This window comes from Sorex araneus, chromosome 1 (assembly GCF_027595985.1).
Source record: "Sorex araneus isolate mSorAra2 chromosome 1, mSorAra2.pri, whole genome shotgun sequence".
In the NCBI taxonomy this organism is placed as follows: Eukaryota; Metazoa; Chordata; class Mammalia; order Eulipotyphla; family Soricidae; genus Sorex; species Sorex araneus.
The window spans coordinates 38,487,371-38,600,558 of record NC_073302.1 but is presented as its reverse complement, the minus strand read 5'-3'; the positions used below and the strand labels follow the sequence as shown (position 1 = coordinate 38,600,558).

The 113,188-nt window shown below is 45.0% G+C and overlaps 1 protein-coding gene and 1 pseudogene across 9 annotated transcripts; both read left to right on the top strand.

Annotated features, from left to right (window-relative positions):
• Nucleotides 1-19,577: 19,577 nt before the first annotated feature.
• RECK (reversion inducing cysteine rich protein with kazal motifs) lies at nucleotides 19,578-98,960 on the top strand. Of its 9 annotated transcripts, XM_004600233.2 has the most exons (21): nucleotides 19,578-19,741; nucleotides 34,025-34,083; nucleotides 41,090-41,164; nucleotides 42,747-42,783; nucleotides 45,315-45,400; nucleotides 47,089-47,136; nucleotides 59,954-59,987; nucleotides 62,686-62,883; nucleotides 66,423-66,690; nucleotides 70,160-70,339; nucleotides 72,824-73,036; nucleotides 75,585-75,721; nucleotides 77,852-77,992; nucleotides 78,762-78,950; nucleotides 80,025-80,147; nucleotides 82,587-82,758; nucleotides 84,976-85,168; nucleotides 86,388-86,598; nucleotides 94,592-94,665; nucleotides 95,718-95,873; nucleotides 97,368-98,960. In XM_004600233.2, exons 1-21 carry the CDS (start codon nucleotides 19,642-19,644, stop codon nucleotides 97,587-97,589), a joined length of 2,916 nt encoding a protein of 971 aa, XP_004600290.2. In that variant the 5' UTR covers nucleotides 19,578-19,641; the 3' UTR covers nucleotides 97,590-98,960. The 9 variants fall into 9 exon arrangements, with proteins under 9 accessions (XP_004600290.2, XP_055001258.1, XP_055001248.1 ...); XM_055145283.1 differs by lacking the exon at nucleotides 72,824-73,036; XM_055145273.1 differs by lacking the exons at nucleotides 42,747-42,783; nucleotides 45,315-45,400.
• Nucleotides 98,961-103,781: 4,821 nt separating this feature from the next.
• LOC101545804 (jupiter microtubule associated homolog 1-like) lies at nucleotides 103,782-104,657 on the top strand (annotated as a pseudogene).
• The last annotated feature ends 8,531 nt before the right edge of the window (nucleotides 104,658-113,188 follow it).

The window sequence follows — 113,188 nt, the reverse complement described above, 5'->3', positions numbered from 1 at the left end:
CCTGCTGAAAGAGTATCTGTCCTAGAAGAAGCATCCCCTGAGGGAAAGAACTTTACCCTATTGACTGTGACCACACCTATGTGTAAGCCCCAACCCCTCATGCTGAGGGATTTAACTAGGCTGTGAGAGTGGGCTGGGGGGTGAGTCCCAGGGCCAGTTTCAGGGCCAGTCCCAGGGCTAGTCCCAGTGCCAGATCTGGAGAAGCTAGATCCACATCCAGATCCAGAGGAGAAGGAGTATGAAGTAGCATGGTGGAAGAAGCAGAGAGCGATGGGAGTGTATAGAGAGGAGATTGGAATAAACTGTGATTGAGACCAACCGGCTCGCCTCCGTTCCTTCCTTCGCCTGCCTCATCATCGCCATCAACCTCCCTGTTATGGTACGCTGCCCCCCTTTCTTTTTCTTTTTTGCGTTTTTACACACCCAGGAGACATGAGCAGGAATGCACAAGGGAGGTCTGGGCCCTTTGTGAGCATCTCTGGAGGTCTGGGCCCTTTGTGAGCATCTCTGCTTCTCTCTCATTCTCTGTGCTGTTTTGCCCAGCATTGGCCTTCACTTTATGGTCTCCAACTCATCTGACTCTCTATGTTAACCATGTGGTGAGAGCAAGTCTTGTGTGAATAATTAATAAGTAATGGGTGGAGTTGATGATATTACAGCCCTTTGTTTCCTCCACCCCTTCCCCAGATTTTTCTTTTAATTTCCTCAGTCTGGGTATACATAGATCAGACTCAGTCTACCCAACTCCATTAAGACCTGGGCTCTAGGTAACTCCCTTCCTCAATCTAAGTGAATCCTCACTTCTGAAAACAAAAATAGGTAGGTACTAATTTTACTTGCAGTTGTATGTGTGAAGCTTTGTTCTTATAAGAGCAAAATGAAAGAGGTCAGGATGAAAGTGTGTTGAGGAGAAAGTAGCTTCTAGGTCCATGTTTGCCAAAGCCTTGGGGCCCATTAAGATTCTCAAGGGGCCTTTAAGAGACCAGTACTAGTCCTGGTTGTTCCCAATTAAGAGGAATGTTTTGTTTCCTTAGGGAGTTAAGTCCAGGAGCCTGAGTACTGTGAAAACCCCATTAACATTCCAAATTGAATTATTGCAACAGAGCCTTCTAGCAAGCCCAAAGAAAACAAAATGGATGTTTCTGGAGCATTTTAGTGGGGGGGTATGGGGGGCAAGGAAGGCCGAGCACTTGGACCAGCACAGACAGGCGGCAGCGGCGGTCCGCCTTGTCCCTTGCAGAGTGCTCAGTGCAGGCCAGGCAGTGAGAACCTGCCACCCCGTTCTAGGCTGCTGCCTAGCCATCTGCTACTGGTTAGCTCTTTGTTCCATTTCTTTCCCTCTCTGAGACTCCTGTTTCTTTGCAAAATGAAGATCTATCTGCCCATGCCTCTCTTTAGACAAATCTGTGAAATCCACATCCCATAACCGCTGGCTAGGGGGTCTCCTCTGGGTTTCCTTTCTCCCTGGCCATTCGTGCTCCCACCAACCTTTCCTGACCCTCAACTGCGTTCAGGCACCTTTGAAGGAGCCTGGGAGGCCGCCTTGAGCTCTGGCTGTTGGTGCCTGCTGCAAAGGTGCCATCTGGTGGAAAGTTCTGGAAGTTGCTGAAATCCTAGCTTCCCCCCAACTTGAAGGTGCTCCCTGGGTAAGAGTCCCTGGGTAAGAGGGCTGTGAAAAATGCAGGTTTGAACTTGATGATGTTGAAGGAGGGCTTGAAATTCACCTCTCTGAAAAGTTCCCAGGTGAGGCCTACAGAGCAGAAGTGGCCCCTGCCATGTGACAAATCCCCCAGCATCAACAAACGCTTCAGGTTCCCGGGTGACCTTCCTGGGACAGATTTAAGATGTGTCACATTTAGCAGGTCCTTCAGCATTTCACATGGTGGCTCAGAGTAGTAGCTTTCCAGATGTTTCCAAACCAGATGAAAAAGAAACAGTCATTACTGGGGGCCAGAGCAATAGCACAGTGGGTAGGGCATTTGCCTTGCATGTGGCTGACTTGGGTTCGATTCCCAGCATCCCATATGGTCCCCTGAGCACCACCAGAAGTAATTCCTGGGTGCATAAGCCAGGAGTAACCCCTGTGTATCACCGGGTGTGACCCAAAAAACGAACAAACAGACGGACGGACGAACAAGAAGAAGAAGAAGAAGAAGTCATTAGATTCCTAAAATTTAATCAGAGGTAAAAAGCTACCAGTAATATCAATTCAGAAAAGTTAGAGCTAGAAATAAATTCTCAAAGATCAATAATATGCCTATGCAGATGGAACAGAGAAGGGATCACTAAGAAAATGATGGCTGGAGGAATCAGTTGGGATGGGAGGAGATGTGTGCTGAAAGTAGATAATGGACCAAACATGATGACCTCTCAGTGTCTGTGTTGCAAGCCATAATGCCCAAAAGTAGAGAGAGAGCATGGGGAATATTGTCTGCCATGGAGGCAGGGGGAGGGTGGGAAAGGGGGGTATATGAGGAATATTGGTGGTAGGGAATGTGCACTAGTGGAGGGATGGATGTTTGATCATTGTGTGATTGTAACCCAAACATAAAAGCTTGTAGCCATCTCACGGTGATTCAATAGAATTTAAAAAATAATAATATGCCTATGCAAATATCAATTAATTTGGAATATAACTCCAGACTTGGCAGTTAGAGAAAAACTTAGTGTTGTCAGAAAAGAAACAATGACAAGCAACTTCGCAGTGTCCTGGGGAAAAAATGCAATTAAAATCCCTAAATGTCCAAGGTGGAATATCTAGAACTGTAACAAATAGAAGAATGTCATTATGATGCATTTCTTGGGTTGTGCTTCCAAAGATTTCAATTTCTCTATGCCTGGATGAAGGCCAGGAGGAAACTTTAGATCAGAAGCAAAGTTATTTAGTGTTTTAAATCACCCACAAATATTCTACTCATCTACACAAAAGCACAGTGAAGGTCAATAGTAAAAGACAAGGATCTTTTAAAGCTAACAATGTCTGATTCTCCCCTGCCAGGTTGAGCTTATTACAAAATAACAATTACTTAACCATACACCATTGGTTTTTATTTAAGTGTTGTGAGATCATTGGCTAATGAGAGTTACCAAAAAATTAACTTCAAGTGTGAAAATTTAATGAGGGGCTGGAATGATAGTATATCGGGTGGGGCACTTGCCTTGTAGCACTTGGCCAACCCAGATTTGATCCCCAGCATCCCAAATGGTTCTCCGAGCCCCACAAGAGTGATCCCTGAGAGGCTGGAGTGATAGCACAGCAGGTAGGGCGTTTGCCTTGCACACTGCCGGCCCAGGTTCAATTCCCAGCATTCCATATGGTCCCCTGAGCACCGCCAGGAGTAATTCCTGAGTGCAAAGCCAGGAGTAACCCCTGTGCATCGCCGGGTGTGACCCAAAAAGCAAAAAAAAAAAAAAAAGAGTGATCCCTGAGCTCCAGAGCCAGGCATAAGCCCTAAGCACAACCGGGTGTGGCCCCCAAAAACAAAAAAAATAATTAACGTTTAGTGAATTTTGTCATCTGAAATTAAGCATGAAGAAATTGCTGTTTAATAAATACTGGTACAGCAACAACATTCAACTGAGTGAAGTTGAATTCAACCCTGTGCCTTTGATCCACGCACCACACCATATGCTGCCACAAAGTTCAGCTGGACCAGAATTAAACAAACACAGCCATGATTACAAAATGGGAGGAAGAAAAAAGAGAGAGGGGGAGAGACCAGGATGACATATTTATTCCAGCTGTGGAAAGAGAGAGTACTTCATTATTTTTGAAGAGAAATAGGACATCAGAATTAAAATAGACATGGCCAAACATAAATTATACAAAACCCTAGAATTAGAACATCTGATCAAAGAATCTCCCACGGGAAATTTGTCAAGTTCAACAAGTGTTTGATTTGAGTTGTAGGTTTTTGTTGTTGCTATTATTTTGTTTTTGGGTTTCAGGCCACATGCCAAGTGCTCAGGGCTTACTTTTGGTGCTGTGCTCAAGGAACACTACTAGAGGTGCTCAGGGAACCATACGTGGTGCCTGGGATAGAATCTGGATTGGTTGCATGCAAGACAAGCACCTTGCCTGCTGTACTTCTTCTTTCTTTCTTTCTTTCTTTCTTTCTTTCTTTCTTTCTTTCTTTCTTTCTTTCTTTCTTTCTTTCTTTCTTTCTTTCTTTCTTTCTTTCTTTCTTTCTTTCTTTCTTTCTTTCCTTCTTTCTTTCTTTCTTTCTTTTCTTTCTTTCTTCCTTCTTTCTTTCTTTTTCTTTCTTTCTTTCCTTCTTCCTTCCTTCCTTCCTTCCTTCCTTCCTTCCTTCCTTCCTTCCTTCCTTCCTTCCTTCCTTCCTTCCTTCCCTCCCTCCCTCCCTCTTTCCCTCTTTCTTTCTTTCTTTCTTTCTTTCTTTCTTTCTTTCTTTCTTTCTTTCTTTCTTTCTTTCTTTCTTTCTTTCTTTCTTTCTTTCTTTCTTTCTTTTCTTCTTTCTTTCTTTCTTTCATTCTTTCTTTCTTTCTTTCTTTCTTTCTTTCTTTCTTTCTTTCTTTCTTTCTTTCTTTCTTTCTTTCTTTCTTTCTTTCTTCTTCTTTCTCTTCTCTCTCTCTCCCCCCATGGCTTCTACTTTGAGATTTTTTAAAAAAGAAACATACATATATGTATATAAATTTTAAAACTAAATATGTATATTTAGTATGTATGTGTAGTACTTAATTATACTAAATATAAATGCTAGATAATTTAATATACAGTAAAACAAACAAAGCACTTACAAACTTGTTACATTTTACTTTGTGGGGGTACTCTCTGGAGTGTTGAGGGGGCTACATTTGGCAGTGATCGAGGACCATGTAGTGTCAGGGATTGAACCCAGGGTTCTGCATGCTAAGCATGTGCTCCAGCCCTCTGAGCCATCATCCGGGTCCACACTTTACTTATGGAGATGGCTACCCCTTTACCATGTATGCTAGTAAATTGATTCCCTTTTGAGTAGACCTGGGAATACCTCTTTATCTATCATCTCTGTGAATGTATTTTATCTTCTTGAAATGTGTCCTTGATTATAAAAAATGTAGTTCTGTGCTGATCTTTTCTTTACTCCCAGCCCAAGTACATCTGCTTGCAGATGCTCATCTGCTCATACCAGGGAGCATACATGTGGACTGTTCTCAATTAAATGTTGAGCAAATCTCAGAATCATCTGTTTTGTGCATGTTCTCAGTGTGGTATCATAGCCAATTGCACAATCACAGTGAATATGTAGTTGGTCACGCAGCGCTGTGATAATGCCACAGAATAAATAGTATTGAGTTGAACCATGAATTTAGGGTATTATTCCTGTGATTTTATACATATGGTAAGGAATGATAAGAGTAAGTTATCTAATCTTATTAGTGAATCGCCATTTTCTCCTGATTTTTGAATGTCTAACTGGCATTTTTTTCATGAGTATATTTTAGGTTATTGATTAGCTTTTTTTGTTGCTCAGACCATATGGAGTGCCAGAGATTGAACCCAGGTCAGCTGCATATAGTATAGTTGAGTAGAAAAATGTAGAGTTCCCCTCTGCCCCTCCTTCCCACACATGGGCTAACTTTCCCATCAATTCTTGCACTTGTGTAGGGTCTTTGTTAGAGTGGCCCTACAACACACCTTATATTGGGGTTCACTCTTGGTGTTGTACATTCTAAGAGTTTGGACAAGCATAGGATGACACAGATCCATCATTCTAATATTGTATAGGATATTTTTAGGACGTAACTGCCTAAAAAGTCTTCCATTCTGCCTCTTCATCCCCCTTTATCCCCCTAGGACCCACCTGGCAAACACTTCTCTTTCTATTAGCTCCATAACCCTATCCACTGTACTATTACTTCGTTCCTCCCCCCACTTTTTTTTGGCCTTTTTTCCCCAGACCGTAGAGTTGAAGTCATACAGTAGTATAGAACCTTCCAGATTCACTTTTCATTTAGTGATCTTCTTTTAAGCCAACTCTATGTTTTGATATGACTTGATAGCTTGTTTTCATGTTCACCCAATTTTCTGAATTCTTACTCATTATCAGTGAACCAACTTATAAATCTTAAAACGTAATTGTAGCAGTAAAACACAGCCTTATTTCTTATTCTATATAGTAGAACATTGTAAGATTTTGCTGGAATAGGGAGTCCATTGCTAAAAAGATTATTTATAATGGTTTAAAGTTTGAAAAATTACTAAACAGCAAAGAAGCATACTAAATGGGGACGATTTCATAACCTCAAACTCTTCTCTTTAGAGGGCTCAGTGAAAGTTGATCATAAAAACACAAATTTGATGGATTGAGGATGGGGTGATTGGACGATTTGGCCTCAACTGACTGCTCATAGATCATTCCTGGTAGTGCTCAGGAGACCATGTGTGGTGCAGAGGGTCAAACCAGGGACAATTGCAGGCAAGGCAAGTGCTTTAACTCTTGTGCTATCTCTATGCCCCCAACACAACACTGGATTTTATAAGCACAGAGGTCATTGGTGCCTTGGGGTGGAACTTCTCTACCTTCTCTGAGCTCTCACTTGATGGTGGGGAGACACTGGGATATACAGGGTCAGCTCCAAGGTATAGGGATCTTTGGGTCTCCAAAGTCAGGCTCCAGTTCTTAAATGAACAAGTCAGGCTCCAGTTCTTAAATGAGCAAGTCGCAAATTCCTCTGATGGGGCAGTTGCTTCTAAGCAACAACTTCTAGAAGGGTGGGATGAGCCTATGACAGCCAGCTAGCTAGCTATCTCTTGCAAGCCCACCTCCTGCAGAACGACAATTTCAGCTGACAGTCCAGCAAGATCTCAGTCTAGCCATGACCTCTCGCCCACCTACTCCTTAGTTTTGAGAGAAATATACAGAGCCAATCCTAGCTGCTGGGACAAAGATAGGACACCTGGTCCTCAGTTGTCATCATTGGACACCTGCATTTTCCTAGGGTATTCAGTAGTACAGAGCATACAAATAACAGTGGCAACCTCCTTGTCCTTTGTTTGTTTGGTTGTTGGATTTGGGTTTGGGGGGTATGTATGGAGGGGTCACAACAGCAGTGATCAAGGGCTACTTCCTGCTCAATTCCAGGGATTCTCTCTGAGAGGTGTCAGCAGACCTGAGGATTGAACTGGGTCTCCTTCATGCAAAGCCTATTTATGCTCAGCATATTGAGTTATTCCCAGGCTCTCTTTGTTATCTCAAGGTCTCTTTGAAATCTCAACTTTCCCTCCAACCTTGCTGTCCCCCTTTAGAGGGCGTAGAGCATTCAGCTTCTCCTCTGTAATATTCCAGCAGGAACAGGACACGCCTGTAGCCATTTCTCTTTTCACACCGCACAGAGTGCAGACAAACTTCGAGTCTGGTCACTTCCTGAGTTCCACAGGAAATGAGACTTGGATCCATCCATATTCTCAAGCCTTTCTAGTTTTCTATGTCCCATCCCACTGCACCCCCTACAAAGGATCCATTATTTTCCCAGAGACTCATCTCCTGCCCCATCAGAATGATTCAAATTGTTTGAGAACTAATGGCAACAGGGAGCAGTGTTCCTTACTGATCATGGTAATCTTCCAAATCTAATGTAGTTAGACACACAGTACATATCATACAATCCAAATATATATTTCTGTCTTCGCATCTAGGTTCTCATACCTCAAAAGCTTTTGCTTTTGGGGGGACCAGAGCAATAGGCACTTGACTTGCACACCACCAATCTGGGTTTGATCCCTGGCATCCCACAAAGTCCCCTCCATTGCCAGAATGATACTGAATATAGAGTCAGGAGCAATCCCTAAGCATCACCAGGTGTGGCTCCAAAACAAACAAAAAGTCTTTTGCTCTTAGAGTCATTGTTTCTACCTGGAATTTGAATGGAAGGATTAATTCAAAATGACAGTCTTAGCTAAGGAACTGCACAGATTCAATGTAGAACCTACAAAATACCCATAACTTTTAAAAGATATAGATCAAATACTATTGAAATATATATGAAGAAATATCCTGCCTCCACCCCCAATAGCCAAAGCCACTAGAAAAAAGAATATGGGAGGCTTCTTTCTTCCCAAATTTAAATTAGACTATACAGCTGTAGTAATCAAGACATGGCTGTACTGGAAAAAAAAAAGACAGAGTCTCAGAACAAGAATAAAACTAAGAACTCAGAGGCAGATCTTCAGACATATGGATAGCTAATCTTTAACAAAAGAGCTAAAAATATGAAGTGGAGCAAAGAAAAACTCTTAAACAAATGGTGTTGACCTTGTCTTCAATGTACCTTATGGTTTGTGGTCTAATGTTGAGGTCTTTAATCCATTTTGATCTGACTTTTGTGCATGGTGTCAGGTCAAGGTCTAAACCCATTTTTTTGCATGTGGTTGTCCAGTTGTGCCAGCACCATTTGTTAAAGAGGCTTTCCTTGCTCCACTTCACATCTCTTGCTCCCTTATCAAAGATTAGATGGTCATACATTTGGGGTTGTGTGTAGGGATATTCCACCCTGTTCCTTTGGTCTACGGCTCTGCCTTTGTTCCAGTACCATGCTGTTTTAATTGTTACTGCTTTGTAGTAAAGTTTGAGGTTGGGGATGGTGATGCCTCCCATCATCTTTTTCCCAAGAATTGTTTTAGCTATCCTTGGACGTTTGTTATTCCATATGAATTTTAGGATTGCTTGATCCATTTCTTTGAAGAATGTCATGGGTATACTTAAAGGGATCGCATTGAATCTGTATAATGCTTTAGGGAGTATTGCCATTTTGACAACATTGATTCTCCCTATCCACGAGCAGGGTATATGTTTCCATTTCCTCATGTCCTCTTTGATTTCATGGAGTAGCGTTATGTAGTTTTCTTTGTAAAGGTCTTTTACTTCCTTGGTTAAGCTAATTCCGAGGTACCTGATTTTCTGGGGCACGATTGTGAATGGGATTGCTTTTTTCATGTCCCTTTCCTCTGCCTCATTGTTTGCATATATGAAGGCCATGGATTTTTGGGTATTGATTTTGTAGCCTGCAACTTTACTGTATAAGTCTATTGTTTCTAAGAGTTTCTTAGTAGAGGTTTTAGGCTTCTCTAGATATAGTATCATGTCGTCTGCAAATAGTGAGAGTTTGATTTCTTCCCTTCCTATCTGGATGCCCTTGATCTCTTTTTCTTGTCTAATAGCTATCGCAAGTACTTCCAGTCGGCGAAACCCTCCACGATATTGAAGATAAAGGTATCTTCAAAGGTGACACGGAACTAAGCAATCTAGTAAAAACAGAGATCAACAAATGGGACTACATTAAACTAAAAAGCTTCTGCACCGCAAGAGATACAGTGACCAGAATACAAAGACTATCCACAGAATGGGAAAGGATATTTACACAATACCCATCAGATAAGGGGTTGATATCAATGGTATATAAAGCACTGGTTGAACTCTACAAGAAGAAAACATCCAACCCCATCAAAAAATGGGGCGAAGAAATGAACAGAAACTTTACCAAGGAAGAAATACGAATGGCCAAAAGGCACATGAAAAAGTGCTCTGCATCACTAATCATCAGAGAGATGCAGATCAAAACAACTTTGAGATACCACCTCACACCACAGAGACTAGCACACATCCAAAAGAACAAAAGCAACCGCTGTTGGAGAGGATGTGGGGAGAAAGGGACCCTTCTTCACTGCTGGTGGGAATGCCGACTGGTTCAGCCCTTCTGGAAAACAATTTGGACGACTCTCAAAAAATTAGATATTGAATTCCCATTTGACCCAGCAATACCACTGCTGGGAATATATCCCAGAGAGGCAAAAAAGTACAATCGAAACAACATCTGCACATGTATGTTCATCGCAGCACTGTTTACAATAGCCAGAATCTGGAAAAAACCCGAATGCCCCAGAACGGATGACTGGTTGAGGAAACTTTGGTACATCTATACAATGGAATACTATGCAGCTGTTAGAAAAAAGGAGGTCAAGAATTTTGTAGTCAAGTGGATGGGCATGAAAAGTTTCATGCTGAGTGAAATGAGTCAGAAAGAGAGAGACAGACATAGAAAGATTGCACTCATCTATGGTATATAGAATAACAGAGTGGGAGACTAACACCCAAGAACTGTAGAAATAAGTACCAGGAGGTTGACTCCATGGCTTCGAGGCTGGCCTCACGTTCCGGGGAAAGGTCAACTCAGAGAAGCGATCACCAACTACATTGTAGTCGAAGGCCATGTGAGGGAAGGGAGTTGCGGGCTGAATGAGGGCTAGAGACTGAGCACAGCGGCCACTCAACACCTTTATTGCAAACCACAACAGCTAATTAGAGAGAGAAAACAGAAGGGAATGCCTTGCCACAGTGGCAGGGTGGGGTGGGGGGGAGATGGGATTGGGGAGGGTGGGAGGGACACTGGGTTTACGGGTGGTGGAGAATGGGCACTGGTGAAGGGATGGGTTCCCAAACTTTGTATGAGGGAAGTATAAGCACAAAAGTGTATAAATCTGTAACTGTACCCTCACGGTGATTCTCTAATTAAAAATAAATAAATTTAAAAAAAATTGGGGGGGGGGTGTTGGGTCACACCCAGAAGTACTCTGATGTTACTCAGAAATCACTCCTGGAGTCCTGGCAGGGATATAGGAGGAAGAGTTGGGGACAGTGGGGAGGGGAGTGTAGGGAATGCCAGGAATAGAACTCGGGTTGGGTTGGCAAAAAAAAAAAATGGTGTTGAAAAATTTGTCAGTCACAAGTTAAAAAGAAAAGAGAGGGGGAAAAATGAACTCAGATCCCTTTCTAAAGCATGCACAAAAGTCGATTCATAATAGACTTTGATATCACACCTGAATCAGAAATTATAATGAGGAAAACAGAGGCAGAGCCTTTTATGACATTGAATCTAGAAGATTTCAATGACTCGATACTATTAGCCAAGCAAATGAAAGAAAAGATAAACAAATGGAGCTACATCAAATAAAGAAACCTTTCAATTACAAAAGAAATGAAGACCAGAATTAAAAGATAACCCAAAGACTGGGAGAAAATATTTGTCAACCACTTGTACGACAAGGGTTTAATGCCTAAGGTCCATTTTTAAGACAAAAAATAAAGCCAAGTAACCCTCTGTCTACTTTTCTATTCAAAGTATCACCCCTGTAGACATGAACATTTGCCTTCATGTTTTAGTTCATTGAAGAAATTACTGTCAGTATAAAGCATATTAATATATTTTAAAATGGTTTACTACATACATATGAAACAAGATGCAATAAAGAAGAGTGAAAAAAATACACCTTCCTTACCAAAACTGATCAGCTCATTGTGATAAAATATATTTAGGGCTGGAGCGATAGTACAGTGGGTAGGGCATTTGCCCTAACTCAGCCGACCCGGGTTCGATTCCCAGCATCCCATATGGTCCCCTGTGCATTGTTGGGTGTGACCCCAAAAGCCTATATATATATGTATATATACATATAAATATACACATACACACACACACACACACATATATAGAGAGAGAGAGGTGGGGGGGGCAGGCTGGAGCAATAGCACAGCAGTAGGGTGTTTGCCTTGCATGCGGCCGACCCGTGTTCGATTCCTCCGTCCCTCTCGGAGAGCCCAGCAAGCTACTGAGAGTATCGCACCTGCACGGCAGAGCCTGGCAAGCTACCCGTGGCGTATTCGATATGCCAAAAACAGTAACAATAAGTCTCACAATGAGAGACGTTGCAAACAAATCGATGAGCAATGGGATGACAGTGACAATTATATATATATATGTATATATATATATGGAGAGAGAGAAAGAGAGAGAGAGAGAGAGAGAGAGACTTGGCCTGATATGGGAGTAGGCTGAGGGGTGGTTGGGAAAAATTGGAGATAATGGTGGAGGGAAGGTGTAATGGTGGTGGGATTAGTGTCAGAATATTGAATGTCTGTAACAAATCATCAAGAATAGCTCTATGAGCCACAGTCTTTATATAAAGTGTAAGAAAAACATTTTTAGGTGTATTTAGGCTTTTTAAAATTAAAAGCCAGAATTTTTTTTCCACGAAAGATTAATGGAAACAATGTCTGGGGTCCTAGTTAATTTTTCAAGTCAACAAAACCTGTCATATTATTAATCAAGAAGTTTCTCTCCTTCAGAGATTCAGATTCTGCTGCAGGGAAAAAAATTAAGGGGAAAAAAGAGTCTTAAACAAAAGTCCCTGCTCAAATGGAGCAGGAAGCCAGATGATAAAGAGCAGCAGAAAGGTCAGTGCAATGGGTGAGAGGGTCGATAATGATATTTTTTAAAAAATGAAATAAGAAAGAGTGTGGAGTGGGGTGGGGTTGTCATTTTAGAAGAAGGAGGAAGGGCAATTGAGAAAGATCTTTAAAAGTTGAGACCTTAAAGAAGACAGTATTGTGCAACTGTCTAGAAGAGGAGTCCAGACAAAAGGACCTATAAATACCAGATGCTGAGGCTGGAGGCATGTTCAACAGTTAAGGGAGGTGCAGAGCAAGGGGCTGGAGCCCATCAATGATGAAGCTAGTAGGAAAGAATTTCAGGGAGACACAAAACACTTTGCAGGGACAGGTCAAAGTGCTGAAAAGATGGCCAGCATGCAGGAGACCCTTGAGCTTGATCCTTACACCACTTCATTCCACCTGGCCTCCAGGATACCCAAACACAGCATGTGGTCCTTGGCTCCACCCTGGTGGTATCCAACATTGCTTCGAATACTTCCTCCATCTTCCCCCACCTCCTGCAAAAATATGAAGATGAAAAAAATTGTAATAAATTTGACCTGTTTTTGAGTGAGTTGGAAGACTTTGGGGAATTCTGAGGGCAGCAATGATATAAATGGAATCACATTTTTTATAGCTCACTGATGGGATATGGCTCATTGTTGAAGCACCTGGCCTGAGACCAAGAATTCAATCCTCGGCATCATCCCACATAAGGAGTGCGAGCCCAGTGGCTCTGCGGTTTGTCATCTGCCGCAGTTCAACAACATGGGTGATCTCCAGCGAGCACCATAACCATGAGATGGCACCCCTTGTTCTCTTTTTTTTTTCTAATTTTAAAAAAAAATTTTAACATCCCTTGTTTTCAACAACAAAGGAAGGGAAGGTGGGAAAACCAAAATAAAACATGAAATATAAATGAATGACAGGATCCCCCTAATTAGCTGTAGGGGGTAGACGGTAAAGAAGAGGAGACCCATTTATAATATTCAAGGCAGGAGATTGTGGTCTGCACTCGTATGTTATCAACAGACTCATGCAACTATCTGGAAAAAGAGGAGTCCAGACAAAAGGTCCTATAAGTACAGGATCCTGAGCCTAGAGGCATTGCAATAGTTCCGTAAGACTGTTATGAGTGGCTGTGGTTATTTCTGATGTAATGTATGCCCCAATAGTTACCATATTTTTCCTATATATAATGTCATTTTCTCCCCTCCAACCGATTTTAGGATTTTATCTTTAATTTCCAGCAGCTTGGCTCTTAGGCTAAAGTTTTCTTTGTATCTACCCTATTTGAGATTCTAAGCTCATCAAATTCAAAAAATAGATGTTTTTTTTTTCATTTAGAGATTTCAATTGTTCTTTCCATTATTTTCTGCCCCATTCTTTTTTCTATCTTTCTGGGAATCTGATGGAACATACTTATTGTCCCACAAATCACTACAGATCAGTTCTTTATTCCCTCCCCCACACTTTTGATTTGACAAATTTTGTTAACCTAGCTTCAAGTTAGTGAAATCCATTTCCAGGGTGTGAAATCTTGAATTCATATAACGCACTCTATTTATGGGTCTATAATTTTCTTTTGGTTCTATTTCCCCTCACAGATTCCATTTTAGCAGTCATTCCTCAGCAGTAGGGAACTTGCCTATATAAAGGAGTATGGTCTGTCGCACTGTAGCACTGTCGTCCCGTTGTTCGTCGATTTGCTCGAGCAGGCACCAGTAACATCTCCATTGTGAGACTTGTTACTGTTTTTGGCATATCAAATACGCCACAGGTAGCTTGCCAGGCTCTGCCGTGCGGGCGGGATACTCTCGTTAGCTTGCCGGGGTTTCCGAGAGGGACAGAGGAATCAAACCTGGGTAGGCTGCGTGCAAGGCAAATGCCCTACCTGCTGTGCTATCGCTCCAGTCCAGAGGAGTATGGTCTATTCCCTGTAAAAAGTGGAACTTCACAAGGCTGGAGAGATAGTACAGAGAGTTAGGTGCTTGTCCTGCACACAGCTCACCGAAGTTCTATCCCTCGCACCCAGTATGATTCTCTGATCCCTGCCGGCGGTGATCCCTGAGTGCAGATCCAGGAGTAAGCCCAAAGCACAAGTAGGTATGGCAAAAAAGAGGAGGGGGGAACTTCACTAGAGGTGGAAAAAAGGCAGGAATGTAACCAGTTATAAGGGTTAAAGTCGGTCTATAGGAACATCCCCCAAATAAGCCAGATGTTGGAATTAGAAGGCAGGAAGTTTAAAGGCCACACAGCTTGTTAATGGTATTGCACAGATTGGACTCAAGTGCCTTCTTTGTGTGTGTGTGTGTGTGTGTGTGTGTGTTGTTTTAGATCACACTCAGCAGTGCTCAGGGCTGACTCCTGGCTCTGCAATGAGAATAACTCCTGGCAGGCTCAGGGGATCATATGGGATGCCAGGGATTGAACCTGGGTCGGCCGTGTGCAAGGCAAGTGCCCTACTCAATGTAATATCTCTTTAGCCCCTCAAATGCCTCTTAGGTCCCTGCTCTTTCTACACATTGCATTGCTCCTCTCTGTTGGGGGGACACTGTTTCTGAAGGTCTGGCAGAGGAACCTGGAAGTAAGCTATTGACTTCATGAAACGGATGTGTTCTTTGTTCAAGCTGACAGACTATGTCTGAGGCCACTTGCCTCAATGGACAGCATTCCATTAAAATTTCCAGATCCTGTTTATTTTGTACACACCCCTCACGGGAAGGCTAAATGGCCAAACAATGGATCAGGGAATGTTTGGTCAAGAAGGACTTCAATCTCCATGTTTCCCAGTTCACCAAGGGATACACAATTCTAATCATCAAATGTCTGTCATTCTTCTAATAGAGCTGTCCCAGTTAATCATCTGGGTGATAAATTTTATCTACTACCCTAGACACTCAGCCTTACCAATATAACAACATTGATCCACTGATCTATAACAACTTGCCTGGAAATAAAATTATTTCTGACTTTATTGCTGAGAGATATCCGAGCACTCAAGCATTTACCTCCTACATAAAACTGTAGATCATCTCTGTGAGTCAGAGTTGAACTCAACTCTCTGGTTATTGGGAAACTTTATCACCAGTCCTTTATCCTTTTCTTTTTCACATTCTCCATCAGGGTCAATGATTCTGGAGGATGAGGAAGGTGGACAGTCTTTCCTTTAGGAACTATTAAAGGTTGAATTGTGTCTCCAGTTAAATATTATTTAACTTTAAGAAAAGGTAAAATGCTGTGTACAATAGCCAGAATCTGTAAAAACTCCAAATGCCTGAAAACAGATGACTGGTTAAAGAAACTTTGGTACATCTATACAATGGAATACTATGCAGCTGTTAGAAAAGATGAAGTCATGAACTTTGCATATAAGTGAATCAACATGGAAAGTATCATGCTAAGTGAAATGAGCCAGAAAGAGAGAAAGACATAGAAAGGTTGCACTCATCTGTGAAATATAAAATAACATAGTAGGAGACTAACACCCAAGAATAGTAGTATATCATACCAGGAGGTTGGCTCCATAGCTTGGAAGCTGGCCTGACATGCTGGGGGAAAGGCAGCCCGGATAGAGAAGGGAACACCAAGAAAAATGTGATTGGAGATTCTGTGCGGGAAGGAAGATGCGTGCTGAAAATAGACTAGAGACTGAACATGATAGCCACTCAATACCCCTATTGCAAACCACAACACTCAAAAGGAGAGAGAGAACAAAAGGGAATGTCCTGCCACAGAGGCGGGGGTGGGGGGGATGATGGGATTGGGAGGTGGGAGGGATACTGGGTTCATTGGTGGTGGAGAACGGACACTGGTGGAGGGATGGGCTCTCGAACATTGTATGAGGGAAACATAAGCACGAAAATGTGTAAATCTGTAACTGTACCCTCACCGTGACTCACTAATTAAAAAATAAATAAATTTAAAAAAAAAAGAAAAGGTGAAATGTTGCCTTTTACTCCAGCATGATTAGAACTGAGGGTATTATATGAAGTGAAATAAACCAGAAGGAGAAAGACAAATACCAGATGATCTCATTCGTCCATGTTATGTAAAGTAGCTAAGCAAGAAAATAGATAATGTTCCAAGAAAAGAAACCGTTAGACTCTGACAACATAACTGAGGTTATTAAGGGGCATGGAGATGAAGAGGAAGACTAGAAGGGGCCTAGAAATAGCAGTTATGGTATTTTTAGCACTTTAGGGGTGAATACAACAGAGTAATATTTATGCCTAAAACATAAGCACATTGCAAATCACATCACCTTAATAATTGTTATACAAAAAAGAAATTGTGACTTTAACTCCCTCAAATACCAATATCCTGTACCTCAGAATTGAGAAATAGAGTTATTGCTGATGAAATTACTTAAAATAGGATAAAACTGAGTGGAGTGAGTTCCTAAATCAGTGACTGGCGTCTTTATAAGAAGACAATTTTAGCCATAAGAGCCTGCACACAGAGAGAGAGAGAGAGAGAGAGAGAGAGAGAGAGAGAGAGAGAGAGAGAGAGAGAGAGAGAGAGAGCTCCATGTAAAGTTGAAAGCAGAAATCAAGGTGATGTATTTACAAGCAAAAGAATATTGATGATCACCAGCCAACCAGCACAAATTAGCAGTAAGGAATGAATCATAGCTTCAGAAGGTACTGGACCTGCCAAATCTTTGATTGAGATTTCTGACTTAAAGAACTATAAGACAAATTTCTGGTGTTTTAGCCACCCTGTCTGTGGCAGATACTAACATAGAGATTCTAATGGTTGAACAATCCATCCCTGAGGCTTACAGAAATCTGCTCATAATTGAGTTTCTCTGGAGATAGCAACTCAATGACCAATTTTTTCACATGAAAGCCCCCTTCCAGGCCTTCTTTCTGGCATTTTATGAGGTAGACAGAGCTAACATCGAGATTCTCATTTTAAAACCAGGATGGTTCCACAGTATACAGAATCCACTTCCTACTCTGATCCCTCCAAGACACAGATAAGCCCAGAGCAACTATCTTAGTGCCCTTGGTTAAGCCAGGTTCCCAGAGGAATTAGGCGGTAGGGGGTGTTTCTGGACACATGTTGTGACAAGAGAGTGGAAGGTAACTGCAAAGTTCTGGAGCAAACTAAGAGGTTCTGAAAATGAAGGTACTGATATGACGCATGAAAGCTACTGAGAGGTACTTTTTTATATACTTTAGCATGAAAGGTACAGTCCAGAACTGGAGTGATAGCACAGCAGGTAGGGCGTTTGCCTTGCATGCGGCTTACCCAGGTTCCATTCCTCTGTCTCTCTAGGAGAGCCCAGCAAGCTACCGAGAGTATCCCACCCGCACAGCTACCCGTGACGTATTCGATATGCCAAAAACAGTAACAAGTCTCAATGGAGATGTTACTTGTGCCCACTCGAGCAAATCGATGAACAACAGGATAACAGTGCTACAATGCTACAGTATGAAAGGTACTTATTGATAAGTACTGATTTTTTAATACTTTATTATGGAAGTGCGGCTGAGTACTTTTCATATCCTTCAGTGTGAAAGGTGCTGATCTGAAGGATATCAGAAGGCCTGCCAGAAGGATGTGGAGATGCTGTCAGAAATAAAAGCAGGTCCAGCTGCTAAGAATCCAGGATCCATATGAAATGTTCATCATTCTAACCTTTGAGAGAAGAGATCTCTTAGAGAGTTTGAAACAAAAGTTCTCCTCAGAATAGATGATCACAACTGATTCAAACTTCCCTTTTGTAAGCTTAGAAGACAGACTAGATATAAGGAGAGTATAGAGGGGCTGGAGCAATAGTACAGTGGTTAGGGCATTTATGTTGTACGAGACTGGTAGGGTTTTGATTCCCAGCATTCCATATGGTCCCCAGAGCCCCTGAGCATCTCTAGATGTGGCTCAAAAAGCAAAAAAATGAGAGAAAGAGACACACACACACAGACAGAGACAGAGATAGAGTCATAGACAGAGACTTTAGAGACAGAGACGGACAGAGACAGTCATAGAGAGACAGAGAGACTTTAGAGACAGATAAACCAACTTCTATTTGGGGAATTCGGTTTGTGAAAAACTAGTGAAAATAAGAATAATGAGCAATAAGGAAAATGTATACAAAATATTTCTTTTAAATCTGCAATTACCACCGGCTCTTAGTACAGCAGGTAGGGTGTTTGCCTTGCACATGACTGACCCGGGGTTCGATCCCCAGCATCCCATATGGTCCCCGAGGACTGCCAGGAGTGTTTCCTTAGCGCAGAGCCTGGAGTAACCCTTGAGCATCTCCGGTTATGGCCCAACACACGCCCCCCCCCAAAAAAAAAGAATTAATTTTTTAAAAATCTCCGATTATGCTCTTTTTTTTTTTCTTTTGCTTTTTGGGTCACAACCCAGCGATGCTCAGGGGTTACTCCTGGCTTCACATTCAGGAATTACTCCTGGCGGTGCTTGGGGGACCATATGGGATGCCGGGGATCGAACCCGGGTCGGCCGCGTGCAAGGCAAATGCCCTACCCTCTGTGCTATCGCTCCGGCCCGCTCTTTTTTTTTTTTTTTTTAACAAGGGAAGAGGAGAGTAGTCATTAGAGAGGGAGACCTTTAACAGGGGATCCTCACAATTTTCCGAAGTAACTGAGGGGCACGGAGTTGCGACGCATCTCCAGCTTTGCTTTAGGCGGTGCTCAGGGCTGTCTCCCGGCTCCGTGTTCAGTGGACCATGCGCGGCCCGGGAACCAAACCTGGTAGGCTGCACTCTCGCTGGCCCTCCGACTGGCCCTCTAGAGTACAAACTCCGTCTGATTTCCAAGGCCCGCATCTAAAGCCTCCATACCTAAAGCTCTCTCCCCAGTGTAGGAACAGGGGCATTCCTCTCCTGCCCCTTTCCGGGGAGGAATTGGAGCTGAGAGCACATCAAAGACACCAGGAGGGTGGGGTGTTCCGAGGGAATTCGGTGGTGAACCTGTGCCTGGACCCCTGCTCAGCAGCTCTGGGCTGACACTGTCTCCAAAGGATCCCCGAAGGGAGCAAATCCCAAGAGCCTTGGCTCGCCCTAGGTTAACAGGCGCGCTTTCCAGCGCGATCAGGGCAGTCCCGGCAGCACAGCGCGGCGGCGGCCGAGACTTGCTAGGTCCCTTTCCAGCGCTGACAACCTCTGACTCTCCTTTTAGGAGAACCGGGCTGCGGAGAAACTGCCAGAGAAGCGGACGTCCCGCTGGGCCATAACAAAGGGCAAAGCTGGGAGGTGGGGTGGGGGGCGGAGGGGGGGGTGTTCCCGGGACGTTCCCGCCCCCTGGGGTTTTTTTGGAAACTCTGTGCTGCCGGGGGCGGGTCTTTGGCGCGTCTCAGCCAATCAGAGGGAGGCCCAGGGCTCCGGGGGCGGGGCCTGCGGGAGCAGCCGCGGCTGCCCGGCTGGGTCCGAGCATCCCGCGCCGCTCCGGACCCGCCCGGCCCGGCCATGGCGACCGTGCGGGCGTCGGCGGGCGGCGTCCTGCTGCTCCTCGTGGCCGTGGCAAGGGTCGCGGCGGTGGCAGGGGCGCTGGCCCCGGGCAGTGCGGGTGAGTAGCTGTGGCGGCAGCGGTTCGGGCCGGTGCGGAGCGGCCGTCTCGGCGCTCCAAGATGGCGCGGGGCAGGGGGGACGGGGGGTGGGTGCACGCGACCCCCCAGACCCAGCCCAGAGCCGGGGACGCCAAGGCCGGAGGGTCCGTGCAGGCGAGCCGAGGTGCCGGGGCGGGACGGCCGAGGGCTCCGTCTCGGACCCTCGCGCCGGCCCGCCTTGGAGGTCGGCTGAGCTGGGAGGGGGGACCCGGGTTCGAGGCCTTTGCTGTCAGCCCCGGCTTGCGCACCTCGGCCCTGACCCGCCTCTCCCCTCGGCCTAGAGAGAAACACACACACCCCAGTTTCGAGCCCCCCGGTCGCCACGCGGGTTCGATGGCATTTCCGAGGTGCAGCCGCCTTCCCGCCGGTTGGGGTGTCCCTTGTTCCTCGACCCTCGGCTCCGGGAGGCCGACCTCGGGCGGCGAGCTGTGCGCCTAAACCGTGGTCCGCACCAGCCGCTGGGGTGGAGGTGGGAGTAGGGTTGCTCTGCGTGCGCTCGAGACCCCGAGGGTTTGGGGGGCGCTGCGGGACGGCGGCGGGCAGAGGCGCGCGCGGGGCTAGCCAAGGGCTGCGGGTGTCCCCGAGGGAGGGAGAGGTGCATCCTGCTCCGGGTGGGAGGAAAACCGAGCTCTGAGTATAGTAAGCATTCCTGGGGTGATGTTCCATGCAAAAACGAGGACGGAGGGGCCTGCTTAGAAAGGGCAAAACCACCCTCCAATCTCAAGAAGGTTTATCCAGTTCCACTACTTGGCAACAGTGTTAAGGAACTGGGTTAGGAACCTGCAGTTAGATAGCTCGTTGTGATTGGGTTCTAGGTGTAGCTGTCAGGGGATCCGGAAAAATAGTACGGGGCTAAAGTCTTTGCACGCGATTGACCCGGTGTTCCATGCCCAGCACCGCATACTGTCCCCCAACCATCCTTCCACTTCCCCGCCCCCCGCCACGAGTGATGCCTGAGTGCAGAGCCCGGAGTAAGCTCTGAGGAGTAAGCTCTGAGCACCGCCAGATGTGGTGCCCAAAACAAAGAGAAACAACAATAATAAATTAGCTTCCATAAGATGGAAATCCAAGGGGAGACAATGCGGTGCTGTGATTTGCTGGCTAAATCAGTTTGCCTTGCTTCATTCAGTTCAAGAGACTGAATTATTATGGGCCACGAATTTTAGTTGTTGATTCTCATTCCACAGCTACTCAGTTCACTGGGAGAGAGTAGTCGCGAGTAGTTAAGAATCCTGAACGTTCCTCATCCCAGCCCTGTGTGTGCGTGCGCCGGCGTGCACAAAGTTGCGTTAGTATCACAGTGATCAGATATGGTATCTTCTAGTAGATGTTATTGTTGAAATTGTGTGGCGTTGAGATAGTATATAGTAAGCACTGAAATGTGCACATTGTGTCTGCCTTTGAGTCTTAAGGATATTTTAAGATTTTTTTAATTGAGGGTCGGAGAGACAGTACCAGGGATAAGGCGCTTGCTTTGCATACAGCTGACCCTGGATCCATCCCAGATTCCATCCCTGCCACGTATGATTGCCCCACTCACTGCTAGGAGTGATCCCTGAGCACAGCGCCAGGAGTAAGCCCTGAATATTGCCTGGTGTGGCCCAAACCCCCAACCCAAAAGATTTTTATTGACCTAATATTGGTCGGTTCTTTACATAGGTTTCAGGCACATGGCTTTATAATCCAGCATCTCTTTATACTACATTATTTGTTACCATGAAGTCATTTACATCTTCCACCAACATTTGATAACCATTTACCCAATTTACACCCTTTTTCTCTCTCTGATAATAATCATTTTGTTCTTAACATTCTAAGTTTGCTTTTCTTGTGCTTTATTTCTGCCTCTTCCTTGTTTTGGTGAAATTATTTATTTGTCTTCCTCCTCCTCTGAGTTCCTTCACTTAGCACTAACTGCCCTAGCCCGCTTCTGAATTCCCCAAATACCTTAGATTCACAGCAAAGGTTCCAGCTATTCCTATGGTGAGGAAACTTTCAGGGTGCAAGGAAATGACAGCTAATGAATATGGGATTTCTCTATAGGGTGATGAAATATTCAGAATTCCAGTAGTGGTGGTAGGTGCACAAATATGTGGATAGAGTTGTTTTTTTTTTAACTGAATTGTACACTTAAAGGTATGAGTTTTGTGGTATGTCAACAGGGATGTTAGAAATTTTATGGGTTTCTTTGTTTTTGTTTTTTTGGTTTTTTTTTTTCTTTTTGGATCACACCTGGCAATGCACAGGGGTCACTCCTGGCTCACGCACTCAGGAATTACTCCTGGCGGTGCTCAGGGGATCATATGGGACGCTGGGAATCGAACCCGGGTCGGCTGTGTGCAAGGCAAATGCCCTACCCTCTGGGCTATTGCTCCAGCCCCAGAAATTTTATGTTTATTTGAATGAACAAAATATACAATATGCAACTTTTGTAGTACTGCACTACATCTTTGAGAGTTGCTAATGGGTATATCTTAAAAGTTCTTATTGGGAGCACTTTATTGAGAATCACCCTCATATGTCTCTTCTTTCCTTTTTTTTTTTTTTTTTTTTTTTTTTTTTTGCTTTTTGGGTCACAACCGAGCGATGCTCAGGGGTTACTCCTGGCTTTACACTCAGGAATTTCTCCTGGCGGTGCTTGGGGGACCATATGGGATGCCGGGGATCGAACCCGGGTCGGCCGCGTGCAAGGCAAATGCCCTACCCGCTGTGCTATCGCTCCGGCCCACTTCTTTCCTTTCTTTTTGTCTTTTATAGGTGGCTCCCTCTCTCCTCTCTCTGTCACTCTCCCTACCCATCACTCTCTCCCTCTCTTCCCTCCTACTCCCCCCTTTGTCTCCCCTTCTCTGTCCTCTCTCTTCATTTTTTTATTTTCTAAGTAAGCTACTTACTTCAGGCACATACACATTCGAAAGTTCTCATCACACACAGAAATTTTTTTAATTCTGTGTCATCATTTCAGTGTGTACAAACATCCAGTGATGCAGTCCAACTGCATCTAATACAGTGTTAAATGACAGGCATATCTAATTTGAAAAGAGGGTGGGAAAGGTAGTACAGGGGATAAAGCCCATGCCTTGCAGGCAGCTCACCCCGATTAGATGCCCACCACCACACATGATCTCTCTTACCACCAGGAATAAGCCCTAGACACCACTGGGGTGGCCAAAAAAAGCAAACAGAGAAATAAGACAAAAAATTACTTGATCAGAAATCAACTTCAATGGGACAGCACCTCGCTGGAAATAGCAGGAGTTATGGAAAGGACTTCATGGAGAATAGGGAGCAAAACAAGGAAAATAACTGGTTACTGGTTATAGCTAACGCTGTTCCCTTGTTTGCGTGGATGACTGTGATTGATCTTTCTTAGGTTTCAGTTTCTTTTATAGGGGTCATTCCTGTCCAAGCAGGACAGGGAGGGGTGCCTGGGCCCTGTTTTCAATTTCTTTTTTTTTTTTTTTGACCTTGCAGGGAATTGAGCCCAGGCCCTCATACATGCCAGTTCTCTCCCGCTGAGCTACATCCCAGGCCCTTTTTCTCTTAACTTTGACACACTATAGACTAGGTTTGGGTTTGCTTAGTTAGGCTTCAACTAAGGTATTAAAGCCATCTCAGTCTAATAGCCACACATTATTCAGTTATTTTAACTGGATCTATTTCTCAGTGAAGTTTGTCAATGAGATTACCTTACGAGTTGGGATCAGTACCAAGCCAGATGACAGTGTATTCCAGCATTCTGCTCTGAGTCCTATATCCATCAATTTAAATGTTTTGTTCTTAATTTATTTTTTCACCATGTGGGTTGATACCTAGGAGGTGGTTTTTATCTAGTATAAATGTGATTTTTAAGAGGGATTTATTCAAAAGCATTGAATGTTTATTGTGTCAGACTTTATTCTAGGGACAAATTTGCTGCTCTCAAAAAATATACACTATAAGAAGAGTAATAGACAATAAGCAGATAAATAAAATGATTTCTGGTAGTATTGAGTGTGCTGTAAAGAAACGCATGATAACAATTTATGATCAGAGGGATAGTGGTTCTTAACATAAAGATGACAGGGAGGCTTCTTTGATTTTGGGGGGGGTTCTGGGGGGTGAGGGGAGGCATTGGGCACACCCAGCTATGCTAGTGGCTTACTCCTAGGTCTGTGCTCCAGGATCATTCATGGCACTGCTTAGGGGACCCTATGGCATGCTCGGGATCAAACATGGGTTGGCCATGTGAAAGGCAAGCATCCTACCCACCGTACTCTTGCTCCAGCCCCTAGAGAGGTTTCTTTGAGATGAAAGGTTTGGGACTTTGATCTGAATGTTATTCTTAGGAAAGATGGAGTAGGAACATGGAATGTGAAGAACCTACCCACTGCAAGAAGCAACAGGTCAGCGTGGTTGCAGCAGACAGAGCAAGAACATGGGCCAGAGCTGGCTGGGGCTTGGCCTTATAAAATGTCATGTGAAGAGTATGGGTTTTAGTCCATGTACAGATAGAAACCAGTAGACTTTTAGGTATGAGATGTGTTCTTTGGTTTATAGCTTACATTATGGTTTTCAACTACCGATCCAAGGACAGGTTTAGAAGGTTGAAAACCACTGGTCTGCCTCTGTGGTTGTTAAGACTGGGTCCTGGGTGAGTGGCATTCTAGGTAGTAATCCAAGTAGGAGATAATGGTGACTCAGGGGTGTGAAGACAGAAGAGAGACCCAAGGTATGGAATTACAATGTGGGAAGTGAGGAAGAAGTAAAGATAATTCATAGATTGTGCTTTAACCAGTGTAGTCTAAAAAAGGGATGTCATTGGGACTGGAACAACAGTACAGTAGGCAGGGCACTTTCTCGCACATGTTCTCCCTGGATACAATTCCTAGGACCCCATGTGATACCCTTAGCAACACCAGGAGTGATCCCTGAGCACAGAGCCAGGAGTAACCCAAGCACTATTGGGTGTGCCCCCCAAACAAAACAAAACAAAAGGGTAAGGTCCTATTTACGGAGGGAAAATGAAGAAGAAAAGTTAGAGGAAGACTGGCAGTGAACCAGGGAGAAATGGGGTTCATTCAGGGGCGGGGGTATACCCGGCCATGCTTAGGGGTTACTCTTGGCTCTGCACTCAGGAATTACTTCTGGAGGGGCTTGGGTTACCATATGGGGTATCAGGGATCCAGCCCTGGTGCAAGGCAAGTGCCCTACTCACTATGCTATCACTTGAGCCCTGAGTTTCATTTTTATGTATGTTTAAGATGGATATTGGGAAAATCTACCCCAGGCCCATTGCTAATGGAACTGAGTCTCATACCTGTCAGTTACCCATTCAGCAGATATTTGTTGGGCTTTAATAGTGCCAGTGCCAGGGGCTGGAGTGATAGCACAGCGGGTAGAGCGTTTGCCTGGATTCGATTCCCAGCATCCCATATGGTTCCCTGAGTGCCGCCAGGAGCAATTCCAGAATGCAGAGCCAGGAGTAACCCCAGAGCATTGCCAGGTGTGTCCCAAAAAGCTAAAAAAAAAAAAATAGTGCCAGTGCCAGCGCCAGAATAGGGCCTTGCTATATAAAGTATTAAGGCAAAAATGGGCCATGTTTTCTGCCTTCTTGGGATTTATGGCCTGTGGGGAATTTGGACATTCACTCTCACTTTCTAAATATATAGTATCTGCATGGCAAAAATAATGGTTATTTTGTCACATATCCATTTATTGTCTAAATAATATTATATTTGGAGAAAAGTCATGTGACTTAGTCAAATTTATTGCAAATAAACTGCTGACTGCTATAAGCTGCACCTCGCACATATGAAGATGATTTCCAGAAAAGTGTGGTGAGAAGAGAAACACTCTGGAGGGCCAGGGAGGTGGCTCAGGGACCAACACTGCATGGCCCTCTGCACAGAGCCAGGAGTAGCACCTCGGCCCCACCAGTGTGGCTCAAAAACTGAGAGAGAAATACTTCGAATACAGGAGGGATTGCGCCATTAGGAGTGACAGTCATATTTTTCCATCCCTTGTTTTATAGATTGGAGGTCTGCAGCCTGGCACGGGGGGAGGAAATCTGAGAACACTGGCTGTTAGCATCGAGGGGGAGGACTTCAGAAGAGCAATTTGTTATACTGTCATTTCACAATGACGACATTAAGGCTCTTTTTGGTTTTTGCCCCAAAGGAATAAAAACTAAGGTAGCTCAGGAACAGGCTATTTCCGTAGCATCTAATTAAGAAGTGTATGGCAATCTCTAGGCGATGCCACCTCTCAGCTGCCATGGGAGTCACTCAGCTGCTGGGATCCAAGACCCTTCTTAGAGCCCCTCTCCACCTCTCTCTGCATATCTCTCTGCATGTCTTACGATACCAACAGTTAGCTTTGTCTTCTCACTTATGCTTTCTGTACCACCCTAAAACTTCAACTTTTCCAGCCCCAACTCTTTCTGACATGATGCTGACGTCAGCTGTGTGTGACCACCCACTGACTGCAAACCTCGGTGCCTGAATATAGGACTGGATCTAGTTTAACTTTTGACTGAAGTCTGAAGCTTGCTAAACTAAGGGTTGTTCACTATATAGTATGTTATTGGACAATAGAGAAATTAAAATGTTGGTACGTTTTCATCATGAAAAGGACATTTTATTTTTTATGCTTTTGGATCATACCCAGCGATACTCTGTGGTTATTTCTTGCTCTGCACTCAGGAATTACTCCTGGCGGTGCTCTGGGGACCATATGGGATGCCGGGAATCGAACCTGGGTTGGCCATGTGCAAGGTAAATGTCCTACCCACTGTGCTATTACTCCAGCCCAGAAGATGACATTTTAAAGAAATTGCTTATTAACTAAAATTTCTTTAGCAGAGCACTGTGCTAAATGGGCATAAGAAGTTTATACTAGTACAGTGGGTAAGGCGCCTGCATGCTTTGCATGTAGCCAATCTGGGTTCAATCCCCATATGCTCCACATATGTTCATCTGATAAGTGCTTGTTATGATCCCTGAGTATTTAATATATATGGAATGATGAGAAAAGAGTTCAGTACTGAAGTTTCTAGCTCAGACTACATTAGCAGAGTACTAGATAACTGAAAGATCAGCATGACTTGGACTTGTCAGGAAAGAAAGCTCTGTGAAGAATTGAGAAGAGATTTGGAAGATGTTTAGAATATCAGGAAGGTTAAGTATTACTGGCAGTCATAGTGGCAGGGTGGGGTGAGGGGATACGGGATTGGGGAGGGGGGGAGGGATGTTGGGTTTACTGGTGGTGGAGAATGGGCACTGGTGAAGGGATGGGTTATCGAACTTTGTATGGGGGAAACATGAGCGCAAAGATGTATGGATCTGTAACTGTAGCCTCACGATGACTCTCTAATTAAAAATAAACTAATAAAAAAAAAGTATTACTGGCAGAAAGCCATATTCAAGGTTAATATAAGTGTTCCTTGTTAAAAGCAATTAAGGAAGTTCAGGGAAGGAGAGGTCAGAAGAGAAGACTTGGAAAATTGGAATTAGAATAGCATGAAGATATTGTAGGCCCTTGAATAGAAGTGTGAAATCACAAAAGGCCTTTTTAAAAATTGGCAGTCATGTTTGAAATTGAATAAAGTGAACATCATTTACCTCTTTCTTTAGCTTGGTATAAAGCTAGCAGTGGAGAAAGTATAGCGAGTAACCTGCTAGTAATTCAGGAAAGATAAGCAGAGCAAGGAGTATGGCAAAAGGTTAGCCAAGTTAAATAGAGAGAAGGCTTTGTGGGTAACCATTTAACTGGTCAGCTCTTCCTTGGCTGGTGATGCCCATATACACACACACACACACACACACACACTTTTTATTATTGTTTGGGAGGGGGTCTTCCAAAAATGCTAGGGATCTCTCTAGAGATACTTGGCTAAGCAGACTAGACAGTTCTGTGTTCAAGCCCAAGTCCTGGGACCACTGAGGCCACCCAGTGATGTTCAGAGGCCTCCACGTCTGCATCCCTTGGTGGTAGGGTGCTGAGGTGGTGGATATAGAATTCCAGGGTTGATGCATACAGGCATGTCTCCAGCCCATTGAGCTATCTCCCCAGCCCACAAACAGACATTTTTAACAGGATAAATGTAACCATTGAAGAACGTGTTTTTGGAGGCTAGAGAAATAGTACAGGGGGTAAGACACTCACCTTGTATGAGACCAACCCTGATTTGTTCCCCAGCACCACAGTGTGATACCCTGAGTACCACCAGGAAAGACCCCTCAACATAGAGTCAGGAGTAAGCTGCAGCACCACTGTGGCCCAAAAAATAAAAAAAGAAAATGCATTTTGTAAATTAATGTTTAAAAAGTGATGTCATATTTTTAGCCTGTTTTGAAAGTAAAAATTTGATTTAAAATAAGACTTCACAAATAATAAAAGTAAAACCAGAACTTTTAAATTAGCATACTTTTTCTTTTTTTCTTTAGAATAACTTTCTTCCAGCATCAGTTCAGATTTAATTTTCCCCCTGAATATATATACATATATATTCACATATATGTATATATAGAGAGAGTGTGTGTGTGTTTGTGTACACTGTTTTAGTACTCCATTAGGAAGACATTAAGGGAACTCTATACTTTCTTTAGGGAAAAAATACTAAGAATGGCTTTTAACTAAATTAAATTACAGCTTTTGGGTGGCTTCTGTGGCAAAAATCTCTCTTAACTTCAAAAAGCCCTGTACTTCCATGACTATTTCTGAGTTTTACATTAGGGTGTGTATGTTTTTTTCAGTTGGTTGGTCTTAGAGGTCACATTTTTCTGGTGTTGCTGGCGCATGTACTTCTTCCTCATTTGTCAATCTTTAGTGCATATGATCCAAACCAGCAGCCATATTTGACATTTTTGATTATTGGACAAGTTATCATGTGTATTTCTCAGTTACATAAGTGCTGCATGAAGTCAAATATCCATGACTATAGAAGTCAGCTTTTTAAAATTAATTTTATAATTTTGGACTTTGGATAAGAATGCAGAATATTGCATTCATGTCTTTAATGGTTCATGTCTTTAAAGCTGTGCTTTTTACTTTTATTCATTCAGTATCATTCTACTTTGAACTATTTTTACCTTTATCAGTTCAGTTCCATTTTTATGAGAATAAACAGAGCTTCAAACTTTTTTAAGACCATGTTAGAATCAAATGACCAAAACCAAACATTTCTTATGGGGAAGTTTACAGGGAACAAAGCCAAAGTAAGGTATATTGGGAACTTTAGTCAGTTTTGCTGTGAACCTGAAGCTTCTTTGAAACAAATAGTCTCTTGATTTTGAAAAACAAAAACAAAAACAACCAATTTTTTCTTTAAATAAAAACAAAACATATCTACAATTCATTGTCTTTTCCTGTAGAAAACATTAGGCTTTGGTCAGTGTTTTTGCACTGTAAGAATTGAATGACCCAATTAATCCATTTTCATAGCTCATAAAAGAGAGAGAAAAAAGACTTTCAATTGCCACATGAATCATATTTTAGTTCCTTCCTCCCATTCCTTTTTTTTTTCCCCCTCAACTAGGCCAGATGATGGTTCAGTGCACGGGCTTGAGGATGTGATGGTCCTCAAACCCATGGGTGGATGTTGGAGGCTGCATCCCTGGGTACCCATCCTCCCTTTCTTGTTTTCTTTGGGGGCAAGCCACACTCAGGGCTTCTGTCTGGCTCTGCGCTCAGGAATCACTCTGGATGGTGCTTGGGAGACAATATGTGGTGCTGGGGATCCAACCTGGTTTGGCTGTGTGCAAGAGCAAGGGCTCTACCAGCTGTATGATCCTTCCCACGCACCCCTTCTTCCCTTTCTTAATAAAAGTATTTCAATTGCTGTTTATTTGCAGACTCCTCTTTCTTTTGTTTTGGGGCCACACTCCACAGTGCTTGGGGTTACTCTGGCCCTGTGCTGGGGGTTGCTCCCAGCAGTGCCCAGGAGACTGTGCTGTACTTGGAATCAAACCTCTTCCCCCTGCTTGCAAAGTTTAGGCTTAGTCCATTGAGCTTTCTCCGACCTTGTCGACATGTATTTCTTGAAAAATATGCAGAGCTAAGAATTCTGTTAAAGTTTGTTTGTTTCAAAGGAAGAAAAAAGAAATACATATTTCAGTATATAATGACAAAGGTTAAGAAGATATGGAAAATGTGATGGCGCTTCAGCCTGCTCGGGAGGGTGGCCGTGGTCTCGGAAGGAGGAAATGTGCTATTACAGAGGAATGCTTGGCTGGGAGGGGGCAGGGAGTTACTCCCAGAGAACTTTCCGCTGTCCTCTCTAATTCTGTTTTGTTAGAACTCTTAGAAGGCCTTGGAAGGGGGGGTTGGGGGAGGAGTAGGGGTTAAGAATGCCAAAATGTCAACACAGTTTCTGGCAGGCCACTGGGGTTGGAGATCACTTTTTTCTTCTATAGTCCAGAGTGTGTGTGTGTGTGTGTGTGTGTGTGTGTAAGAAAAATACTTCTTTATAAAAATTTGTATTGGGGTATTACCCTTGGCCATCACCATTAAATTGAGAAGAATTATGTAGGCTTCTCTTTTTCAACAAAACCTTTACTACTATAGTTTCAGCTGTAGCGTGCTTTTGGTATTAGTTCTAAATAGACCTTTGCTCCAAGAAACTGTTTTTCAAATATTCCTCAGCCCAAGTCAGGCCCTGGTCTGCTTGGTTGTTTGCCTTTTTGCTCAGCCTGTGCTTATTGGGACCACATGTTACCCTCAGTTATCTTTGCACAACATCAGCAGGATTGTCTGCCCTCCCGTGACCTTTGTATCAGAGGGCGGGTGGCAGCAGGGCTAAGGGGGGCTTCAGAAGAGCACATCGAGCCCTTTCTCCCCACTGCCTGCCCTTCCCAGTCCAAACAGTATTTATTTATTTTCCCCATCCTTTCTCTTTTGTTGCTGTTGTGGGAAATCACACACGTGCTAGCCGTGTGCCAGAAAGCAAGCCCTGGGGTGTGGTGCCAGGGATCCCCAAAACCAGTGCTGCCTGGATGGTTCCACACATTGTGGGGTGCCTGGGATCCCACACAAGGCCTCTTATCTGCAAGGCCAGTGCTTTATCACTGAGCTACCCTGCACCAGGGCCCCAGACCACTTTCCCTAGTCTCATAAGCCTGGGGACATAACTGAATCTTCGACGGTGGGGAGAGCCTATGTGGCATGGCGTGACAGAAGGGGCACTTTGAGAAAGCGTCAGAGCTGATGTGGCTGTGCCTCAAATTAGAAGTTGCTAGACAATAACTATACTTAGTGGGAATTTTATATGATCTAGTTTTGCTTTCATTTATATGTTGAAGTTGTATTCGATTTCATTTGAAGAGATGGTTGCAGGTTTACTTATTTGAAACCATTATGTCAAATCTTGCTGCTTAAAATGTAATATTTTCATCTTCTTTTCTCGTTTTACTTTGTAGTCTAGACAGCCCCTGATCAACTAGCCCCCCTGCTGCCCATTTAGAAAACATTTTCCTAGTTTGATTTACTCTAGAATAGTAATATGCCCCTGCTGGTTCTCTCTGTCACCAGTTTATGAGTTTCTCTGGCTTGTAATGCTGCTTGGCAACATCTGTCCCCGTCTTGAATTTGAGGTTTCTCCAACTAGCATTTTAAAATGCAGTAAGTGGCACAAAAAAATGCCCTGTTCTTTGAGAAATTCACTTACTTAGATCCTTTATAGCAAATTAATATTGCATATTAATGTATTAAAGGTGTCACAATTTCTGAAGTAAAAATTTTCTTTGACTATCTCCAAGCCTTTCTTTCTCAACTTATTTGAATTGAAACAATTTCTTTTGAGGGATAATTATGAATAACTCATAAAAGTGAATCATAGGACCCAAAGTTGAGAAACATCTCTCCTGAGGCTTCCTCTTCCTACTCCAGGCCTTGACAAATTCAGCTCAAGTACAAGCCCCATCTCAACTCTTTTTTTTTTTTGTTTTCAAACCTAATCTCTATTTTGCTGTGAAAAATGAAGGTTTTGACTTCCTTTTTTAATTGATCAGTGGCTTTCTGTCCTTTGGTCTTGTTTAGACTTTGTCCCACCATCAAACTATCATCTGGATAATGTCAGAGCATAACAGTTGTGCCCTCACCTCAACACAGTGCCTTTACACTGAACCTCCATCTCTTTTATTCAACCACCTCATTTCTTTGTACTCTGTTTCAACACCTGAGTGTACAAGCAACTCCTTTGTGGTGGTGACTACCCTGAGTTAGACACCAGAGTTAAAGGACATGGTCCTCAATAAGACAGGTCATATTCACATTTCAGTAACATTTGTCGGGGGAGGGCTCCCCAGGCCCACACTTCCTACCAACTTGCTCTAAATCCAGATTTCCCCAGCTCCTCGGAGTCAGTAATCCACTGGACTGACTCACAGAACTCAGGAGAGTTTATTACAAGGATGCAGGCCAAGAGGCCAAGCGCCATAGAGAGTGCGGGCATGAGAAGACCTGCAGGGCTTCCTGTCCCCTGTCCTCGCAGTCTCAGGCACAGAAAAGCCACACTGAGCATCCATGCCCCAAGTGCCCCTGAGGTTTCCTCCCATAGCTGGGTCATTGGCCTTGAGGTTGAACTCAGTCCCCAGTCCCCCATTATGTTGGAGTTGCGTGTCAGGCCCATCTCCTGTGGCGGAAACCCAGTGCATGTGAGCTGTGACACAGATGGTGGAGCATGTAGAGGCTATGGATTTGATCCCTGGCATCACGTGCCCTCCCCCAACACTACTGGGTATGCCTGGTGCTTATTTTCTTGCAGTGTCAGGGAGCACTTGTGTGAGGCTTGTGCTCAAGCCCTGAACCACAGTTCCTGTTTTGGTTTGGGTTTTGTTTGTTTGTTGTTTTTTGTTGTTTTTTAGTTCCATCCCTTTAATCACATGACTTACCCTTCTGGCATGGCCAATCCCCGGACTGAGTTATCTGGGTAAGAAGGTGCAGGATAGCAGAGACACTTCTGATACTTAGAGCCCTTCAAGCCAGGGACAGACCAGTCAAAAATGACTGATGGGGTGGGAAGGAGGGCAAAGATCAGAATAGTAGAGACATAGGGACAATGGTGGAGGGTCATGGGCACAGTGGAGGTCCTGGGGTGTAGTCATTTTGTATATTGATACCATAAACTTGAACACTATTATAACTACCTACACTGCAATAATTGTTTTTGATGAGTAAAAGTAAACTTCCCTTGACCCTGCATCCTCCTTTTTAAAAATCTCTCTTAGTACCACTTATTCTCTCCCTGTTGCTGCCACAACATGAGCCTATGTAAATATACAGCCTAGATTTACTGTGTTTGCTATAATTTTATTCACTTCTGCCAGCTCCATACAAAGTACCCATTAGTCTGGGGGATAGGTCTGATAGGGCACGTGGATTGGATGTGGCCCAAACATCCCCCCCCCAAAACACACACACCCCACACAAATAAGTACCTTGTATACGTCACTGAGTGGCTTCCAGTTAGTAAATCCATTTTCTTTTCCAATCTTCAGTCTAACCTGACTGTGCTGCATGCCACTCCTGTGATTAACCTTCTTCTCTGACTGTTCAAGCTTAACATTCTTGTTTAAAACTTTCCCCCATCTCAATCACGCATTTCTTCTCGTGTCCCAGATGGTGTTCCTTAGAAAAATTGGTGCTCCGTTTACTGTCACTAGAAACTCTCCCTAAGCCATTCGTTTCGACATAGCTTTTCACATGAATGATGCCACAGCTGGATTCACGATGGATTTTACCTGGAATGCAGGATCTCAGTTCTGACTTCACTAGAATTGGCACCTGGGCATACTATAAGCATCATGTCTGAAGTAAAACTCACTGCCTTTCTGTCTCATTTAACTTTGTATTTAGGAATGATAATAGAATTCAGTCCATAGGGTAAAATTGAAAGGATTAAATGAGATCATGCATGACGCTCTGGCACCGGACCTTGGATGTGGTTCAAGACACCTCTAGTTGCATCCCTGAAACCACATGGCCAATTAGATACTGGCAGCTGATAACTAGGCACTGCCAGGCATGCTCCCCTGCAGCAGTAAAATAACAATATTTTGGCATATAGAAAGTAGCTATTATCACATGAGTCCTTTCTGTTGCAGCTTTTTGGAGGCAGGAGTCATGTCCCCAAAGGAATCAGTGTCCTTGGCTTATCATCAGGGTCAGTAAAGGTTGATCATTACCAGTAATGATATTTTACAGGTTTGGCCTAATGAAGCATCTTGTTTAACAATCGGCAACATCAGGTGTTTATTTTTTCTCCCTAGGTGCACTGTGTTGTAGTCATTCAAAAGACAACCAGATGTGCCGTGATGTATGTGAACAGGTAAGCTCACATAATACTTCTAGAAACTTTGATTCCTGTATGTGTTTGTTTTGGAAAATCTTAACCAAGTGACTAGAATTCACAGCAGCAGTAAGGGAGCAACGAAGCACACGGTTGCTGCCATGACATGAGGACAGGGAAAACGTCATGTAGGATTTTTGCCCAAAGTGCAAAATCTAAATCATGAAGAAACAACAGGGTAAGCCTAAATTGAGGAATACTGTTCCTCAAAGCAATAGCCCAAGTCTTACAAAAATGTCACTATTATAAAAACAAAGGCTATGAAACTTCCGGGCTGAGGAAAACTATGGAGATTCTTGGGTAGCCAGAGAGCTCAGTGAACCTCCAAATGTTAAGTGGCCACAAACCTGAGCCCAGCCACCGACTGAGACACACAGGACAGATTTTTCAGGGTTTATTCACACACCAAAACACTCATACAAGGGACTCAGCGCTGAAGGCACTCAAATAAGGGATTCAGCACTGAGGGGTCATAAGCCAAAGAGACTTGGAACTCTGAGCACTAGAGACTCAGTGCTGAGGGTTCACATGCCTAAGAGACTTGAAACCAGGATTGCCCTCTGGAGAGATTGTTTTTTTTTTGCTTTTTGCTTTTTCGGTCACACCCGGCGATGCACAATGGTTACACCTGGCTTTGCACTCAGGAATTACTCCTGGTGGTGCTCAGGGGACCATAAGGGATGCTAGGGATCGAACCCGGGTCCGCCTTGTGAAACACCCTATCCGCTGTACTGTCTCTCCAGCCCCAGCTGGGAGAGATTTTTAAGCCCTCTGCCCTCTTGCCTCCATGCCTGGATGCATGCCTGCATGTCTAGGTGCCCCCTGCCAGGTACATTCTTATGACTTTGAGCAAGCAAGCAGAGAGTACAGAAGCAAAACAGTAGTTAACACATCTTGTTACATTTGCTTGAATCATCCTAGTTATCTGTTGTCAGATGTCTGGGCCTTTAAGTCTGTGCCCTTGGGGTCTGGCATGTTTTCCTTTTTTTTTTTTTTTTTGGGTCGCACCCGGCAATGCACAGGGGTTATTCCTGGCTGAGCACTGCCAGAAATTACTCCTGGCAGTGCTCAGGGGACCATATGGGATGCTGGAAGTTGAACCCAGGTTGGCCGCATGCAAGGCAAACGCCCTCCCTGCTGTGCTATCGCTCCAGCCCCTGGCATGTTTTTCTTATGAGGTTGTAAACTCATGACCCTCAGGCACAAAACGGAGTCTGGCTTTCCAAAATGGAGTTGCAGTGGTTCTTTCAAGACACCACAACTAAATGCAATGTGCAATCCTGACTGAATCATAGAACTTAAGAAAACAATTGCTATGAAAGTGGTATTGGGATGAAGGGGTGCCTCTGCGTGGCTCAGGGGCAAAAGTACCTGCTGTGTGGATATGAGGCCACAGATTTGACCCCTGATGCTTCCCCTAGGCACTGAACTCAGTCCCAATACCTCTGCTGTTGGGACTCCTGGCACTGCAAGAATCTGTGCCATGCTGTGGCCAGGTTTGTGTGAGCGCTACGCTAAAGTGTGCGGCCTCCCAGAGGAACATCACAGATGGAAGCAATGAGCCATGGGCAGGTGTGGCACCCTCAGAGTGCATGAGTGCAAGCACCTTACCTAAAAGTATATGCCCCCACCCCCAGGAACACCATAGCTGGCTGTGTGGGCACTGCAAACACATGTTCATCCTCCAGCACAAACCACAACCGTTAGCTTATACAACCCTGGCCATAGAAACAGTAGATAAAGGGAGGTGGGAAGGGAATTGAGCAGAGAAGAGTGGGCCAGAGAGACAGTGTAGCAGGTAGGGCACTCGCCTTGCACTCAGGTGATCCAGGTTCTATCCCCAGCACCCATAGATTCCCTGAACCCTGCCAGGAGAGATCTCTGAGCAGAGTCACAAGTAAGCCCTGAACACCAGCAGGGGTAGCCCAAAAACAAAACGCTAAAAATGTAAAGAAGAAGCCTATTAATGGGATGGGTTGGTAAAATACAGATGTGGAGTGTGTTTTAACTTAATGCTTCAGTAATGTAATCCTGTGTGGGTATGGGGAGTGGGTCGGAGGGTGTACTTCTTCACAGGGGCCACGAGCTAGGATTTAGAAATGATCCTGTTTGCAACAAATCTAAAACGTTTCCTCGAAATAATGGCAATAGTACTGTGTGTTTATGTAGAGAGAGAGTTCGAACAGAATGTTTTGAAGAGCTGAATCTGGATGCAAACTCTGTGGGTAGTCATTGTACTGCGTGGGAAACTTGCCCGTAGGTCTGAATTCTTCTGACTCAGCCTTTTTAAGCAAGTTCCACAGAGACTGTACTTGTTCATAAGGGCTTTCTTTCATCATCTTGGGGGTGCAGTCTTAGCCTGGGCACTTGAGAATTAATGACTTCAATCACCATTTGGAGGAGTTTTCAAGGATAGCCTTGATTTTGCCCTAAAACTAAGAATGCTGCCTAACTGGGATTAACGCTTCTCCCAGGTAATGCTATGAACCCGTAAAGATTTGCAAGATGCTCTTTAATTATAAAGCAAGGTGGTGACTCAGCTCATTTAAATAACTGCTAGAGCTCTCAGCACTATACCAAATTATTTTTTCTGCAAGTGTACTGCTATAGCAGTAGCATAAGTGAGGTAGTACAGGGCCTAATGACACTGGCCTTGCACACAATCAACCCAGGATCAGTTCCCAGCACTGCAGATAGTCCTTTCAGCACCACCAGAAGAGTGAACCCTTGTAGGATAACATTGAGTTTGTCCTTTTAGCCTTGCTGCAGGGAACTTAGTTTACCTTAAAGCAATGTCCTTTCTGTATGGACACAGGAAGACAGTTAATATTATGCTTTGTAACATGGGAGCTAATTGACTCCAATAATATTTACTCCGGGGCATCTGCTTTCTCAACTCAGTTGCCCTTAGTTCTAGCACCCAAAATCAGGGTCCTGATGAGGGACGGAATGGACCCAGGGCAAGCTGTGAGCTACTCTGGCATTGAAATGGGCCAAGCCAAAGCACCACAATGCCCAACTATAAGTTGAGAGCATGGTCATAGACAAATGCTGTCATTATCCAAAAGTAACAACGAGACTAAGACCCTGCTGGGATTGGGAAGACTAACCTGGCCTGAGGACTGTGGTCCGGAATATATAGTGAATGTCCTCAGGAAGAACCAAAGTTTAAGTTTGATATATCTCTTACTGTGCTCATACAGAATGACATTGCTAGAAATATTTGAAGTAGATTTACTACAGCTAATTAATTGGATTACTAGCTGAGGAAGGAAGAAAGTGACACATCCTTCTTTGGATCCTACCCTTGAGTGGATCTCCTAGTAATCTGGAGTAATCTCCTTAGATGGGATTTTGTTAATCTCCTGGAGAAGTGGTTTTACCCCTCTTTGTTGATTTGTTAATCTTCAACCCACCTTTGTGTTACCGCCCTATGTGATTGCTATATAAACTAAGACTGTAACAGAAGTAGAGAGAAGATACAGAAGCGAGGAGAAGGGGCAGAGATAAGACAGAAGCAAGCAGAAGAGACAGAAGTGGAGAGAAGACAAAGAGGCAAGACAGAAGACACAGGAGAAGACACAAAAGCGCAGAGAGAAGACACAGAAGCAAGAGAGAAGACACAGAAGCAGACACAGAAGCAGAGACAGAGAGGTCGGAAGAGACCAGAGGAGAGACTACAGAGACAGAGACAGAGAGACAGACAGAAGAGAGCACAGCGGTACACACAGAAGCAGAGCACAAGGAGGAGCCATCCCTATCCAGTCCATACACAGCGGCTCAAGAGCACCGAACACGAGCGCACGCGTTTGTAATTTTTTTACAAACCTTGAGCACCACATGAGAATGAGGCTTAGGCATCACAGAGTGTTGATCCAGGTCCCCCTACACACACACACACACACACACACACACACACGCACGCACAGCACACACATTCATACAACATGCACATCACACACACACATATAAGCACACCACACACACACATACAAGCACACCACACACACTCACACACACACACACACACTTCACAATTCACACAAAAATGTTGACCCCTGAAAGGTCAAATAGATACTACAGAGTAGCAGGTTGGCTGCTTGCTTTGCATGCAGCCAACCCAGTGCCATCTCTGAAACCATGTATAGTCCCCAAAGTCCCACCATGAGTGACCCCTGAGCACAGAGTCAGGAGTAAGCCCTGTGCACCATGTGATTCAACCCCAAAACAAAAACAAATCAAAAAATGACCCTTGAATGTCATCATGAGGGAGTTTCAGTGTCACCATGATGGAAGCACTGTTCTCCCCGTCCGTGGCTTTCCTCTCTACTATTCCATGGGGCACCTGCAAGGAGAAAAGGTCTGTCTTAAAATCTGAAAAGTTAGGACTCGTATTAAGTGAATTCTATACTAGTGATACTCTGTTGAATGAACTCTCTTCCCTGACCACAGTCTTAACTAATTGAGAAGTAAGACAAAGGAATAAGATAGATAGCACCCCAAATGTTCCTTGTATTACTAGTTACACAAATAAGGATTAACTTTTATCACCAGAAGCACACTAAACTGCAGAATTAGATCTAACTCCCAGAGTAAGAGAGGCCAAGTGAAGGCATGGGTTTCCTGATGGATTCCACACATCCACTCCTCCTACTGACTCACCACTCAGGTCATCAGTGACAGCAGAGGTGGTCTGAGGCAGGTCAGGCCACTAAAGCCAGTAAAACTCACTGAAAATTAAAGGAAACATCAGGAATGCAAGGTCATCATTTCCTCAGCCTTTAGGAAATGAAAAAAGAGATGGAGTTATGATGACATTTAAGTTTGGTTTTGGAATGAAAGGTAGCATTGCTGCTGGCTACTGGAGGGATATGTGAGTTGCTGAATTATCAGTGAAAAAACAGTGGGAGATTTGCAGTTAAGACCTTTGGAATTTTAATTTAGATAAGAATTCAAGGCTTGGGGGCCAGAGAAAGTACAGGGTTTAAGGTATTTGTCTTGCCTGTGACTACTTCGGTTTGATCCCTGGCATGACATAAGGACTCCAGAGCACAGCCAAGAGTAAGCCCTCTGCACTACTCAGTGTAATTAAATTTTTTTTCTCAAGGCTGATATTTTATAATAGCCCACAAAATAAGGTATCAAATATGTTTACTCAGAATTCTCGTTGCTTAGAATATTGTCCAATACTCAAACTCTTAATAAATATTTCTAGATTAACTAGAGTGGTGCTAAAAATCATCCTGCAAGAATTAGAATTCTATGCCTTTATTATATACTCCCTTCCATATTTGTAACTTTATGTGTAATTCATCTTCTTTGAATATAGAGATTGTGTTGCCATGTTTTCTGTGCCAAGCCCTTGCTCTCAGTAGCTGGTCAGTAAATTATGAGTTGATTAGTGAAAGATTAAAAGCAATAGAAGGAGTAAGTAGGATATTAGCTAGGGAAGTCAGTGGAGTCATTGCACGAGAGTGAGATTTGTTTCAGATGAGAAGCGTTTGGTTTGCTTGAAGACAAAAGCCTTATGACATATGACAGAGAGAGTTCCTTGGTGAAGAATCCTCCAGACAGGAAAAGAAAGTCTCTGGTCTGAGAGATCTTCCGTGAGTGAGGGCACCCCCATTTCGTCAGGGAGCTCTTTGCTCTGAGGTGATTTATATGATCTTTAGTGTCTGCCTGTATGACAGATATTCAAGAGAGTTTGGCCTCTAAGTAGGCTGTTCTCTTTTCTTTTTGCCTGTGATCACCATTTCTTCCACGAAAAAAAACTACCAATTTTTTTGAGAGAAAAGAAAAGTGTACCTTATTTTCTGAACATATAGTCATGTCGCCTCTTTCCTATGTGTGTCCCAGCTTACTTCAGTCTATAAAATCTTTACTTATTTATTGGTTGGGGGGCCACACCCAACAATGTCCAGGGCTTACTCCTGACTCTGCACTCAGGAATGATCTCTGATGGGACCTGGGACCATATGGGATGCTGAGAATTGGACCTAGGTTGGCCGAGTCAAGGCAAGCACCCTACTCGCTCCCGCCCCCTATAGAGTGGTTTCTGACAGAAGTCACCTGAGAGATTGTCTCACTCTACTCTAAGAGCTCATCAGTTGTTAGCTAAACAAAAAAATTGCAACTTGGGGAGAAAGATTTTATTTTTCCCTTGTAGACAAGGCCCTTTACATGTATTATTTCATTTAATTGTCACATGAAGTCCTTGAGGGAAATAATGTTATTACTTGCATTTTATAGAGAGGAGGTTAGCTATAGAAAATTAATTTGTCGAACTCCCCAAGCTAGGTGTTCCCACAGTGTAGGGGAAAATTCTGGATAAGTAACACACACCCTTTATTTCTGCAGCTAAACCTATGCAGTGTTTGAAAATGCTTCTGACATGGTCATTTAACTAAAAACAATTTATAGAATAAGTTGATTTTTTTTCCTTTTCTGTTTTCTTTTTCTCTTCATACTCTAGAGGTTGGGATTCTATTTCGGATCATTAAGAAAAGGGTCCAGGCTTGCCATATTTCTTTGTTTTTGTTCAGGGACCACACCTAACAGTGTTCAGAACTTATTCCGGGCTCTGTGCTTGGGGATCACTTCTGGTGGTGTTGAGGGGTGGGGGCGACCATATACAGAGCCAGTGATCAAACTGGGGTCAGCCACTTGTGACAGAAGAATCTTAACCCCTGTACTACTTCTCCAGTCCCAGACTTGCCATATTTGGACTTAGTTGATTATTTGCCAAACTAACTAGCCTTTTCAGAATGTTACTTCAACTTTATTAAGATCCTTCCTAGGGTTCCTTTCATAAGAGAAAATTGAAAATATTCCAGACAGCTGATAGCACTAGAAGATAATAAAATGCACCTCTTATTTTTTTTGGGAAAGTGCCACAAAATGTATATGTGCATATCATATATATGTGTGTGTGTATGTATATACACATGCAGACATATATATATTTTTGTTGTTGTTGTTCAAACAGATATTCTCTTCAAAAAGTGAATCCCGACTGAAGCATCTACTGCAGCGAGCTCCTGATTATTGCCCCGAGACAATGGTAAGTCTGGTTTAGCTTAAATATAGAAGGTTTTCTAAGTAAAGCCCCATAATGAGTTACATTTAGATTTGACGATTCTTCAAATGTGACTGGAGTACTTAATAAATGTGAAATGTTGACTTTAACTTTGTCCTTTAAAAGATCTTGACATAAATTGATACAGTATTATCTTTGGTTTATGATATTGTTCTAAAAAAAGTTACATATAAATGTGTTCCAGTGTTTAAATTTTATATATTAGTATGCCTGGAGTTATACTGAATATATTTGAATAATTTTATGAAATATTCAGTAATTTAAACAAATTTATTTTTATTTTGAAAAGTTAAATTTGGAATAAAGGTGCTATTATTTGCATCATCCCATTTTATAATACACTATAAGTAAGAGGTTCCCAGATTTTCTTGGCCTACTGCCACCTTTTCTTTTCTCTCTTCTTTTGTTTTTGGGCCACACCCAGCAGTGCCAGGGATTCAACTGGCTCTGCCGTGTGCAATGCAGGTGCCCTACTTGCTGCACTATATGGCTTTCTGCCTCCTTTTCAGAAAAAAAAGAAATCACTTAATGCCCCCCAGAAACCTACCTTTCTTAAGGGAACAAACAGAATGTACCCCCGACCACCACCACCAATTGCACTTGAGACCGCCTCCTGCCCTTCCTACCCCACCTTGGCCATTGAGAAACACTGCAGATGTGTGGCTCATGTGACTTTAAAATGTAACTTAATTGTGTCTAAGAAGAATAAAAAATGTAACTTAATTATCTCCAATTATCTCCAATCACGGCCCAAGTATTAAAAATGTCTCTAATACTTGTGCCATGATTCCTATCGGAGATACTTAGGCGCCAGACAAGGCAAGACTGAGCTTCCCTGAGAGAGCCTCCTTACCTTATTTTTAATTTTAGTTTAATTAGGTTTTGGTGTTTGGAGGCTACTCCAGACTGCTGGGAGAGCGCTAGCACGATAGTACAGCAGGTAGGACATTTGCAGCACACCCGGGTTCAAGCCCCAGCACCCGATGTGGTCCCCTGGGTCCCCCAGGAGTGATCCCTGAGAGCAGAGCCAGGAATAAACCCCAAGCACTGCCAAGTGTGGCCAAAAAAGGGGGGGGGAAGTGCTGGGTATTACGGCAGTGCTGAGGGGACCACCAGGTACCGGAGTTCAAACCTGGGCCTCCCGAGTGCTAAACATACTCGCCAGTCTTTGGTGCCATCTCCAGTGCCTCGGGAGCCTCTTTAGATTCAGCCACTTGCATTTCTGATCAAACATCTCCTTCCTTAGTCACTCGGGAACTTGGGAACAGAGCCTGGCGTCTTTGTGCTCGGAATATGATCCCAGCAAGCGTCCCAAATGACTGGACAGCCTTAGTGCTCTTTGGAAAACGGGGAGAGGATAACACTGTTTCAGCAGGGTCTCAGTTTGTCTTCCCCGAATGGCTGGTTTGTATTCAGATAGTCCTAGAACATTATGCCTGGACATAGCATAGTCATCTGAGCCGAAGATGATTTCATAGAAATTATCATATGTAGGAGCTGTTATCTGAATAAAAACCTTTTGGTGATTATGATTTGATGATTTTAGGTGGAAATTTGGAGTTGTATGAATTCATCTTTGCCAGGTAAGCAACAGAGTATGAAAAGTTGCACTTTATTTTGGAGAATTTATATCCTGTTATTATAAAATCTGTGTCATAATCTTAGGACTTTATGTAAACCCTCGAGTTTCTAGTCTCTTCTTCCTATTAGCACACAAATTTTCAAATGCCTAATTTATTTTCATTCACTTCATCCTTAAGTTTGTGCTCTTGTCTACACTCTTCTCTCTGCTGAAACTGGTCTTTGGAAGATCACTTGCTTCTCTTGTTCGGAGCTTGTATGGCTTTTTCTCAGCACTTAGATGCTTTCATTTGTCTGTGACACTGGATGCTACTGATTATTTCTTCCTTGTGACTCCATCTTGACCTCATGAGCTTGCCTTCTCTTCCCTTTATCCTCTTCCCCCCAAGAACCATGATTACCCTTGTGTGCAGTCCTCTTCCCTTTCCTCTCCACACTCACCCTGTAATCTCAGTTCTTCTCATTAATCAGCTTTGGGAAGATAACTTTCAAATCCAGAGGTTATTCAGACTTTACCTGTATGTTCTAATCCAGTTAGCATCTGAAGTGCTAATCCAAAACCAAACTCAGAGCCAACTACCTCTTTTTAATGACTATAAACTGAAAATTCATAGGTTATCTTCGATTGCTTTTCTTTTTAACTCCATTAATTTGCCCCTTGTAAAATCTTAGCATCTGTCATTTTGATTCAATTCCAAGCCATCATTATTAGCACTCTTGGGATAAAATATTTTATTGACCTGATAAATGGTGTTTTAATACATCATAGCGGTCCTCACAACCCTTCTCAAAAAGAAAATCTCTCAAAGGATATCCACTTCCATAAGGAAAACCCCAAACTCACTAATCTGGCATTCATAGTTTCCTAGGATTGAAGCTCAATTTCCAGTCCTGGGTAAAGCCAGTGTTTTGGAAAAAGGGAACATATCTTAGGTACCTCTGGACTCTAAAGGTTTTCATGTCATCTGAAGTTTGCCTTTCAATCAAACACGATTATTTGCCGTCCTGAAATTGTGTGCATACTTGCCCATTTTCCTTATTCTGTCTATACTCAGTATCCTGGAATTGTTTACACATATATAGGCATAGATTATAAATTCTCTGTACACCTACACAGTATACATTATTCCTACCAAACTGTGATCACCATAATGGGACCAATTATATGTTTCATCTAGTTCATATTCCACATAATAGCTAGTACAGTGCTTTGTACATAAATGGGGTCTTATTAACTGTAAAGACTTACTGAACTATTTAATTTTTTCCTAAAAGGTCAACTCTCATGTGGTAACAGCAGTATGCTGTTTTATGGTATAAAAGTTCACAGATGACTTATTGATTCCATTCAAAATTCTTTTCTGTGTGAAAGTAATTTTGAATAGCAGCAGCAAAAATTTAGAGAAACTTTTCCAGGCACTGCAACTGCCTGGGTATCTCTTGGTGTTTGTACCCCAAGAACATGTAAGAATAGCAGAAGCTTATGAAATGCACCATTTTTAGCCAGGTTTAATTATTTGGTGACTTATATTTTGAGAGTTTTATCTCTGAGTTATTTTGTTTCCTTTTGCTTGTTATGTCTTTTTTTTTTAACAGCATAATACCTCTATTATAGTCTTAGTTTCTTTTAGAGAACTATTTCCTATATTGCCTTAAGTACCTGGCACTTTTTCCAAATGTAAACAATAATTTAATGCAGATATGGATTTGCAGATCCATGTAGTACATGTGAGTCTCAGAAAGCATTTTTTGAAGAACTAAGGAAGAATTTGTAGGATACCTAAAAGCATTAACCTTTAATCTTTTTTGTGATTATCTCATGTGTCTCTTAGAAACAATTCTTTTATTTTGTAAATGATAATATTTACAAAAAGTGATCTAGAAATGCATTAGGACACTTTCTGTAATTTTGTCATCTTTTGGTACTGCAGTGGTTGGTTGGAGAAATAGCTGCAGTCCAGAAATTGAGCCAGAAAATTTCTTTTTCCCTCGTATTTCAGTGATTCCATTTGAGTCCTGGCTTACAGAAGATGAGCCTGTCTGTTTGCTGAGCATCAGTTTTCAAGCATCACATTAAATTTAATGCTATTCTAGAGACTTCACATTTTAATCAAATGATGCTTCTTAAATCACATCGAATAAATGTTTACTAGACGATCACACTTAATAAAATGAAGCTTCTGCCCTTTTTTTTCCCTTTGCATGTTAAGTCAAATCAGAATCTTTACCTCTGATACCTCTGATTCACTCTAAAGGCAAGGACATTCTCACCGTCTCGAGAATGAGAATGTCCTAAAAAGAGCTTAGGGTGGGCAGGGAGAAGCCAGCCCAAAAAAAAGAAAGAAAGAAAAAGCGGAGGAACCTGATCAAGGCTGTGGCCTGGGGAGCACGGTAGGAGGTGACCTCGCAATTCCATCTCAGCGGTCAGGGCCTGTTTTCCTGTCGACCCCTGCCTTGACTTTCAGTGGCCTCTGCCCCTGCCTGTGTGTGACCCCACTGCTGACCCAAAACATGTGAACATTTTGTTTTTAAGGTGTGTTTAAGAAGTCTGATGGCTGGGTTGGCTTGGGCTGCTGTGAACTGGCTATTACCTTGGAGTGCCGACAGGCATGCAAGCAGGTAACGGGGCGAGGAGGCGCTGCAGCCACCGCCGGAGGTGCAGTCTGACTTCTGACCGTTAGAAAGGGTGACCGATAAAAGTTGCCCATTTGGCGTTTCCTGCACAGACCCCCTTTCTTTTGGACGGCATTTTCAGTTATGGATGCCAACATGTAGGCCCCTTCGTCTCACTCCTTCTTAACTCCTCTCTGTTGCATCAAGGAAGACTGTTCTCAGACTCAGGCCCTCGAGGCCCCGCCTGTCACTGCCTAGTCAGTGTTGCCCACCCGCCCAGATGGGCATGTTCGTTCAGGGCAGAGCTGGTGAGAGCAGTTGACACAGTGGCTTGTCTTGCCTTCACCACTCCTGCGCTCTTCAGTGCTGGGGTTTGCCCTGAGCATGTCCTGGCACCGCCGCCCTGCTGCGGTGGGCATGCCTCTGCAGTGAGGTGGGACTGCTCTCGCGTTCCCTCTGTCTCGGGCTCCAGCTCCAGTTAGGCTCCATTTCTTCTCCCTGCGTTTATTTATTTTCATCGTGGTTCCTCAGGGTGCTGTGGGAGGGGGAAACATACCTCCCGGCTCCTCGTACTCGGAGGGAAAGAACAGGCTGCCCGGGGGAAACTCGGACAGGCCGGAAACCCCAGCTGGAGCAGCTCCTCTTGCTTTCCTCCCAGTGACTGGTCTCTCGATAGGCATCTCTGAGGCCCAGTGTCCCCCTCACTCCGTGCCACCGTGTGCGTGTCCAGAGTGCTCCCCTAGGCAGTACACAGCCTGGCTTGCCAGTGGTTGTACGGGAACAGGAATGAAGCTGGGCCGTGGACTATCTAGTGGGACGCAAAATACTTCTCTGTCAGTTCTGCCTCTTCTCTTCCTGTCCCCAGCAGCTGACCTGTTAGCACAGGAAGGAACTGGAACAAAGACCCCCCCACCCCCCCCCCCCGGCCCCGTGGCTCTGGATCCTCTTCTCCAAGTGGGGAGTGGCACAATGTAGAGCACAAACCACGGCCCAGCAGCTTGGCCTGGGCGTGTTTCCTAGAGAAACCCATACTTACATGAGAAAAAAACTTGCTCTTTCTCTGAGTTTCTGTTTTCTCATCTGTGGGGAGGATGATACCATCTTCGAAAACTTGTTTAAGAGAATGACATGTGAGAAATAGCCTGTTAACTGGCCATCAAAAGCATTCTCTGCTTAGTGCCCTCTCTGTGATATATGGATCTCTGGAGGAAATTGGGTCCTATATCAGTGGAGGAACAGAATCTGAAGGGTTAAAGAAACAGTGAAGTAGAATGTCCTGGCAGGGCTTCAGAAGAAAATTTACTGTGGCAGAACTTCCAAGAAAATTTGCTACAGTGGAATTCAGCTAAAAAAAAATTTAAAAAAAAAAGTTTTTTTTTTATTTATTTACATTTCCTTCAAAGTCATCTAGTTTCTGAAATAACAAAAGGACGACTATGTTATTATGTCAGATTGAATCCACAAAGTTATATTGAATTTCTAGCATATCAGGTAGGTTTTGGTCTGATTTTTTTTTTAATTGTATTAAACTTGCTTGTTTTATTTAAGGAACATTCAAATATTTAAGCCTAAGATTTTTTTTTGATAAGATGAAAAATACTATACCATCAATTCATATGTAATAATTTGTTATTGCATGCCCTGTAATAAATAGCATGTATAATAAATTAATGAAAAAAATTGTTATCTTTTAGGCATCTTCAAAAAATGACATTTCTAAAGTTTGCAGAAAAGAATATGAGGTATGCATTTTATCTAACAAATTTGGATAGGCAAGATATTATTAGAATTGATAAGATCATTTAAATTTTGTAAATGAACTCATTCTTACATATATTTAAATTTTTACTTAAAAGAAAATATAGTCTGTACAAAAATATCATTTACCTCGTTTCAAATTTTTATGACTTTAATTCTCTCATAGAAATTTAGCATCGGTTTAAAAAGAAATGCCTAACTCACAAATACAGAAAATAAAACCTATAATGAAACCTATAATGTTTTCGTAATGGTTGTTTATAAGATCCTTTTTTTAGGCTCCTTATTCATTGACCCTTTTCCTACCTTTGACCTTTTTCTAAACTAACTACCTCTCATCAAAGAAGCAATATCATACTGCTAGTGTAAGTAGCTATGTACTTTCCTAGTATCTAATGTCTGGGAGAAAGGCTCTAAATCAGGAAGATCCAGGTAGATAAATCTGTTGGACGTGGGGCCAGAGCAGTAGTAAAGTAGATAGAGTGCCTGTGTTGCACACCACTGACACAGATTTGAACCCAGCACTCCATATGGTCTCCCAAGCCCCACCTCAAAGAGTAATCCCTGAGCACAGATCCATGCTCTATGCTCTACACACTACTGGGTGTGATCCAAAAACAAAATTTGAAGGACTCATTTCTCCCTCTGATGAGGCATCTGCATAATAGGTGGGGAATTATTGGAGCAGAGGAGGTATTTCACATCATGAAATTTGTAAGGTTGTCCCTGATGTGAAAATGCACTGCGATGCTTTGTTCCGTTTCTAAGCCTCTGCTGGTTTTTGTGGTTGGTTTTTTGGGAAGGTTTTTTTGGTTATTTTTGTTGCTGTTGTTTTTGGACCACACCTGGCAGTGCTCAGGGGTTACTCCTGGGTTTGTGCTCAAGGATCAGTCCTGGTATTGCTCAGGGGACCATATGGAATGCAAGGATCGAACCCAGTTAGGCTATGTGAAAGGCGAGTCCATACCCACTGTACTATCTCTCTGGCCCCTGACTAAGCCTCTGCTGGTAAATGTGACTATTTTTGTTTTTCATAGTGTAACACCATAGAATTAGGATATTTAACTGTATGTGTCCTGTTCATCATTTTTACATATGAGTGTTGGAATCCCTCTTACTCTCAGCAGTGTTCTCTTGTAGAAGGAGCAACTCTCTTAGCTAGCTCTGGATTATAGTTCTGAATTTTTCCTTTTCTCAAGACACATAAGTGCATCTATTGATTAATGTTCTTAGATTAGAAAATCTTATGAATCCTTTACCCTTTGTCCTGTTTGCTAAGTTTTATCTGTTCCTCTGAAAACAATTTTTTTTAATTAACTAAGCTCTCCCTGTTAAAGAACCTTGCTACAAAGAACAGGTCTTCCCCCGTGCCCACCAGTCTCTCTCCCTTTGGAATGGCTAGCTTGAGTTTCTCTCAAACGGAGTGTCTTAACTGTGACAATTCCTTCTTTTCTCCCACATGCTGTCTCTCCCTGTCCACCTCCTCTAGCCTGTCCTCCGCTGTCTTAGTGTGCTTCCTTCTCTGCTCTGGATTTCCGCATTGCCCTACCAGTCTGCCTGTGTGTGTTGAAGGTCGGGACAGGAAAGGTAAGAGAGAGAAATGCTGCCCTGTGAAAGCAATACAGAGATGGGCTTGGAGATAGTGCAGTAGCTAAGGTGCTTGCCTGGCATCTGGCAGACCCCAGTTTGATCCCTAGCACCACATATGGTCCCCCAAGTACCACTGGGAGGAACCACTGAGCACTGAGTTTGGGGTCGCCACGAGTACCACTGATCAAAAAGCAAGAAAGAAGAGTAGTTTGTTCAATCTGTTGTCCCTTATTTGGCCTAGAATTCAACAACTGTTTTTTCAAAATTCTACATATCAACAGGAGATATATATATCACTGTATCACTGTCATCCTGTTGTTTGTTGATTTACTCAAGCAGGCACCAATAACATCTCTATTACACTCAGCCCTGAGATTTTACAAGCCTCTCCTTACTCGTTTTTCACAACGATTGGAGGCTCTTTCGAGGTCAGGGGAATGAGACCTATCGTTACTGGTTTTAGCATATCTAATACGCCACGGGTATCTTGCTAGGCTCTGTCATGCGGGCAGGATACTCTCAGTAGTTTTCCGGGCTCTCTGAGATATATATATATATATATCAGATATATATATATATATATATATATATATATATATCTCAGAGATCGAATCCCAGGTTTGAATCCCAGCATCCCATATGGTCCCCTGAGCACCGCCAGGAGTAATTTCTGAGCGCAAAGCCAGGAGTAAACCCTGTGCATCGCCGGGTGTGACCCAAAAAGAAAAAAAAAAGAATCACAAAAGGGTCATGTATGCAAGAATAAGCTGGAGATTTGAAGGCAGAGCCATCAACAGGATATGTTGTGAAGGAATGAATACAGGAGATGATGTTTGAGGAAATAGAAAATGCAATTTGTGAATCAGAAGAAGTAAATGCAGCTACATGGGAAAGCAGAAAAGTGTGATAAGATATTGTGATTTTTTTTGTTTTAAATTGAATCACCATGAGATACACAGTTACAAACTTATTCATGATTGGGTTTCATTAATACAATGTTCCAACACTGACCCCAGTTACCCTCCTTATACACCCCCACCCCTACCTCTGCACTTAATTGGAACACTAGAAAAGGAAAGAGAATGAGGCAGAGACGATTAAAGAAGCCCAGTGAGTCTCTAGCAGGATTTTTGTTTTAAACCATGCATTGGTGCCAGGGAAATAGCATAAAAGGCAGAACATGGAGGCTGGAGCAATAGCACAGCGGGTAGGGCATTTGCCCTGCACGTGGCCGACCCGAGTTCTATTCCCAGCGTCCCATATGGTTCCCCCAAGCACTGCCAGGAGTAATTCCTGAGTGCATGAGCCAGGAGTAACCCCTGTGCACTGCCGGGTGTGACCCAAAAAGCGGGGGGGGGGGGGGGGGGGGAAAAAAAACGCCGAGCATGGTTTTTGCTTCTAGGAGATTGGGTTCAATTCCCAGATCTTCATGGTCCCCCAGGTACTGTCAGGGAGCACAAAGCCCTGAGCACAAAGCCAAGAGTAACCCTCAAGTACAATCAGGTGTGACCCCACCCAAAATCCATACACTGTACATACCCCTCTTTTAAGATCTTACACTTAGTCAGTAAAATGGGTCATGGTTTCAATAGAGACCAACCTCTGATATCTCAGTAGCAGCAGAGAAAGGCAGACGAATGATACCTGAACTTTTCAGAAAGATAAAAGCAATCAACCTAAAATTTCATATCCAGCCAAAAAATATTCTTTAAGAAAGTGGGGGAAAATGATATTTTCAGACTACAAAATCAGAAAGTCATCATTACTGGGCCTTTTGTAGGAGATCTCTAGTAAAAGAAGTTCTAACATGTCTGCATTTGAGATGCAAAAGAAAATAAGAATGATGCAAATGCAAAGTTAGACATACAGATTCTATGAAATAATCTGGTATTGCTATATATATAATAACTAGACTCTTACTGAGTTTAAAAAAGAAAGAAAATGAGCAGCACTGATAGTGTATATATTTGGAAGAGAGTTTAAAGAAGTTGAAGCATACTGAGTGATTTCATTTTAAATGTAATGACCCAGATCTCAGACATTAGTTATAAATACAGGACCAAAAGGGGGCTAGAGAGGTAATTCAAGGGTTAAGGAATTTGCCCGGCTCATAGCTGACCTTGGTTCAGTCCCCAGCACTGAGTCCTCCACCTCTACCCCAGCACTGCCAGGTCAGCCCTGGAGGCCTCCAGCATCGCCACAGGGTCTGAGCAACGCCGTGACCTCAGACCCTCCCATTGAACCTCTAGCCCAGCTGACTGAGAACCACTGGGAGGGGTCCTTGAGCCCCCTGAGTACTGCTTGAGAGGGCCCCCCTCCTCACACAAAACTAAGAAAAGAAAGAGTGAATACCGAAGCAGAAGAGGAATCCCATGCCCAAGTCAACCCCGAAGTAGCCCTTGGACCTTGGGAGTGGAAGAAAGCACTTTGGAAGAAAAGGCACAGGGGAAAAGTGGAGAGCTAGATTTTCAAAATTACTTCTGTAGGACCCGGAAGGGGAGGAGCCAGATACGGGCCTGGCAGTTCAGTAGCAGAACATCCTTTGCATTCAAACCGAAATGAGATGTTCCGGCAAAGGGGAAATTCCTGTATTTGAAATGTTCAGGCAGGAGCTGGCGGGGCTTATCTATCGTGGAGAGAATTTCTGCAATGAACAGGAGAACGGGTCTCTCAGCTTTTTACTCTCACAAAACCGATGCCTGAGAACAAGTAGTTCCCTCAGTACTTAGGAGTACTTCTTTCAGACTCACACCTGTAGACAAGAGAGATCACTCAGAACCCATCAGTGGTTAGATAGCTGTGCATGGTATGTGCACATGCCCTGGGCATGCTTGGTTCTGGCCCCTCCATGCACATTTGTGGGCTGAGGCTTTGGTCTGGCAGATGGACTCGTGGGAGTGTAATGCTAGAACCACAAGTGATGTTACAAATACTCGGCAGCAGTGATGTCACAGGCACTGACAGAGCGGATGCTTGCTGCAGAGCATGTCTCCCCGTACTCCTGCTCGGGCGCTGTTCAGACGGAAGAAAAGGCGCACTCATTTCTCATGACACAACGTGCAGTGTAGTTCTTTTTTGAAGAGTCTTTGTTTGCAAGTTGACTGAAAACTTATTTTTCCTGACAACCGAAATAGTCATTAAAAGACAAAAATAAACAAACAAACAAGAAACCTAGCTGTCTTTTTCTTTCTTAAATGTCAGGATGAATATCAGGGTGATATGAGACTCATGAATTTTCAGACCGGAAATGACTGTTAGCTAATGAGACAGATTTACAGATTTTAGTCTGCGCTCATAATCTACTCCACATTTCCCACCTTTCCCTTAACAAAATGACGATAAATTGACACCTGTTCATTGCCACCGAAGTAAGATACCACACATTTGACTTCAGACTTACACATTTTTACTTGTTTCTTTTTTCTTTTAATAGTACCCTTCTCTGTACTTTTCTGTTTATTCCTACCAGAGTGTTGTGTTTTTTTTTCCTAGTTTTTTTTTTTCAGTCCAGTTATTTGATATTATTTTAGCAAAACACTTAAGAAACTAGGTAGGTGACATTTTAATGAAGACTCGCCATTTTTATAAAGGAAAATAGGCTTAAGGCATGCAAGTTTTAAATTAGTTGAACAAATGTTCTAAACGAAGAACAAATTAATGTTCTATCTTGGGATTCTAGTTCTATGAGAAAGCTGTGGTAAAATTAAGACCTTGAGGGGCTGGAGAGATAGTGCAGTGGGTAGGGCACTTGCCTTGCATGTGGCCCACCCAGGTTGAATCCTCAGTACCACTTATGGTCCTGAGTCCACCGGGAGTGATCCCTGAGCACTGCCAGGTGTGGCAAAGAAAATAAATAAATAAATAAATAAATAAATAATAAATAAAGATCATAGAAAGAGGATTGAGAACCACAGATGGTCAGACTTGTGAATTCAGGTTCAGTCTGCCAGCACTATCTTGTCAACACAGCTAAGATTAGAAGGTAAGATTGCAGATGGGTGTTCAGCTTTGTTTTCTTAACTATTCAAGTCTTCAAAATTCACCATAGTATATAATAAACCCCTTACACACCCTTTCCCAACTTTTGAGCTACTACTTACCAAAATTTGTGAATATTTTATGCATACGAAAGAAAAAGTGCTCCCCTGCTCCTGTGGCCGCTTACCCTGTGCCCTGCAGCACTTCTGTTTCCTCCACAGGCTACACAGAGCCTTCTCAGGAAATGTCACCATGCAATGCTTTCAAGATCCCCATGTATTAGTTCTGGTTTGTTTTTTTTTTTTTTTTTCCCTTTCCTCTCAAATGAGCCTCAATTCTAGGCTTACTACGAGAACATAAACGAAAAGGGATGAGGTCGAGGTGGGGGTGGAGGGACAAAACAGCCACATTTAGAGGTAGAGGACAAGGATGTCAGGGCCTGCAGCCTCCTCTGGATGCCCGGCGGCCTGTACGTGCTGTGTGCCTGGCTCGTCTGCAGGGGCTCTGAGAACAGAGGAGACCCTGCGATGCATCCTGTCCGGGCTGTGGGTGTCAGCTTTGGGGTGTTTTTAAGGCAAATGCTCACGTGCTCCTTTTCCCCAGCCAAAGATCAAAATATAAGGCTTTAAAAAAAATGTAGGTGATACAAGGAAGCTCCAACTATTGCTGGGGTGCAGTGTGCAGTGTGCAGTTGCCAGCCTTGTGCACGGGGCCGTGTTCTACAGGGAGGGTGCGCCCTTCCAGCCGTTACCTGCAGCTGATGAGCTCCAAAAAGAGCGAAACCTACGAGGTCCTGCAGTACGGGCTTAGGGGAACATCGAGCCTTCATTATGTCCCAGTGCGTGCTGTGTTGCTTTGCCATGCGTGTCACAGTTCAGGCATGGAATAACTCCTATTCAGTCCCCCTAGGCTTGTCTATTTACTTTTATCCTCCATTCTTCTCAGAAGTTACCTGAATAAGACCACTCCAGAAGGGAAATCTGATCAAGTTAGGAGGTGACCTGGTCTGAAAGAAATGACCATGTTCTTTTTTTCCACTGGTCAGTCCCATCTCTCATCCACTCCCACGCTTTATGGCCTCTGCGTGATGACAGCGCTAGAATGGTCTTTACTAACCTTGTTTTCTGAGCTCTGGAAAAATGGGTGTTTTTGATGCTCAGCCAGCATTTCAAATTAGCCAGCTGTTAATTTTTAAAGGCCTCCTGACCTTTTTCACATCCCCTTCCCTTCACCTCCCCAACACACACACACACACACACACACACACACAGAGTAGTCTAGTTCTCCTAGACTCATAAACTAAAAGCCTCAGTGGTACTTTTTTGTCTGCCCTTTCCTCTTTTCTTGTCCCACAAATAAAAGGTTGTCAGGCTCTAAAGATTTGCCTCCAGTCCTTTCTGCCTTGCTCAGACCTATTTTATACCACTTTTTCTGACTACTATAATAATTGCCCAACTAGCCCCAATTTCTTTTTTTATCCACGATCTCATCTCTTAAAATGCACTCACTCTCCTCCCGTCACGCTCCTCAGTGGCCACACAATAGGACCATAGTCCTCATCCTGGCGTGCCCACCTTTCTCCAGCTCACCCCAACTCGCTGCTTCAACCATCAGTAGCATCCTGCTTGCTGTTTCCAAAATTAACTATGTGTATTGTTGTCAGCACGTGAACTCCCTTCCTTGAGCTTCCTCCTGAATCAGCCCTAGCACATGCCCTTCCCCGACTCCTGTCCAACCATATGCTAGAGCCAGATCATGCTAACTAGGGGGCATTAATATTGTTAGATATAAATATTATGCAATCTGGCAAGCCACTTTCTAACTGGAAAACACCCATGATGGAGATATTTGCACTAGGGACAAATACTACAAATCAGGGCACACCCCATCCCCCAACCCACCCCAGTCCAACTGCAGCCTTCAGGCTCAGTTTCTGGCTTAATAAATGATTTCGCCTTAAAACCTTTCCTGCCTTGCTCTCTTCCACCCACATATATAATTTTTTTGGGGGGTCACATCTGACGATGCAAGGGGTTACTCCTGGCTCATGCACTCAGGAATTACTCCTGGTGGTGCTCGGGGGACCATATGGGATGCTGGGAATCGAACCCAGGTCAGCCACATGCAAGGCAAATGCCCTACCCGCTGTGCTATCACTCCAGTCCCCCACATATGTAAATTTTATTGCTGCTTCTAAACTCTTTCATGATCTATGATAGCATTTGTCCTCGTACAGTCTAATTCCATACTGGAGTCCATGACTTAGTTGTGGTTGCATTTGTCATTCATTCATTCAAGTCAATGTTGATAGAACTGATGCAGTCAAAATGATATACTGAATGTATCAGGCACTCTTCCTGTGGTTCAGAGATGAAAGGATTCAGTCCTCTCTGCAGGAAGCATAGAGTCTCATCTGCCACTTCTTAAACTGGAAGTCACGAGCCCATCTGGGATTATGTAACTTGGGGGGGGGCATTGGGGAAGGCTTTTTGGGTCATGCCCCTCGATACTCAGGGGTTACTTCTAGCTCTGCACTCAGGAATTACACCTGGCGCTGCGTGGGTGACCATATGGGATGCTGGGAATAGAACTACAGGTCAGTTGTGTGCAAAGCAAATGTCCTACCCGCTGTACTCTCACTCCAGCTCAATCGTGTAACTTTTTACAACCTTTGTTTAGGAGCCAGAGAAATAATTCAAGGAACTGAGCACGTGGAAGGTCCAGGTTCAATCCCTGGAGCCACATGATCCCCCAGGCACAGAGCCAAGAGTAGCCCCAGAGCATGGCCAGGCCTAGACTTCCAAATTAAATAAGTAAAAGTTTATTTTAAAATAGTTTTTATGATGTCCTATCAGTCAGTAATAAGCCTATATTTGTACTATGTATCTGAAGTCACAAGTAAAATCAGTTTAAGAAGGTCTTGAGCTCATACATAGAAAAAGAGATATTCTCATAGCCAGGGGACAAGAACCTGGGGCCTGCAGGGAAAAACCTTGCCTGGGGGAGTGGGGAAGTCTTCCCAGCAGGTAAGATGAGATCTGCTCCCTGCAAATAGGTGCTCAGCTAGGATTTTCATAGGCTTAGCTGTTTTCATGGAAATTTTGTTCAGTCTGAACTACACAAGGTTCTTTGTTTCAGCGTAAATAGCAGTTTTGTGCGAAGACCCTGTATAAATGTGGATGAATTGAGCATTCTTTGAGTAAATAGAAAAAGTACTGAATACTCTGCCTGTATCACAGAAATATGTAGAAAACCATCCTCAAACTCCATAGCCTAAAACAACAATTTATTGTTTCTTATAAATCTAACGGGCCTGCCTGGCGGTTGTAGTATACGGCCAGGCTTAGCTAATCCTGGCTGGGCTCATTCCTGCATTTATAATCAGCTGGTAGACAAGGGGGTGGGGATGAGGGGATCCCCCAGCCCAGCTGCCCTAGGATGCCCTGAGTCAGCCCAGCTCTCCTCCCCGAGTCCTCCCTCTCCTCCAGGTGGCAAGTAGAGGCCTGTTTCCACGGTGGTGGCAACATAGGACAGGGAGCAGAAGCATGTCAGTGTCCAGCCAGCCTCGTCCTTCAAGCCGGCTTTGGTCCAGTTGCCCAAAGCAAGTGGTCAGGTTTCAGTCCAGAGTCAGTGTGAGGGATATGGAGGGAAGTGTGAAATTTGGAGACATCCCTGCACGCGCGACACAGGCTCTATTCCTGACCCTGGGCTTTGCTGCTTGGGAACTCACTGCCCATGGACCGGCTGCTCCGTGTTGCTAATAAGCAAACTGTAAGTGCTCTGGAGGAGGTTTCTCACCTGTTGGGTATTCCACAGCAGCCACAGATGACAATCACAAAAATCGTGAGGCCACAGCTCAAGACTAGGGGGGCCGCCAGCAGGATGGGGGCATAAGAAGGACACAACATTGGAAGGGGGGCTTTAGAAGGGGGAGGGAAGGCTGAGGGAAAGTGCTCTAGAATTTCTGTCTTCAATCTGGGGTGCCAATGTTAGTTCAGCTGTCAAAATGACATTATTCGGTGCTCTCATACCATGAGAGTAAACCTTTTACATGTTCTAGTCACGGAGACTTTTTCACTGTGGTGGTATCCACAACGTGGTGAAATTCTTGTAGAGAATGGTTTACAAGTGTGCCCGTTTTTTTCCGAAGGTCAGTTCTTCATTTCTTTACCTTAGCGCTTGATGCCTCCTTAGGAACGGAAAACTTCATGCTGACCTTGAAATCTCCTAGGACCCTGTCAGCACCACTCCCTCATATGGTCTCCGGGCTCTGAGGTGTGGTAGAGCCCCAGTCATGTGACCTTCATTTTGATCTAGAGTAAAATAACTCTAGGCAAGGGGAGCTGTTCGCTAAGGCCCCTTTGGTTCTAGTACAGAAGGCCCAAGGCTGAGAGTCTAATCTCAGTTATCTCCTGTTCATGCCACTAGATGGCGCTCAAGCATTTAAAAAACTTTTGAAGAACTAAAACTCCAATTGTTAACTGTCAAATAAAATACAAATTAATATTGTAACTTATATGCATATCTGAAACCCTGTCGAAACAATCAGCAGTAGCGTAAGAAGCGAAAAGATGGTCACCTCGGTCTATATTTTGCACTTAAGATCAGTAATCTTTTCTCGAAGAGGGGAGCTTGAATATAAACATGAACATGAAATCAGACCAAGTATAAAATTAGCAGCAGAAAATGGTGAAGTCCCCAAACACAGGTATACAGTATACACCACTACTATCCTCTCTTACCAGTTTTCTTCGGATGATTTTAGTTATCCATGATGAAAAGCAGCCAAAAACCATTGTGTTCAAGAGTCCGGAGGCGTTAGCACAGTGGGTAGGGTACTTGCCTTGCACACGGCCAACCCAGGTTTGATCCCTGGTATCCTCAAGCACCAGCAGATGTAATTCCTGAGTGCAGAGTCAGGAGTAAACCCTGAGCATTACTGAGCGTGACCTCCAAAAATTAAAATGAAAACAACCTGTGTTCGGTAAGATAACTTTATTAGTGTTCTTTACTAAGTGATTTGTATTGACTTATCACTGATTTATGATAGCCTTTCATAGGTGCAGCTTCACACCCCCCACACTGCTGACACATGTGAAAGCATACAGCAACCACCCCCAAAGTTCTAGCATCATCTCCTTATCAAACAGAGCTCTGCGCCCATCTTCCCACCCCATCCGCCCTTCTGGCAACCACCATAGTTTTCACCATGTCTAAGAGTTAGTTTTGTTGAGGGTTTTTTTGGCCAGTTCACCTCTGTTTATAGGAACAAAAGCATTCTTCCTTACCTTGCTCCTTACTTCACTTGGTATAATCACTGCCTGTTCCAACCATTTTGTCCCCAAAGGCATGCTTTCCTCTTCTTTATTTTTGGATGTTTGGGGCTCACCTGGCTGTATTCAGGGCTTCCTCCTGGCTCTGTGCTCGTGGATCACTCCCACCGGTTTTCAAGGGACTGTATGCGGTGCTTGGAATGGAACCCGGGGGGCCACATGCAAAGCAAGCTCCCTACTTACTGTTCTGTCGTTCTTCCCCACCTTTTTTGGCAACAGGGTAGAATCACTTGAGCATATCTAAAGAAACACAGCTTCTTTATTTGGTTTTTCTGTTGATGGGCAAAATTGAGGTTGATTTCATGTTTTGATTTACAATAAGATTAGAAAGAGGGAGAGAGGGGGAGAGAGAGAGAGAGAGAGAGAGAGAGAGAGAGAGAGAGAGAGAGAGAGAGCAAGAGCATGCACCATAGTTTCCTGACACCTGTCTGGATGAGAACTAGGATTCATGAGTATTTTTCCCTTCCAGACCTGTCTTTGGCCCTGTCAAATAAGGAGAGTACATATCTCAGGCATTTTTCACTGCCATGTCCTTTAAGTACATACAAGGATGACTCAGGATGATGTTTCTTTTATTTATAAGGTCAATTTAAAAAAAAAAATTAGCTCAAGCAATTGTGTATATCTTGACAATGGAGTTTCTCAATCATGGTGCCACAGATGTTTGAAGCTGCCTAGCCTGTTGCAGGAAAGCTGTCAGTTACTTTATGGGAGGTTCCAAGGTTTCTCTGGCTCCTCTGTCCACTAAATGCCAATGACGCTTAGACTACCCTCATCTCTCCACCCATCATGGTAACCAGATATGTCTCCAGATGTTATCACGTGTCCCCCAGGAAGTAGAATCAGCCCTGGCTGGGAACACTGCTGTAGATGCTTTAGGAGGAACTGGGAGAATATAATGATGAAAACCAGGCATGCAACCCAGAATAGCCACCAAGATTATAAGTATGTTCTTAGGTTTAAGTGAAGAAAAACACAAAAAAGGAATGGCCAGTTTACTAGAAAGAGGAAGGCAGTAAGACTGCTGTTCACCCCCTCAGAGCAAGCTGGAAAGTTGGTGACAGATTGCTTTCTAATATTGGACCAGAGAGATTGTACAGTGGGTCGGGATCTTGCCTTGCCAGCGGCTGACGCAGCCTCAATCCCTGGCATCCCATATGGTCCCTTGAGCTATGCCAGGACTGTTCCCTGAGCACAGAGCCAGAAATAAGCACTGAACACAGCTGGGTGTGGTCTCCCCAAATTGGGAGGGGAGATGGGAAGAAATGTACCTGTCAAGGAAGCTGGTTGCAGGGTGGGAAGGAACTTGGTGACATTGGTGGCGGGAAGTTGAAACAGGTGCTTCGTCGAATGCCTGAAGCTCAATTATAAGTAACTTTGTAAATCATGATGCTTTAATAAAAAAGAATTAAAGAAATGAAACTTGGACTTCTGTCTTTTGCTCCCAACCTCAGGTTTTGCAGTCTAGGATAAGATTAGGGAATGTGGACAGCTATAGTGCGTGAACATTCTTAAGAATTATTAGAGATGATGTCTGTGGTCCTTTCATAGGAAATGAATATTTTCCTAAATATTTTGCATTGACTTTTTTTCCTGGTAGCTTCTTTTTATATTCCACAAACAAATTGAGATTCATTACAGGCTGACACTCATTGATGTATGTAAACTTGGTTCCATAATCTTGATCTGCTCTAGCAGAGTTAACTTATGGCTCTGGGCTCCCCATTATGTGTTAGGAGACACTTTCCCTTTCCACTGTATGTCATTTCATAGTTTCTTTGATTTTAGATTTAGCTTTCAAGAGGAATGAAATCATTTGATATCCTGATTTCTATGTAATCATGAAGTGGAATAAAAGTCAGCTTGCTGGATGGTTAATTTGTTTTTCTTTAATTTACAGAATGCTCTTTTCAGTTGCATTAGCAGAAATGAAAGTAAGTATGTTATCCATGATTTGACTATACAAGCTGTCCAGAGAGCAAAACACGGTTTCTAGAATGTGATTTAGCTTTTATAAATGCAGCCCCGAACCTAGCCCTGGGAAGCGGCCGGTTGGGAAGCTCCGGAGTCACTGAGGGCATAGGCACCGCCAAGTCTGTGAGGCTCTTTGTGATGTTCAGACCACATGTGGGTCTCAACTGTTCCCACGTCCTGCTGGCATTTGCACAGCAGGTCACACGTGCGGGACATGGAGGGAAAGGGAGCCCTGCTTGAAAGAACACAGTGAGGTGGAAGCAGTCCCTGCTGTGAGCTGCCTCTCCATTCCCTCGGCCTCACTGCCTGCTCACGCGGGGCCAGGCAGGTGCACAGCCGTGAGGTCAGAGTCTAGACGTGGGGCCTCGGGGAGAACGTCCCTGATGAAATGCCCCGAGTGGAAGAAGGGAACCCCACCTGCGGTGTGTCCAGAGCATGTGGGTCCTGAGCTCAGCCTGGAAGGGAAGGGTGAGAGCCCTCAGGAGGAAAAGACACGGAGGGGTGAGAGGTGTTTCCCTCAGCTGTGCAGCCAGGCGTGTGAAGAAAGCACTGGCTACCGGTGCTTTCTCCTCTCCCCTCTCTGTTTGGGGTTCGGCCCCACGTCGCCCAGTTACAGGCACATGCGTTTCCATTCACCCACACTGGGGAGGGCGTGCCACCTAGCATCCTCACCCTGTTCTTCACTGCTTCCGTCCTCCACGTAGTCCCCCCACACACAACATAGGGTTCCGTGGCGGGGGGACTCATAACTGTGGGTGTTAATCAGATTTTGTGACAGAAACAATTCAGCAGTGAGCACAATTGCGTTTGGTGGCAATTACAAATCAAAAGCAGGTGGCCCGATATGTAGCAAAAGGTTTCCTGGCTCGGGACACTGAAGTCTGTCCTGCTTCAGCTCAGCCCTAGTATAATTTCAAGCCGGAGCAACAGTGCAGCAGGTGTGTGTTTGCTTTACACATGGGCTGACCTGGTTTCTGTTTCCAGGACCTCACACAGTTCCCCAAGTCCCGTCAGGAGTGAGTGATCCCTGAGCACAGAGCCAGTTGTTAATCCTGAGCACTGCTGGGTGTGGCCCAATAGCCAAGAATACATTTGAAATAATAATAATTTGTATATGATTCTATCATTTCTGGATGTCACCTAGGTTCCCTGCTCATTCCCTGGTGTGTGGATGGAATTGATCATAGCCTGATTCTGGTTCCTCCATGCCATCTCTCCTAACTGCCAGGGACCACGTCCTGGCCACACCTTCGGGTTCCCATGGGCCTCCTGCAGATCTCAGACCTCCTTGTTCTCTAGTATATAGTGTTTCTTCTTTAGTATAGGTCCCACACCAGCACCACCCCTGTCATTAGTTTGGCCAGATACCTCACATGACAGCCTCCCTTGATTTTTTTTTGTCTTGAATGTGAATTTTTATTGTGGGATCTAGACAGGAAAGTTAGCATAATTCATATTAGGTAACTTGCATAGCAATATTTTGCCTGTTAGAATGTGTTTGTTCATGGTTGCTTGGGCTCAGGTTTCTTACTTGTGGGTTCAGACTGACTTTCCACTTCTCATTTTCCTCCTTTGTAGTACTGGAGCACATTGACTTTTCTTCTTTGAAACTCTTAATTTTCCACTTCTTTACACCATTGATTTGCAGCGGGTCTCTTTGTTCATTCATCAGATAACTCTTACTGAGTGCCTTATGAGGTTTACAGCAATTAATAAAACAGACAGTTCCCCACTTTGATGCCTCCCTTGATTTTTTAAAGAGACATCAATGCCAGAATTGTGTTTCTTTCCAATGTAGTTTTTTTCACTTTGCAGTATTGAAGCATCCCGAGCAGTAGTAAGGTGAAGACTTCACTCAGGCATATTCTTGGAAATGGTCACGTGTAGAACTTTGATGGTGTTGTTTCAGAACAGTCTTAGATTTATCAGATTTATGAGATGATTCTGAAACATAATTATTATTTTTATCATCATCATCACTTTACTGATCCTGTTTCATGAATGAAATCAAATGCAAGGCATTTGGGTTTTATTTGTTTTGTTTTGCTTTGCTTGAAAATTGCTGCATATTTAACAGAGAAATGAGCTGGTCCGAGGGCTCCCCAAAGAGGCACAATGATCATTCTGGGTGAGAGCTCTGGTTGTAGGAGGCTGTCCTGTGTTTTGTGGGGCATTTCACAGCATTTGCCCCCAGCACTCAATCCCAGCCATCTTCCCCAAGTCTTGCTGAGCGGCAGAAACCCTGCTCCATGCCTCCAAATTCATCTGGGGACATGTAACTGCTCCTGCTGAGAATCGCTGGGCTGAGACTTGAAGTGTCACCTAAATGTCCCCATGGCTTTGTCCCCAGTGGTGTTAATTTTTTGTTTTTGCTTTTTTTTTTTGCGGGGGGGTCACACCCGGTAATGCTCAGGGGTTACTCTTGGCTCTGCAGTGCTAGGGGGACCATATAGGATGCCAGTGTTGGCTGCGTGCAAGGCAAACGCCCTACTTACTATACTATCGCTCCGGCCCCTGGTGTCAATTTTAAATGCTCGGCTTCCAAGTGAAGAATATTTGTTTCTCAAATTCAAGAAGACACGTATGGCTGCATCACTATTGTGATGGTCTCACACTCACGTGGGCCATTCCGGTTTCTGTGTCCTCTCCTCTGCGCAGTGGGCTCCGTGTGCTGCAGCTACGCGGGCCATCACACCAACTGTCACGAGTACTGCCAGGCCATCTTCCGGACAGACTCCTCCCCCGGGCCGTCTCAGATCAAAGCCGTGGAGAACTACTGCGCCTCAATTAGCCCACAGCTCATCCACTGTGTGAACAATTACACCCAGTCTTACCCAATGAGGAACCCAACGGATAGTAAGTGGAACGACCCTACTGTTTTTCTCTCTCTCAATGATGGATGAAAAACATAGTAATAGTCAGTAAAAATGTCAGCAGTCCTTGTAGAACTCTTCAGTCTGCGTCATTTAGGACATCACCAGACTTCTCTGGTGTGTAGATGACTCAGCTTGGCTATTGCTGTCACAGCTGTAAGGTGCCCAGAGAGGCAGACTTGTCGAGGGAGCGATGCTCTCTGTTATGAGAGCAGAAGAACTCACGGGTACAGACACTGTCGGGATGTGGGCTGTATAACTATGAGCATGTCAAATAATCATACCTTTTGATTTAGAAATTTCCCTTCCTGGAATTAGTGCTGCAAGAAAATTTACAAAAATGTATTCGTGTATGGAAAGGACATTTACTCCATTTGTGTACTAAAGAAAATAGAAATAACCCAAATCTCTATGAGGAGAGTATTAATTTAAGTGAACCATACCTAGGTAATAGTAACAGTATGTAACCAATTATTCTTTTAAAGAAATTTATATAGGGCTGGAGTGATAGCACAGTGGGTAAGGCATTTGCCTTGCACACGGCCGACCCGGGTTTGAGTCCCAGCATCCCATATGGTCCCCTGAGCACCGCCAGGAATAATTTCTGAATGTATGAGCCAGAAGTAATCCCTGTGCATCGCCGGGTGTGATCCAAAAAGCAAAAGAAAAAAAAAGTAAAAATTTTCTTAAAAAAGAAATTTATGTAGAAATAAGGCCTAGATGTGATAAAATAAAGCAAGTTGTTAGACTAAAACTATAGGGTGATACTTTTAATTACATACCTGTTTGTTCTAACTTATAGGTATTGGTGATGTTGGAAATTTTACCAATGAATATTTTATTACTGTTGTAATAAAAGTGGGAAAAAGGATTGAGAGATAGTACGGGGAGCTAGACATCTATCTTGCACACAGCCATCTTTGATTTGTTCCCTGGTACCACATATGGTTTTCCTAGCACTGCCAGGAGTGATCCCTGAGCACCACCAGGACCAATCCTGAGCGTGGTCCCAGGAGTCACCCCTGAGCACCACTGGGTGTGGCCCAAAAGCAAAAAAAAATGGGTTGGAGGAACCACCTACCATCCCTACACCCTATGAGATCTTCAGAAACTCAGTTTTGTATGTCTAGTCATCTATTTTTTCTATTTAGAGATACTCAGACTTGAAAGAACTGACTAACCAGCTCACAAAATGCTGATGGAATAGCCAGATGCCAGTTTTTAGATTTACACCACAATATGGAAAGTGTTATTTTTGTAAATTTGTAAGAAGTATTGTGTGCCTTATTTGGCCATTCTTTAAAGCAGACACTTAAGACTAGGACATTCTGTGGTGTGGTGATTTGGTGAAACTCAGAGAATAAATGAACTAGTTTTTTTTTTTTTTTTTTGCTTTTTGGGTCGCACCTGGCTCTGCACTCAGGAACCACCCCTGGCGGTGCTCAGGGGACCATATGGGACACTGGGAATCAAACCCAGGTCGGCCGCGTGCAAGGCAAACGCCCTACCCACTGTGCTATCGCTCCAGCCCCATGAAATATTTTCTATCAAAAAAAAAAAAAAACCTTCCATTCCTGTCCCTAGGGGTGCTCAGGGGGTTTCATGGCTGTTTCCCAGCAATACTTGACTAACTGTTCATGCCTGACAGTTTAGAGCGATACAGTGCTGGTGGCCACCAGAACTATACCTGTAGTGTTGAGGGGGTCCAGGGGATGTGGTGCAAGGGTTAAACTTAGGTTCTCTCGAATGCAGGGCATGACCCCTAGCCCTTAGCACTATCTCCCCAACCCCTTCATTCATTTTAGTTCAAGTTTAGTTGGGGGCCACATTCAGCAGTTCTAAGGGGTTTCTCCCGCCATGGTGCCCAGGATGGATCACAAGCCTCCTACGTGGAGAACTCGGGTCTCAGCTCACTGAACTATCTCTCTGCCCCCGCATTTATTTTAAAGGCAAATCCGCCTTGACTAGCATGTAGGCCACACAGAGGCACCACTAGAGCTCATATGTCACAGCCAAGAAGAAAGAGTCACACGCAGAGATGCCTGAAAGCTTCCTGCCAAATCAAAGACAGAGCCAGGGATGTGGCCGCATGGTGTGTGCGGGCCTCAGTGTGGGAATCCCCGGCCTGAATCCCCAGCACCACAGAAAGAAAAGTCAGAGACACCTGGGAGAAGAGTTTCCAATAAACCTTTCTGAGTTTTCATCTGGTTGAAAGTTCTCTTTCACTTTCTATAGAAAATTTAAGGTGGAAGTAAATTAATATCTATCCATTTTTGCTATTGTATCTTTTAAATTTTGACTTAGATTGTCACTGTCACTATCACTGTCATCCCATTGCTCATCTATTTGCTCAGGCGGGCACCAGTAATGTCTCCATTGTGAGATTTGTTATTACTGTTTTTGGCATATCGAATAATGCCACAGGTAGCTTGCCAGGCTCTGCCATGCAGGAAAGATACTCTTGGTAGCTTGCCAGGCTCTCTGAGAGGAACAGAAGAATCAAACCCGGGCCAGCCACATGCAAGGCAAATGCCCTACCCGCGGTTATATCACTCCAGCCCCTGACTTAGATTACTTATACTAAGATATAAAGGCTCTCTATTGCAGATTGTAATGAAATCTGATGTTTGTGATTATTGAAATTGGTCAATTTTAATAGATAGTACAGAGTGATCTTACAGCGGGTTAAGTGCTTACCTTGCGTGCAGCCCACCTGGGTTCAGTCTCTGGCATCCTATGTTCCCCCAAGCCCCCAAGCACTGTCAGGAGTGATTCCTGAGCACAGAGCTAGGAGTAGCCCCTGAGCATTGCAGTGTGTAGCCCCCCAAAAAACAAAAAAAAATTAAAAAATAAAATTGGTCAACCAATGGTAAATAAAATTTTATTATTTTTTTTGCAAGAAGACTAAAATATTTATTGAAAAGCAGTATGATTATGGTTCTTCTGTTTGTCTTTTATTTTTTATTTATTTTATTCTTTAATTAGTGAATCACCATGAGGGTACAGATACAGATTCACACATGTTAGAACTTGTTTTTCCCTCATACAATGTTCACAAACACATCCCTCTACCAGTGCCCATTCTCCATCACCAATAAACCCAGTATCCCTCCCCCCCAATCCCATTAAAATTTTATTCTTAAGAAATGGAAAATCCAGTTAGTCATCTTTCTCACTATGTTAAGAGCACAAATTCCTTTATGCAGTCTTTTTTAGCATGAACTAATGTCTATTGTTCAAAACTTTTTTTATTTGCCTAGGGACAATACCATTTTTGTTTACCTAGATGGTGCCAGACTGGGGACAGTAGTGGTTTCTGATGATGCAGGGCTTGTCCACCTTCAGCTCCTTGCCTCCGAGCTACACTGTTAGTTGCAGAGTAATGGAGAAGTAGCTGGTAGGGCCTGCGAGCATGTTGACAGCTGACTCTGATGCAATAGTTTCCCACACACTCTGTGATGTTCTGAGCAACACATGACCTGTGATGTGCCTGTTAAAGCCCCTTATATTCTGGACATGTAGGTTTATATTGCTGTGACAGAGCCGAAGACCATGCCTGCCAAACTGCCTGCAAGCGAATTCTCATGTCTAAGAAAACCGAGATGGAGATTGTTGACGGCCTCATCGAGGGCTGTAAGAACCAGCCCTTGCCTCAGGATCCTCTTTGGCAGTGTTTCCTTGAAAGTTCACAGTCTGTTCACCCTGGCGTTACCTTACACCCGCCTCCCTCTACTGGCCTGGACGGGGCTAAATTGCATTGTTGTTCTAAAGCAAACACTTCAACTTGTAGGTCAGTATCTCATTTTCCGTTGGTAATGCCAAAAGAAAAATAGTATTGTAGTTAAACTGCAAATCTGGGCAACTGTGTGTTATATTCTTGCACTGTATAGACTTAAGAGTTCAAGAGGTACGAAATATTTCATGTTTTCATCCATTACGTATTTCTTTAGTATGATTTGAGGTTTGGAAGACTTCTATTAGCAGGGCAGTAAATATTTGAAGATACTGAGGCCTGGAGAGATGATAGTACAGCAGTAAGGCACCTGTCGTGCGTGCAGCCAACCTGGGTTTGATTTCAGCACCCCGTATGATCCTTCCGAGCCCCTCCAGGAGTGATCCCTGAGCACAAGGCCCTGACCCAAATACTACCGGGTGTGGCCTAAAAATAAAAATTAAAGATTATGCAAAATGGAGTCTGCCTTCAAGGATATTGTTCAACAAGATGCTTAATCTGACATCTTAAATATAATCTCTTTGTTAAATTGTGAAACTTTGAACTTAACACTAGATTGCACATGTACCCAAGTTGGATGCTGTATTGCCATTATTTGGGTAATAATTTTTTTTTTTATTTTTGGGTCGTCCCAGTGATGCACAGGGATTACTCCTGGCTCATGCACTCAGGAATTACTCTTGGCAATGCTCGAAGGACCATATGGGGTCCTGGGAATCAAACCCAGGTTGACCATGTGCAAGGCAAACACCCTACCCGCTGTGTATCGCTCCAGCCCCAGTAAATTTATTTTTTAGGAATAAAAACTTAACAATACAATGGATATGAGGAAATAATGCAGATATGAGAGTAAATGAAGATGACTAATGTTCAGGTAGAGCACAGGTGAAATTTAAAAGTTTGTTCAATAGAGGACTAGAGTGATAGCACAACGGGTAAGGCATTTGCCTTGCATGCAGTTGACCCAGGTTTGATTCCTTCGTCCCTCTCAGAGAGCCCAGCAAGCTACCAAGAGTATCCCGCCTGCATGGTAGAACCTGGCAAGCTACCTGTGGCGTATTCAATATGCCAAAAACAGTAACAAGTCATCTCACAATGGAGATGTTACTGGTGCCCGCTCGAGCAAATCGATGAACATCAGGACAACAGTGCGACAGTGTGACAGTTCAATAGAGATATTTTGGGTAGAAGGAGCCACATATTAATAGATGATCTGGAAATCAGTATGGTATACTAGTATTAAAATAATACTTCCCATGGTTTCTCAATTAGATATACCTCCCCCCTCAACAAAAGAGTGCCTAGAATAGCTTCTCAGACTTTACCAAAGATAGGAAACATCTGGAAGATATCCAAAGTAATTGAACTGAAGATTGTCAAGAAAAAACACCATTGACTTATATGAAGGAAATTGAATTGCAAAATTCTGTTATTTACGGGTGGGATGCTAAGAACTTCTGTAACTGTCTGCAGAAGAATTGATGTCTTAAAGCCGAAGGAGATTATGATGTCTATGTGACTCCAGAGTAGCCTCAGGAAGAATGCTGTCTTCCCTTCACGTAAGGTTTTATAGTTTGCTGCATACACTCACTTTCTCCTTATTTCAGCCTCATATGAAATGGCTGTGTCATCTTATGATTTGTATTGATTTGTAAAACTTCTATGTATATATAGAAAACTGACTCTGGAATATTTTTGTTTTGTTTTGTTTTTTGGGTCACACCCAGCGATGCTCAGTGGTTACTCCTGGCTCTGCACTCAGGAATTACTCCTGGCAGTGTTCAGGTGACCACATGGGATGCTGGGAATCAAACCCGGTCGGCCACATGAAGGCAAACACCCTATCCACTGTGCTATCCCTCCAGCCGTGGAAAATATTTTTTAAATATGTCAGAGGGCATAGAGAGAGTTAGTAGAGAAAGAATTGCTTTCCTGATGGAAGTACCTACTATAACTTGATCTTCAACCTTGTCCCCCTGAGGTATAATTTCCATTGGAAGCAGGGATTTTTCCCTTTGATTTTTCCACAGCACATCTAGTGTCTTAAAACATTGGTGAAAGAATGAGCAGGCTTATACTCTCTTCATGGGGCTGGAGTGATAGTACAGTGGGTAGGACACTTTCCCTGCAAGCAGCCAACCTGGGTTCAGTCCCCGACACCAAGTATGGTGCCCCAAGCCCTCCAGGAATGATCCCTGAGAACAGAGCCAAGAGTAAGCCCTGAGCACCACTGAGTGTGGCCCAAATCCCAATACCCTTTGTTAGGGTAACAGACTCAAATATATTTGGAGTGAAAAATTTTACTTGGGACTTTGCATATTTAAATGGTATTAAAATTTCATATCATGAATATATATTACATTTATACATAAAAATTCAGATTAATGAGTGCAGTATGTGAAAGCACTTTAGAAGTAGTGCAGCTAGTAGTTTAGCTCTATATACTTCCTTAAGTTGGATTTTGTTTCATTTTGGGTTTTTGTTTGGTTAGTTGGTTTTGGTTTGGGGGCACACCTGATGGTGCCCAGGGATCACTCGTGGTGGGCTCAGTGGACCATAAGGGGTTCCAGGGATTGAGCCCGGGTTGCACACGTGCCCTATCCACTGATATATTGCTCCCACCCCACTTAAGTGCTTTGTAATCATCAAGTACTAAAAATAAGAATGTTGTTTATTAACTGTAATAGAACTTAGAAGCTTTGAAATTCACAAGATTTGACATGCCGTTTGTCTTGATATAGCTCGAGGAATATTTTGGGATAGTTTTTCAGGGAGAGACTAGTGAACTCAAGTCTATAATACTTCTTAAAAGTGGTTTGAGGACAAATGTCAGTTTTACCATTGGTGATTAGAACATGGATATAGTGGTAGATATCTTCATGAGGGCAAAACCATATGCTTAACCTGACGTTAAATAAAAGTAAGAGAGATCAGAAATAGAGGGGGAAGTAATTATGCCAAGAATAATGATCTGAAAATATGTAATTAAACATTGAACATGAATTAACCATTAACCATTAAATATATCATTAAAAACTAAGTTACATACTGACCTTTCAAACGACTGTGGTCCTGAGGAAAGAGAAAAGGGGAGTGACTCTTTCTCATAGTAAAGAACACTTTTCCTTGGCTCTGTATTATAGGAGCCAGATCTTATTTCTTTAGGTTCTGAAGTATAGCTCACAAAGTTCGGGTTTTCTGCAATGTGGATAGTTTTTCATTTGGATCACTGTCACTGTATAACTGTCATCCCGTTGCTCATCGATTTGCTCTAGAGGGCACCAGTAACATCTCCATTGTGAGACTTGTTGTTACTGTTTTTGGCATATCAAATACACCACGGGTAGCTTGCCAGGCTCTGCTGTATGGGTGGGATACTCTTGGTAGCTTACCGGGCTCTCCAAGAGGGATGGAGGGATTGAACCTGGGTTGGCCGTGTGCAAGGCAAATGCCTTACCTGCTGTGCTATCCCTCCAGCCCTTCATTTGGATCATCTCTATTTATATATTTGTTCTTTTTGTTTCAGAGAACTGTGCACTAAACTTTATAGCATGAACTGGGGCAGTACCCAGAGTTGGCAGGAGTTTGATCGCTTCTGTGAATATAATCCCATGGAAGTGTCCATGCTGACCTGTTTAGCAGATGTTCGAGAGCCTTGCCAGTTGGGCTGTAGAAACCTTACTTACTGTACTAATTTTAACAACAGGTAGGAACCCATGGAATTATTATACATGGAATGGAAATGTTTTATCATGTGACTCTGATTTTGTTCCTGGTAAGTTCAAATGACATAGTGCTTCTTTATGACTTGGTCTCTAAGTGCTATCTTCCATCCAATGAATCACCTAATGAGAGGAAAACACAGCAGCCAAGCCCTTCAGAACTAGGGATCCTTTTAGCTTCTAGATCCAAAAACCCTTCCCTGCCTTCAGTCTACCATTTTTCCTCTACTGCACCACCAGAGAGTGCAGAGTCGCCCATCGTTCGTAGCCAGTCATCCCAATACCCTCCTGCGGGCAGTTTACTCTGAAGGGTCTTCAGGATGGCTGGGGGTACTCATCGTGAGTCCCCTGTTGCACACAAGAAATATTTTTCTTGCTGAATCAATCCGAATAGGTGGGAGTTTTTGTTGTTTTGGTCTAGGCTTCGCTGCCATACCCAGTAGTGCTCATGAGCTGCTCCCTTCTGCTCCCGGTGTGGAGCTCAGGGGGTCCTCCTGGCATTGTTCAGGGAGTTGTGCAGTGCCAGGGGTCCAACCCAGGACTCCTGCACACACACACGCAGTCCAGGCCATGAACCATCTCCCCAACCTTAGCTCTGTCATGTTTAATAAGAAAAATGAACCAGGAACTAAGCCCCGGACTGAAGAAACAGTGAAGAAGGCAGTGAAATAGCTTCCAGAGCCATAAAGAACCTCTCACTAAAGCAGCCTGGGAGGGAACATCTAAAGAAGAGGTGGTTTGAGGAGCTGCAGTCTGGGAGTCAAGAGCAAAGGCATAAGGATGCTTCATACCAGCCAGAAGGAAGTTCAAAGGGGGCTGGCCTCCAGCTGGCGTGCGTCCTCTTGAATGTATTCATATTAGTGGGTGGTGGGAAATGTACACTGGTGAAGGGATGGGTGTTGGCAAAAGAAGAAGGAATAAAAGTATTCAGGTTAGGGATAGAAGGAGAGAAAGATCGAGAATTGGGCTGAGGGATTTGTATGTGGACTCAGACTCCCTTCCATACTTCCAGGCCTGGCCCCAATAAACAAAGAGGTTTTACATGGCAAATACGGCCACCCTGCTGATCAGAGAAGATAGGAAAACTGAAGCACTGAGGCTAAATAGGAATGAAGTGCCTGAAAAGTGAAAACTTGCATAGTTGGGTCTGGTACCTCTGAGGGTCTGGTACTAAGAGGAGACACTACTTAAACCCAAGAGACCAGCAGTGACAGTATCCTGCTTATCTTAAGAATATCGCAGTCCAGGGCTGGAGTGATAGCACAGCGGGTAGGTAGGGTGTTTGCCTTGCATGCGGCCAACCCGGGATCGATTCCCAGCATCCTATATGATCCCCTGAGCACCGCCAGGGGTAATTCTTGAGTACAGAGCCAGGAGTGACCCCTGTGCATTGCCGGGTGTGAACCCCCGCCCCCCCCAAAAAAAAGAATGTTGAAATCCCATAAGTGTACTAATTTAAAGAGTTTTCTAGGGACAGGAGAATAGTTTTTCTAGGGATAGTGCAAGTGTAAGGCATTTGCCTTGCATCTGGCTGACCCTGGCTCAGATCCCTGGCACTCCACCTGGTCCCCTGAGCACTGCCAGGGATCACTGCTGAGCATGGAGCCAGGACTAGCCCCTGAGCACTGCTGGGTGTTCTCAAAAAGTTTGAGAACCATTTGGACAAACAAATTGTGACTTACTTATTAATGGAATCCTATTCAACAGCAAAAGAATGGTTTATATGCACAGTAACGTAGGTAAGTCTCAAAATATCATTCAGCTAAAAACTCCAGACCCCAGGGAGTACGTATCGTGTGGCCCCATTGATATTAATTCCTACAACAGACAACATTAACGTCTGGCTAACCACATAGGAATGGTGGTGACGGGGAAGGGGGGTGACCAGCACCAAGAGCATTAACAGGGGAACTGCCTCGGATGATTGAAATTCTCCTTTATCAGTTTGGACTTGCCTAAATAGATAGATGCATTTATCAAGGTTAAAATGGATTTAGCCTTTTGTTTTTATGAGAGGTGATAGTCTTATTCAGAGCTTGTTGAAGTTCTATTTTAAATGCCTCAATAAGGGGCTGGAGTGACAGCACAGCGGGTAGGGCATTTGCTTTGCACGCAGCTGACCCGGGTTCAATTCCCAGCATCCCCTGAGTACCGCTAGGAGTAATTCCTGAGTGCAGAGGCAAGAGTAGCCGCTGTACATCGCCAGGTGTGACCCAAAAAGCACACACAAAAAAAAGCCTCAATAAAATCTGTACTTAGAAGGAAAAAAAAACCCCTACAACATGTGATCAGCATCTTGACTCTCACGAAGGCTTCCAGTGAAGCTTTGTTCTTGGAAGCCTTTGATAAGGTATCTTCTTTGTGAAAATCAGCTTTCCCTGGTGTGGGAATAGGTAAGGATCTTACCCATTGCTTTTCTCTAGAAAAATAATTGCCTCTCGACTCCACCTGGCCTTTTATCTCTCCAGGCCAACAGAGCTTTTCAGGAGTTGTAATGCCCAGTCAGACCAAGGAGCCATGAATGACATGAAGTTGTGGGGCAAAGGAAGCATCAAGATGCCATTTATCAGCATTCCTGTTCTTGACATTAAGAAGTGCCAGCCAGAGATGTGGAAGGCAATCGCCTGTTCCCTGCAGATCAAACCGTGCCATAGTAAATCCCGGGGGAATATTATTTGCAAGTAAGTTTCTTTCATCGTCATGACTCTGCTTCATGGTCCAGACCCTCCGGGGTCTCCACCGCAGGGTACCTTTAGGTTTTTCTCTTCCCACCACTTCCCTTTGCCATCATTCCCACTTGTGCGATGCTTTCCCACTTTTTCTTCCTCCACTTAAAATACTCTTACTGCCTCATCACCATTTGCCTCCGGCCTATTGTTGGCCCCCCAGAGAGAGTCAGGGGATCAATTTGGAGACATGTGTCATTAGACTTCTTGGTCCTGGTGCAGATAAAGTCTAAGGATGTGAACCTAGGCAGGGTAAGCTGCTTCTCACCAAACCTTTCAGTGTAGCCCATGCCATACATAGGAAACCATTGCCTGTTCATCCAACATGTTAAGTGATGTATGCCTAACAGTGCTCACCATTCTCGTGAAATGCTCTTAAATTTCTCCAGTTGCTAGCAATTTCTCCTTACCAGTTTTTTTTTTTTTTGCTTTTTGGGTCACACCTGACAATGCTCAGGGGTTACTCCTGGCTCTGCACTCAGGAATTACTCCTGGCAGTGCTCAGGGGACCATATGGGATGCTGGGAATCGAACCCAAGTTGGGCGCATGCAAGGCAAACGCCCTACCCGCTGTGCTATCGCCAGTCCCTCCTTACCAAGATTTCTTTACTTGCATTTTTTTCCCCTTATTTGCTTTTCTCTTGCAGAACTTTAATCCCAGGGCCACTAAGTACCTTTAGTGCACAATTCTTTTTTGTTTGTTTATTTGAATCAGCTTGAGATACATTTATGAAGTTGTTCATGATTGGGTTTCAGTCATGCAATATTCCAACACCCTTCCCTTCACCGGAGGGTTCCCACCACCAATGCCCCTGGTTTTCCCCCACACTCCAACCCCACCTGCCTCTATAGCAGGCACTTTTCTTCTCTCTCTCTCTCTCTCTCTCTCTCTCTCTCTCTCTCTCTCTCTCTCTCTCTCTCTCTCTCTCTCTCTCTCTCTCTTTCTTTCTCCTCCCCACCTTTTTGGGCATTAATGTTTGCAATACAGGTACTGAAAGATTATCATGTATATCCCTTTACCTACTTTCAACACTCAGTTCTTCTCCAGAGATCGTTTCTAACTATTATTGTCATACTGGCTCCTTCTCTATCCGGACTGCTCTCACACAGTTCTATTCTGTATATTTTAATGTGTGTCTTCTGCTTACATTCTTCTAGACACTGCTCTCCCTGCAGAACCTATTCTTCAGGATGCTTCTTTCTTCTTGTATCTTCTTTCCTCTGTTTCTGCCTCTCAGGGGTTATCATACTCCTGATATGCAATAGATATTTGCTTGATATGTGGAATGAGTATAATCACTGAGGCTTATTCCTAGTAAGTATTTTGTGAATGATTTACCTAGGAGATCTAAACTAAAATTAGTATGAAATTTACTATTAAGCACATAAAAAATCAGTATTAGTTGCTCTTCAAATATCTTCCTTTTTTTTTCAAAAAAGTTTTTTCCTAAGCAAGTTTATATCCAGCCCTTATGCTATTGGTAGAGTCCCAGTACTGCTGGGTATTTGGCTAAAGATCATTTCAACCTCAGTCGGGATCTGGACCTGCTTTCTGAGGTGATTTCAGGACAATCTGAGTAGGGGAGCAATGAAGAATAACAAGCAAAAGCATGAGGCAGTGAGTGGTAAACATACAGACTTAGCACAGAAAAGCTTACAGAACCTTTTCTATAAGCAAATTCTTATGAAGACTAGGGGGAAAATGAAGTAGCAGACTTCCCAACTGTTATAAGCCAAACATATAATTATTGGTCATTAAACAGATTTTTTTTTTGTAAAAGAAAGCAAGGGCGCAAAGAAGGAAAAGAGCAAGCAAGCAAGCTGTTCTATATAAAAAGATTTAAGGTGCTGGAGAGATAACTCAGTGGGCTCTGAGCACACTTTGTATGCAGGAGAATTGGGTTAAGTCCAAGACACCACGTGGTCCTGAAAGCATTGCCAATGTATAAATATAGATATAGATATAGATACATACTTCCTATGTATGTATAGGAACAAAACACTAATCAAGTTTAATTTCCTTTCAAAGATAGAAAAAAGCTATACTAATAGTCATAACAGCATAATAGTAATTACAAAAAAAAAAAGTTGAGCAAGGTTTTTGATGTCAAGAGAATGTTAAGGATATCTTCTATCGAGATGAAGTTTAGCTTCTTACATTGTGGGTTCTGAACATGAGCGTCATGATCATTTTTGTTTTTAAATAAACATATCACTGTCACTATCATCCCATTGCTCATCGATTTGCTCTAGTGGGCACCAGTTAAATAAATGTATGATTAGTTATCTGTAAATGTTGGGTTTGTATAACTATCTCAGATCTGAGGTTGTGTAAGGAAGTTTAAGGATCCCTGTTCTAGAAACTCTTTGCTCTTTGGCCAACTGGGAAACATCATAACTCATGAAGTCTTGCTTTCCAGAAAGCATTAGAAAGCCTTGGTGTTGATTAGATAAGTGAAGGGGTTTCTCAAGACCTACATTTCTGTGTGTTTCCATTTTCAAGATCAGACTGTGTGGAAATTCTCAAGAAATGTGGGGACCAGAACAAATTTCCAGAAGACCACACAGCAGAAAGTATCTGTGAGCTTCTCTCGCCTACAGATGACCTGGAGAGCTGTATACCCTTGGACACATACCTCAGTGAGTGCTGCAGGCCCTTGAATCATGCCATTTCTTTCAGCATCGTTTCTTTATAACCTGATGAGAAAAGGGAAATCAAAGCCAGCATTGACCACTGAGTCTTACTCACAGAGCTGGTTTCATTCCACTTCTCTTCTTTTCTAAGAACCCATCACAGTGTCAGATGAAGGCTTAACTCTACTTTGCTGAAAATTTTTTCATACTAATTGAATTTTTATTGCATTATTCTGGTTTCTAATATGGCTGAAGTTGCTGTTTAGAGTTGCAGGGCTCTGTTAAGATTTTAAAAATTTCTCAGGCCAGAGGAATAGTAGTGGGTAGAGTGCTTGCCTCACACATAGCCTACCCTGGTTTGATCCCTGGCAACCCATAAGGTCTCCTGAGCACTGCCAGAAGTAATTCCTAAGCATAGAGCCAGGAATAAGCCCTGAGCATACCCAGGTGTAACCCCAAAACAAACAAGAACCAAAAAAAAACACAAAAGATTTTAGATATTTCTCTCTTCCATTTCTGCCCTTCACATTTGTTTCAGGTGAGCAACTGTGTTAAGAATATGTGTCTTAGGGGCTGGAGTGATAGTACAGCAGGTAGGGCATTTGTCTTGCACGTGGCTAACCCAGGTTCAATACCTAGCATCCCATATGGTCCTCTGAGCACTGCCAGGAGTAATTCCTGAGTGCAGAGCCAGGAGTAACCCCTGTGCATCGCCGGGTGTGACCCAAAAAGAAAAAAAAATAATATGTGGTTTAGTGATGCTATATAAGTTGAAGACTTTTATCTCACTTGCTTGGCCTTTGGGGCTGGGGAAGAATTACTGGTTTTAATTTATGTAAGTGGAGCTTATTATCTTATCAGTCAGAGAAAGAGGTAAGCCAGCAGGAACTCAGAGCTGTGAGTCAGGGCAAGCAGTCTCAGATAACCAATTCCTCCTCCCTCCTCTTTCCTGGTCATGATTTACACAGGAAGGCGGAATTTCCCAGAGAGTCTCAGCTTTTTGTCAGCGGGACATCAGTGAACTTGAGCCTGGCATTGTCTTGAACTACCTCTCCAAATAGAGAATCAGGACTGGTGGTTTGGGTTAGGCCATCAAAATGGAAATTTTCTCTGTTGGTTTTTTTTTTTTTTGGGGGGGGGGTTGCATTGTGAAGGACACAGGGAGTGTTATTTGTGGGTCCTTGGCCACCAGAAGCAGAACTGGAGTTCTGTTAGCTGGGAGCAAGAGTGGCTGCTGGATCTGTAGCCAGTAACATAAGTCGTGTTTCATCAAGACCCACAAGCCATGTCTTCTAGCCTTGTTGAACTAGAAGAGCTGCTGAGAGAGCCCGGGCCGAGCCTCAGAGCCTTGGAGCCCTTGTGCAGAACCTGCCCTGCGCCCCACCCAGGCCTGTCCAGAAACCAGGCGTGCTCCCGCTTCGAGGCCCCAGTCCAGCCTGACATGCTTGAACCTCACAATGTAGTAGTCTCATGATGTATCGCACGTTTTTCTGTAGTGTTCGTGCCACACCTGATGTGCTCAGGGGTTACACTGGTGCAGTGTTGGGAAGGAGTATCACTCTCCAGGTGTGCTCCCGGGACCACATGGTGTCTGGGATTGAACCCAGGGCCCCGCATGCAAAGCATGTGCACCAGCCCTGTGAGTCATCTGCCCAGTCCTCACATACACTATATTCGCTTGGTCATTGTTCTACAAGTTAACAAATTAATCATGGTCTAGAGTCCACCCAACCTTAATAAATGTTCACATTTATGGGTAAAATATGCTAAATTATCCCTCTTACTTTAAGCACTTGCATAACCTCCTTACCCAAAATGTACCTGTCTACCCTCATACTGACTATCACCACACACACACACACACACACACTACTGGCTATTCCCTGACCATAAAATAAACTCTGTATTTGAGATTTGTCTCTATTCTTGACATCTGTCCTTAGGATCTTGTCCACCAGATTTTTAGCACCCAGCAGATAAACCAAAACATCCTTATGTGTGCTAAATTCACAAATGATCAGAGAATCTTTATTACAAGTTTCCTTGGCCAGTACCTTGCAGCCTGCCCAGCATCTCTTACTACTTCATATTTCACTCTGGGGTTGATTCAATGAATCTGTTGTTGGCTTTTTTCAGGACCAAGCACCTTAGGTAACATTGTGGAAGAGGTGACTCATCCCTGTAACCCAAACCCTTGCCCTGCTAATGAGCTCTGTGAGGTGAACCGGAGAGGGTGCCCGACTGGGGATCCCTGCCTTCCCTACTCCTGCGTTCAAGGTAAGAGGGAGGAACAGGGACACAATTCTTCCTTACAGGCCTTGTAACCAGATTACAAAGGACTCTTTTCTTTCTTTCTGTTTTGTTTTTGTTTTTTGGGTCACACTCTGTGATGCTCAGGGATTCCTCCTTGCTCTGCACTCAAAGAATTACTCCTGGCGGTGCGATGCTCTGCTTGATACTCAATGCTTTGCTCAATACTTGAGACTCTTGCTCAGGGAATCATATGGGATGAGGGGTTAGAGGTGGGGAATTGAACTCTGGTTGCCAGGCACAAGGCAAACGCCCCGCCCAATCCGGCCCCTAAAGGACTTTATATATCGTTCATTGTTCATTAGAAATTTTAGGATATTTCTAACATTTTCCCAGTAGCCAGCAGACAGGAAAAAGACAAAAGGAACTTTCAGTTTTGCATTTGGAATGCAAACTAACCCAAAGTCTGACTTTATTTATTTTTATGTTTTTTCCATTGAATTCCAGAAAGATACACAGTTACCAAGTTGTTCATGACTAGATTTCAGTCATGTAATGTTCCAGCACCCACCCCTTCACCACTGTGCATTTCTCACCGCCCATCCAGCCTGACTCTAATAATGATAGAGAGCAGTGGTTTGCAGCTCCCGGCTGCGGGCCTGTCTCTAAGGGGTAGAAGGTTGATTTACAGGTTCTTAACTAAAACAGGAGGAGAACCTTGGTTTTCTGGGGCCACTGTTGATGCTCAGGGATCCTTCCAAGCTTTTCATCTCTCTGCTAATTTTCTCTTGCCCAGGTTGCAAGTTGGGAGAAGCGTCTGATTTCATCGTCCGTCAAGGGACACTAATCCAGGTGCCCTCATCTGCAGGGGAAGTCGGTTGTTACAAAATTTGCTCATGTGGACAAAGTGGGCTTTTAGAAAACTGTATGGAGATGCACTGCATTGACCTCCAGAAGTCTTGTATTGTTGGGGGGAAGAGAAAAAGTGAGTTTGGAACTGTTTGTTTGTTTCTTGTTTTTTAATCTGAAGTTTCTAAAATTTGCTTATTTGTTTATTTGGTTTTTATTTATTTATTTATTTGTTTTGACCACACCTGGAGGGCACAGGGCCTTTTTGCTAACTCTGTACTCAGGGATCACTTCTGATCATGCTCCAAGATCAAACCAGGTTGGGCCACATGCAGGGTGAGCACTTTTACCCCTGGACTGTCTCTCTGGCCCCTTGAAGAATCTTTAGCTTATCTTCTTAACAGTGGTTTCATGTCAGTATTTGGCCTCAAATCTGTAAAACGTTAATAAATAAAAGCAACTTTTAGATATGCCCCACCACCATCACCCTCTCTACAGATTTTGGCACCACTTTTAATTTCTTGCAGAGCCACAATGCAATGAGGAATTGAGATCATGCTTTTTAAAAGATCGGAGAGAATTTGAACCACAGAAAGGACAGAGCCAGAGAAGCAGTACAGGGCTTAGCGCTTGCCTCGCGTGTGGTCAACACCCTTTAGATCCCCAGTATCACAAATGGTCCCCTGAGCCCTGCCAGGAGTGGACCCTGAGCCCTGCCAGGGGTGGCCCAAAAGCCAAAAGAATAGATTAAATGCTCTTCAAGGATGCAGGGCCATCCGGAGCCTTTGATCCAAAGCTGACTTTAGGGCTGGTCATAGAAAGAAGGAAAGTTCTAGAAGGAGCAGAGAAGTCCTCAGGCCAGAAGAGGCAGCCAGAGATGTTGTCAGAAACTGGGACTATTCTGGTGAGACCAGCATATTGGGGGCATGGAGGGACACGGAGGGAGGTCAATAGATTGTTCAGAGGTCATCTTTCCAGAATGTCCAAATTTGTGGTCTCTGCGCTATTAAATTGTTTGCATGCTCTCACTCTCTCCCCCTCCCTCCCTCTTTCTCTCTCTGTCCCTCCCTCTCTCTCCTTCTCTCCCTCCATCCCTCTCTCTTCTTGTTCTCGCTCGCTCTTTCCCTCTCTCCCGCTCTCTTGCTCACTCTCTCCCTCCCTCTCTTTTTCTCTCTCTCTCTCCCCCTCTCTCTCTCTTTCTCTCTCTCAGGCCATGGAGCATCCTTCAATATCGACTGCAACGTCTGCTCTTGTTTCGCCGGCAATCTGGTGTGCTCCACACGCCTGTGCCTGAGTGAGCACAGCTCAGAGGACGACCGGCGCACCTTCACAGGTACTGCTCCTGGGCGGTCCCGCACACCGCGTCCCTGTGTCCCCCGCCCTGCAGGTCCGCGTCTGCTCTCACCTTATCTGTATGTTTACTCTATAAAATAAATTCATCAGGACCAGAGCAGTAGTACAGCAGGTAGGGTGCGGGGGGCTTGCCTTGCACACGACCGATCAGGGTTCCATCCCCAGCACCCTGTACGGTCTCCTGAGCCCACCAGGAGTGATCTCTGAGCACAGAATCCAGAGTAATCTCTGAGCATAGCATTGCTGGGTGTGGTCCAAAAAACAAAATAAAAAATTAAAAATAGATATACTCAAATTCATTGTCCCAGAGTAAAAGCTACTTTCTCTCTCTGGATTGCACTTTCCTCTGCAGATGGAAAGAGTTAGACCAAACAACTTCTCAGCACTCTTCCAGTACTGATACTCTGGAATTTCATGAGTCAGAAGGCAAAGGGCCTATGTCAAGGATACTTTTAGTTTAGTGGGACTTTGGAACTTTACTCCGTGTTGAAATACCCCACAGAGCCCTATCATCCTGGTCTAAGGTGCCCATGTACTTTCTAAATTTGTTTCTGTTACTATGTTTCTCTCAGTCTCCTTTCTTGGCCTGCCTTAGCTTACTGATTCATGTAGGCCCACGAGCAGTACTATCCAAGAATAGTATTTTCCTGACATCTCTATCTTCCAGGCTGCTGTTCGCAGCTAGATGAGCTGGGATGTTCTACGCAGAAGCCGCAGTTGCCAGTAGCATCAGCACAGTCTTCTGGCACTTGCTGGTGTCTGTTCTGTACAGGGTCTGGAAACAGCCTTGGTTTGGAAGGAAGAGGCACCAGTACTCTGCTCGTCCCATTTCCTACTGCCATGGCAACCTCATCCTTTCCAGAGACAGAGGGTACCACATGTGGAGTGGGTGGGAAAAAACAGGGTAGGGGTTACCAGCTCAGTTTTGCTCAAAGCGTGTGGAGGGGGGTTGGGGGGTGCTGGAACAATCAAATGCAATTTTGGGGTTCTCTCTGTTCACTTAAAGAAGGTTGATTTGGGGACCAGAAAGACAGTAGGTAGGTAGACAGTGGCTGGGGCACTCGCCTTGCACCTACCCTACCTGGACTCCATCCCATGGGCAACTCATATAGGTCAACTCATATAGGTCACAGGTCACCAATCCTGGCCAGGAATGACTCCTAAGTACAGAGCCAGGAGTAAGCCCTGAACACTTGTCAGGTGTGGCCCAAAAACAACCCCCGAAAAAAGTAGATTTCCAGGGGAGCAAGAAGTGATTTTTGTTTCGTTTTGTTTTCTGAAAAGGAAATGGTAGGCCATGTAAGTATGAGAACCTCTGCTCTACCCCATTGGGAATAAACAGATCAAGAAGTGACTGGAAGACTGATGGGGAAGTAGAAACAGGACTAACTCCACCCCATCCTCTCCCCACTGTAATGAGAAGTGGCCTTCACTGTGCCCTTCTCATTGTCATTATTGCTGCCTGCTCATGGATGATTCATTCTGCTTAAAGACACCACAAAATCATACAGGGATAAAGAATAAGCTAGAAGTTTACACAGAAGAGGGGCTAAACAACAGTACAGCTGATAGGGCACTTGCCTTGCATGCAGCTGGTTCAATCCCCAGTGCCACAAATGGTCCCTTGAGCACAGAGCCAGGCATAACCCCCGAGCACCATTAGATGTGACCCAAAAAGTCCCCCAAAAGAAATAAATACATAGTTACATATAAATATTTTTAAATATTTAAGTTTTTTCCCGCTTACATCTTAATGTATTTGGAGGATAAACTCTATAACTAGCCTTTTACAGAAACTTTGTCCTGTACAAATAAAAATTTTCTGTGTTCTAGTATTCTTTTTTCATGTCCTGGGATTAATAAATTCATGACTGTTTAGTGAACAGACTCATAGGTATTTCGCCACTTCTTTAAGATTCAGATAAAGTCCCAGTCTACACATGACTTGGAGATGTTTGTAAAAATTCATGTCTCGATTTTCCTATGTTACTACAATTTCCTGCACTGTCTTCTTGATTCCCTCTGCCTCTCCTCAAGGAAGGAGAACTGAATGAACCTAGGTGAGGTATTTACAACCTTCATTCTTTGTCCTGTTTCTTCGTGTTACCCTTTAAGTTCCAGAAATTCCCCAAAACCAAACTTCAGACATATGTATGAGCCTTTGAGAAACATTCCCACCTGGGACTCAGTTTATTGGAGTTTCTGCTTCTGGGAAGACCCTCAACTAGCTGATCATCAGTGACATAAAGGAAAGTCATCCCATAGATGATAGTTTTTAGAGCCTTGCACCCTGAAAATATGCCAACGCCTCTGTGTGTGTGAGACAGTTCACACCTCCTTGTTAGCCTGAGATTGCTGTGTGATTGTGTGATGGGGCAAGGCCAATGCCCATGGTTTTGCTTGTTTGCTCTCTCTTCAGGCCTGCCCTGTAACTGTGCAGATCAGTTTGTACCTGTGTGCGGGCAGAACGGACGCACCTACCCCAGTGCCTGCATCGCTCGCTGCGTGGGCCTCCAGGACCATCAGTTTGAATTTGGCTCGTGCATCTCAAAGGATCCATGTAATCCTAACCCCTGCCCCAAAAACCAAAGGTAGGCCAGTCCATACCGTGTCTTTTCCAGCCATAGACCAGCCCTTGCCCATCATCTCCTTGAAACCAGACAGTGAAAATACAAAGATGAATTCAGAAGGCCACTGCCTGAAGCTTTTGGGGGCCTGGTGGGATAAAGCTGCTTGGGTGGCCCAGAGCAGCGGCCTCAGACTAGGGGAGGCCTGGGAGAACAAGCCCCTCCACTCTGAAGGAGAGCACAGGAACAGTGGTGCTGAGGAGGCAGAGAGTGAGAGTAGCCAGAGCTCTTGGCTGCTGGCAACGGGGAGATGGTCTATTCTGGGATCAGTGGCACATCTCTAGACTGAAGCTCAGTCTGAGACCAGGAGGGGAAGCAGATGGCATGAGAGAAATGGATGTAATCTTATACTTAGCTCCACAGTTCTGACAGTAGTGGGAAATTGCCTTCGACCTGTCTAGCTCCATTGTAGGGATTAGAATAGGAAATCTCTAGAAATGCTACTAAAGCACTATTCGAAATTTCCGAGCTTATTATGCCTCCTGCCTCCCTTTTTTTGGGGGGGTTGGGGGGGGCAGTGAATCACTCCATAGCCCTCTGAAAATCTTCCTTCATTAAGTGGACAAACTGAAAGCACCCCGCATTTGCACCTAAGCTATTATTCACACCCAGGACCATTTCAGGGCCCCTGATGGGTGGGGGGAGGGGAGACCATGATATGGTCTAACCACACTTTGGGAAAGACTATTCTAGGGGCTTCTTCTATACTTTCCTCACAAGTTTAGTGTCAGGTTGACCAAGACTCAGTGAGACAAGGTAGTGAAGACAGGTCAGCTGTACATGGTGGCTCTTGGACATGTGTCCTGCTGACCCCCTGAGACTTCAGACTCCTGGGACTGGGGTCTTCACAGAGCAGGACACTTCCAGGCTCTTAGCCCTCTCCTCGTGAGAGATTTGATAGTGAACAAGCAGTTGTTTCTCCTTCCTGGAAATCCTGATATGGTACGGAGGGAGGGAAGAGTTTCTTATGCATTTAAAAGTGAAAAGAATTGGTCACCCATCTGGCAAAGCTTATGCCATAAAGGAAAATCCCCAAAAGTTCCAAAGGAAAGAAGACAAGTTTCCGTACATTTGAAAAATAGGGGCCAGGGACAAGAGAGATAGTACAATGGGTAGGGAACTTGCCTTGCATGCTGCCAACCCAGGCTCAATCCCCGGCATCCTATATGAGTCTACCTGGAGTGTTCCCTGAGTGCAGAACCAGGAGTAAGCCCTGAGCTACCACTGGGTGTGACCCAAAAATCCAAAAAATAATTTTTTTTGTTAATTTAAAAAAATAACAAGAGGTAAGGTGTTTGCCTTGCATGCTGCTGATCTCAGTTTGATCCTCAGCACTGCATATGGTCCACCAAGCACTGTCAGGAGTCACTCTGAGCACAGAGCCAGGAGTAGCCTTCGAGCACCATGAATGTGGCCCAGAAACCTATATATTATATTTGAAACCTATGTCATATAGGACTGGAGCGATAGCACAGCAGGTAGGACATTTGCCTTGCACATGGCCAACCCGGGTTTGATTCCTCAGTCCCTCTCGGAGAGCCCGGCAAGCTACCGAGAGTATCCTGCCCACACAGCAGAGCCTGGCAAGCTACCCATGGCATATTCGATATGCAAAAAACAGTAACAACAAGTCTCACAATGGAGATATTACTGGTGCCCACTCAAGCAAATCGATGAACAAGGGGATGACAGTGCTACAGAGCAGTGCTATATCATATATATTTATATAAACACATTGATATAATGATATATATGTAAATATATATCCTAATATAAAAATAAGCGGCCAAGGACATAAATATCCAGGGCCTCATGCATGCAAGGCATGTGTTCTAGCCCTTTGAAATAATATTTTTAGATAGTTTTTAAACACTTAAACTAAAAAAGAGGCTTTTATTAGTTAGGGCAGGTAAATCTTACTATTGTGCACAAATCCCAGATATGAGCACTTTGTCGTCATCAAAGTTCAAATATGGTCCATCTGGGCTAGTGCCTTTCCAGGGGCCTCACACTCAGGCCCCTCCTGCCCTCCAGCCTCACATTCCCTGCATCTTTCACAGCTTCCTGCCAGCAAATGCGAGAAGGGAGATGATGGAGCCCAGGTGGTATCTGTCTCTCTTTCACAGCCACGTTGCGTTGGCAGGAACTCAGTGCTTACATCACAGAAATCATGTTTTTCAGATGCATACCCAAGCCACAGGTCTGTCTGACAACTTTCGAGAAGTTCGGCTGTAGCCAATATGAGTGTTTGCCGAGACAGCTCACCTGCGACCAGGTCCGAGATCCTGTTTGCGACACGAACCATATGGAACACAACAACCTCTGCACTTTGTACCAGAGAGGGAAAAGTCTCCTATACAAAGGGCCCTGCCAGGTACTGTGGTTTGGCTGGCCAGTCCTGGGCCACAGAGCACAGAACCAGGTTATGGTCGTTTATAGAAGAATTTGCATGAGAAATCAGAAGGCTGTTCTGTGAATGCTGTCCTATATGGCCTTCCCATGACCAGCTGGGCCTTCTGCCTCTAGAGGGTTCTCTTGTGGGTACCTGGGCACCAGCATCAGGCTTCTCTCAGCCTGCTCTGGGGGAGCAAGTGTGGAAGCAAACCTACAAAAGTCAGCACCACTTCACTCCCTGTGACCCTGTGCGCCCTCACTAGTCAGCTGGTCGGAAGGGAAGGAGGGAGTCTAGTCAACCAAGAAAAGTGTTCCTTTCCCACTCTCCCACCCAAGTCCTGCCCGCAGAGCAGAAAGTAGGTGAAAATTCCTCTAAGACTCTCATCTGCAATTATCTTTCAACCTTTGAGGGTTATGAAATCTGCATTGGCATCAAAAAATAGCTCCAAGGACAACCCCACTAAGGCTTCCCACACACTCCACTGGTGATGGCCTTCTTCCTGGGGACATCCCAGTATCTGCCACCGCAGTCAGCCAGCTCCGACCATGGTCACCTCTTGTTCCCTGATCTGTGCCATCACTCTCCGTCTCACTCCTGTCTATGCCTTGATTATGTCTCACCTGGTCTGTACCATGTTTATGTCTTACTTCTTGGTCAGGAAAATCTCCCTGGGCTTAGTTCCAGTAACGTCAATTAGTGCCTGCTGTTCTGAACCCCGTCTCCCCTTCCCTCCAACCCCTCGTCCTGGCCTTATTTCTCTCACACACTCCGCACCGACCTGACAGTCCATGTCTGCCCGCTGAGCTCTCCCCGCGCCCCTCTCTACTCAGCCAGAGCCCACTGAAATGCTAAGGCCTTCAGTTTCACTGCTGCATGAAGTTCGGGCTTGTTATCTTCCAACAGACCCTTCTGAAGTGCCTGGTCTGGAGGGGCGGAGGGGGTTTGTGCTTCATGGGACGAGCACCCAAGTCTCAGAGAAGCAGTTGAAAGCAATGTTGCCTGTTCCCCTGGGGTCCGCACGTTGTCTGCTGCAGCCCCGGTGAGCCCTCCTCAGAGTGGCGTAAGGGAGTAGATCCCTGTCTTCTTTTGTCTCCATCTCTTTACCTTCCCGAAGACAGGGACACCTCCTCGGTACTCCTGGTGAAGAAAGGTGTGTCGTGGAGATCTCCGGGCTAAAATGTGACTTGTTTGCCCTCAGCCCTTCTGCAGAGCCACGGAACCCGTCTGCGGGCACAACGGGGAGACCTACTCTAGCGTGTGTGCAGCCTACTCAGACCGGGTGGCCATCGACTACTACGGGCCATGCCAGGCCGTGGGGGTCCTGTCAGAGCACAGCTCCGTGGCTGAGTGCGCCGCCGTGAAGTGCCCAACGCTCTCAGCGGCCGACTGTAAGCCCGTCATCCCACCAGGTAGGCTGCACCTGGGTGGGTGCTGGGCTAGGACGGGGACAGGGAGGATGTGCTGACCTTCAGAGGGTGGCCACTGAGGAGGAGGGACAGGGCTCAGGAGTTGGCATTTTTCAGAAACTCTGGACCCCACTCACTGCATGACTCTGGGTCAACCTTAAAAGGCTGTGGATCGGGCCAGAGAGACAATACAGGGGTGAAGGCGCTCGCCTTGCTAAGCCTGAACAAACAAGCTCTGAATTGCCTTGGACCTCATCGGGGTTCTGTGGTTGTTATTTCTCGATCGAGTGATCAGAGGCACAGAGGCAAGCCACGCGAGAGGAATGCAGAAGCACGGAGGACCCCAGCTCCCCCCACGCTTGTTGGCCAAGGGCAGCTCTTGCAGTCTCTTTTTATTCTCTTTTTATTTGCTTTCCTACCATAAACCTCTCCAGAGAATTCAGCAAAGCAGAAAAAAATCATTAACAGAGGAATATTGGGGCACAGACTAAACATGTCTCACAAGAACACCAAAGCGTACATTGTCCTGCCATGTCCATGAAGCAAATGGCTGCAATCTCCGGGGAGGATTGCAAGGTCGAGCACGTAGGCTCTGCGCCTCCATCAGTCATGACCTCCTCACGCCTGGGGTCTGGGATAAGCAGGAAGGAGGGCTGTTTAGGAGGGCTGTCAGGAGTGAATGTATGACCAAAGCAGATGGAGGAAGACCTATTAACCCTTTCCAGATCAATCAGACTCACAAGCTTCATCTTGCCCACTTAGTTCAAAGTGGGGTCCTGGTTCTGCTTCTGCTTGCAAGGTAGCGTCCAAGGACTCATCCTAATGATCGGGCTAGGAACCCACACCTCCCCCTTTTTGTTTATGATGGATCTTGGCCATCATCACAACCCGGGCTGCCTGTTTCTGTTGACTCTTAGTCTTATATTTCTGGAAGCGGTAATAAAAAATAAGGCACAAGACCACTAGTATCAGCAGCAAAACATCCATTCCCGCAGATCCTCCGACCAGTCCCTTGATGCTAGCAATGGGGTTAAGAGAGCTTAAGCCGTCAGAGATCCCTTGCCATAGTTCTAGAGATCCCAGAGCAGGCAGGTGATCCTTGGATGTGCTATGAATTTTACTTTGTAGTTCTAATATTTTAGATGTCATATTTTTAAACATTAAAGGGTATTTTTTGACCTTCTACCACGGGAATTCTGTCTCATTACATGGTACAGGAGTTATACAAAATGAAGTAGTTTCCAAGCACTTTTAAAGACGTTTATCAGCGGATACTGGCTAACTGGTCTCCAAGTAGTGAAATAGTTTGTGTAACATCAGCTAATTTGGCCTGTATCTCAGAGTTAATTTGTCTTAAGCAGTCCACAGTTTGGGGCATTTTCATGCCATATCTGAGCGAATTCTGCAGTCTGGGTTCCTTGCTTCAGCGCCACTCCTGCTACCGTCGCCGTTGCTGTCACTGCAGTGAGTCCCATGATTACGGTGATGAGCAGGTCCAGGAACCTCTTGGTCCGTTAGGAGAGATGGATGAGCAGCTGGCAAAGCGCCCCCATTGTTGCACTCTCCTCCCAAGCTCATTGAAGAGTCACTGGCATCCAGACACCTATTCGGGCCCTGAGAAAATATAAACTCTCTCCTTCTAGGAGCTTTATAGATGAGTCAACACAAGTATACATGGAGCATTGTTTGCAAGAAGTAATACCTTCTTGTCTCTCCCAGTTAACTTTTCCTTTCAAGACCACGTATGGGAGGGGGCTGGAGCGATAGCACAGCGGGTAGAGCGTTTGCCTTGCACGCGGCCGACCCGGGTTCTAATCCCAGCATCCCATATGGTCTCTGAAGTGTGTGTGCACTGGTGATGGGGTGGGTTTTCGATCATTGTATGGCTGAGTCTTGAACATGAAAGCTTTGTAACCATCTCATGGTCATCCAATAATAAAAAAGAGGAAAAAATTGTTAGGCAATATTAACTGGCTGTGACCCTCACTGGGGATTCCCACTTATACTTTACAAAACTTATTTCAAACTTTGGAGGGTGACCCCTCCCTTAACAGTCCTCGGCAGCTAAGCCACCCCCCTCGGATTTACCCCAGTCTGTTCAGCCATGTGAAGATCTGAGATTAACTGTGGCTTTTGATCTCTGTCAAGATTTATCTATGGGTCTCTGAAATAAGGCCAACAAATGAGCTTGTATAGCTGAGCTAGAGGTGGTTTGTGGTATGATTCTCATATACCTAACTTTTGGCTGTTTAATTTCTTAGTAAACTTGGTCCCAAGTTGTTGGGGTCCTGCCAAAGGCACAGTGGCAATTTTAGGGTGTCAGAAAGCCTGAAAGCACCATCACGCACTGAAGGTACAGGTTGACCTGTTGGCGGCACCATACCCCCTGCCTGACAATTTTTGAAAGTCATTCAAAGTTTTCACATTGTCTCTGTGGAATTGCACTTTCTGGGGTGTGATTTTATTTTCCCAAATAAACAGTAACAACCAATCTCACAATGGAGATGTTACTGGTGCCCGCTCAAGCAAATCAATGAGCAACAGGATGACAGTGACAGTGACAGTGAATCTGACCTAAAAATTCCCAAGGGACCTGAATTTTATCCTCTGCAATTTTTAAGCCCCAGGATTCTGGTTCTTGGATCACATCTTTATAAACTGTTTGCAAATCAATCTGTGGTAAAGCAGTAATTAATATATCATCCATGTAGTGAATTATTTTAACATTAGCATACCTTTGCCTCATTAAATCTAATGGTTGATTAACAAAGTATTAACACATGATTGGGCTATTCATCATTCCTTGGGGTAAGACTGTCCATTGATATCTTTTAGTGGGTAATTCATTATTAAAGGAAAGTACAGTGAAAGCAAATTTTTCTGTCTCTATCCCTTAGGGGCATAGTGTAAAAACAGTCTTTTAAGTCTATGATAATGATATTCCATTGTTTGGGGATTAGTGCTAAATTTGGCAACCCTGGTTGTAAAGGCCCCATAAGCGCCATGCATCCATCAACTTTCCTTGAATCAGTCAGCATTCTCCATTTTCCTGTCTTTTTCTTGATAACAAACACCGGGAAATTCCAAGGGCTGGAGATGGGGACAGTATGTCCTAAATCCAGTTGTTTTCTAACTCATTGCTGTAAGGTTTCAAGTTTTTCTTGTGTCAAGGGCCAGTGCTCAACCTGGACAGATACAACCTTTTCCCACACTACTGGGAGAGCTGTAGGGCTTTTGGTTTCATGAGCAGAGGCCCCAATTAAAAATATGATTCCTGTTCATCCATTTTAACCGTAGTCATTTTCATCCTAAATTTCTTTTGCATATCCCTTCCCCGTAATGTAACAGCAATAGGAGCAATACAAGGTTGGATGGTTACAACCAACCTTATATTGCAGTGTCTCCATCTGGGTCTCCATCTGGGTCTGTACATTTCAGAGCTTTAACACTCTGTTGTAAGTTAGTGATGACATCCAGACCCAAAAAGGTTACATCTACCAAGCATTTTTTCCGTTTTACGGCCCAGTGCTGAGAAGCTGTAATGGTTACATCTGCTCCAGAGTCTAGCATGCCCTCTAATTTTGTCCAGTCCTCAAAAGTTGCAATCATGGTAGGTGTTTTGTCTGAAATCAGTTGTTCCCGAAATTCCTCGGCCTTGGTACTCCCAAGGTCACCTTCTCTCTTTTTGTTAGTGCTCTTTCCCTGAATACCGGGGAGTATATGCAATTAGGCAATCCGTTCCCCTTTAAAAATCTTTGTTTCGGTTTGAATGGTGACTACAAGCATGATCTCATTCACAAAGTCACTGCCAATGACCCCCACCTTAACATTTCCCCCTGGGCATGGCATGCTGCTCCTCCCCAGATCCATTCCCACAGTGCCTTTTGGTAGGGGGCCACAGATATTGGTTGGTATTTTATACATATTATTCGGCATTAAAAACAAATCTTGCACTGCTGGAATATTAGCAGCTGCACTTCCCCCAGTTGCCCGCACGAGGTCAGTAGAGGACAATTATTCACTTGAATTTCCTTGTTTCTCAATTAAGACTACTAGTGTTTAATTTCCCGTATTGTTGGTTTCCCCCATTTCCCAACTTCTCCTCCAGGGGATTACCAAATTTGCCCCCTTTTGAGTGGCACTCATTAGTCCAGTGTCCTCCTTTTCCACACCTTCAGCATGGGCCAGGCGGCTCTTTCTGTTTCTCCCCCTGGATTTCTTACGGTCACGTTTAAAGTGGCCAATTGCCCCACAACCATAACATCTTGTTTGGGCGGCCTGCTTTAAAACAGCTGATATTACCTGAGCCTGGTGTGTAGTGGTTCCCACTTCCCTACGAGCTCTGATAGTCATCCAACGAGTCCTTACTTTCTAACTTAGACGCCTGAATAGCTTTTCGGCAGTCCGCTGTAGCATTTTTTACTACCAATGTTGACATAAGCATTTCCCTAAGGCTTTCTCGAGGGAGTCCTGAAGTTCAGCATTGAAGTCAGTATAAGGCTCATTGGCTTCTTGAAAAACTTTAGTGAAGGACATGGAGCATTTTGCCGAAGTCTCTAGATACCCGCCAGGCTTTCAGACAAGTCTTATTAACAGCCCCCAAGGTTTCATTCTGTTCGTGCTATTGGTTCACATGAGCCCAATTGCCAGTACCTGTAACCCTACTGATAGTAGTACCAATTACCGTTTTCTTTTAGCAAACTTTTCAGCCTCCTCTTCCCACCAGAATTTAAATTGTACATATTGCAGATTTTCCAACATCACTTTAGCAATTGACTGCCAATCAATCAGGAACAAGGTATTGGCCTCAGCAAAATTTTCGAGAAGGGCCAGCGCATAATTGGAAGTGACACCGTAGGTTGCCACAGCTTGCTTAAACATAGAGAGAAATTCAAGGGAGATTGCTTTAGGTTCTCCCCCAGTTGCGGGAGCAGATGGCTCCATTTCAAAAGCGGGAGGACTGGAAGGGAGAAGAATAGGAGGAGGTGGGGGAGGGGGGGGCGACAAAGGACCAGGCTGGTGCTGAGGAGCCTCCTCTGACTCAGAGTCAGGCTCAAACTGATCTCTGCTTCTGGGCTGAACCAGTAACAATACTTGTGGACCCTCTCGAGGAGGCACCTCACGACCTGTTCCTTCAGTGGCAGGCCAGCTGCCCTTGTCAGAGAATTTTTTATTTGCTTTCCTACCATAAACCTCTCCAGAGAATTCAGCAAAGCAGAAAAAAATCATTAACAGAGGAATATTGGGGCACAGACTAAACATATCTCACAAGGACACCAAAGCGTTCATTGTCCTGCCATGTCCATGAAGCAAATGGCTGCAATTTCCAGAGAAGAATGCAAGGTTGAGCGTGTAGGCTCTGCGCCTCCATAGGTCACGACCTCCTCACGCCTGGGGGAGCACTGTTTAGGAGGGCTGTTTTCTTCTGCTGCTAGGAGTTAACAAGGCAAATGTAGGAAGACTTGTTAACCCTTTCCAGAACAATCATACTCAAGCTTCAGTTTGCCCACTTTGTTCAAAGTGGGGTCTTGGTTCTGCTTCCTGCTTGCAGGGCAGTGTCCAAGGACTCATCCTTCTGATCTGGCTAGGCAACAACATGTGGTCCTAAAACCACGTGGCAAAATTTTTTCAGGCAGGGCCTAGAGCAATAGCACAGCAGGTAGGGCGTTTGCCTTGCAAGTGGCTGACCTGGGTTCGATTCCCAGCATCCCATATGGTCCCCCGAGCACCGCCAGGAGTAATTCCTGAGTGCAGAGTCAGGAGTAACCCCTGTGCATCGCCAGGTGTGACCCAAAAAGGAAAAAAAAATTTTTTTTCAGGCAGATTAGTACATCAAACACCAATATATAAAACACCAATTAACCAGTATTTAATCACTAAGAGTATAGTTATTCAAAAGCTTAATGCTTGCTAGTTATAAAGGTAATGGATGAAGAATCAGTGGTGAGTGAATCAATGAAAGCGTTTTGATGAACACAAACATTTGAGATCTTAAGCAACAGAAGAGAATCATAGATCTAACTTAGCATCTCACTTAAAATCTTTCTGTTGCACATCATCAAGTGTAAAAAATACAAAGGCACGCTTGCACACGAGGGTGCGATGTGTGTGTATTGTGTTATTGTTGTCCACGGGCTTTCAGGGCAGTTCTCTCTTGCACACGCCACTCGAGTTGGGTGTTCTTGAGCCGCTGTGTATGAACTGGATCGGGATGGCTCCTCCTTGTGCTCTGCTTCTGTGTGTGCCACTGTGCTCTCTTCTGTCTGTCTATCTCTGTCTCTGTCTCTGCTTCTGTGTCCTCTCTTTTGCCTCTGTCTTCTCTCTGCCTCTACTTGCTGTGTCTTCTGTCTGTGTCCTGCTGCCTCTTCTATCTCTGCTGTCTCTTCGCTTCTGTGTCTTCCCCCTACTTCTGTTACAATTTTAGTTTATATAGCAATCACATAGGGCGGTAACACAAAAATGGGTTGAACATTAACAAATCAACAAAGAAAGGTAAGACCATTTCTCGAGGAGATTAACAAAATCTCATCTAAGGAGATTACTCCAGATTACTCAAGGGTGGGATCCAAACAAGGGTGTGTCCCTTTCTTCCTTCCTCCGCTAGTAATCTACTTAAATAGTCGTAGTAAATTAAATCTACTTCAAATATTTCTAGCAATGTCAGTCCGTATGAGCACAGTAAGAGATATATCAGACTTAAAGTTTGGTTCTTCCTGAGGACATCTCACTATATTTTCTAGACCACAGTCCTCAGGCCAGGTTAGTCTTCCTAACCCCAGCAGGGTCCTAGTCTCACCGTTACTTTTGGATCATGACAGCATTTGTCTATGACTATGTTCTCAACTTATAGTTGAGTATTGTGGCGCTTTGGCCTGGCCCATTTCGATGCCAGGGTAGCTCACAGCTTGCCCTGGGTCTATTCCGTCCCTTGTCGGGACACTTTTGGGGTGCTAGGAACTAAGGGCAACTGAGTTGAGAAAGCAGATGCCCAGGAGTAAATATTATTGGAGTCAATCAACTCCCAAGTTACAAAGCATAATATTAACTGTCTTCCTGTGTCCATACAGAAAGGACATTGCTTTAAGGTAAACTAAGTTCCCTGTGGCAAGGCTAAAAGGACAAACCCCATGTTATCCTACAATCAAGGAAGTTCTGTTCTGCTGACACAGTTACAATGGAACCATTTGGTAAACCACTGACAGGACAATCTCATACCCATCACTTCACAGAAGGAACAAAAGATTCTATCCCAGGTCTGCACAGAACAGCTCAGGAGTTTGAGGATTCTTTTCTTGGCCAGTAAACTCATCCAGTGTTTGTTGGGTGTTGTAGACACCAACTTCCCAACCCTGAGTGAACCATGTTCCCCTAACACCATCTTCTGATATTTTGTTACTGGTTGTTTTTTTTTTTTAAGTTTAAAATAATTCTAAAGAATAAGTTAGATTTGGGACCATAGTAATAGTACGGCAGATAGGGCCATACTATTGTATGCAGCCAACCCGAGTTTGATCCCCAGCATCCTGGATGTCACCCAAGCCCTTCTCAGGGGTGATCCCTGAGTGCAGACCCAGGAGTAACTCCTGAACATCACCATGTGTGGCCCAAAAATCAAAAATAAATAAATAAATTGGATTCAAATTGTTGGGATCCCTAAAATCCCTGCAGCCTTGTTTTACAAATAGGAAAATACCCACAAGAGTTTACAGAGAGGCTCCCCATGTGTATGGGGGTGGAGGGGGCCAGGAGCCAACTGAGACCCCAAGTCACCAAAAGGGGTAAATCCAGGCCTTATGTAACTTGCTCTGTCCTGACCAACAGACACCCCTACTGCCTCCAGGGAAGGGGCAGGGAAGGAAAAGCAGACCGGAAAGGGCTGGGGCTGGGATGGGGCAGGGTCCTCAGGAAGGCGGCCGGCACTTGTCCTCGCATTGCAGCTGTGTCTCATGTTCCTGTTTCCAACTCATGAACCCCAAGAATGGTTTCTGTCACACAGGTGCTTGTTGCCCGTTGTGCGCGGGGATGCTTCGAGTTTTATTTGACAGAGAAAAACTGGACACTATTGCTAAGGTGAGTGCCCTTCATGGGGCAGGTGCTGTTGGAAGAACGCTCGTCCCAGACCCCTTAGTAATCCCACCATAGAGACCCTGTTTATAGAGAAGAAGGAAATTTGCAGGAACACAGCTTGCTCGAGGCGCATCACGTATCCATGTACTGTAATGCATCACCAGTACAACTAGACTTGGACCCAGGTGTTCCTCCTCCTATCCAAGGCTCCATGTCTCCCCCCACACCCCTGCACCCCGGCTGTAGAGTGACCTGCTCAGCCGTTACAGACAGCCTGTCCTTGGCTTTAAAAGCACCTACCGTCGGAACCGGAGATAAGAAAGTAATAACTAAACAATATGTAATGACATTTCCTCAGATCCAGTCAAAGGTCAATAATTTGCTAGACTTCAGTAAGCCAATAAAACTTGCTAAATATCATAAGTCTTCTGTAAAATAGTGATAAGTTCCTCTTCACAGATTCACTGGTCTCATAGATTCAAGGTACACAATACAGTGTCTGACATAGGAACTTAGTTCGATAAACAAGTGAGAGAAGAATCACTGCCATTGAAAGGTGGGATCAACCCTGCCCAGGACCTTGAGGATTTGATATTTTATTCACAGCTTCAGGCTAATACGCTATTTTTCTATGGCCTTAACTCAAAACGATTACTTTTTCAAAAAGCACATCAGGAGAGAGTGTTCACCTTGGCACCAAAGCTCTGAGAGATCAGGGAGTGGGTGCTGGAGATGAGAGGGGCTGGGCGCACACTCGGGGTCTCCCATGTCTCCTTAGCAGGGTAGCAAGGCAACTGGGACGGTCTTAAAGAATTTTGTTTCCGGGGGGATCGGAGTGATAGTATAGCAGGTAGGGCATTTGCCTTGCACTCGGCCAACCTGGGTTTGATCCTCAGCATCCCATATAGTCCCCCAAGCACCACCAGGAGTAATTCCTGAGTGCAGAGCCAGGAGTCACCCCTGAGCATTGCTGAGTGTGATCAAAAAGCAAAAAACAACAACAACAACAACAAAAAGGAATATGTTTCCGGTAGCAGATGTCTTTCTTTTTCTAGGTAACAAGTAAAAATCCAATAACCATCCTGGAAATACTGCAGAAAATCCGCATGCACGTGTCTGTCCCGCAGTGCGATGTGTTCGGCTACTTCAGCATCGAGTCCGAGATCGTCATCCTGATCGTTCCCGTCGATCATCACCCCAAGGCCTTGCAGGTGGGGCTTAGTGCCCATTGCCCAGCCAGCCAGTCACTCTGGGGCAGAGGGGTGGACACCTGGGTCAGGGGGAGGGCGGCCTGATGGGGAATGAGGTGTTGGGAGCCCGACCAGGAGAAGGCTCTGAGTTATTCCAGGTGTTATTCCAGACGGGCACCCCTGGGTGGCTGAGGGAAGGGACACATTTGGCAGCACATCTGAGGGATAGGACAGGAGAGAAGGAAGGGATCGATGCTGACACTCGGCTAGGAAGAGAAGCTCCCGCCCGGAAAGGCAGTGCTAGCACAGGCCACGCGGTAGCAAGCATGTCCACTCTGGGCTCTCGAGGGGAGGTCCACTGAGAAGAGGCCCCTCACACTGGGTTTGTAGCCTGGCTTTTCCCCTCAATCCCGACATGAGCCTCACTCGAGTAGGTCCAGTTTCTGCATCAGTGTTGTGAGGGCTTGAGTAGAGGGGTGAAGACTGGTGTCTGTGACCTGCCACCGTGAGCTTTGGCTCCGGAGCTGAGCACAGGCCTCGCACGTGCCTGTCCCTGGGTACAAAACCCTGCACCCGGGAGAATATATTGTTCATCCAATCAAATTGCTTTCATCCTCATGTTTAAATTTGCATTGAAAACATCGTCTCTAAAATAAAAATATTTAATAAAATATCTTCTCCAGGGCCAGAAATACCCTTCTCCAGGGTGGAAGTGCAGGAGGGAAGGCACTTGCCTCGGAGGAGGCTGACCCCAATTCTTTTTTTGGGCGGGGAGGAGGGGTCACACCCAGCAATGCTCAGGGGTTACTCCTGGCTCTACACTCAGGACTGGCATTGTTCAGAGGGATCATACGGAATGCCCGGGAACAAACCCGGGTCGGCCGCATGCAAGGCAGACACCCTCCCCACTGTACTATGGCTGTGGTCCCTGGCCCCAATTCTATCTCTGCCACCATATATGATCCCCTGAGCATTGCCAGGGATCAGGGATCACTCCTGAGCACAGAGCAGGGAATAGCCCCTGAGCACAATTGTGTGTGACCTAAGAACAGGAAAGGAGGGAGGGAGGAAGGGAAAGAAATGTCTTTTCCATGACTGGGTATAACCATGTAAAGATAATGTCGAAGGGCCAGGGAGATGGTACAGGGGTTAGACCCTTGCACGCACCCTGACGAGGTCTGAGTTAAGCACCATTGGGGTCACTCTGGGGGTCTCAGCACCACAGGTCCCAAACAACACCACATCCTGGCGTTGACCAACCGCCTGTGCTAGTACCACGATCAGTGGCTCCCCCCGCCCCAAAGAAAGGTGGTGGGTAAGTGGGGAGCAAGCTTGTAGGGGAGACGACCCACCAGTTGGCTCCTTTTTCCTGCTTTGACCCCCCCCCCACTGCTTCCTTCACATAAGGAATTACAATGAACATGTGACTGGCTAAGACAAGTGTGGAGTTTGTCTGATTTGACCTTCTCACTGGTCCCGGGGTTTTATATTCAAAGACAAACTTTTCTCTCCCAGATCGAGGCCTGCAATAAAGAAGCTGAGAAGATCGAATCCCTGATCAACTCCGATAGCCCCACTCTGACCTCCCACGTCCCTCTGTCTGCCCTCATCATTTCCCAGGTCCAGGTGTCCAGCAGTGTGCCCTCGGCGGGCGCCAGGACCACCCCTCACAGCCTCTCCCTCTCTTTTCTCCTCAGCCTGGGCCTCAGCTGGCTCTGGCTCTGGACACAGAACTGAGGGCCAGCGAAAAGTGCAACCATGCCTCAGTCTCCCTTTCACCTGTGACTGACCTCCAGCACTGCTGCTTTGCAGTTGAATAGTGACCAAGTACCAGCACTTGTCACCTCTGTTCACCACACAGTATTATTTCACCTGCCAAGATTAGTAGGATCTGATTTGGCTTATGCACATGTTGAAATGCATCCTTCGGAATACGGATGGGAAGAGGGTGTCTCCTTCGGGTGGACCCCTGCCTTAACAATTCATCATCATTTGCTCATGATTATGACCCCACCACTCGCAAACAAACTCACCGTCATGGATGTAGGAGAGGATCACTTTTTTTTTTTTTTTAAGAAAAGTAGCTCACTTTTCTGTGGGCTTCATATCCCAGAAACTTCATCGCAAAGTTCCTTTACAATATGAAGGTGCCCGGGTGTGTTTCTTTTTTATTCATGGGCAATTAATTACCTAGAAACTAGAGTTCAAGGGGAGATGCCCTCCCTAGGGTCGGGAATAAAGAGGAAGCTTCTTCAGAATGGTAAGTCAGTCATCAGTTACTGTCCAGAAAGGTGAGTTAGGGACCCATCTGTTGTGCTAAGCAGCAGCCACTGATCCTCACATCCTCACGGACTGTAACTGATAGTCCCAGCAGTTACTCGAGTGTGTGCAACTTTTTGTGAGAAGTCACAGGGCATCAAAGCTTCTTGCTTTTCACATTCTGAATTTCACCGGGACTAGACTCTTGGGTATTCATCGAGTTAAATGTTGAGTTTTTGAACATCAAACTTTAAACCAATTGCTGCTATTTTAATTGCCAAAAAGTGAAATAATTAGTAGTTCATGTAAATAATACATGATTTTCTATTTTATTATGAAGGTGAATAGCCATATTTGTAAAGTGACAATCATGTTTGTTAACCCAGCCCATTCTGCTCATGACACGTTTGCTTTTTTGTGATATGCACAGTGTAGATAAGTGTTCCGTCTGACATTCCTTTTTTATATAGAATTATAAAGAATTGTGGTTTATATATTTAAAATTGTCAATCTAAGTGTTAAAAGTTTGCATGTTGTCTAAGAAATTGAAAACTTTGAATGTGTTTTACAGTTTGAAATAAGCTATTCAATGTAATACTTCTTGTTGGTATGCACCTAAACTTAGATTTTACATGAAGTATTTTTTTTTCAGTATTATATGTATCCTCCAAAATATATAAGGATATGCTTATTATACCAAAATGTTGTTTAAAAATGGGCACTTAAAGCTTTCAAAATATCTCAGTGCTGATGTAGCATATTTGTTGCAATTGCTTTTTTTCTATATAAATGTCTTTAATGCAATATACAGGAAAACTTTTCTATTTTAATAAAAATAATTTTATATGATTACGTGTACTTTGCAACACTGTGGTCATCCCAAATTAACCCATTCATCACTTTTACATGAACTCTGATCTCTGCTCCGGAAGAAGTGGCTCTGGGAGGGGTCCGAGAGAAAGGACAGCAGGTAAAGCACTTGTCTTACACACGGCCAATCCTGGTTTCATCCCCAGCACCACATATGTACTCCCAGCACCACAAGGAGTGACCACTGAGCACAGGAGTAGGCCTGGAACACCTCTGGGTGCTACCCAAATCTACCTCCCCAGAAAGGAAAGAAGTTGGGCTGGAGCGATAGCACAGCGGTTGGGCTTTCGCCTTTCACATGGCCTACCTGAGTTCGATTCTTCCGCCCTTCTCGGAGAGCCCGGCAAGCTACCAAGAGTATCAAGTCCACACAACAGAGCCTGGCAAGCTACCCATGCGTATTGGATATGCCAAAAACAGTAACAACAAGTCTCTCAATGAGAGATGCTACTGGTGCCCGCTTGAACAAATCGATGAGCAACTGGATGACAGTGATAAAATATAAATTAAAATAAGTATAAGGGCTGGAGTGATAGCACAGCGGGTAGGGCATTTGCCTTGCACGCAGCCGACCCGGGTTCAATTCCCAGCATCCCATATGGTCCCCTGAGCAGCGCCAGAAGTTATTCCTGAGTGCAGAGCCAGGTGTAACCCCTGTGCATTGCTGGGTGTGACCTAAAAAGCAATAAATAAATAAATAAATAAATAAATAAATAAAATAAGTATAAAAAAAGAAAGGGAAGAAGTTATAGGAATGTCATTATTCTAAGCCAGGGTCCTAGAGAAGCAGGACAGCTGGAACAGAGCTGTCACACCAGACTGTGACCAGAAGCCAGGTGACAGAAATTCAATACAGAGTCCTCCAGTTAGAGAGCATGAGACACACTCCCAATCCCGCCAAGAATTAAGGGGCTGACTAGCAGATCTACTCCCCCTTCTTGGGCACGGTGCTCCAGCTCCCAGCGTGAGGCGAAGAGAACCATAGGTTGCTTTGAGGTCTCTGCTCAAGTGTGGCACTGGAACTATACCTTAGCCCTGAGCAAGTCACATGGCTGTTCCTGAGTTCTCAAATCCAATGTGAGTGTGTATGAGAGAATATGAGTGTATGAGAGAGTGTGCGAGTGTGCATGAAAGGGTGTGAGGATATGGCACTTGCCTTGCATATAACCAACCGAGTTTGATCCCTGACAACATATATGATACCAGGAGTAAACCCTGAACACCATCAGGTGTAACCCAAAAAAGCAAAAGAAAGAAAAATCTTGGTCAAAAGTCAGTTTCAATGGAGTAGCACCTAGTGGAAAGTGTCAGGAGCTAGGGTAGAACCTTTGGAGAGAAGGAAGGAACCTTTAGAAGAAATTAATAGGTTATAGCTAAAGCTATAACCTTGTTTGCAGTAGTATACATAACTGTGTGTGTTGGTTATACATAGGTTTTGGTTTCTTTTCTTTGTTTTTTGGTCCACAGTGCTCAGGGTTTACTGCTGGCTCTGCACTCAGGAATCACTCCTGACAGGATTTGGGGGACCATATGGGGTGCGAACAATCGAACCCAGGTTAATAATAACCTCATACAAGGCAAGCAAACGCCTTACCCACTGTACTCTCTCTAGCCTAGGTTTCCGTATCTATTATAGAGGTCCCTCCTGTGTGTGTGTGTGTGTGTGTGTGTGTGTGTGAGAGAGAGAGAGAGAGAGAGAGAGAGAGAATTTGTGTATGTGTGTGAGAATGTGTGTATCAGTTTGTATGAGTGAGAGTGTGTGTGTGAGAGGTGTGAGAGTGAGTCTGAGTGAGAGTTTGTGTGTGTGTGTGCATGTGTGCATGTGTGTGTATATGAGAGGGAGAGAGAGAGACAGAGACAGAGACAGACAGAGAGAATAGGATCAAGTATGGCGGGAAGTGGATGGGGAGGCTCTAAATAGGGACCATTTGTACTAATACAGTCTCCCACATAGGTTCTTTATCACTGGACAACAACAAGAGCAGACGGGCCCTTTATTAGGAAGCAATAGAGGTATCGTGGTCTGGGAAGAAAACAGAAATGAGGAGGTGCTTGTGTTTGGAGTGGCAGTGTGTCAGGGAGACAATGAAGTGAAGGTTGGGCTGCTCTGAGGACACAGACCGGGGACTGTGGCGCTGGCTGCCCACAAACCCAGCCAAAGTACGGTGGGTTCTGGGAGAGAAGCGCCTCAAGGACCAGCAGCCTCGGGGATGGGCTGGAGCAGCTTCCAGGCACAGAGACGCTGACTCGCCTTTCAGACAGCTCTGCAGCTTTCTTCGAATCTAGATCCCGGGAAACACCGCTGAGGGAGGCTAAGTAGGAAGTAACACAGTAGGCTCCTGCCCGTAGAATTCTGCCAAGGAATGCTTGGAAATCCAGGAGGAAGCATCTCCCCAGGAGGAACATAAGGTGCACAGGGCCAGAGAAACAATACTGGGGTCGCAGGTGCTTGCCTTGTATGCAGCCAAGCTCAGTTCAGTCCCTGGCATCTCATATGCAATCCCAAGCACAAACTAGCAGTGATCCCTGAGCACAAATTTAAAAAATAAAAAAGGCAATCTCTGGAATGATGTCACTGTCACTGTCATCCCGTTGCTCATCGATTTGTTCGAGCAGGCACCAGTAATGTCTCTCATTGAGAGACTTGTTGTTACTGTTTTTGGCATATCCAATATGCACGGGTAGCTTGCCAGGCTCTGCCGCATGAGCTTGATACTCTCGGTAGTTTGCCGGGCTCTCTCCAAGAGGGGCAGAGGAATCGAACTTGGATCGGCCTCGTGAAAGGCGAAAGCCCAACCGCTGTGCTATCGCTCCAGCTCTGGAATGATTAAAAAAAAAGTTTCGGAGGTTGCTATGGCCAAAGGTAGTGAAATCATGATACTTGGAAAGCATGAAATAACTCTTCACCAACCCCCAGCTCTGAAAGGGGCCTGGTACCCTGAGCAATAGGTTTACTCTCTACAAGACAAGTGCCTGACCTCAGCTTGCACCACCTGGCCGTCACTTCCAAGAAGTGGTCACTTCACACTGGGCTTACACATGCTGGCCGCATAACCAAACTCCAAGCCAGACGGCCTCTGCCAGGAAGATGCCTTTGCCAAAGAGATCATGGTTGGTTTCAGTTTGGGCCTCTTTTCACTTTTCTCTTTCTAGCTTTTGTTTCTCTCCTGTTCTTGTTAGAGATTCACCAATGGAGTGTGACCCTGAAAAACCTTTGACCTGGAAGTCAGGCAAAGCAGTGCCCAGCTTAAAAGAAAAATAATATGGAACCAAAGAGGAAAGACTGTAGTACTGAAATTTTAAATCCAGGCCTAGGAAATATTACAGTGGGTAAGGTGCTTATTTTACACGCAGTTGACCTGGGTTCAATTCCCAGCACCAAAGATGGCCCCTGAGCACAGAGCTGGGAGTAGGCTTTGAGGAAAGAAAGGAAGGTAGGATAGAAGGGAGGGAGAGAGGGAGGGAGGGAGGGAGGAAGAAGGAAATGAGGGAAGGGAGAGGGCATACGGTGAGACAGGGGAAATGAGGGGAAGGGAAAGGAAGGGAAGGGAAGCTGGGTAAGAGACCTGGGTCCTATCCCTGAGCTAGTTCTCAGCTTCCCGGACAGAAGTACCGATCCGCCATATCAGTGGGTGACAATACTTCTGAGTTTCTCCTGAGTCATCTTTTTCCTGTAGGCAGGGACAATACATTTCACTGTTGCCACCAAATTCTCACTTTATCTTTTTGGAAGGGAGATTATGGCCCTGGCGTCATGGTCTCCTGACCTCTCTCTTTTTGGTCAGGGCTTTAAGGTCTTTGTGACAAACAAGAACAGGGCTGGAAGCCACAGCGGCTTCTCCTTGTCCTGCCCTGCACACAGATGTAGAAAGAATCCTGAGAGGCCTCTGCAGTGAACTGTCGCCAGCGCTACATTCCATCCCTGCACCAGGGATTAGCCGAGGGGAGGAAATGGCTGTGGCTGACAGTCAAGCGCCCCCAGAAACTGCTGTCCTCAAGGTCAGGCAAGAAGCAGAGGCTGGAGCGATAGCACAACGGGTAGGGCATTTGCCCTGCACGCGGCCGACCTGGGTACGATTCCCAGCATCCCATATGGTCCCCTGAGCACCGCCAGGAGTAATTCCTGAGCGCATGAGCCAGGAGTAACCCCTGTGCATTGCCCAGGTGTGACCCAAAAAGCAAAAAAAAAAAAAAGAGAGAAGCAGGAAGACAAAGACAGAGACCTGAGTCATCAGCAGTCGCCACAAGATAAAGCTGTGTTTTTAGAAAGCTTGTTTCTGTTTTAGTTTTTTTCTGACTCAATTTGTCATCGATATAAATGTAAAAACAGTTTGTTTTCTTTTTTCTTTGGTGTGTGTGTGTGTATGTGTGTGTGTGTGTGTGTGTGTGTGTGTGTGTGTGTGTATGTGTATGGGGGGTTGGGGCCACAGCCCAGGCTGCTCAGGGACTATTCCTGGCTCTGTGCTCAGAAGTGACTCCCAGTGGTGCTCTGGGCACTCTATGTGGGTGCACCCACCTGCAAGGCAAGTGCCTTTCCTCTGTGCTATCTCTCTGGCCCAGGAACCACCCCTCCACCTAGGCCTGGTCCAAGGATCCCAGGTGCAGCTGGAGCTGACCTGTACGGTGAACTTTCAACCCCCCAGCATCACCCGTGACCCTGGAGACTTTCTCTTCCCTCCTTTGATCTGAGACTTTCCCTTCAGTGCTGGGCGAGTAGGAGATAAGCCCATGAGCTCCCCCAGAGGGCTCAAAGAGACCAGGATCAAGCACAGGAGCCTCTTCCTACCCCCAAACACCACTATGTCCCAGCTGCTACAGGGAGGGGAGTGGGTGGTGAGCTTTGCTGGCTGGGGGACAGGGACAGCAGAAGGATCATGCCTGGCTCGTCCCTTCTCACCCCTGCTGTCTTAGAACTGGGGGGATTTCTGCTTCGTACACAGTGGGGGACAGGCCCGGAGAAGAGAATTTCCAGCAAAGAGTCACCCCACAAGTTTAGGCCCAGCCAAGGCCTGGGGAGAGCTCCGGGCTTTCGCCACAGCGGGCAAGCCACTCTGGAGCAGGACCCTGCAGGGACATTCCATCACGGGAACGAGATGCCCAGAGAACCAGGCTCCGAGTGGCACGGCTCCTGCAGCGGTCACTGGCCACAGTTTGCCACCTGCTCCACGCCCCTCAGACCACCCTTTCTGCTCCTCTCCCTGGCCAATCTATCTCTCTCCTCGGCGCCACGACTGCTACTACTACACTTAAGGCCGGGGACCCCAGCAGCAGGAATAGCCCCTAAGTCTCGCAACCTCCAGATGGTGGCTCCAATTTTTTCTCTCCATTTCAATGAATTCACGGGACAGCTGGCAAGGAGGAGCAAGATGGCCTCCAGCATCTTTGGGACCCTGGAGGAGAACCCTTTTCCCTGGGCCAAGTCGGCAGGTACCAAGTCAAGCAGCAGCATGGGAGAGGAGGAACATTCTGGACACCAGACCCGCAGCGCATCTGAAGCAAGATCTGGAGACTTCCTGAAGCCAAAGAGAGAAGGTGAAATTTATGAAAACAAAGACACAGATTTTCAGTGAAGAGAAGCTGGTGCCTACCACCCCTCTGCCCAGCCCCATGGTGCCAGCTCCAGTGCCATCCCAAAGAAACTCCCCTGGTAGCAAGCCCAGCCTTGTCCTGGGTTAGCCGGACTTCCCCATGCTGATTGTTGGGGTGTGTGTGTGTGTGTGTGTGTGTGTGTGTGTGTGTGTGTGTGTGTGTGTGTGTGTTCTCCATGCTCAAGAACTGCTCAACTTGAGCCTGATGACACCTTTTGGATTTGTTTTATTAAAAAAAAAAAAAAAGGAGAGAAGGGACAGAGAGAGAGAGAGAGAGAGAGAGAGAGAGAGAGAGAGAGAGAGAGAAGAGAGAACCAAGTTCCATGTCAGGTCAGACTGGTAAGACCAGGACACAGGGTAGTACCTAAAGCCAGGTCCAAGGGGCAACTGGGACCATAAATATGCTTGGCACTGTGCCCCAGCACTTTCTCTGGAAGTTTCCACAGCTCTTCCACCTGCTCTTTTACTCACCCGGACCAACATGGTGCAGAGAGCAAACAAAATCCAGGATCCCTTCTGGAGCAGAAACCTCTGGAGGCTGAGATAGAGCTCAGGGGAAGCAAGTTAACACCCTACCTGGCCCCGTGTCCCAGCTCGTTTTCCCAAAATGAAGCTCACTGGATCATTTTATTATAAAAGTAATATGTGAATCCCTTAAAATATCCAAGAATATAAGCCAAAAAAAAATCACCTCTGTTCACACCTCCTACTCCCTGCCACTATCAGACCAGTGCAGAATCCTTTCAGAATCTCCTCTGGACAGAGATATCTCTTTCTGTCTCTCTCTGCCTCTGTCTCTCTGTCTCTTTGTTTCTCTGTCTCTGTCTCTGTCTCTGTCTCTGTCTCTGTCTCTCTCTCTCTCTCTCTCTCTCTCTCTCTCTCTCTCTCTCTCTCTCTCTCTCTCTCTCTCTCTCTCTCTCGCTGGGGCAGGTCCCTCTTCTGCCCTCACCGCCTTGTGAAGGAGGTTCTGGTTTTTGTCTCTGGGGTGTTGTCTGCTGATACACAACATCCTGTTCTCTTCCAGAAGACCCCTCCTCGTGGCGCCAGCCCAGCTTCCCAAGGTTCTGCTGGTGAATCGCCGTGTTCTGAGGCAGAGAAGTAAGAGACTAGGTTAGCCCAGAGCCCAGTGGGAAAATCTGAGATGCATCCAAGGGAGGGAAATCTGAGACTTTAAAAAAAAGACTATTTGCAAAGGCATGATCAGATGTAAGGAAAGCAAAGGACGGATACAGGGTGTGGGCTAATCGTACCTGGCTAACACGAGTGAATCCATTTAAAAATGGGGCCAATGGCCACTCAACACCTTTATTGCAAACCACAACACCTAATCAGAGAGAGAGAACAAAAGGGAATACCCTGCCATAGTGGCAGTGTGGGGTGGGGGGAGACGGGACTGGGGATGGGGGGAGGGATGTTGGGTTTACTGGTGGTAGAGAATGGGCACTGGTGAAGGAATGGGTTATCAAACTTTGTAAGGGAGAAACATGAGCACAAAAATGTATAAATCTGTAACTGTACCCTCACGTTGACTCACTAATTAAAAATAAACTATTAATTAAAAAATGTAAAAAAAAATAATAAAATAAAATAAAGCCTAAGTGAAAAGCCAAATAAAAATCAAAACAAGAAAAAAAAATGGGGCCAATGGGAGCAAGCTCACAGGAGACCTTGCTTCTGAGCACTCCACAGAAGCACCACAAGGCTCAAGCATCAAATTATGCTCTTTAAACCATATTGGAGGGGGGTAGGAAGTGGTAGGATAGCGAGTAGGATGTTTGCCTTGCACACAGCCAACCCAGGTTCGATTCCTGGCATCCCATATGGTTCCCCAAACACTGCCAGGAGTGATTCCTGAATGCAGAGCCATGAGTAACCCCTGAGCATCCCTGGATGTGACCCAAAAGGCAAATAAATAAATAAATAAATAAATAAATAAATAAATAAATAAATAAGCCATACTGGGTCTTTGAAATGGGTCAAACTCAACATTCCCAGGAACTAACAAGAACAGAAATAGCTTTCTTATCTGAAAGGCCAGAGCGATAGTACCGCAGATAGGGCATTTACATGCATACGGTAACCCAGGTTTGATCTCCGGCATCCCATATGGTCCCATAAGTCGAGCCAGGAGTGATCCCTGAGCACAAGCGAGGAGTAAGCGCTGAGCCCTGCCAAGTATGTCCCTAAAACAAAGAAGAGTATCTTGTCTGAAAGGTGAATAAAGTGAATATTTACTTGTGACCCTGTTGCTCATCCTTCTTGACCCCTCTCTAAAATAAATAAATAAATAAATAAATATTTTTTTGTTTTGTTTTGTTTTTTGTTCTTTTTTTTTTTGGGTCACACCCAGCGATGCTCAGGGGTTACTCCTGGCTCTGCACTCAGGAATTACTCCTGGCGGTGCTCAGGGGACCATATGGGATGCTGGGATTAGAACCTGGGTCGGCCGCGTGCAAGGCAAATGCCCTACCCGCTGTGCTATCGCTCCAGCCCCAATAAATAAATATTTGAAAAACTAGTTTTGGCCCCTCCTAAAGTCACTACTTGGGGTTTTTTTTTTTGTTTGTTTTTAATTATTTATTTTTTAATGAATCACGATATTTGTAAGTCTGTTACAGACTTACAAACATTCGTGCTTACGTTTCAGTCATACAATGATCGAGTACCCTTCCCTTCACCAGTGCCCATTCTCCACCACCAGTGATCCCGATATCCCTCCCACTACCCCTACCCCCCCTACCCCACCCCGCCTCTGTGGCAGGGCATTCCCTTTTGCTGTCTCTCTCTCCTTATGGGTGTTGTGGTTTGCAATAGAGGTACTGAATGTCCATCATTCAGTCTGTAGTCTACTTTCAGCATGCATCTCCCATCCCGAGCGGGCCCTCCACGCACCCCATACTTGATGGTCCCTTCTCTATCTGAGCTGCCTTTTCCCCCAGCATGTGAGGCCGGCTTCCAAGCCATGAAGCAACCCTCCTGGTATTCATCTCTACTATTCTTATCTGCACCGGTCATCCATCGGGGCAGGGGGTCCACTTAGGAAAGGAAGTGGCATGATAAGAAGAAAGCAGCTCAGCGCTGGAGAGAGCGGACACGGGGCGAGCTTCTTGCCTTGCTCGTGGATGAACGCAGCCAATCCTTAGCACTGCGTATGCAGATGTCCCCAACACGCACTGCCAGGGCTTCTCCTGAGCACAGAGCCAGGAAGAGCCCCTGAGCTGGCCTCAGTGGGAAAGGCATCTCAGTTATCCCTTCGCAGGTGTCCCCCTGAAGCCTCCCCATGCTCTGCTCCTCTCCTCTGGCCCTGCACACCTACCTTCCAGAGTCTCTACCCAGGTCCCCGGGACTCCCCACAGCCCTCCACAGTATGGAAAGGAGGGAGGAGGGGAGGCCCCACACCCCCCTCTTCAGTCATGCAAACGAGGCTCCCAGGCTGTGCGGCTCCTCCAGAAGACAGAGGAAGTCCAGGCTGAGTCATCGCGGCTAGGACAGAAACTTTCTTCTGCCCGGGCTTTGCTGTCTCTGCAGAGAGGGAGGAATGTTGGGGCCCACGAGGGCAATTTGGACTCTGCTTACGTTCCTTCCCCCCACCTCCACCCCCGCCCCAGGCAGGAGCCAGCAGCCCTCGGCAGAGTGAGTGGTGGTTCCCTTCCTGTGTCAGCCCGGTCAGGTCACTGGGAGGAAGGTACCTGATCCCTAGGGGAACATGGATTTGGGTGGTGTCTAGTACAACCACTCTATACACGGTGCCTTTTAAAATGTGCTATTGAGGGGCTGGAGCGATAGCACAGCGGGTAGGGGGTTTGCCTTGCACGAGGCTGACCTGGGTTTGAATCTCAGCATCCCGTATGGTCCCCTGAGCAGCGCCAGGAGTAATTCCTGAGTTAGAACCAGGAGTAACCCCTGTGCATTGCCGGGTGTGACCCAAAAAGCAAAATAAATAAATAAATAAATAAAATGTGCTATTGAGACTAGAGAGACAATGCAGGGCTAAAGGCTCTTGCCATGCACATGGCTGACCCATGTTGGATCTCCAGGGCTTATTCTTGGCCCTGTGCTCAGGGAGCACTCCGCGTGCAAGGCAAATGCCCTACCCGCTGTGCTATCGCTCCAGCCCCAATAAATAAATATTTGAAAAACTAGTTTTGGCCCCTCCTAAAGTCACTACTTGGGGTTTTTTTTTGTTTGTTTTTAATTATTTATTTTTTTAATGAATCACGATATTTGTAAGTCTGTTACAGACTTGCAAACATTCGTGCTTACGTTTCAGTCATACAATGATCGAGTACCCTTCCCTTCACCAGTGCCCATTCTCCACCACCAGTGATCCCGATATCCCTCCCACTACCCCTACCCCACTCCCCTACCCCATCCCGCCTCTGTGGCAGGGCATTCCTTTTTTCTTTTGGGGGGTCACACCCAACTATGCTCAGGAATGACTCAAGGCTCATGTTCATATTTATTATGTCTTTTCCTCATCTCAGTGCCCATATAACTTTGGCCACATCCCAGGTAATACTTTCTAACAGCAGTAAAGCAGAACAGGATAAAATAAGATTCTTGGCCAGGTTCTCTTTGCCCCCACTTCTTAATTCCCAAGGTCCTTCTACCAATAAACTCTTACAATGGAATTTTTATTCAGGAACTTCTGCAGATCCCGAGCCAAAGCCTGCAGGGCTGAAAGCAGTGTGTCACCATAGTTCCAAAGCTGAGTTTGGAGAAGAATTCCTAAAGCTGAAAGCACTGAGAGGCTGAGAGGGCTGAGTCACAGAGCGCAGCAGCACTCTGGGGAAACAAATTTAGAACAGGAACAAAATTCCCTCCTCGGGAAAAGAAGAGAGGGCACACAGTAACCGGCTCTCAGCGGAGCACCCTGCAGAGATGACAGCCATCAGTCGTACAGTATCTTGCTCCTGATGATGGCAGCTTAGGGTGGGATGGGAGTCGGCATTCGCCTCTGCTCTCCCTGAAAGCTGCTGTGAAGGCCTGTGACTGGGCCCAGCAACCAGATATTCCTGCCGGAGAATCTGAGTCTGAAAGGGCTCACCAGAGGAGTGGGGAGGGGCCCGAGCAAGCCTCTGAATCACTTGAATATCTAACCCCCAAGGGACTAAAGTACATGTGAAGGACGTGACTACAAGTTTAAATTGTAGTGGAATAAAAAAAGGAATCTAGTAAGAGAACAACAAATGGTCAAAATCATTGAGACTGCAGACTGGGGTATTCAAAAGCAAGGCAAGTGCTTTACTCCCCTAATTATCTTTGCAGCCCTACTTTTAATTTTGCCATAATAACACACAATTTGATTTAAATTTGATTCTAAAATGTATATGGAGGAGCTGGAGTGATAGCATAGCGGGTAGGGCATTAGCCTTGCACGCGGCAGACCCAGGTTCGAATCCCAGCATCCCATATGGTCCCCCGAGCACCGCCAGGAGTAATTCCTGAGTGCATGAGCCAGGAGTAACCCCTGTGCATTGCCGGGTGTGACCCCCCCAAAAAAAATCAAACAAATAAAATGTATATGGAAAGTGCTGGAGTGCATGCTTTGCATGCAGGAGGCCTGATTTAATCTTTGATACTGCCTGATATCCCAAACACCAGGCCCACGGCAACCTTGAGCACTGTTAGGTGTGGCCCCAAAAACACACACACACACACAGAATATAAGTGAAAACTTAATTCAAAGAACCTATAATGAACAAAATCACTGTATCACTGTTATCCTGTTGTTCATCGATTTACTCAATCGGGCGCCAGTAACATCTTCATTCATCCCAGCCCTGAGATTTAGCAGCCTCTCCTTACTCATCTTTCCCAATGATTAGAGGCTCTTTTCAGGATTAGGGGAATGAGACCTGCTATTATTACTGGTTTTGGCATATCGAATGCACCATGGGGAGCTTGCCAGGCTCTGCCATGTGGGCGGGATACTCTCGGTAGCTTGCCAGGCTCTCCGAGAGGAATATATATTTATTTTCCTCTATAATGGTGTGTCCAGGAATATGTTCACTCATGTGTGAGGTTCGTCCTGAGTGTGTGGAAAGCGGCCTGGAGCATAGCAGCAGTTGGGTAGTGGAGGTCGGCTGCTGGGGCTGCTTGGGGATGGGAGGGCTCTCACCCACTCCCCTCTGGGGTGCCCCGAGTGGAAACGGCCTGGTGTGGTGGAGTCCGGTGGCATGGTTATGGGAGCTACCAAACCACCCAACCGCTGCCACACTCCAGGCCGCTTTCCACACACTTGGGCCGAGCTTCAAGCATGAGCAAAGTCCCACGGAACCCAGGTAATGCTGAACTTTGTGATCTTGGACTCTGGGATCAATGGACCTGGAAGCAGAGATCCTCTGCCTGCTTCCCCCAGTCTCCGGCCACCCAGGGGTCACACCCGTAAGCCACCTCCTGCCAGCGCCAGGTAATCTCATCGACCACCTTCCAGAGCAAAATAACTTTGAAAAAAAGTGAGTAGGAGGACTTATACTACTGATTCCCAGACATATAAAGCTGCAGTAATCTTTGGTTAAGTGCATGTCTCTGAACGGAGAATGAACTGTTCCACACATATATGGCTAACTGGGAAAGAATAAATTTTTAAAGAAATGATAGTTGAGGGCTGGAGCAATAGCACAGCGGGTAGGGCGTTTGCCTTGCACGCAGCCGACCCGGGTTCGATTCCCAGCATCCCATATGGTCCTCTGAGCACCGCCAGGAGTAATTCCTGAGTGCATGAGCCAGGAGTAACCCCTGTGCATCGCCGGGTGTGACCCAAAAAGAAAAAAAAAAAAAGAAATGATAGTTGAGCAATTGTTTGTTTATCCATATGCCAAATAAGAAGAGAAAGAAAGATACCACAAGCCTGATTTCATAGTATCCACCCACTATCAAAATGAATCTAAAAGCTAAAACTGGGAAGCTTCTAGAAGAAATTTTTTTTTTAATTTTTGTTGTTGTTCTTGGGTCACACCCAGCCATGCTCAGGGCTTTTTCCTAGCTCTGTGCTCAGGGATCACTCCTGGTTAGGCTCCAAGATCCATTTGGGGTGCCAGGGATCAAACCCCGATCAGATACATGTAAGGCAAGTTCCCTACCTGCTGTACCAATGCTCAGCCCCTCAGAAAAAGAAAAAGTGCATTGTCTTGGGGTTGAAAAGAATTATTCAATAGGACATAAAACAAACAAAAAAAAGAAATGATAACTGAGGTCAAACCCTTTCTGTGTCTGAACTTTGTTGCTGTTTCTTGTCTCTGTGTGGTGCCTAGGGATTGCTGGGCAATGATGCCTCTTGACACTGTCCTAATTCCATTCAGTGCCTGATTTAGAGGCACTGTAAGATCTCCAGCATCCCACCCAGAGCCTGCAAAGAAGCCACTTGCTCCTCACGCTGTTGGGTACACTCAACACTCCACCTGCATTTTGAAGTTTGGGTTACAGTGGAAAGAGCGGCCCAGAGATTCTGGAGAGGACAGGGAATTCTTTCCACTGGAATCTGCTGTTCATCTCAAAGGGGGTTGTCAGTGCGACAAGCGGGGTGGGGGGTAGAAGAGGTTAAATCCCCACCCAACATCAGAAGTCTTTTTTTTTTTTCTTAACTCAGAGGTGAGACAATCATGGCCTGCTCTGACACTGAAAGGTCCGGAACATAAAGGTGTATTTGCCTCACGTTCTGGGAGCGAGTCAGGTGGTCAGTGTCCAGCCCCTTGAAGCCCAGCTGGACATATGAAGGAAGGCCTGGATATTCCAAATTCTAAAACAGCTCTTGGGCAGGAGAGATAGCACAGCTGGTGGGGCTTTGCTTGCTTGTGGCCCACGGAGGTTTGATCCCAGACACCCACTATGGTCCTCAGAGCCCTGCGGATCCTCAGGAGTGATCCCCGAGCACAAAGCCAGGAATGAACCCTGGGACCACAACCGCCTGGGTTTATTCAATACAAATAAATAAGTTAGCTCTTAACCCGAACTCCAGAGCCCCTTCCCCACGCCAGCCGGCCTCTGCCTCAGGCCGGTGCTTTTCTCACAAAGGGTGGGAGCGCGGAGAGACCAAGGGTCAGTGTCTCCGGGTCGGTGGGGTGCAGGGACCACTGCCCCGAGGTCAGGGAGGACCAAAGCCCCTCCAGATGGACAGGTTCCACCGACCTGGAGGGGCAGACAGAACTTGAAGGACCTGCAGCGGGACCAGGAGCGCGCAGGGCTGATGGACCAGTACGAACAGAGCTCACGCAGCGGTAAATCAAATCTGTCCACCACCAGGGCGCAGAGGAACGCCAAGCCGCTGGCGCCTTCGGCGGGGGGTGGGGTGGGAGTGGGGTATAGAGACTTACGCAGGGATTAGGGGGCGCCCGAATACAATTCAGGCGTCAGAGAACTCCTGCGGACCTAAACCGCTGCCCTTCAGAGGTGACCCCTGAAATGTGGGTACCCACCCACTTTGGTCCTATGAGCCTTTACCGGGCGCCCGGCGGCCCCGGCAGCGCCTGGCCGCCGAAAAGTTGAGGGACCCCGCGTAGGAGGTGCGGACTTCCTAGTGGACCCCTTATTCCATGTGGACGGGCTGGGGACTGGTGAGGCTGGGAGCTGAGTGCACCAGGAGAGTCTTGGGAAGCCTCTAGAATCCCATTTATTTTG

Excerpts from the sequence above, each read along its gene's own strand:
- RECK (XM_004600233.2), top strand. The coding sequence starts at position 19,642 with ATGGCGACCGTGCGGGCGTCGGCGGGCGGCGTCCTGCTGCTCCTCGTG. Across the intron at positions 19,742-34,024 it reads GCTGGCCCCGGGCAGTGCGG|GTGCACTGTGTTGTAGTCAT; the intron begins GTGAGTAGCTGT and ends TTTTCTCCCTAG. Across the intron at positions 94,666-95,717 it reads AACTGGACACTATTGCTAAG|GTAACAAGTAAAAATCCAAT; the intron begins GTGAGTGCCCTT and ends TTCTTTTTCTAG.